The sequence below is a fragment of the Haemorhous mexicanus genome, chromosome Z (assembly GCF_027477595.1).
Source record: "Haemorhous mexicanus isolate bHaeMex1 chromosome Z, bHaeMex1.pri, whole genome shotgun sequence".
Classification (NCBI taxonomy): Eukaryota; Metazoa; Chordata; class Aves; order Passeriformes; family Fringillidae; genus Haemorhous; species Haemorhous mexicanus.
This window is the reverse complement of record NC_082381.1, coordinates 21,357,533-21,498,254: the sequence shown is the minus strand read 5'-3', so window position 1 is coordinate 21,498,254 and position 140,722 is coordinate 21,357,533. Positions and strand designations below refer to the sequence as shown.

Genomic DNA, 140,722 nt, shown 5'->3' with positions numbered 1-140,722 from the left:
CAACAGGTTGAAGCCTGGATGAGGACAAGGCTGGGTTTTTCAAAGATTGGGATGTTGCAGTTGAATGCCCAGTTCCAACACTGCTGCTGATCCCAAAATGGGAAGTGCTCTTAAGGAACTAGAGGCCATGCACAGAGGTCCAGAGTGGAGCATTTGTAGATCATTGTGTGTTGAGACCAGCTCTCCCGGCTGCCCACTCTGCCTTTGGCACCTGCTGCCCTGCAGGTATTCGGCTGCAGCAGATTTCCTGTGAGAAAAGGTGCTGCCCAGAAGGCCCTGGGCTGTGCCCCTCAGGACACAGGTGCCAGCCATGGTGGGGCACAAGGGCAAGGGCAAAGGCACCAGAAGGCTGAGGAAGCAGTGCCCAGAGACTGTGTGAGAGAAATAACAATTTATTTCATTTTTCTTAATAATTGCAAGGGCCTTTAGTTCTGCTGGTGGAGGAATCTCTTGCAGGTGGGGGGAGAGTCCTGGGGGTCAGGGACCCTTCTCTTTGGGGGATGCCAAGGACCAGGGGATCCTGGCCCTGCTGCTCTGATCAGAGGGACCTGCCAACATCATCACCTCCTGCTCTGGTTCCTCACCACCTCCTGCTCCTCCTCTTCCTGGGTCTGGTCCTGCCCTCTGGACATCGTGACACTTAGGTGGTGGCTGTGACCCCTGGGCTGGGCAGTGTCTCCTGTGATGGCTTCCTCCTCCTCCATGGAGACTGCAGGGCTGCTGTTGGCTGGAATCCCCACCTGAGAGCTGGAGGAGCTGGAGCTGGAACTAGAGCTGGAGCTGGAGCTAGAGCTGGAGCTGGAGGTGCTTCTGGCTGTTGGACTGTCATTCTCATCTGCGGCAGCATGGGAGAGCAGCAGCCTCTGGGCCCCTGAGATGCAGTGTCTCACAACGATGTTGATGATGTCCCGGATCAGTGGCACTGCCTGTTCCTCCAGGTCACTCTGCAAACTCTGGATCATGATCTCCTGGCCTGGCCCATACACACAGAGCACGAGCCGGAGACAGTTCGATCTCAGCCACCATGGCTCCCTGGTCTCCTGGTACATGGTGTCTATCCTTTGGCTCAGCCAAGTCTGCACAGGACCCAGAAGTTCTCGTCGCCGACGGAAAAGCTGTGCCCGGACCTCAGGCAGGACACCACCAACAGCTCTGGCTGCTGTGTCCTGAGGAGGAGAGGGATGGGCCAGCACAGGGCCATGGGGGCTGTTCTCGTCCTGGCTGCCGGGAGCTCTCCCTGCCGAGCTCGTGGCTGCTGGCAGCTGCTCAGGCGCTGTGATGACAATCTCCAGAGACTCGCCTGTGTTGTCAGAAAACCTGACAGTCTCTATTGCTGTTTTGCAGAGTGGGCACACAGGATTTATCTGTGCCCACTGCAGGATGCAGCCCCGGCAGAAGTGGTGGCCACAGGGCTGAGCAGAAGCCACATCATCCCAGGTGTCCTGGCAGATGGCACAGTTGCCATCCAATTCTGTGGCCATACTTGGTCTCTGGAGCACATGGGGAGCACTGAAGATCAGGAGCTGTTCTCTGTTGCTGGTGTCACACCCTGCAGGAGAGGGGAGAAAGGAATGGCCAGGCTGCTGGAGAATGACACCCCCCAGCCCCCTGAGCCCCATGGCCACCCTGAAGGGATATTTCTCCTGGGGGATGTTTTTCTGCACAACTCACACTCTGCTGCAAGCACCTGCAGTGTCTGGCTCTCCCAACCAGGCAGGACTGGGGAAACCCTGCTGGTTGCTCTGGGACTGGCACTGGGACCTGCCAAGAACAGGCACCACTCAGCACCAGAGAAACCAGGATCGATCCTCCACACCTCACAGTCATGCTCTGTAGGAGTTCAGGCCAGAGCCTGACTGGCTGCATCTCTGCCCGTGTCTGTATTTAAGCAGTGAGGGATGAGATGTCACAATCTTCCTCTCGCTGATGTCACACTCCATCAGCAGGTGATGTCCCCACCAGTGCATGTTGTCAGGAGAAAGATGAAAATACTTTTACTTGTTTTCAGCTTGTCCGTGTGTCTCTGCCTTGGCCACCTGCATCATGTGTCCATGGCCCTGTGTCTCATCCCTGCTCCTGACACCTTGCCAAGGTTTTTGGTGAGGAGCGGAGTGCTGGGACCAGTCAGCATGGACTGCCTGTGGCTGGATGATGCCTCCTCCTGTCATTGCTTTTCCCTGGGCAATGCTGGGATTTGGAGAACCTGGGTGCTGGTGGCCAGCCCTAGGTGAGAGTCTCCCACCCCTGTGGGTTGTGTCCCTGCTTCAGGGAGAAGCAGGAAGCAATGTTTTTCCTCCAGCCCCATCCACTCGTGATGGCATTTGCCCACAGTGCCAGATCCCTTTCCACTTCCCAAGTGTCTGTGTTTCAGTAATCCAGTGCTTTTATGCTGTTCCCCAGCAGGAGGAAGGAGCCTCGGGAAGGAGCTGGAGTTGCTGTCCCAGCAGAGTGAGGTGCAAGGGCCAGAGGAACCCTGTCATGATTCTGGAGAGCCCAGGACCCATCACCACGTGGGCCATGCTGTGCTGTCATCCCCTCTTGCCTCTGGCTATTGTCATCCCTGACAGTCATCAGCCCAAGCAGTTCTTTCTTCACTTGAAACTAATTTCTCCTGGTTTGAGGCTTGGCTGGTGTGGGGCAAGGATGCTGTGTGCAACCACCACGTGGCTCTGCCTCAGGATGCAGAGATCTCTCTTCAAACCTGTGCAAGTGGAGAATGTCCATTGCTGTGCTTTGGTGCTTCACAGTCCACATGGAAAAAGATGGAAGTTTGCTCATCAGGACTTCTTTCTGTTGTTATTGGGAGGGGTGTTTCTCCTTGCTTGAGTAAGTGCCTGTTAAAGTATGCAGTTATATTCCTTTTCATTTGGAACTGGACTTTCAACAGTCTAAATATGCAGGCAGCAGCTGGAATTTTGGAGTACCAAGATATTCCCTCTTTTCTGGGAAAACTAAGGCCACAGATAGTCCAGGAGATACATTTCATGCTTTGAGAAGACTCTTGCCCAAGGTGTGATTTCATCTTGAGTTCTGTGCACATCTGTGGCCCAGAATATCCCCCCATTAACTCGCTGCTGTGGTCACATTTCATTTCTTTTTTCTCCTGTGCCATGTGCCCAGAAATGATGAAATGACAGAAAGGGTGGGGATGGAAGGGACCTTTAGAGATCATCTAGTCCAAGCCCCCTGCCATGGTCAGGGACACTTTCCACTAGACCAGGTTCTTCAGTCCCTCATCCAGCGTGACCCTGAACACTTCCAATGATGGGACATCCACAACATCCACGGGCATCCGGCTCCTGGCTCTCACTCGAGCAGAGGGGCAGAATTCCCTCCCTTGACCTGTTGGACATCCCCCTTTAGACACAGGTACAGAGGGGTTTCAGGCCTTCAGGAACACAGAGCCAGCTCATATCCAATGTCCTTCTCAAGGATATGTCCCAGTCCTTCTCCAAAGGGCTGTTCTCAATCCATTCATCACCCTGCTGTTTTGCTGAGTTCTGGATAATGCCTTTCTGAAGAGGAGGCTTTTTACACACTGGGGGAAAAAGTTGTATGTCTAAGGAAAGGAGGCTGAGTCAAGTGGTGGCATTGAAATACAGGTGGGGTAAACATTCCTCCTTGATGAGAGGAAGTGTTTGCAGGTTTGGGGTGCAGAATGTTACATTTGGGGAAGGAGAAAAGGGCACAGAAATTCAGGCTTTCAGCAGCTGAGAGGTGGCACTATTTCACCTGCAGTGGCTAGTGAAAGCCATCTCTCTCCTTCAGGTTCTTGCTCTGTGGGAAGGTGCTGTGACTTGTGGTGCCTGCACACACGTTTTGCTGGGAGGATGATCTGTACCAGGGGAGAACAGAAAGCTGCCAGGGTGAGCAGAACATGCTCAGAGCATTACAGTTCAGAGAATGGCACTGCCCCTGAAGTGCAAAAAGCTTGAAAGCATATAAATCTGGGTAGCACTGTGGTTCAAATTTTCTCTTCTAGAACATGCCCCTTTTTGTATTCTGTAGATGAATGATCTGGTTTTACAGAATACATGGGGTTTTTTTCTTAAGATTTTGGGAGAACGCTCAAGTTTATTTTTATTTGCATTTTACATCCAGCATTTATACAGATTTTATTTATCATTCTTTTTTAAATACTAAGAGATCAAATATCCAGTAATTTTTTACTCCCTTGGGATATTGTGATTAATATTCTTAGAAAGAAAACCTTGCTGAACAAGTGTGAAAACACAGAGAGGGGGAAAATAGCATAAAAGCCTTTTAAAACAGGGCATTTAATGAAGACTGCAGAAATGAGTAATTCCTCCAAGGGCGACTTCTTCAAGAACTGCCAAGAGAGTTTCTTAAATCAATGGAAATGTGACCTGCAGCCACAAAAAGTACAGCCAAAGCAAATGAAAACCCTTTGGAAAAGAGGGAATTTTGCCAGTGACAATAATCTGTCAGGATAACTGAGGGACGCCCATCAAACTTGCCCTGCATTCCTCAATATTTGCAGTGTGAATGCAAATTTCTCCTAATTTCTGTGAAGTGAATAAGGAGCTGCAGTTGCTTTACCATTAACTTGAGCTCTTAGGGGAATTACAATTTTTTTTGTAGCTGAGTATGACTTGAGTTTCCCAAATCTTCTACAAAGCAGAAAGGCACCACACAGTTACTTGCACTGATGTTAAGGAAGGGTTTCATGAAAGCAGGTGAATGAGAGCATTGCATTATAAAACTTCCATGTTCAATAAAACACAAATGCACTTAGAATAAAACATATGACAATAGCAAAGCATCAGAACAGGATAAAAAGAAATGACTAGACAGGAAGTGATGTAGAAAAGAAAAAGACATTTCTGCTCTATGTACATGCATTTGTAAGTTAAAACAGAAAAAGAAAGGCAGAGATAATAAGGAATAAAGATTTTTTAATTGCACTGTGCAGAAGAGACATGCGGGCAACCACTGTGGCCCACTGAGCCCAGCCTGGCATGTCGCATTTCCAGCACTGGGGGGACTGATAAAAGGCTGAGCTGAGCTACAGCCCACAAAGGGGACTTTCTGAATTTGTCATCTCTTTTAAAGCAACAAGAGGTTTTATGGTTTAATATGGATCATTTTCTGTGCTAGTAAATGATTTACCTATTAAATAAACAATTTTTTTCTACTTTTCTCCAAAGAAATCTTTTTCCCAAACCAATTAGAAGGAGAGCTGCCTAAATTTGCTTTCTAGAAGAAATCCCTTTAAAAGTGTTCTCCCAAATTTGCCCTAAACCAGGACAAACAGAATTTTTGGCCCCCAATGGGGAGTTCCTTAAGTAGAAAAAACCTGTACTGATTGCATTTTAGTTGTGCTCACTCTGTATTAGGATAAAGCAATCAGTAGCCATATTGCTTGAATTCATAGTGTCTCTCAGGGCAGAAGCCTTCATGTCTTTCTAGTCCCTAGGCTTCTTCTTTTAGGTTTTAATACCTTTCTAGTCCCTAAGATTATTTTCTTATCCATAATAGCTCCAATGTTGTCTCCAATACCTAGCTTTTACAGTAGAGGGATACAGATTAGAATAACTATTGTGCTGGGCTCAGTGATAATAATTTATAGGGAGTTTACAAAAGTCCTGAAGTCTGTTCAAGATATGTTTGGTTTATAGTTTTTTCATCCTACTCTGCGTCCTAGTTCCAGCAGCATGTTTTGGGGATTTATTTGTAGTTACACTCAATTTTTTAGAAGAGGGGCAGGGAATGGGATGAGGCTTTTCAACCTTTCCCTTCCTTCTTCTCCTTTGAATCTAAGTCACTTTTTAAGAATGTTTCATTTCCCCTGAATGCCAAGGATACCACCTTCCTAGTATTTCATTTTATAAGCTTCCGCTATATAGTCTACAACTTCTCTAGAAGGAGAGCTGAGATATCCAAAACAGCTCATGAGACCCCTGACCCAGAAATAAACCCAAGCATGGAAAATTCTGAGTAGTGTAAAGAATGAGAAAATATAAACCAAATCCTGAAAAAATTTTCTGACTGTACAACCTAAGATTTTCCATGTAGACAAATACAAAACCCAACTGATGTAGAGAAATACCTAAAAAAGAAGTACCATAATGACACCGGAGAAAAAAAATCATTGCAATAAGCTAGGCCCTGGCATATGCTTATCACACACTACGAGATACTGTAAAGCAACAAATCGAGGCAGAGGGGCAAGAAAATACATCAGCAGCTATTCCAGTCACTCAGGCTACAGCCAACACCCCAGCTACTCAAGTTGTAGCTAAAGCAAACAGTGAGCCTAAGCCTATAGCTAAACCAGACAAGAAGCCTAAGCCTGCAGCTAAACCAAACAGTAAACCTCACCGAATAGCTGTTACTCCTACCACAGCAAACAAAACCCACACATTTTAAACCAATCAACCAATAAACAGTGATGATGATCCATGAGAAAGATCCTCAAAACCAAAAACTACCACAAAATTGAGAGTCACAATTAAGTCCTTTTCCCTAAAAGACTTTTGTAACCTAAGAAAAAGATTACACTCAATGACCTGATAAATCTGTAGTTAATTAATTAGTCCATCTTTAAGATACTACAAGCAAAACTGCAATTCTAAATAATACTAAAGCAAAGCATTTAAGATCGCTGCCACATAATCCAGTTACCAACCAAAAAATGATGAGAGGGGCTGACCCTCCCAGTCTCTGGCCATGGGTCCTGGGAAGTGTGGCACAAAGATACCTGTATACAGACCATCTCTATATGCAACAAACCCAAGGGTTGACCACACAACAAAAGATTAAACTCTTAAGAAAAATTACAATAATAAAAATTGTCTTCTCAGATGACATAAACACTATAAATGCAAACTTAGTACCATGTACATCCCTGATGTGACAAAAACTTGTACGACTTGGGCCACAAGAATACACTTCTACTTTAGCAATAATAAAGCAAGATAACAGTAAAGAAACTGTACTTAATATGGCGAAGAAGCTCCAAACGTATACAGGTAATACATACTGTACTGTACATAACCCAACATGTACAAAACTCACAACTGTAGAAACACAGCTACAAACATTAGAAGATAAAAGAAAATCACAAAAATCTCAAAAAGGAGATGAAAGCAAGCTTTCTCCAAATCTCAACAATACAAATCAGAAGTTCTAATACCAAATACAAACATCCCCCAGATAGGGAGAGAAAGTGCACCTCACAAATTAAACTATAATTCTTTTTACATAACAGTAGAGAAAACATAAAGAAATACGATAAAAAAATCTACTGCTGCTCTGGCACAATGGGTACTTAAATTAAAAGACAACAGACTCAAAGAAAAAATTCCACCAAAAAAGAAACAACTCCAATAAGCCCATATACCAAATATAATAATGATAACAACATATCCAATCCCCTTTCAAAAACTTCCCAAAGATATATCCAAAAAAACAAAAGAATAACCCGGCTTAGAGGGGCCCTGCCTTTAGGCAGGTAGAGGCTAAGAAAAAACATGGTTTTTAGACTGTGTAAATTCATTAGCCTAACACATCAGAACAGTAGTATAAAGCCTTAGTTAACACTAGTGCACAGTATACATGGCGATTGACAAGGACTTGACCTCTCGCCAGGTGGCTTTGGGAAGCAAAGGTGACCTCTTCTTCTGGCCAAGCTGTGCTCACTTGTTCCCCCAAGTGTGGCCATGCGGCTGTGGCACCCTGAGGGAGGGCGTCCCCTGGGCAGGCAAGGGCACCCAGTGGACCGTGGGCACTGGAGTTGGTTGTGCAGAGAGAGAGTCTGCACTGCTGCCACAGCTTGGAGAGGGCAGGGCCAGGGCTGGGGCAGCTTTTCCCAGCTACATGCCAGCTCCCAGGAGCCCCACAGGCACATGCCAGATGCTGCTCCTTGCCCAGGATGCCACGTGGCTCCGCAGGGCGCTGAAGGCAGGGCAGGGCAGGACAGGCTGCGGCAGCGCTGCCCTGGTGTTCTCCACCGACAGCCTTTGTTTCCCTTCCCTCAGCAGCAGCAGCAGGGACAGATGGCAGGGTCAGGACTGGGAGGAGGTGGCTGCCTATGGGGTCTGGCTGTCTGTCTCTGCCCCCACACACGCTCAGGATGGTTCTTGCATGCTGGGCTTCAAAAGATGAGTTTGGACGCTAGGTTTTTTTGGTCTTTAGAATTTTTTATTATTTCTTATCTGAAAAGTCCTTTCTCTGCCCGAAGGATCTGACCAGCACGGCAGCTAAAGGCATTCTGCCTACTCTCAAGGCGGTCACATCTTTTATAACAAAAACTGTGTATATCATATTTACTTTTTGTCTCCAATACCTATCACCCTCGTCACCAAGTACACTCTCACCCTAGACCAATCTCCAAATGCCAACACCACTGCAGAAGATGGAAGACAGGAAGAAGAAAGAAGAGCTTGGTGGCACGCCCTGATTCCTCCATCTTGTCTCTACAACTCCCCTGTACCAAAACCCCAAAATTTGTGATTCACCCTATAATGATATCTTCCCTTCACCATTTACACTCGAGTGATTCTCACAGGTTCTGTTTCTTCATACATCGGTGGCACATCCCTAGATGGATCAAAATCAAGCCACCAAGTGCTTTTGGCAACATTCCAAGACCCCCGAGTCCCCTCAATTGTTCTCTCGGTAGCTCTGGACATCAGGAGTGATGTGCTGAGCTCCCACAGCTGCCCTGGCCCTTTGCTCCCAGGCCCCAGGCCAGGAGAGCTCAGGCTGTAGCAGGGCACTCTTCGGGCAGCCCCTGGCAGCCGTCTGCACAAAGCATGGCATGCTGCTCCGACCTGGTTGTGTCACTTTTCTTCAGCAATACCCTAGCTCCTCTTCACAAGGAAAAAACTCCAGCAATGTAAAAAGAGCTAATGCAAGTACAGTTTTACCTGCCTTAATTAGGTAGTTCAGTATATGTATTTTTTTTTCTGTAATTTCAGTAATTTCATAATTTTATGAAAATGTGCATTCATATTTTCACATTTTTGTGTTTCTAGTAATTGTATACCAAAGAACTTATTTTTAAAATTCTTATTTATTGAAGTTATTAATTTTTATGTAGTATATTTTAAAATGTTATTAAAAAATATATTTTGGGTAATTTTCCTCATTTTTAAAAAAAATACCCACAAGTCATTTTAGTCTCTGTCTCTCAAAGTGGTTTCATACCTGTCTATTTTAAACCAGGACTACTGTACTTTAATAGGATTAAGAAGGGTCCATGAAATGTACACCAGTGATTCCTCTTGTGGAATGTCATGGCCCTGTCATAAGCCTGGGGGGTTTTTCTGTTTGTTTTTTTTTTGTTGTTGTTGTTGTTTTTTTCTCTCATTAGTTCAACTGCAAACACAGGTTTAGTTGCAAACTTAGATAAGATGAGGAAAATAAAAATGTGATGGGCCTTTGGGAACTCCTTGCTGATCTGTCTGCTTTTTCAGTTGAGCAAGGCTCTGATCCGGGCAAAGAGATTGCAATTTGTGCTACAGAACCATTTGGCTGGAACTCTGCTGATTTCTAGGGGCACCCAGAGGCCTGTATCTCCCCAGGATGTTTTGGCTGAGCCAAGCTTTGCTGAGTTTTGACTGCAAATACCATTGCCCTTGCTTTCTCATATCCACAAGTACCATGGCTGGGCAAAAACTACCATATTCCAAAGGCACTTTGGTCTGGAGTTTGTGAATGATGGAGACCCTTATCCACTTTCAAACCACATGAAAAAATCATGAAAGATAACTTCCCATCCTTAACAAACAACAGACAATTCAGAAGTGGATATAGACCTTATTTATAGAATGAAAAAAAGGGAATCTTCCAACGGAGTTGTGGTTTCTGGAGTTTTTCTTCTGACTCCCACTCACAGCTGGCACTGGAAAAAGGCACGTCTCTGCAAGTGTCAGTGTCTTCTGTCTGCCATAAATTGTTTTGCTGCAACAATCAGAGGCATCAGGCTGGAGAGAGGCTCAGCTGATGTTAGGAACAGGAGCTGCCCCAAGGAGAAAAAAGGAAATGAACTTTTACCTCCCAAACCCATCTCCCCAGAGGATCAAGCAAGATTCTCTGGTTCCCAGAAATACAAAGAAATAGAGCCGAGAAGACCACCTGGAGCTATACGTTCATGACCAAGATCTTGCTGATGCCATTTGGATTTTGTCTTTTTCTTCTTTCCTATGTTTTCTGCATTCTTTGCACATCTAGTTATAGCTCTGTATTTGTGACTAGTTTTCCCAGTATTTTTCTGTAGTATATAGTAGAGATAATTCATGCTATATATGTGTATAAAATATTGTAAGATCCAAATTATGTCTTTGACCACCATGGCTGGGAGCAGAGTCTTATTTCTATTCAATTAGTTCCCGGACATTGTTAAGATAATATCAGGCCCGTTAACATATGAATGAAACCTTCCTGGGCCATGAGTGCCAACTTGCCAGGAATGTCTGAGCCACTCACGAGAACTTGCACCTGGGGAGATTGCGTCTACCAATTTGAGCACCGGCCCTGCTCTTCTACATGTGAAAGAAGGCTCTTCCGAAGAAGTTCCGACAGCCATCCAGACATCTGGACTGGCTTTTGTATATTTCTGCACATGTATGGTCCCAGTTATACATGTGAAGGGACACAAAGGAACCTTCTGTCATTTCTGCCTCAGGCAGAATAAATGGTATATAAGCAGTCGGGGTGAACCACTGAGGAGACGCTGACACTTTGTCAGTGGGATCCAGGTTCACCCAGCGCTGACTTCCAGGGTTGATGCTGCCTTGGCTGTGGTGGTTTTTTGAAATTCTATTTTTGTTATTGTTCTAATAAATCATTGTTAATTTTTTTATAAATTTGGCTGCCGATTTGATCATTTATAACATTTTCCATGGCCTTTGCCTAAGCAGAAAGACCAACTTCCAGAGCTCCAAGTGCCGGGGAGTAGAAGGCCCCAGTGTTATCTTGGTTCTTGCTGGGACAGACCTCTCCAGGGAGCTGCTGGACTCACCATCCCTGCAAGCCTTTAAAAGAAGACTGGATGTGGCACTCGGTGCCATGGTTTAGTTGAGGTGTTAGGGCATGGCTTGGACTCCATGATCTGTAAGGTGTCTTCCGAGCCAGTGATTCTGTGATTCTGTGACTGAGGGAGCTTTTCCTGCAGCCCTGGAAAGGGCTGGGGGCCCTTGGCTAAGGATGGGGATCAGGGCTCAGGGAAAAGAACCAAAGGGCTCAAGGCGAAGGCCGAGAGGACAGAGCTGCCACAGCGCCGCCCAGAAAGAGCCTCATGTCCTCCTCCCCCTCCCGCGCCCTCTGCGCTGCCGTCTGCGGCGCCGGTGACTCCTCTCGCTGCGGGGCTCCAGGGCGTGCTGGGGGCCGGGCCCTCCTCTTCGGGAAGCGCCGGAGCCTTGGAGGCGAGCGGCTGCTGCTGTGGCCGGGAGGGGAGGGGCTGTGGCTGCCGCCCTGGGCACAGCGAGCTGTCGCTATGGCCGGCTCCTGCTAAGGCTCCAGGCTCTGCTCCAGCTCCGCTCCTGCCCTGTGCGCACAGACACGGCCGAGGGCTGCCCGGGAGCTCCCTGCCGGTCCGCAGTGGGCCCGGCCGGGCTGCTGCTCTCTGCGGCCTCTGCCCATTGCTGCCGGCCCCGCCGCGCTCCTGCCTGCCTCTGGCGCAGCCGGGCCTGCATGGGAGGCAGAACATTGCGGCCGGCTCGGAAATGCCCTGCCCGCGAACCGCCCGCCTCGGCCTCGGCCTCGGGGCACAGGCTGCCGGCGTCCTCGCAGCTGCGAGCCGGCCCCGGCCGCCTGCCGGCCTTGGGTGCAGCTCCCACCTGTGCCTCCATGGCCGTGGCTGCTCGGCACAGCAGGCTCAGCCCAACACCAGGAGCAGCTCTCCAGGAGCCCAGGCTTGTTATAAATGAGCCAGACTCCAAGTGGGAATGAGTTGTAAATCTTTTATTGAGAACAATAAAAAAAATCAGCAAAGCAAAAGGGACAGCACTGGGTGCGTGGCAAAATGCCAGAGGCTCATGCACAAAATGGCCTTTTGTACCCTTGATATTGCATCAGCTTTATGCATTGTGAGAAACAATGTCTCGCTTCTTAAAATTTTAAAAGGTTTCTTGAACCACAACAAGGGACTGAAAAAGAAAAAGGGACAGCATTGGCTGTCCAGCGGGCCTGTTCACAAGGCCCGCACCTGCAACAATCCTTGAATACGCTTATTGCCACACCAGCCCCTGGTAAGCCGACCCTCCCCACACTCATGCACATGGCACTCTTATGAACCAGCTCCTCCTTCCTCTTCCTGACTTGATGGGAGACCAAATGTTTGTAAAAAAAACTGATTTTTTTTTTAAAGAATAAAAAACTGTAGGAAAGCCTCCTATGGAAGTATAAGTTTTCTTAATAAAAACTTCAGCATGTTTGAAGTCACGGTAACCTTCCCAGCTCTGCCTTGGGAGGTTTTGAAAGTATTATCACCTAGCTATATTTTTCAGAGTTCATAATAAAGGAACTAAAGAATCCTAACAGAATACAAAAAAAGGTCCCATGAGGAATGGTTGACTTCACCTCCCTCAACTCCTTTTTGGCTGCAAAGTTGTCACCTCAGCAGCAGTGGCATCGTGGCAGTGAGTCTGAAAGGTGGCAGCTCTCTGGCCCACACGGTGCTGCTGGCAGAGCTGGCTGCTGCCTACTCAAGGCCCAGGGCAGGCACCTGAGCTGCCTTGCTGCACGGCCAGAGCCATCTCGATGCCGCAGTGCAGGCCAGAGGCGCCGCTCAGCCGGAAGCTGCAGGAGAAGGACTTGCCGCAGGGCAGCGCCGTGAGCTGGCAGTGGCGCGACTGCCGCAGGAGCAGCCAGGCCGACAGCACCAGTGTTTGCACCCAGCGGGTGACCTTCTCCATGTCCAAGTACGAGCCCGTGCAGAGGGTGTCCATTAGGTACCAGTCCTGATCCGTGGGCCGCTGGCCACCAGGGGCGTGCAGAAAGCACGTGTGCCCCAGCAGCCGCTCCCCGGAGCACAGGCACTCCAGCACCACACGGATGCGCCTGGCTGGCGGCCACTTCCTGCTCTCCAGGCTGAAGGAGTGGCCAGGGGGTGGCCGCAGGATGACCAGCGTGCGGTGGGTGCTGATGTTCTCCTGGACGCCGCAGGCTGCAGGGCTGGTGTCCGTCCCAACAGCTGGGTGCAGCTCCGGCATGAAGCTTCTCCGAGACAGCACTCGGCAGACACCGAGGAGCTCGTCCACCAGCTCCTGCAGCACCTTCGTGCTGGGCAGGCCCTGCAGCAGAATCACAGAACAGTTGGGCTTGGGAGTGACCTTTAAAGGCTGTCCAGTGTGACCCCACAGCAATGAGCAGGGACATTCTCACCTAGATCAGGTTGCTCACAGCCCACTCCAGCCTTATCCTGGATGTGCCCAGTGGCGATGGGCAGGGCACAGCCAAGATGCTGCCACCCCAGTCTGCACCCTTGTCCTTCTCATGCTCACTGACCTTCTCCTTGCTGCTGGATCCCTCCTGCCTCCTCCTGCTGGCAGAGCCACACTTTCCTCTCCTGACCAGCCAGCAGGCCATAGCGAGAACCAGAACCAGGGCTGCTGCACTGACCCAAAGAAGCCACTGCTTTTCCAGTGCAGAACAGAGCAGGGCTTCCATGGTCCCACTGCTGCCCTCAATCTCCTGCAGGAGCCGCACCATCTCTTGGTGCAAATATTTCTCACGCTCCAGCATCCGTTTCACTTCATGCTTATCAACTCGAAGTTCCATCTTCAGCCCAGCATGGGTGGCTAACATGGCCAGGACGAAGGCCAGTGTTGGAAACATGGCCTGGTGGAAGAAAGGGGGCTCAGCTCGTCTGGCTGGGAGGAAGCAGGGGGCTGGTGGCACTCGGAATATCCCCAGAGCCTCTCTGGGCACCTGCCATGCTGAGAGCCCCAAGCCCCTCTTCCCCCAGCCCTGAGGACAGTGTCCTGCCCTGAGGGTCCCAGCTCTCACTCTGGCTTTAAACCCCCAGGGCACCTTTCCCAGCCCCCATCCAGCACAGCTTTCCCCCTCCATGTGCACTTACTGGCTGCCAGAATCCAACTGCCTGGTGCTGCCCCTGGACACAGGTGCCAGCGTGACCTGTCCTCTGTGATGTCACAGCCAGCTGAACCATGTCACTCAGCTGCCAAGCTGGCCATGCCCCTGCTCACAGCTCCCACTGTGACCCATGCCCTGGCACGTCACAGCCCCCAGAGCCACACCTGCCAGGCCACAAGCCCCAGCCTTGCTCCCCACTGCTGGCCTCAGTAGCTCCTGGGCATCCTCACCCTGAGTGCAAAGCCAGCCACAGGAGCCCCCAGGGCACTCTGGATGCAGACTGCAGACACCTAAAGCCACCACTGAAAGGGACATGGATGGGGACTGCAGCTGCATCTTCCAGTGCTCACCACCCCTGACTGCCCTCTGGGTGAACCCAAACCTCACCTGCTGCACCTTGAGCACATTTACCCTTCTCACCCATCCTGGAACGTGGTGTTCCCACATCATATGTGAGCCCTTTGCAGGGAGTGACCGGCTCCCAGCTCATCTGCTACCCTGGCCTTACTTTCTGTTTCCCAGCAGTGAACTTAACGGATACACTCATGAAAATCCCAGCAGAACGTTTGCTTCTCAAGAGCTCTTAGGCAAAAAACCTCCACCAATCACTATTTTGTGCACAGAGAACAAAGTGCTGACAAGCATAAGGCACATGCAGGGCTCTGACATAAGAGCTCCTGAGCCGTAGGATTCCATGCATTGCTGTTCCCAGCTGCTTTGCTCATATTTTATAGCCAGTTCTGGACAGGGGCTGCTGCTGACAGGGTAGGAGGGATGTCTCAGCCTCAGCCACAGCAGCTCAGTGTCAGCAGTGAGAGCAAAAAGCAAACAAAACAAAACCAGACAAGGGGACGTCTCCTGCACGGTGCCGAGTCAAGGCTCTGCTGCCAAAGCACCCATGAGCACATTGCACTGACTCAGCATCAGCTACAGGTGTTCCTCCTGTTCCAAAGGAGCTGGTGCTGGTGCTGTTCACAGCATTTTTCACCAGCTCTGGGTAGTTTGTTCAGCTCTCCAGCAGAGCTGGACACATGATGGACCTCAGGGACTCCTCAAGAGAGCACAGACCATCAGGGAGCTCATGAGGGGCGTGTTGGACGTGCCATTGGGTGCCTGAGGGTGCTCCTGCTGCGTTTGCCTCTGCTAACATCTCTCCTAAAGCAAGACACCCCTAAATAAACAAGGCCCAACGTGGCACAGTGTCTGCAATGTGTCGGGAGTCTTTGCTGTCATTGCTGTCCTTTGCTGTCCCGGCTGCTCCTACGAGGCTTCTCCTGCCCCACCTTGCTGGTCTGGCTGCCTGGGGTCACACCTGACAGAAACCAGGGCTGGACCCATGGTGGCAGTAACCCCTTTTGTGTGCTTCTCCTATTTTTTCTTAGCATTTCCCCAATTTTCCATTTCTTTTTCTTTCATCTTTCATGAAAAAAAAAAAGTTGTATTATCGCTTTGGATTCCCAACATGTAACCTCGTTTGTGTTTTAATCTCACTTTCAGGTATATTTAGAACTACATTTCTTTCTGCAATTGTGGATCAAGGCTCCTTACCTTAAGCCTATCAGAATGTCCTGCTTAGCTACTTCCCACGTTAAAGGCATTGCTCCATAAATTCTAGAAAATTCAGTATAAAGTTCATTCTTGCTTAAGAGTCACACATCTGTGGATGTGGAGTTTACAACACACATTCATGTTTATGTCTACAGGTCTATGTTGTAGTGCTTCCACATCCTGCCCCAAAATCTGTAACTCCTTAAACTGGGGTTCGAATTTTGGATTGCCTTACATCTGTGCATGTGTTGACTCTGTTTCTGGTTTGACAAAGTTATTTCTAGGGGAAATGTTTTTTTCCTTCTTAAGTTATTTCCAGCTGCCATTTTTACTTTACTTTTGTTGTTGTTTGGTGAATTATGAAAAGGAAAAGATAGCAATCAGCCTAGGCTGGTATGGACAGGGTGTTCCTTCAGCTGGTAAGGCTTGGGTGTTCCTTTCTGGCAGTCTCTGTGAAGCAGAGTCAAACTGGCTCATCCCAAGCAGTGTTTTCACTCAGTGGATCACAGGTCCCTGCAGAGGTGTCTGTGTGAGCGGCTCCTTGGAGTCCCATGTGCTTGGTTTACATCCATCAAGTCAGTCAAAGGAGAATGTTGAGATGACTCACAGGGACAGATGAAGAAGCCTGTTTTGGGATGAAATTAAACATTCCTGCAGCTTCCTTGCCTGTTGTCTGGGTTGTGGGTGGCTGTACAGGCAGATCTGCCAGTCTTTGTCCAAGGAGCCTCCTGGGCTGCAGGAGCTGCCCTAAATTTCTTTGTGGGGGGGGCAGGCAGAAGCTTTGCTGAGCAGAGGCTGCCCAGCAAGTGCAGTGTGACTGCAGGATCCAGCAGAAGCAAGGCAGAAGAAGAGGAGGCAACGTGGGCACAAACTGATTGAACAGCAGCACTTTTTAGCACTTACTGCCTCAATCCCTTAATTCAGGGGTTCAGCCTGTGTCAGAGAGAAGAAAGTCCCTAATCATCCCTGTCTTGGGGACTGGGAGGCTTTTCACAGCCCTTGTGGGACCTTGCCAGGAGTGGAGGCTGGACCTTCACAGACTAGGAAGAACCTTTACCCTGTGAAATTGAAAACTGTGTTCAAATAAAGAAGGAAGCCTGTAGGAATCACCTCTACCAAGCCCCTGAGATTTCTGTTAAAGCTGTATTCATGTTTATAGCTAAATGCCATGGGGCTAATAGCTCCTCACACTTAACCATTCTGGTAGAGCACTTTCTCTAAGTGCTTTTTATTGCCTGCACTGATACAGAACTAAAGCAATTCAAATGCATCACAAAGACATAATTTCCTTCTTTTCCTCATGTGATAGTCGAGGATCTGAGACACAAAGGGTGACAAGGCAGGAGAACTTTGATGGGAAAAAAAGATGTGGGAAGACTTCTCTCACATCTTTTCTGTCCATTTGCACAAAGAAAAACCTGTAGTTTTTTAGGTTTCCTGCAAATATTCTTCTATTTTTCTTAATTCTAGAAGACTAAGCATATTTAAGGGTCTTTTTTAGAAATGCAAAGATAATAGATTTTAAATTAATTAATGCAGTGTACCATTAATCAAGTCTTCTTGAAAACCTTTAATTTAACTAGAAAGGTCTGTAGTTTTTGTTGTAGTTTTTAAAATAAGTGATTTCTTTCTAATGCCTTTAATAGTTGAGAATATTGCCCACAAAAGAATTAGATCTTGAGCAATCTTTAACTCTGGAAGTTTGCCTCAACTTCCAGGACATGAATATTAAATTACTCCACAGAATATCCACAAGGTTGATGTTTCAATTACAACTTAATGAGAACTTAAAAATACCTTGCACTAAATGATCTTAAATTCCTAAATCATTATTAAATGTTCATTAGCACAGTTCCTATGTTTTCACTGCATCTTATTCCCTGAAAAGATGGCCAGCCTGCAGCTCCTAAAAATCAAGTGACTTCTACACGTGCTGAATTCTAGGGCTGGGATACTGCTAAATATTAAAAAGTTTAATCACAAAGAATGTTTTTAACATCAGATGCCGGTTGTATAAAAAAGAAAAAAAAAAGAGTCATAGTCTGATGAGTGTGCTATCCTGGAGAACACACAGTAAGCAGGTTTCAGCATGTGTGAGAGAGAGAGGGCTGTACATTTTCATTGTGATTCCTAACTACCGATTCCTTTTTTGTTTGCTTGTTTGCTTGTTTGTTTGCATTTTAATACTTCACTGGACAGCACCAAACCTGTTGTGTCTGCTTTGTCTGCAGGAAGAGGAGGGAGCAGATGGAGTGGTTTGTCTGTGATAAACCATTGCTGCAGAGCCTCTGATCTAACTCACAGTAACAGGCAAACCACCAGATGTAAGGAAAGGCAGCCTGATGCACAGACTCACAGAGATGCAAACCAGCGTCTTCCAAGACCTCAGCTGAAATATTAGGGAAAAAAACCCCAGCTGAAGCCATGACTATAATAAATGTTGTGCTGCAGAGCACAGCAACAGGAGCAGCCCTCCACAGCAGGGCTCGCCACCTCTGCAGAGGGTGATTTGCTCTGTGCTTGACTCTCACCATCTGGGAGGGGCAGCACTTGGAGGCACAGTTCTCCATCCCGCACGTTAGAGAGACCTTTGGTTCAGGGGCTTCAGTCCGAGGAGTCTTTGCTAAGTAACATTGAATGGAGAAGGATATTTAATTCTTCTGATGGAAACCACTAGTGATGGCCCACTGAGATTCAAGCAGAAAAAACCCAGAATCACTGCTTTCGTGTCATTGAGGCCTGCTGTTTAATTTTAAATGCACTCCTCTGTTTGTAATAAACCTGACACTGATTTCCCAAGGTGAGCACTCAATGCTGCCTTCTCCCCGTCATCTCACTTATTGATGAGTGAGTTTCTCTTACAAGGGCTGTCATGTGCTTGCTGCTTACCCCTGCTGCCATGTCCCTGACAAACCCAGCTACAGCTCTTCTTCCATTAACTTCCAGGAAAAAAAAATAAATACAGAAAGAGCAATTTTTGTTTAATTATCATTTGGGAATATTTTTTCACCATTTGTCCCATGGTTTATTGTAGCCATACTTCACTGTAACTGACAAATAGCAAAATTCCCAGGAAATTTGACATGGTGCAATTCCCTGTAATGGCTGGAAGTTCATCCTCACCTCTTTTTCACATGTATTTCTGCAATATCTGATTTTATTTTTAATTTGAAAAAAAGACATCTTTTTTGCAAATCAAATACAGAGATGTCCCACATCCTTGCAGCCAATTATCAGCTAAACATCGAGGTTATGAATAATTCCAGCCTGCCCTTGCCACAGTATTTCTCAATTCTAGAACAAATTTGGAACAAATATGGAACAAATTTTCCCTTATAAAGTCAGTCATATTTATTGGAAAACCTCTGTCTGCTGAGAAAATGGCATCTTAAGCATTTCATTCTCTCAGAGAATGGTGAATGACCTTTTTTTTTTTAAAGCACAAGTACCCTGTTTCATTGAATCAATACACATAATAGCTGTTTCTGTTCCTGTGCTTTGATGGGAGATTTATGTCTCATATTTAATGACTCATTGTTGGGAACTGCAGACACAGCAAGAAAGTTGCTGTCCAGAAATAAAAGATAAAGGGAAAATCATACTTTTCTTGGACACGCTGTGCATCTTCAGAAGTCAATACTGAATGGAACAAGGAAAAAGAGGAGAGGACAAAAGAAGAAAAAGGATTATCACATGTATTACATATTTTCACTACTTTATTTAGCTTATGGCTAGTCAGCAAAAAAACACAGACTAAAACACTCTTCATTTTCTCATCCTGGAAGAGTTTTTTTTCTTTCCTGTGGAAGTAGGATATATTGGATAGCTGTGTTTCATTTCTTAGAGGGTACTTTACTTTTATTTGTGAAAAGCACAGGGGACTTGCAGTCACTCAGGGTCTGGCCCAGTAGAACCGACCCCTGGACCGCCTGGGAGATTGGTGACAGATCTCCAAATTTGGAGATCAAAAATGAGGGATGGGCACAGATTGGTGACCCAAAAATAAATAGGATTTATTAATATGAATATAACAAACAGGGCCAAGACGAACACAGTACAAAGGGGTGCACCAAAAGGGCACAACAGAAGGGGTAAACATGACTTACATAAGGTGGAATAAAGGTGGAATTTGAGGGTGAGGGTTCAAAAGGAATGAGGGGTAAGGAATATGCAAAATATTGCAGCACTTTTAAACCAATGATTTCCCAGAGAACTTTCTGGAGGTGATGACCATGTACACAGGGGGGATGCTGGGAGTGAGACAGTCTCCTCACTGTAACTGAAGTGGGTTCCTCCGCCCTTTGGCTTCAGTCTTGACAACTTCATTTCACCCCAAAAAATCATCATTAAACCCTTTAAATTCATTAGTCTCAAAAAGAAAAAAGGAAATGCCTGATAAAATGCCATGCATTTGGGCTATGAGTATGTGCAGGAACTGCAATGACACACAGCGATGGTGCTAGCCCCAGAGCACTTGTGCCAGTCACACACCCCTGGGATGAGTTGATGCTGAAAAGCCCCAGCAGAGCAGTGAGAACTCAGTACAGAAACAGCCCCAGCACCTCTCTGTGCTGTCCCGGCCCTTCCAACCCTTCCTGAGGTCCCACAGCTCAAAGCCACAGCCTGGGGCTCACAGGGAGCCATCGGTGTCCTGGCTCTCTTGCTGGGAGGTTTGTGATGGTATTGCTGGGGGTTTTCTCCTCTCCCTTGGGAGGAGGAACACACTGATGTTGGTAGCCCCCTCCTACCTGGCTTTGGGTCCACCTGAAATAAGTAACTATGGCATTCAAATGAAATATCAAAATATTTTATTCCTAATATATATTATAAGCTATTAGAATCACAGTAAAGCACAGGGTCACACTTTCTCTTTTTCTTTTTGAGGGAGAAGGGGATTTCAGCCTGTGGGTGTCAGCACAGCCCCGGGGGACAAGCCTGGGACTTGTTCAACTTGCTGCCACTGTGCTGCCACCAGCGTGGTGAGCGTGGCACAGCTGGATCCAGGCACAGGCACACTCTGAACCATTTCTCACTCATGGGGACACTTCTACAGTGCTGTGCCTCCAGCTGCTGTCCCTGGATGAGCACAGGTGCAGCTGGATTAGATTCAGCCACCTCCTCTCTCTCCCACTTCCCCAGAGGGAAAAATCACATTTGCTTGAAATGGATTGGAGGAACAGTCCCATGTTTCATAGAGTACATAACAAGCCTGGATCTCTTGCCAAGAAAATGAAATTATTTTACTGTGTTTGGGTGACCTTCAGGACAATGAATAACTACTTTTTAAGCTTTGCATGACATATACCCAGTATTGAAGAATAGTGCTTATTCCATAAAATAAAACTAAAAAAACAAAAATTACTCTGCTCTAATCCCTTTCATTTTGCTCCAAAGTCTGCTTAGCCTTTGGATCATTAGAAACACATGTGCCTATGTATTCCTCTGTCTTTCTCTTTCAATTTTGCCATTCATATTTGTTGTAAAATTACAGATTTTAAAGCAGGATTTTTGTTTGTAGCATTTGAACTGAAATGGAATGTCCACAGTTCACTATTATACAGTAGACATTTTTTTAATAGCGTGATTTTCTGGAATGTACCTTGTTGTTTTTGAAAAATAAGAATGTTATATCATCCCTAGTACCTTGTGTTTCCAAGAAATTGCTACAATGTTCCTGAAGGTAATACTAAAATTAGATTAATCAGACCAGACAGTGAATACTACATTATTTTAAACCACTCCTTTCCTTGTCTTTCTAATACAAAAAAGAAAAAAAAGCAAAGTATCTCCCCTCAAAGGTTTCAAAGATGGGGGGGGGTGCCGGCAGAAAACAGGAGAACAATGAAACAATAAAAATTCAATACTAACAGAATCTGTCAGCTCCAGAACAATTAAAGCATTCAGAGTTCATTCAGCCATTGTCTGACATTTGTACATAAGGAAAGAGGGAAATCAATATTTGTTTCTTGAAGAGTTCCAACCCCGACATGTGGTATGTGGTATTGATATTTTCAACAGTGTAGAAAATAACAATACTTTTCACAACAAACCTTTCACTTTCCACTGTTAAAAAAGGTTTGTGAATTAGCTTGAACATTATCTGGTAACACTGCTCTTGTTTAATGTTTTCTTTTGGGGAGTTTAATGTTGTTTCTATTGGCATTACTAGTAAAGCTTTTTGCACTACTATTGCTGTTTTAACACAAATGAATGCATAAATAAAAAAACCTGCACCTCAACAGGTGACAGCCATGAGAAAATTTGCAACCAAAAAGTGCTGCAGCAAAGTCACACTAGCCATGGGTGACAGGAGCTGCTTTGTCCCCAACAATGCCTGAGGCATTTGCAGGCTGTAGCAGTTTCTGGCAGGCCCTTTTTACAATTTTCTGATCTCACTGCTATCCTGCAAACCCCAGAGACACATCTGTGGAGGCATGGCCAGACTTCTAGTTGTCACTGAACCTTGACACAGCTGGGACCTCTCTACTGGCAGATTGTTTTCTCAGTTTCAGATCTGAATGGGAGGAACTCATGTGAAAATGAAATTTATCCTCAGCTGGTACTATTGAAAAATACTATCTGTGTTTCTTTGACTCCTGTTTTCAATGTGTCATATCACCTGATTCTTTTATACAGCTTCTGCATTATCAGCCAACTAAGTGCTGTAAGGGGGTTTATATCTCATCCCTCGGGAGAGGGGGAAATTAAAGGCTCCTTACTGTGTTTGCAGGAGAAAAAGTAACCAACCTCTGTTAGAGCAGGGGGAATAGGAAAGGGGATGCTAGAATTAAACTCCTACCTGTTATCACTAAACTCTTCTCTACTTTTCCAGAGTAAACTTACAAAATCAAACTTGCATGTGGTTTTCAGATAGGACCTCATGTGCTCTCCAGCAGGTCTGAGCACTGCTAATTGCTCTGTGGCTCTCTCATCCTTCCCAAGAGGGTTGTAAATTGGGCAACTGGAGCCCACAGTACATTTGGGATCTGGTAGCAAGGCAAATCTCCCTGTTCTCCTTCCACAGCTTCAAGCATTCTGGTTTTCGACATTGTTTTATTCGGTTTGTGCCTCCCAGTATGCTTCTCTTGAACATCCTCTGATTCAGGCTGATTTTTTTTTCCATTGCTCCAGGCTTGCAAGATCAAGTGTGAGTTATTTTACCTTTTTTTCCAGAGTGCTAGGACTGTTCTAGGTTGGACCAGCAAAACATTGCTGTTTAAAAGTCCGAAGTCTGTAGAGCACTTCTTGTCACCATGGTCTGTGACAAGCAACACTGGGTGAAGTAGTGGAATTTAAGCATATATCTTGCATGAAATACATTCAAATAAGCCAGAAATACACACTCCCTTAGTCTCCTTGTGGCATCAAGTTTGACACACACTAGATTGTTTTTATTTCAGGGAGAGAAAGATTCACACGGAAGCAGACTTTTATTAGAAGTTTTCCAAAGCTGTCATTTTTGCTTCAGCAGAAGTAATTTGGTGAATACTAGAAACAAAGAAGAATTCTAACTTACCCAATATAGAATTGTTAATGAAGAAATGTTCTTCTTGGAGGGGAAATTTGTTCTTCCTTCCAAGTCAAATATTTAGGCTGACAGGGGTTTTTGGCTGAAAAATGCTAGGATATGATTTCATATACATTGTCCTAGGATATGATTTCATATACATCTCAAAAAAAAAAAACAAAACTCCACCACTTTGTGAAAGTTGTAAAGCCGGTATGTTTTTTACAGCACTGGAGGCATGTGGGAATCGTTCCCCTAAAGTGACATGCGTACCTCTGGGAACTTCAGGTCCCTTCTTACCCCCTCTCAAATACATATGCATACAATTTCACAATATTCATTCTACTGATTTCATGTGACAATGTCATTGGTGGATACCTGAGAGAAAATACATACAGCAATGAGTCAAATTAAGACAGTTAGATAACTTTTAATTATTTTTCTGACAAGATTTTTTTTTTAAGATTCAGAGATAAATAACAATCATCTGATACAATATGGTGAAACTGCATTTTACCATTTAGTCAGAATCTTTGATTAGCTCTACCCAGTGATTTTTAGATCTGGCTCAAATGCAGTAGCTTTTTACAGACAATATATGGAAACTTTGAGGGAGAGGTAAAAAAAGGCATTTACAGATCCTGATATCTGATTTACTGGGGCGTTTAGCCATGTGCCTAAGCACATAAACTGCAGTGATCTGTGACAGGATTAATTTGCCTAAAGGATATGGCTTAACTTGGAATGTACAATTTGGAAGGAAGATTCCATGAACATAGATAATGAAGTAAGCTTTAAAACTTGACAACAGCAGAGGAGAACTAGTAAAATCTTTATGCAGAAATGAATAGAAAAATTCCTTTTTTCTAAGATCTTAAGAGCATATTTGTTTGTGCCTCACCTCTGCCTAATCCTTCCTGTGGTACAGCACGGGGAGCCATCCTAGACCAAATCCGGACCCAGATGAATCTCTCAGAAAATCACACCACACCCCCTCTGCTCCTCTGACTCAGTGAGCTGCAGGAAGGCCTTGTTCCAACCCAACTTGTTTTCCTCTGGGAGCCATTCCAGATTTTGAATCCAGTGGCTATGTTTGGCTAAGGACATGTGCTCTCTGTCATGCCATGGTTTGTGTGACATGGGTCAGCCACAGGACCCATTTCCTTTTGCCTCTCTGTTTTGACTTACTCAGCTGTGAAAAAGTAGCTATGTACATATGTTTGGATGTACAGGCATGTGAGCAAATGATTCATCTTGCTCACTGTGAAGGCAGGTGGGAAAAATTTGAAGAAAAAGACTGCTTTTATACAAAATTCAATACTAATTTCATAGAAAATCACTAAAGAGGTGGTTAATAAAGAAGATCACGTAATGCTTCCTTATTAGATTGGTGGCTTTTACCCAGTGCCCTTAATTCATTGTGCATTAAGGAGAAATGGCTAAGGTTTTCAGTTGAAGGCTTTGTTTACTCTCAGTCCTTAATTTCAAACTTGTCATCCATGGAGTGTGATTTCCTTTTGTTTTTGAATTAACAGTTCAGTGTAAATAACTTGGCTGGTTAAAACCAAAGTACAAGGAAGGCTCCAATGTTATTATGGTAAAGATCTTTGGGCAGAAATGTCATTAAAGAAGCAGGAAAAGAGGGAAACACCATTATATAAGGGTGGCAGTGTTGATCCAAAAACAAGGCAATGAGGATGGTGGCATCCAAAAATGACCAGTATGATTTGATGATTATGTATTTGCTGGAACCAGATATTACAGGAGGTGAAAAAAATCTGAAAAACCTAGAGGAAATGCTCCTGGATCTGAATCCTGATTTCCCCACTGTACAGCTGCTTATGGGCTCTGTTTGAATATCCATCCATCTACTAAAAAAGATGAAATTGACGCAGAAGCTTTCTTTCCAGACTGATTAAATGGAACAGGAATATAGACAACAGAACTGGTAGTATGTTGTAATTTGAGACTTGTTTCAGTGTAATAATCTAAGGCATAATTTGTGGCACAAATCCCATTTCTGGAAAGAATTTAAGCACATAGTTAAGTTTATCTTTATTGACACAATGCATTTAAACATATGCTTCAGATGAAATGTGGGCTTAAAGTCAAATTAAATATAATATTGAAATATATGTGCAAACCTACAATGTTTTTTTTAAAGGATTCTCAAGCAAGGATAACTTCAAAACCATTTTATTTTGTCTTAAATTAACATCGATTTTCTGCACAAGAAAGTTATCCAAGGTATTGCTGGCCAGAGGTCTATGTACAAATCAGGAACGGGACGGGACGGCTGAGGAGCGTGCCTCGAGCTGTTTTATTTTCTAGCATCAGTCTCATTACATGATTATGACAATGGGAAGATGCCAGCAGCTCACATCCCAGGCAGCAGACTAAGATCTTAATGTTACAACTTACTTTAAAAGTTTTTTGACCAGTCACACAAAGCAGAAGCATATTGACAGTAGTTCCATCCAACCGCTATAAGCACACGTACCTTTGGTTAAAACAATGCTTACTTATTTCGAATACAATGCCTGCTTGTAAGCCTTAAAACACAGTGCACAGAGCTCCCTTATTAAGCTTAGAACTTCCTAATACCTTGCTAGATAAACTTTTCTGCAGCTTAGGAAGTTATCCTAGACATACATTAATACATGGACCATTGTTCTACTCGTCCTTGCTTTTTGACTTTTTAAATAATTTTTCTGCTGACCTATCTCATGGCTACTGCTTAGCTTTAATCACAGTTCTGCTGTCTCTGAGGCCTGCCTTTTGCAGCTTTCCCAAAACCCTCTGATTTTATGGATTCCCACACCCCAAGAATAGCATTAGCTAAGTTTTTAGGGCGTCATTCGGGGGGATATCAGAATTTTCTCCAGGATGTATCTTTAATAGAAACATATGAGCAGAGATTGTTACTGTGGGTACAGTTTAGACTTGCTTTCATTGCTCTAGTAAACCAAATTTTACTAGGGAGCAAGATAATAGCTACTGAATGTGGAAAGGGAATAGCAGTACCACAAAAACATCACATCAGTAATAGGGAGTGGCAACAGGCCAAAGCATTTTGGGCAAAGGGCAGGCAAAATCGATCGTAGACAAGGGCAACGATGGCAATAGTCTGGCAGATATGAACAATGTTGCTTAGTGCAGTGATTAAGGAAACACAGGGAACATACAATATAGAGCAGCGAGCTAAGTGATAAGCCTTCTGCTTATCACTAACTACTCCTTTGGATCCATTTCGTACCTGCTTAATTGGAGTTCCCTTAGACTCAATGGAAGAATTTGGAAAATGGACCAGAGCTCAACTTCATGGTAACTTAAGTAAGGCCCATTTCAATTGGTATGCTAATCAAAATGGAATGATCACAGAAAATTGCTGTGAAAAACAAAAAATCCCTAGAAATCCTTTAGAAGCTCAGGCATTTAAAATCACTGAAAATTTAAATACTACAAGTCAGGAACCACAGGAGCTGAATATTCTGGGATCAGTTCCAGGAAATTATTGTTTGTTCTTTGAGTACTACAAGGGCAGAGAGCTGATTAAGGAGAGGTCAGTAAAGCCAGGAGACAACAGCACTTGGATATCTCCTGCTTCTTTGTGGTATTACAATACCACGGCATACTGTGCCAACTGCACACGGTCTGTGCCCCTGAAACAAAAATCAGCAAGCATGTTGCCTCCTGGAGTTTTTCTCATTTGTGGAGATAGAGCTTGGCCTGCAATTCCTCAGAAAGCATTAGGAGGACCTTGCTATTTTGGGAAACTGACACTGTTTGCCCCTAGCATTCAACAGATGCTTAATATCAGACAGAAGTTCCAACGTCCAAAACGGAGTGTGCATTCATTAGGCTCAGGCTGTAAGGATAACGTAGAATTGTGGAATAGGCCTTCTGCTATACTGGCATCACTTTTTACACCAGGCGTAGCTTCTTCACAGGCCCTTACACAATTGAAGCGATTGTCTTGTTGGACAGGAAAACAACATTAACATTACATCTACAATACTGAATGAGATAACCACTGATGTAGACAGCATACGCCACGCTGTGCTACAAGACAGGGCTGCTATAGATTTTTTGTTGCTAGCACAAGGACATGGGTGTGAGGATTTTGAAGGGATGTGTTGCATGAATTTCTCTGACCACTCTGAATCGATTCACAAAAAACTGACACTGCTTAAGGAGAATATGCAAAAGCTCACAGTTGTTGAGAATTCCTTTGATGAGTGGCTAAAATCCTGGGGAATAACAGGCTGGCTCAAGAATTTAGTGCACTTGGGCATTGTGCTACTTTGTATTCTTTCTTCAAATCTGCTTATAGTGCCTTGCTTACTACACTGTGTGCAGAAACTAATTGACCGTGCTTTTAAATCAGTCTGGCTTGTGCAAAAACGAAGCGGGGGAAATGTTGAGGATTTGTTGCAGATTGGAGAGTTTTTGAGAAACTCCATATTCAGCTAATGCACAATCCAGCCTGCTTGGGATAATGGACAATGGACATGTTCACAAAAAATAATGGACATATTCAGAAAACAGGGGCGGTATATCCTTGAAAAAGATACAAGAAGAAAAGTCAGCTGGACTCGGCAAGTTTGTCAGTGAGCTTGGGAAAGTAAGGAAAAAGACAGTTCATGGGTGGGACAGAAAACCACAGCCACGCACGTGAAAAGTTAGATGATCCAATCAGCATCCAATTTTAGACTCGTGAACAGCTAGGGTTAACCAATCATGGATTAGCTAGAGACGTGTGGACAGTAGAGAATTATTACAAATACAGTCTTTTTAGAGATAATAAATTTGTTTTCACATGATCATATTGGTTGTGGTGTGATGTCCCTGAACCTCCACATCCCGCTTTTTCCCCCCCACATTTCCAGGGGAGATCGCGCGCAACCCAGAGAGGGACTCGAGGACGGCAATTTGGCTGCTGTGCAGAGGATCAGAGCCAGCCTTCGAGGAGCGGAGAAGCCGGTTGAAAGTATCCTCACTGCCCCGGTGAGAGGAAAAGGTTACTGGAGCTCCAGTCGTAGATGTCCTGAATCTCGCCCTGATCAAGGTGAGCGGCCAGGGAAGAGATGGGGTCTGAACATGAAAGGGAAGGTGTTCACAAACTCCTCCAACATATCCTCTCTAAGAGAGAATATAAGTAGGATGCTTCCAATTTGAAGGGACTATTACACTGGGCTTGGGACCATAATCTCATAGCAGGAGCACAGGCTGCTTTTGAGGTTTCGACTTGGGAAGCTGTGGGGTGAGGGTTGTGGGACTGCATTGCATCCGGGGGGGCATGAGGCAAAAGAGGCATCCAAGTATGCAACTTTGTGGAAAACTATCATGGAGGTTTTACAGGCCTTAAAGGCAGAGAGGAAAGCTGCTGCTGCAGCTTGTGCTGCCCTTGCCTCTGAGTCAGAAAAGCCTCAGGCATTTCCAGCAACTTCAGTTCAGCCGCTGTTTTCTACAGCCTTAGATATTCCCTCGCGCAGCCCACAACCCCTCGGCTCAGCATCCAGCATTACACCAACTGCTCCTCCAGCTCCTCGTGAGAAAGAGGAAGCTGCTGCCTCTTCAGAGGTGTTGGTCTGCAGACCAAAGGATACTTGTACTCGCAGTGCAAAAACCTCTTCGGGTCTGCAGAACAAAAGACTGTTCTACTCAGAGTGAAAAAACTGCTGATAACTGTAACTTAGAGACTAAACATGCTGTAAAGGATAAGGAAGGAGATGTTGTTATGAAAATACTTCCGTTGAAGGGGATTTAAGATCTTTAGTGGACAATTTGCAAAAATTGGTAATTCAACAAAAGGATTCATTTGTCCCCAAAAGAGTCTATTCTTTTGAAAAAATGGATCTGCCAATGATTGTGGGTTCGGGTAGACAATCAGGAAAGCGGTTGCCACCCTCTCATTTTGTCTCTGAGCCAGCATCCAAGCTGGTTAAACGAAATCCTCCCTCTCATGCTGTAAAGAATGTGGAATTAGAATTGGAATGCGACTGTGAAAGAGAAGCAGCGCAGAAAGGCAAGTGGCAGGGGGTTATTACAGAAGCCATTGTAGAAGGGACTTTTCTCACAAATGACATACAGGCTTTTCCTGTAGTAACTAATGCTGCAGGTAGAGTCTTCCAATTCTTTTGATTGGAAGATTTTAGAGAGGGTAACAGCTGCAATCTCACATTTTGGTTTAAAATCCCAGCTTGCACAGTCACTTTTGCAGTATGTTTTTACCTCTAACACATTTATTCCAGCTGATGTGCATACCCTAATCAGGCTTATAATGCCACCCCACCAGCAGGTGATGTTCCACAAAAGCCGGGAGGAGAAGTGTGCCCAGGAAGCAGCACAACCTCGGGCACAAGGTGATCCTCTGTATGGTTTACCAGCACAACAGGTACTTGGAAAAGGGCCCTGGGCTACTGCCACTGCCCAGGCTAGGAGCACTGATGAAGTTTTACAGATGAGCCAACAACTAGCCTATAATGCCATTCTTGCACTTCCAGATGGGTTACACACTTAGTCTTTTACACAAATTCACCAAGGAGGGAGTGAGGACTTGGATAAATTTGTGGACAGATGGCATGAGGCTATTTATGATCATCCCGATTTGGATTCAGACACAAAGGTACGATTGTTTAATATGCTGGCTTTTGACAATGCTAATGATAAAACTTGGCAGATTTTGGGTACATTAAAAAAAGGGAACTGATGTTACAGAAATGCTGGAACTGACGGCTAGGAATACAGAAAGGCAAAAGGCGTCCTATGTAGCTGTTGCAGTACAGGGTGCAGTAGAACCACTGATTTCAAAACTGCAAAAGAAAGCAGAGGGAAAGAACGTTAAGTGCTTTGGGTGGGGCAAAATCGGACATGTTCGGAGTCAGTGTCGCTTTGCAGTTATGAAAAAATTTTGTTCTCTCTGCAAAAAAGATAAACACAATACTAAGGATTGTTGGTTCCAGGGAAACTACCTTGGAAAAGCATTATCTCCTCATGTGCAGAAACAAATACGGAGAGCTGCCTGGATAGCTCAGCCTCCCACCGTGGAGGAGGAGGGGGACTTCACTCACTCAAATCGTCAACAGCCGGAAGTGCCAGAATGGACTTGGGCACCGCAGTAGACGTCACCATCACGGACTCTGCTGCGCACCTGATAGACGCCAATGTAAAAGGACCCTTGCGGGGTGGGCTTAGTGCTTTTCTGTTAGGGAGATCATCTGCCAGTAAAAAGGAATTGCATATAATCCCTGGGGTATTGATGCAGACTATCAAGGGGTTGTTAAATTATGGTTAGAACATATTCCCTCCTGTATCTATTCCCAAAGGTTCACAGATTGCTCAGCTTATTCCTTTTAAGTCTTGTGTCCCCTGTACAGGAGAAAAGGGGCAGGGAACAGGAAGCTTTGGAAGCGGGAACAGGAAGCAGATTGCTGTTGGAACTCTCATATCCACAGTTTCTGGCTGGATTGCTGTGTCTTACCACAGACAGCCCTGGAGACAACAGTGCAGACTCCATCTGCAGTAAAAGGGGACTTTGTTCCAGCTTTTCCCTTGGACCAGCGTGCAGCAAGCCCACCTGGGCCCCATTCAGGTCAGTGTGAGCCGGTAGTCAGCTTCTGCTGGGAATGTAAAGCTTTTCCCTAATTTCCACAGGGAATAATGGAGCAAACCCAGCTGCACCATCCCCCAAATTTCACTCTAAAAATGACAATTTTCATTTTCCTCTATTCAAGCCTTGAAGAAAACAAACTTTGAGTGAGCTGGAGGCACAGTGCCCTCCAAGATCATTCTTGAGCAGGACAGTATTCCAGGGGAAGATTGGCAAACCCAGAGTTTACTGGTGCTTAGGAAGCCTTGCAAAACCTTCCCACGGGCGGTGCTCTGGCACCCTCCAGAGCTCCTGGAGCCCTCACTCACCTCAGGCACAGTTTGGACAACAGCAGGGGAGGGTTCCGTGAGACGTGGGGACAGGAGGAGGGAAGGCTTTGCAAACACTGCCACGAGGGCAGGGCTGTTTTCATTTATGGTGCCAAGAGGTAGTACATCGTCTTTGATTTAATGGGAGGTGCGGAAGGGCAAAAATTCTCAGTGATAAGGAGAGAGTGTCTCCAGTCACACAGCAAGGGAAGTGAAGGGGAAAGTGCAATCTGTATTCCATGGGAGGTGTTCAGTTTTTAACAAAATATTTTTGCGGAAGACGTGCCGAGGCAGTGGTGATTCAGAGCATTTCATCAGACTCACAGAGTATCCCCACATCTGCTCGGCCACATTTTCTCTCTTTTTTTCCTTGTGAATGATTGCTCCTTCCAGGGTTGCTCCTGCTTGGAGTTCTGCTCTCAGTGGAGTCCCGGAGTTTTCTCAGCAGGCCTCTGCAGCGAGTTCTGAGCCAAGGCGTGGCTCTGCTGCCAGCCCAAATCTGCCCTTCCCTTGCCCAGCCTGAGTGCTGGTGGGGCATGTGCTGGCCATGGCCGGAGATTTCCATGGCCAAAATCCTCCAGCATTTCCATCTGCTCATGGCTTTGGGTAGCACAAATCACACAACACCCATCGCAGCTGACAAATGGCATTTCCTGCAGATTGCCACAGCTGCACTGCTGATCCCCAAATCCACCAGAATCAATTTTAGCTGAAAAATGTCATTTATTACAAACTGCTACACCCATGCTGACAATACAGAACTCAACAGATCTCAATTTAAGGTAAACCCAGCAATTTATTAGATTATTACAACCAGTCTATGTAAAAATATACAAATACCAAGTTCACTTAACCAAACTTGATTTATTGCTAGTCTCTACTATACACAACTCACTATACACAAAGATCAATTAGGCGTTTAACAGCTTAATTTATTACATATTACTACAAACGTAGACCCCTTATAGAAATACAAAAAGAAGCATTCTATCTCAAAACAGCCTTAAACTAAGAATTCACTAGATAGAGTTAAGCAACTATACCCTCTATACATCTTTAAAAATAATTAAATACATACACATATGCACATATCAAAAATACATATATAACTATAAAAATATACAGATGTAAATAGATTAAATATTAAAGTTTATATACAATATATATAAAAATAGATATTATCTAAAAATATACAACTATCTAAAAATATACAAATATTGCTGTAGCAATCTAAACAGCAATCCAACTGCATCCATAAAAATATACAGCTATACATCTGGAGACATGCGTAACATTTAATAGAAATAGGTCAATATACATAAAAAATATAAAAATAGGCGTATCTACTAATAGAAATACCAATACACTAATTTAAAAAGACATATACTGAAAACTACATCAATAAATATAAACACCTACAAAGCTGACCGCATACGGAAAAATAACTGAACACAGATATTACAACATACATAAAAAACTAGATACATAATTACACAAACACGTAACTGCAAACCTGTATGTATATATCTATACGTACATATATACATATACGTACATATATACAGAGTACATTAATAAATATAACAACATACGTATAGAAATATACCAATACAAATAGCAAGCTACATATGAAAATATCGATGTAAATATCAATGACTGCATGCAAGTCTGTATATCTTCAAACAGCAGATGAAGGAGAAGGATCCCAGCTGCCTCATCTTCAAAGCCTCTCTCCCTCGGTCTACTCCTCCCGTGCAGAGCAGCTCTCCTGGACAGGGACAGCAGATGGGACATCTGGCAAGCAAAGGGAACACTGAGTGAGTACGGGGACGTTTCCCTTGGCAGCAGCTGCACTTCCATCAGGGGAGAGGAAATCTCAGAGCCTCCCCAGGAGGGCTGGAAAGAAAAAGCAGGCGAGCGGGCCAGGCTGTGGTGAGCGCGGCAGCGGCGGGACCATCCCGCAGCCCTGGCAGCCCGGCACAGGCGGCACAGCTGCCGGGCCCTGCCGGCACAGCTGCCTTGGCCAAGGACAGCCCCTGTGCCGGCCGGGGCAGCTGCGCTGAGCGGCCCCAGCACGGGCAGGGCCCGCTCCTGCTCCTGCCACAGCCCACGCCGCCCTCAGCCCCACCCTGCCTGCCCGGGCCTGTGGCCTCACCCGATCTCTCTCCAGGCTGGCAGCAGCAGGTCCCCGTTCCCTGCTCCTGCTGCTGCCCTTCAGATTCTCCCTGCTGGCTCCCATCAGTCTCCGCTGTCTTCGAGGTCTTCCTTGCAGCTGGGGCAAAAGTGGAGGCTTTGCAATTGGTTCCGAGGCCTGGCAGAGCTGCAGTCCTGGAGCCCTCTGTGCTCCCTGCTGGCTCCATCCATCCCCTCAGCCCCGCCCTGCTCTCACTGAACCCCCAGCCCCCTTCAGTTTCTTCAGGCCCTCACAGTCCTCTCATCCCCTCAGTCCCTTTCTGACCCATCCCATCCCATCCCCCTTAGACCTGCCAGCCCCTCAACCTGTGCCACTTCCCTGTCACCTCAGTGCCACCATTGGCCTCGGCTGCCCCACAGCCACCAGCCCCAGCAGCAGCTCAGGCTCCCCGTCCCTTCAGCGCCACCGCCCCCTCAGCCCCCTCAGCCCCCTCTGGCTCACCGTCCTTCAGCAGCTCCTCAGGGGACAGTGCCTGGGGCCAGCGGCAGCTCCCACTGCTCCAGGGACAGCCGGGGCTGGAAGTGCTGCTCCGGCTGGCTGGCCGCCAGCTCGGACCCAGCACAGGGAGAGGGGACACAGGGGGCACAGGGGGAAAAGCAAGAGGTGAGAAAGGCAGCCGAGGGGGCAAAGAGCTAAAAATGCAGCCTAGGCCTACACAAACAGCAATCTATCCATCAATCTATACATCTAAACACTCATATTCCTCTTACTATGCAACTGTACGCATTTATAAATATAACTTCATCTATATATTTTTTCTGGACTCTACACAAAAAAAAATTAAACTCTGAAAATCTGTAAGTGTAAATTTATAATAAAATCTATCACTTCTCTAACTGAATATATATCCCCATTTAACTCTACAGATCTATCAATATATGCTTATATAAAAAAAACACTCTAATCTGTAAATAGAACTATACCCTTTGATAAATAAAAACATAGGAATCTATAAACATATTTACAAACAGAGGAATTCTACCTGCCCGATGGTCACGGGCTCTCCTCTGTCTCCTCCTGCCAGGCAGGGCAGCCCTCCTGGAGATGTTGGTCAGATGGCATCTGGGAAGCCAAGGGAACGCTCAGTCAATATTGGCCCTTGTGCACCTTTCCCCTGGACAGCAATTGCCCTTCTACCAGGGACTGTCAAAGATGGCCTGAAAGGCAGATTCTCACTTGGCAATTTGAAGCCTGCCCTTAAAAGAACAGGGACCATTCCAAGTGTTCAAAAGCGTGTTCCAAAACACTGAAGGATCTCAATAAAGTCTCAGCACTCGCAGTGCAAAGGGCACCCACGAGAGCTTGAAACACACACAGCCCCAGGAGCCACAAAGAAGCCCAGCCTTGTTCTTTCTCTGTGCTGACAGACAGACCTCAGTCCTCACTGAAATGCCTGAAGCTGAGGGCTACTGGGAGCTGAGTCATGAACCAGCTCCATTACCAGGGCCATCTACCAACTGCCCCCTGCAGCGAGCAGCAGCTGCTCCAACTCGACCATCGGCTCTGGCAGGAAGGGCTGCGAGGGACAGAGCTCCCTACGAGGCCTGCAGGCTGCACCAGCTTGGCTAAGGAATGGATCCAAAGCGCTCCCTCTCTCCTCTTAGGTCTCCCTAATCAGGGCTCATTCCAGCTTTCCATTCTGATACTGGACTGACTGTGATGTTTCACTTGGCTGGCCTCTGATGTTCTGCTCCTTTTTTTCTGGTGGGTCAGCACCAATACCAGCAGACTGGTACTACATTGAGTCAGTGATCTGGACTTCTAGCCTGACTTTTTGCTCTTCTTTTCCCCTGTTCCTTCAAGAGTCGCTCAGCCTAGCCTCCCCTGTCAGCCTGCAGCAAATTTATCCACCGATTTCAGCACAAGGCTGGGACACCCGACTTGGTGACACAACTCCCCCAAGGTCAGCTTTATTCCCTGCTCTCTTGCCACGGCACAGGACTCAGTGCCAGAGCCTCTGGAGAAGCGTGGAGGGCAGGACTAAGGCAGCTTGTGCCAGTGCAGGATTTGAACTCAAGGCATCAGGAAGCACCAAGCCTGCTCAGAGCAGCCATCTCCCACCTCTCTAAACCAGTGAGGGCTCTGTCCTTACCAGGCTCCTCGGGCTCCTGGGAACCGTTCCTGCAGCTCTCGGTGCCAGATGCAGCTTCCTCTGCTGCAGCTCTGTCCACAGGCTCCCCTCCTGAGGAATCGGAGGCAACACTGACATTGTCCTGAGCAGAAAAACAGAAAGAAAGGAACCCAAAGATCACTCACTATTTTCCTGGAAACACATCAGGGATACGATAACTCTCCTTCTCCTCTCCCAAAGCACATGGAGCACAGAGGAGGAAACACTGCCCACCCGGTTCACATGAGGAGCCTTTTAAACTCAGGATTCAGGTGGCCAAGGTGAAACTGAAGCTCTTACAAAATGACCTCTGAGACAAAACATGCGCACAGCAAACCAGGAGACACCAAGTGAGGGGACGTGCCCTCAAGCTCTGACCCTGGCTCATGCCAGAGCTGGGAGAAATCAGCCAGCAGAAAGCCATGGGCTCTCCCTGCTGCCAGCAAGGACAGAGCTCGCTGCCAGCCCTGCCCAGGGCTGGGTGCTGCAAACCCCCACACAAAGCACACTTTTCTGCCTGGGCGTCTCACCACCCCCAGCCAAGCGCTCACACAACCCAGCACGAGGTGGTGCTTTTTGGAGCCCTCTGCTGCTGCCCCATGGGTACGATCCAGGCAAACATTTATGCACCCAGGGCATTCCCAGGATCGCATTTGTGATCAGGGGCAAAAATCTGGACACTGGGACAGCGGGAAAAAATAACAACCCAAAAGACAGGAAAAGCCAGACAACCAAGTAGTGTTTCTATTCCAACGAGGAAGTAAATGTCCACAATGAAGCACCTGCAAATTACCTTTGGACACAAAGATATTCTCACTATGACCAGTTCCAGAACATTCATCTCTTCTGCGTCAGCACGGCCAATAGGACCCCTAGAGATTCTAAAGATGGTTCCGAGCCTGCAACGTTTTCCTATTATTACGGAATAAAATGCTTCTGAAAACTGCTAAGTCTGACTTGACAGAAGACAAAAGTGATGCCACTTGAAAAGAAGGCATTGGTAAATCCAAAAAAATCCCTCTCCCCACCTTGAGTTTGCCATGCTTCATAATCATAAATGTACTGCAGGCAATGGGTCAGCACATGAACAGAAAGAGAGACATTCTTTGGCCAACACGTATAATAATCTGCAAAAGGACAGAGAGCTGCAGCTCCAGCCCAGCCCCAGCCACGGCTCTGGGAGCACATACACGCATGGCAGGGCTCACACAGCAGCAGCTACAGCTGCAGTCCTGCCCTTGCTTGGCCTTGGCCTTCCCACCCAAAAGAGGCACAGCCCACACCTGCTGCTGGAACAGAGGCACCTCTGGCATGTCCCTCCCTGCACGGGACACTTGGCCTTCAGTGGCAATTCTCCAAACACTCTTCTCCTCTTTCCCAGCAAGAAAAACCTCTTTTTCATTTCTTCTTCATTCCCTCTCTCAGAAATCTTTCTTTCGCAAGAAGAATTAAATAACTAAATCATGATGAAATAAGTTCAATTAAAGAAGCCTTTGCTTCTCCGCCATGTAACCACGTTCGAAAGCTCTCAGTCCAGCCCCTTTTATCCCCATCCAATGCAATTACCTGAGCAGAGGGAGATCTTTCAGACAGGGACATCCTGATCTCCCGAATTGTCTTCTCCACGGCAAGGCCTAGATCTGCTGGCGACCATCCCTCCTGCCCAGGTGCGCTCTGTGCTGAGCTGCAGGCCGTCGATGCTGCACAAGCTGCACTGCCAGCTGGAGCGCTGGGCCCTGAAGTGCCCGGGGTGGCTGCAAGAATCCAAACGCGTTGGTCAGGCTCCACAATGTGGCTGGGGGACACAGAGCTCGAGTGCTGCCTTGGATCAAACATCACGGGAAGCAGCCAGGAAAACCAGGCAGAGAATCTTTTGGCCTCCTAGGTGCCTCTTCCCGGTAGGCTTGACAACTTCTGGCCGACAATGAGAGAGCCTTATGGAAAACTACTTCAAAGGGTCACTTTTCTAAACCTTTTGCAAAAGCGAGGCTACAAGTCTTTTCCTACCTCGTGGGTCGTAGGCTGGGGGCTGCTGCTCCCTGGGGAGCTGCCGGAAGCTGCAGGGCTGGATGCCGAGTATGCCGTGCTCGGCCGGAGGCAGCTGCTCCCCGTAGAGCTCCTGCAAGTGGCTGCGGGGCCCCTCCCGGCCGAGCGGCAGCGGCCGCTCCCCGTGGAGCCCGAGGAAATGGCAGGGCGGGATGCCGAGCACCTCCCGCTCGGCGGGCGGCGGCCGCTCCCCGTAGAGCTCCTGGAAGCGGCTCGGCCCCTCCCGCCGGGCCGGCCCCGGCCGCTCCCTGTGCAGCAGGTGGAAGCTGCAGGGCGGGCGCCGGGCGAGCAGCGGCCGCTCCCCGGGGGGCTGCTGCAGGCGGCCGGGCCGGGGGCTGCGCAGCTCCCGCCCGTCCGGCAGCGTCCGCTCCCTGTGCAGCAGCAGGAAGCCGCTGGGCGGGCGCCCGGCCGGCAGCGGCGGCCGCTCCCTGGGCAGCGGCCTGAAGCGAGCGCGCCCGTGCCGCCCGTCCGGCAGCGGCCGCGCCCCGGGCAGCTGCTGGGAGCCGCAGGGCGGGCGCCGGCGGCCCTCCCGCCCCGCCGCCGGCCGCTGCCTGTTGGCCGCGCTCCGGCGCTTGATGCGCAGCAGGAGGTTGGGGCGGTCGCGGCGAAAGCAGGGGTTGCTGTAGTGGAGCCAGGCCCCGGCATCGCCTGGCGCAGCCGAGCCGAGCCAGCCCGGCACCTTGTGGAAGCCGTAGCGGTAGAGCTGCCGCACGAAGCTGCGGAACTGCGTGGCCCGGAAGGTGTGCGGCAGCGGGGCCCGCCCATCGCCACCGCCCCTCTGGGCGTCGCCCGAGCTGAGCAGCTCTCGCTCCAAGAGGGAGCGATCGATGAGCAGCCCCGTGGCCCGGCTGTCCCAGCGCACGGAGCGGACGCGGGGACTGTTGGCCAGGCGCCAGAGCTTGGCGGGGAAGGTGCTGGCGCGGAGCCCGGCGGGCAGCGGCAGCTCCGCCATGGCGTCGATCGCCGACTGTGGCCGCAACGCCCGCAGCGCAACGGCCGCGGCTGCGCCGGCGGCGCGCGGCCTGAGGGGGGCGCTGCGCTCGGGCCCCCGCGCGCGCCCAGCGCGGCCCCGGCGCGGGCCGGACTTGGCGGGGACGAGCGCGGCAGAGCCGGGGCTGCGGGCACAGCGCGGGCGGGGCGGCTCCGGGGCCGGCCGGGCTCGGCTCCGCAAACCCTCTCTTTCCCTGGCTGCCGTCATCCTGCTGCCTTTGCTTTGCAATGCAACCCCTAAGCACCAAGGCAAGGAAGATAAAATTGCCGCTTCCCAGCCCCTCTTGATGCCCGGGGTTATTCCTGCCCAGGTCCAAGACTTCTCATTTCCCTTCCTTCAACTCCATCAGATCCCCCTCAGGCCAATTCTTTAGCCTGCCGAAGTCCCTCTGGTTGGCAGGAGCATTTGGGCTGTCAGCTGCTCCTGCCACTTTTGTGTTCTCTGCAGACTTGCTGAGGGTAAACTGCTCCTCCAGGCGGGCCATGAATGAAGACATTAAAGAGTATCTGCCCCAGCATCAGCCCCTGGGGGTCAGAGCACCCGGGACTTGCCTCCAGCCCTACTTTGTGCCACTGATGACAGCCCTCATCCATTTTCCAGCCTTCCTCGCTGGGCATTTTGGCAGTTTGTGTTTAAGGCTGCTGTAGGAGGCTGTCTCAAAGGCTTGGGTGAAGCTGGGGTAGACATCATCCATTGCTCCACCCATATCCATCAGTCTGGCTGTCCTGTCACGGGCATCGGGTAGGTTAACCATTACTCCCAATCAACTTCTCCATTTCTCTGGAATGGTTTCCAGGATTAGTTACTCCAGGGATGGAGGCAAGGCTGACTGACCTGTATTTTCCTGTCCTTCTTACTCCCTTGGAAGAAATCAGTCTATTAGAGCAATTCTGGCTGTTTCTAGCTAGGCAATTCCAGCACAAATAACCAGTAAGAAAAATCAAGCTCTGAATAGAGTCTATTAAATTCTTCTTCAAATGTCTTCTTCATAGAATATAATTATACCTATTTTTCCAAAGACATGTAACTTAGATTTTCTTTCTGGATTAGACTGAGATGATAGGAATTGAGAGCTTCCAGAATTTTGATATTTTTGTTGTCTCCAACTGTTTGGAAAACTGTTTGAACACGGTGAAGACGTAGTGCTTTTGAAAATGCCATTCTGAATTTTGTATGCTTGTCTTCCATATAAAAGTCTGTACAAGAATGTTAGGAAACCTGTAACAACATTTCCTTGCTTTCAAAATGAGGAAATGCCAGAGTTTGTTTGATCTTTGGTTTTTTATCTTGAGTTTCTGATTCCCATATTTTTATATGCATGTGTATCTTTTTTTACTATCATGGTGACATAGTCCGTTTTCCTGCAGATCCATAAATCATCAGTGCTCAGAACAGCACTGATGGTGGACAACTAATCAATATTCTTTTTCACCTCTTTTATTTCATATTAAACTCAGACACCATTGATCTCTTGGGAATCCAGGACAATGCAGGGAAGATTCAGCTATCAAGCCCTGTGAATTCTCTCTTCTCTCCTTTTCCATTCCCCTTGTCCTTCATCTCTTGCCTGACCTCAGGGCCCTTTCCCCTCCTGTCAGGCCCTCTGTTTGCTGCACTGCAGTGAAGCTCTCAGCTGTGGGTTCCCCAGCGTGGCAGCTCCAGGCTGGGAGCAGCAGAAGCCAACTGTGGCTGAGAGCTCAGACACGCCCTGGGCCAGCTCGGCTTTCAGCTGCCAGGGCAGCACGGAGGGAAAGGGGGCAAGAGAGAGCTGAGGACGCTGGCAGAGCAGCCCTTGGGCAGTGCAGGGTGAGAGTGGCTTAAACTGCAGCTGAGCCCCACTGCGGGGGCACAGGAGGCTGCTCTGCCACGGCCGGGGCTGTGCCATCCATCCAGGCAGGAAGGCAGTGCCAGTGGGCTCTGATGGGGGAGAGCAGGCTCCACCCATACCAAAACTTGGTCAGTCCTGCTAAAACCTCCCTTTGTCCTTCTGTCTGAACATTGAGAGTGGTTTGCAAAACAGAATGGAGGTGACACGAGACAATCAATTGTAACCTGTAAACAAATTTCCACGGGTTTTTTGTTTGCGTGGGGGTTTTTGGTTTGCTGTGGTGTTTGAGTTGGGTTTGGAGGTTTTTGCATGTGTGTGAGGCTCATATGTGTCCTAAAGTTCTTGTGCATTCATGAGGCTGTGGAGTGGCCTCCACGGCGATCTCCTTGGCCATGCACAAGCCCAGAGAGCAGCACTGGCACCTCAGGCCAAGCACAAAGGAGCACAGGATGATCTGCAGGGTGCTCTGTAACTGGTATGGCACTTGGAGCTGTTGTCCAGTGTGTAAGAACGACCTCCCCTCTTCTTCAGATTCTCCTGAAAATGCCCACTGTGGTTGTTTTGTATGATGCAGCTCTCTTAAGCCCCTATCACACTGTATCTGCAGGAGCATTCACACAGATGTTTGCTAAAACAATTCTGCTCCAGCTGAAAAGCACCGGGTACCCTGAGCAATAGCAGTAGGTAAATGGACATAGAGAGACTTCAGGAGCAGAAGCAGCATTAAATGCATGATGATTATGGAGATGTGAAAATACAGAAATCCTCCAGTGGTTGCACAGCCCACACATCTCCACTGGGTTCTGCAGAAGGGCAGCAAATAATGCCCAGGTGTGGAGCCCATGAACTGGTGCTGCACTTTGTCATTTGGCAGAGCTGTGGGAGGCCGGGATTAAGGGTGATTTTGGAACAGGAAGAAGAAAGGGACAGATAAATCCCAGGTGGAGACAGAATGGCACTGCTCTGCTGACCCAAGCAGAGCAGGGAACAAGTTGGAAATGAGTGGGAAAAAGTGTTTTGTAAAAGGAAACCATGCTATATAGGCATCAGTGTTCTTGCCACAGCACACAGAGCTTAGAGCATGAATATACATCCCATTGAAATATTCCTGCAAAGTGTTAGAACAATTCCTTTACGTGTGTTTATTTTCACAAACATACCCATGAACAAATAAAAAACCTGCACAACTACATGTATCATTAACAGGACACTCTGTAGATTCTCACATTAGCACTTGCATAATTATCTATGATACTTGCAAACATTTAAAGATCTTTGTTTTCCGTTTGCTTCTTTAAAACTCACCAAATGTAATGAAATTCTCTTTTGAAACTGCAGGGCCTGCTGTGTGGCCACACAAGCCATTCTTTGCATGCTGACAATCATCTTTTCCCTGTCTGTAAGAGTCACTGATATATTTATTGCTTATCTGAACTTTAAGTATGGGGTCTGGCTGTCTGTCTCTGCCCCCACACACGCTCAGGATGGTTCTTGCACGCTGGGCTTCAAAAGATGAGTCTGGACGCTAGGTTTTTTTGGTCTTTAGAATTTTTTATTATTTCTTATCTGAAAAGTCCTTTCTCTGCCCGAAGGATCTGACCAGCACGGCAGCCAAAGGCACTCTGCCCACCCCCAAGGCGGTCACATCTTTTATAACAAAAACTACGTATATCATATTTACCTTTTGTCCCCAATACCTATCACCCTCGTCACCAAGTACACCCTCACCACAGACCAATCTCCAAATGCCAACACCACTCCAGAAGATGGAAGACAGGAAGAAGAAAGAAGAGCTTGGTGGCACACCCTGATTCCTCCATCTTGTGTCTACAACCCCCCTGTACTAAAAACCCAAAATTTGTGATTCACCCTATAATGATATCTTCCCTTCACCATTTACACCCGAGTGATTCTCACAGGTTCCATCTCCTCATACATCGGTGGCACATCTCTAGATGGATCAAAATAAAGCCACCAAGTGCTTTTGGCAACATTCCAAGACTCTTGAGCCCCCCAAGGGTTCTCTCGGTAGCTCTGGACATCAGAAGTGATGTGCTGAGCTCCCACAGAGAAAACATCTGTGTGAATGCTCCTGCAGATACAGTGTGATAGGGGCTTAAGAGAGCTGCATCATACAAAACAACCACAGTGGGCATTTTCAGGAGAATCTGAAGAAGAGGGGATGTCGTTCTTACACACTGGACAACAGCTCCAAGTGCCATACCAGTTACAGAGCACCCTGCAGATCATCCTGTGCTCCTTTGTGCTTGGCCTGAGGTGCCAGTGCTGCTCTCTGGGCTTGTGCATGGCCAAGGAGATCGCCGTGGAGGCCACTCCACAGCCTCATGAATGCACAAGAACTTTAGGACACATATGAGCCTCACACACATGCAAAAACCTCCAAACCCAACTCAAACACCACAGCAAACCAAAAACCCCCACGCAAACAAAAAACCCGTGGAAATTTGTTTACAGGTTACAATTGATTGTCTCGTGTCACCTCCATTCTGTTTTGCAAACCACTCTCAATGTTCAGACAGAAGGACAAAGGGAGGTTTTAGCAGGACTGACCAAGTTTTGGTATGGGTGGAGCCTGCTCTCCCCCATCAGAGCCCACTGGCACTGCCTTCCTGCCTGGATGGATGGCACAGCCCCAGCCGTGGCAGAGCAGCCTCCTGTGCCCCCGCAGTGGGGCTCAGCTGCAGTTTAAGCCACTCTCACCCTGCACTGCCCAAGGGCTGCTCTGCCAGCGTCCTCAGCTCTCTCTTGCCCCCTTTCCCTCCGTGCTGCCCTGGCAGCTGAAAGCCGAGCTGGCCCAGGGCGTGTCTGAGCTCTCAGCCACAGTTGGCTTCTGCTGCTCCCAGCCTGGAGCTGCCACGCTGGGGAACCCACAGCTGAGAGCTTCACTGCAGTGCAGCAAACAGAGGGCCTGACAGGAGGGGAAAGGGCCCTGAGGTCAGGCAAGAGATGAAGGACAAGGGGAATGGAAAAGGAGAGAAGAGAGAATTCACAGGGCTTGATAGCTGAATCTTCCCTGCATTGTCCTGGATTCCCAAGAGATCAATGGTGTCTGAGTTTAATATGAAATAAAAGAGGTGAAAAAGAATATTGATTAGTTGTCCACCGGCTGTTCTGAGCACTGATGATTTTGGGATCTGCAGGAAAACGGACTATGTCACCATGATACGAAAAAAAGATACACATGCATATAAAAATATGGGAATCAGAAACTCAAGATAAAAAACCAAAGATCAAACAAACTCTGGCATTTCCTCATTTTGAAAGCAAGGAAATGTTGTTACAGGTTTCCTAACATTCTTGTACAGACTTTTATATGGAAGACAAGCATACAAAATTCAGAATGGCATTTTCAAAAGCACTACGTCTTCACCGTGTTCAAACAGTTTTCCAAACAGTTGGAGACAACAAAAATATCAAAATTCTGGAAGCTCTCAATTCCTATCATCTCAGTCTAATCCAGAAAGAAAATCTAAGTTACGTGTCTTTGGAAAAATAGGTATAATTATATTCTATGAAGAAGACATTTGAAGAAGAATTTAATCGACTCTATTCAGAGCTTGATTTTTCTTACTGGTTATTTGTGCTGGAATTGCCTAGCTAGAAACAGCCAGAATTGCTCTAATAGACTGATTTCTTCCAAGGGAGTAAGAAGGACAGGAAAATACAGGTCAGTCAGCCTTGCCTCCAGCCGTGGAGTAACTAATCCTGGAAACCATGCCAGACAAATGGAGAAGTTGATTGGGAGTAATGGTTAACCTACCCAATGCCCGTGACAGGACAGCCAGACTGATGGATATGGGTGGAGCAATGGATGATGTCTACCCCAGCTTCACCCAAGCCTTTGAGACAGCCTCCTACAGCAGCCTTAAACACAAACTGCCAAAATGCCCAGCGAGGAAGGCTGGAAAATAGATGAGGGCTGTCATCAGTGGCACAAAGTAGGGCTGGAGGCAAGTCCCGGGTGCTCTGACCCCCAGGGGCTGATGCTGCGGCAGATACTCTTTAATGTCTTCATTCATGGCCCGCCTGGAGGAGCAGTTTACCCTCAGCAAGTCTGCAGAGAACACAAAAGTGGCAGGAGCAGCTGACAGCCCAAATGCTCCTGCCATCCAGAGGGACTTCGGCAGGCTAAAGAATTGGCCTGAGGGGAATCTGATGGAGTTGAAGGAAGGGAAATGAGAAGTCTTGGACCTGGGCAGGAATAACCCCGGGCATCAAGAGGGGCTGGGAAGCGGCAATTTTATCTTCCTTGCCTTGGTGCTTTGGGGTTGCATTGCAAAGCAAAGGCAGCAGGATGACTGCAGCCAGGGAAAGAGAGGGTTTGCCCAGGCCGTGCGGAGCCGAGCCCGGCCGGCCCCGGAGCCGCCCCGCCCGCGCTGTGCCCGCAGCCCCGGCTCTGCCGCGCTCGTCCCCGCCAAGTCCGGCCCGCGCCGGGGCCGCGCTGGGCGCTCGCGGGCCCGAGCGCAGCGCCCCCCTCAGGCCGCGCGCCGCCGGCGCAGCCGCGGCCGTTGCGCTGCGGGCGTTGCGGCCACAGTCGGCGATCGACGCCATGGCGGAGCTGCCGCTGCCCGCCGGGCTCCGCGCCAGCACCTTCCCCGCCAAGCTCTGGCGCCTGGCCAACAGTCCCCGCGTCCGCTCCGTGCGCTGGGACAGCCGGGCCACAGGGCTGCTCATCGACCGCTCCCTCTTGGAGCGAGAGCTGCTCAGCTCGGGCGACGCCCAGAGGGGCGGTGGCGATGGGCGGGCCCCGCTGCCGCACACCTTCCGGGCCACGCAGTTCCGCAGCTTCGTGCGGCAGCTCTACCGCTACGGCTTCCACAAGGTGCCGGGCTGGCTCGGCTCGGCTGCGCCGGGCGATGCCGGGGCCTGGCTTCACTACAGCAACCCCTGCTTTCGCCGCGACCGCCCCAACCTCCTGCTGCGCATCAAGCGCCGCAGCGCGGCCAACAGGCAGCGGCCGGCGGCGGGGCGGGAGGGCCGCCGGCGCCCGCCCTGCGGCTCCCAGCAGCTGCCCGGGGCGCAGCCGCTGCCGGACGGGCGGCACGGGCGCGCTCGCTTCAGGCCGCTGCCCAGGGAGCGGCCGCCGCTGCCAGCCGGGCGCCCGCCCAGCGGCTTCCTGCTGCTGCACAGGGAGCGGACGCTGCCGGACGGGCGGGAGCTGCGCAGCCCCCTGCCAGGCCGCCTGCAGCAGCCCCCCGGGGAGCGGCCGCTGCTCGCCCGGCGCCCGCCCTGCAGCTTCCACCTGCTGCACAGGGAGCGGCCGGGGCCGGCCCGGCGGGAGGGGCCGAGCCGCTTCCAGGAGCTCTACGGGGAGCGGCCGCCGCCCGCCGAGCGGGAGGTGCTCGGCATCCCGCCCTGCCATTTCCTCGGGCTCCACGGGGAGCGGCCACTGCCGCTCGGCCGGGAGGGGCCCCGCAGCCACTTGCAGGAGCTCTACGGGGAGCAGCTGCCTCCGGCCGAGCGCGGCGTGCTCGGCATCCAGCCCTGCAGCTTCCGGCAGCTCCCCAGGGAGCAGCAGCCCCCAGCCTACGACCCACGAGGTAGGAAAAGACTTGTAGCCTTGCTTTTGCAAAAGGTTAGGAAAAGTGACCCTTTGAAGTAGTTTTCCATAAGGCTCTCTCATTGTCGGCCAGAAGTTGTCAAGCCTACCGGGAAGGGGCACCTAGGAGGCCAAAAGATTCTCTGCCTGGTTTTCCTGGCTGCTTCCCGTGATGTTTGATCCAAGGCAGCACTCGAGCTCTCTGTCCCCCAGCCACATTGTGGAGCCTGACCAACGCATTTGGATTCTTGCAGCCACCCCGGGCACTTCAGGGCCCAGCGCTCCAGCTGGCAGTGCAGCTTGTGCAGCATCGACGGCCTGCAGCTCAGCACAGAACGCACCTGGGCAGGAGAGATGGTCGCCAGCAGATCTAGGCCTTGCCGTCGAGAAGATGATTCGGGAGATCAGGATGTCCCGGTCTGAAAGATCTCCCTCTGCTCAGGTAATTGCATTGGATGGGGAAAAAGGGGCTGGGCTGAGAGCTTTCAAACGTGGTTACATGGCGGAGAAGCAAAGGCTTCTTTAATTGAACTTATTTCATCATGATTTAATTATTTAATTATTCTTGCGAAAGAAAGATTTTTGAGAAAGGGAATGAAGAAGAAATGAAAAAGAGGTTTTTCTTGCTGGGAAAGAAGAGAAGAGTGTTTGGAGAATTGCCACTGAAGGCCAAGTGTCCCGTGCAGGGAGGGGCATGCCAGAGGTGCCTCTGTTCCAGCAGCAGGTGTGGGCTGTGCCTCTTTTGGGTGGGAAGGCCAAGGCCAAGCAAGGGCAGGACTGCAGCTGTAGCTGCTGCTGCTGTGTGAGCCCTGCCGTGCGTGTATGTGCTCCCAGAGCTGTGGCTGGGGCAGGGCTGGAGCTGCAGCTCTCTGTCCTTTTGCAGAATATTATACGTGTTGGCCAAAGAATGTCTCTCTTTCTGTTCATGTGCTGACCAATTGCCTGCAGTACATTTATGATTATGAAGCAGGACAAACTCAAGGTGGGGAGACGGATTCTTTGGATTTACCAGTGCCTTCTTTCAAGTGGCATGACTTTTGTCTTCTGTAAAGTCAGACTTAGCAGTTTTCAGAAGCATTTTATTCCGTAATAAAAGAAAACGTTGCAGGTTCAGAACCATCTTTAGGATCTTTAGGGGTCCTGTTGGCCAGACTGTCACAGCAGAGATGAATATTCTGGAACTGGTCATAGTGAGAATATCCTTGTGTCCAAAGGTAATTTGCAGGTGTTTCATTGTGGACATTTACTTCCTCGGTGGAATAGAAACACTACTTGGTTGTCTGGCTTTTCCTGTCTTTTGGGTTGTTTTTTTTTTCCTGCTGTCCCAATGTCCAGATTTTTGCCCCTGATCACAAATGTGATCCTGGGAATGCCCTGGGTGCATAAATGTTTGCCTGGATCATACCCATGGGGCAGCAGCAGAGGGCTCCAAAAAGCACCACCTCGTGCTGGGTTGTGTGAGCGCTTGGCTGGGGGTGGGTGAGACTCCCAGGCAGAAAAGTGTGCTTTGTGTGGGGGTTTGCAGCACCCAGCCCTGGGCAGGGCTGGCAGCGAGCTCTGTCCTTGCTGGCAGCAGGGAGAGCCCCTGGCTTTCTGCTGGCTGATTTCTCCCAGCTCTGGCCTGAGCCAGGGTCAGAGCTTGAGGGCACGTCCCCTCACTTGGTGTCTCCTGGTTTGCTGTGCTCATGTTTTGTCTCAAAGGTCATTTTGTAAGAGCTTCAGTTTCACCTTGGCCACCTGAATCCTGAGTTTAAAAGGCTCCTCATGTGAACCGTGTGTGCAGTGTTCCCTCCTCCGTGCTCCATGTCCTTTGGGAGTGGAGAAGGAGAGTTATCGTATCCCTGATGTGTTTCCAGGAAAATAGTGAGTGATCTTTGGGTTCCTTTCTTTTTGTTTTTCTGCTCAGGACAATGTCAGTGTTGCCCCCGATTCCTCAGGAGGGGAGCCTGTGGACAGAGCTGCAGCAGAGGAAGCTTCATCTGGCACTGAGAGCTGCAGGAACAGTTCCCAGGAGCCCGAGGAGCCTGGTAAGGACAGAGCCCTCACTGGTTTAGAGAGGTGTGAGATGGCTGCTCTGAGCAGGCTTGGTGCTTCCTGCTGCCTTGAGTTCAAATCCTGCACTGGCACAAGCTGCCTTAGCCCTGCCCTCCACACCTCTCCAGAGGCTCTGGCACTGAGTCCTGTGCCGTGGCAAGAGAGCAGGGAATAAAGCTGACCTTGGGGAAGTTGTGTCACCAAGTTGGGTGTCCCAGCCTTGTGCTGAAATCGGTGGATAAATTTGCTGCAGGCTGACAGGGGAGGCCAGGCTGAGCGACTCTTGAAGGAACAGGGGAAAAGAAGAGCAAAAAGTCAGGCTAGAAGTCCAGATCACTGACTCAGTGTAGTACCAGTCTGCTGGTATTGGTGCTGACCCACCAGAAAAACAAGGAGCAGAACATCAGAGGCCTGCCAAGTGAAACATCACAGTCAGTCCAGTATCAGAAGGGAAAGCTGGAAGGAGCCCTGATTAGGGAGACCTAAGAGGAGAGAGGGAGTGCTTTGGATCCATTCCTTAGCCATGCTGGTGCAGCCTGCAGGCCTCGTAGGGAGCTCTGTCCCTCGCAGCCCTTCCTGCCAGAGCCGATGGTCGAGTTGGAGCAGCTGCTGCTCGCTGCAGGGGGCAGTTGGTAGATGGCCCTGGTAATGGAGCTGGTTCATGACTCAGCTCCCAGCAGCCCTCAGCTTCAGGCATTTCAGTGAGGACTGAGGTCTGTCTGTCAGCACAAAGAACAAGGCTGGGCTTCTTTGTGGCTCCTGGGGCTGTGTGTGATTCAGGCTCTCGTGGGTGCCCTTTGCGCTGCGAGTGCTGAGACTTTATTGAGATCCTTCAATGTTTTTGAAACACACTTTTGAACACCTGGAATGGTCCCTGTTCTTTTAAGGGCAGGCTTCAAATTGCCAAGTGAGAGTCAGCCTTTCAGGCCATCTTTGGCAGTCTCTGATAGAAGGAGAATTGCTGTCCAAGGGAAAGGTGCACAAGGGCCAATATTGACTGAGTGTTCCCTTGGCTTCCCAGATGCCATCTGACCAACATCTCCAGGAGGGCTGCCCTGCGTGGCAGGAGGAGACAGAGGAGAGCCCGTGACCATCGGGCAGGTAGAATTCCTCTGTTTGTAAATATGTTTATAGATTCCTATGGTTTTATTTGTCAATGTCTATACCTCTTTTTAGAAATTAGAGTGGTCCCTTTATATGTGCTTATATTGATAGATCTGTGGAGTTAAATGGGGATATGTATTCAGTTAGAGAAGTGATAGATTTTATTATAAATTTACATTTATACATTTTCAGAGTTAAATTTTTATTTGTGTAAAGTTAAAAAAATATATAGATGAAGTTTCATTTAAAAATGAGTATAGTTATATAGTAAGAGGAATATGAGTGTTTAGATGTACATATTGATGGATAGCTTGCTGTTTGCGTAGGCCTGGGCTGCATTTTTACCTCTTTGCCCTCTCAGCTGCCTTCCTCACCTCTTGCTTTTCCCCCTGTGCCCCCTGTGTCCCCTCTCCCTGTGCTGGGTCCGAACTGGCGGCCGGGCCGGCCAGAGCAGCACTTCCAGCCCCGGCTGTCCCTGGAGCGGTGGGAGCTGCCACTGGCCCCAGGCACTGTCCCCTGAGGAGCTGCTGAAGGACGGTGAGACAGAGGGGGCTGAGGGGGCTGAGGGGGCGGTGGCGCTGAAGGGACGGGGAGCCTGAGCTGCTGCTGGGGTTGGGGGCTGTGGGGCAGCCGAGGCCGATGGTGGCACTGAGGTGACAGGGAAGTGGCACAGGCTGAGGGGCTGGCAGGTCTAAGGGGGATGGGATGGGATGGGATGGGATGGGATGGGATGGGATGGGATGGGATGGGATGGGATGGGATGGGATGGGATGGGATGGGATGGGATGGGATGGGTCAGAAAGGGACTGAGGGGATGAGAGGACTGTGAGGGCCTGAAGAAACTGAAGGGGGCTGGGGGTTCAGTGAGAGCAGGGCGGGGCTGAGGGGATGGATGGAGCCAGCAGGGAGCACAGAGGGCTCCAGGACTGCAGCTCTGCCAGGCCTTGGAACCAATTGCCAAGCCTCCACTTTTGCCCCAGCTGCATGGAAGACCTTGTGGACAGCCAGAGCCTGATGGGAGCCAGCAGGGAGAAGCTGAAGGCCAGCAGCAGGAGCAGGGAACGGGGACCTGCTGCTGCCAGCCTGGAGAGAGCTCGGGTGAGGCCACAGGCCCGGGCAGGCAGGGTGGGGCTGAGGGCGGTGTGGGCTGTGGCCGTGGGCACTGCCCGGCGGGGCAGGAGCGGGCCCTGCCCGTGCTGGGGCTGCTCAGCGCAGCTGCCCCGGCCGGCACAGGGGCTGTCCTTGGCCAAGGCAGCTGTGCCGGCAGGGCCTGGCAGCTGTGCCGCCTGTGCCGGGCTGCCGGGGCTGCGGGACGGTCCCGCCGCGGCTGCGCTCACCACAGCCTGGCCCGCTCGCCTGCTTTTTCTTTCCAGCCCTCCTGGGGAGGCTCTGAGATTTCCTCTCCCCTGAGGGAAGTGCAGCTGCTGCCAAGGGAAACGTCCCCGTACTCACTCAGTGTTCCCTTTGCTTGCCAGATGTCCCATCTGCTGTCCCTGTCCAGGAGAGCTGCTCTGCATGGGAGGAGGAGACCGAGGGAGAGGCTTTGAAGATGAGGCAGCTGGGATCCTTCTGCTTTTTGTGCTGTTTAATTATATATGGACTAGCATGGACTAACTAATAATTACATTGATATTTTCATATGTAGCTTGCTATTTGTATTGGTATATTTCTGTATGTATCTTGTTATATTTATTAATGTACTCTCTATGTACGTATGGATATATTCATACAGGTTTGCAGTTACGTATTTGTGTAAATAGGTATCTACTTTTTTATGTATGTTGTAATATCTGTGTTTAGTTATTTTTCCATATGTGTACAGCTTTGTAGGTGTTTATATTTATCAATGTAGTTTTCAGTATATATCTTTTAAAATTAGTGTATTGGTATTTGTATCGGTACAGATGGCTATTTTTATATTTTTAATTGTATATTGATGTATTTGTATTTAAATATATTTACATTTGTGTCCAGATGCATAGCTGTATATTTGTATGAATGCAGTTGGATTGGTATTTAAACTGGTACAGTAATATTTGTATATTTAAAAATAGTTGTGGTTGAAGTATTTATATATGTATTTTATATAATTTATAATATTTAATCTATATTTACATCTGTAGATTGTTATAGATTTTTTTTAATATATGTTCATGTATGTATGTATTTAATTCTGCTTAAAGATGTATACTTGCATAACTATTGAATTCTTGTTGGGTTATTTAGAGAGGGAATGCATATTTTTGTATTTCTATATAGGGTCTGCATTTGTAATAATATGTAATAAATTAAGTTGTTAAACTCCTAATTGATCTTTGTGTATAGTGCGTTGTGTATAGTAGAGGCTAGCAATAAATCAAGTTTGGTTAAGTGAACTTGGTATTTGTATATTTTTACATAGACAGGTTGTAATAATCTAATAAATTGCTGGTTTTACCTTAAATTGAGATCTGTTGAGTTCTGTATTGTCAGCATGGGTGTAGCAGTTTGTAATAAATGACATTTTTCAACTGAAATTGATTCTGGTGGATTTGTGGATCAGCAGTGCGGCTGTGGCAATCTGCAGGAAATGCCATTTGTCAGCTGCGATGGCTGTTGTGTGATTTGTGCTACCCAAAGCCATGAGCAGATGGAAATGCTGGAGGATTTTGGCCATGGAAATCTCCGGCCATGGCCAGCACATGCCCCACCTGCACTCAGGCTCGGCAAGGGAAGGGCAGATTTGGGCTGGCAGCAGAGCCACGCCTTGGCTCAGAACTCGCTGCAGAGGCCTTCTGAGAAAACTCCAGGACTCCACTGAGAGCAGAACTCCAAACAGGAGCAACCCTGTCAGGAGCAATCATTCACAAGGAAAAAAAGAGAGAAAATGTGGCCGAGCAGATGTGGGGATACTCTGTGAGTCTGATGAAATGCTCTGAATCACCACTGCCTCGGCACGTCTTCCACAAAAATATTTTGTTAAAAACTGAACACCTCCCATGAAATACAGATTGCACTTTCCCCTTCACTTCCCTTGCTGTGTGACTGGAGACACTCTCTTCTTATCACTGAGAATTTTTGCCCTTCCGCACCTCCCATTCAATCAAAGATGATGTACTACCACTTGGCACCATAAATGAAAACAGCCCTGCCCTCGTGGCAGTGTTTGCAAAGCCTTCCCTCCTCCTGTCCCCAAGTCCCACAGAACCCTCCCCTGCTGTCCAAACTGTGCCTGAGGTGAGTGAGGGCTCCAGGAGCTCAGGAGGGTGCCAGAGCACCGCCCGTGGGAAGGTTTTGCAAGGCTTCCTAAGCACCAGTAAACTCTGGGTTTGCCAATCTTCCCCTGGAATACTGTCCTGCTCAAGAATGATCTTGGAGGGCATTGTGCCTCCAGCTCACTCAAGTAAAGGTTGTTTTCTTCAGGGCTTGAATAGAGGAAAATGAAAATTGTCATTTTTAGAGTGAAATTTGGGGGTTGGTGCAGCTGGGTTTGCTCCATTATTCCCTGTGGAAATTAGGGAAAAGCTTTACATTCCCAGCAGAAGCTGACTACCGGCCCACACTGACCTGAATGGGGCCCAGGTGGGCTTGCTGCACGCTGGTCCAAGGGAAAAGCTGGAACAAAGTCCCCTTTTACTGCAGATGGAGTCTGCACTGTTGTCTCCAGGGCTGTCTGTGGTAAGACACAGCAATCCAGCCAGAAATTGTGGATATGAGAGTTCCAACAGCAACCTGCTTCTGCAGGGTGAGGGACGAGGCCATTCCAAAAGCCTGGAAGGTGCTCTGGGTTCTGGAGAAGGCCGGGCTGTCCTGGTGCAGCGATGGCTTTCAAAGGGAACCTCACACCTCGTGCTGCTGACCGAGGGCAGCTGGTGGCCTTCCACAAAATGCTTCTTTGGTCCAGCTCTTGGAAAAGTTCCAACCAGCAACAATTCCTGCTGCTCACACCAGCCCTTTCCAAGCAGGAGGAATTTGTGTAAGCAGCCTGACAGCTTACTGGCAGGAGATAAAAATACCCAGCTTAGTGTTATCAACTCTCTGTCAGAAGCCACTTCCTCAGTTCCTCATCTCCTCCAGTTGTCTCAGACGTGGAGGAAGCAGCAGGAAATCTCTGATCCTGGAAGGGAAAGCAGAAGGAGGAGAGGCAGTGGCCAGTCCCTGGGGCCTTGGGAGCAGGGAGAGCCATCCAAAATAGGATCTCTGCTGGGCTGTGGAGATAAGAGTGACAAACCAGCAATGCTGTGTGTGAAACTGGAGCCCTCTGTGAAGGTGAGCATGGAAATCTGACCTTGCAAAACAGAGAAAAAGGTGTCCTTGGGTATTTGCCAAAGCTTGGAGGGGCTCTGAGCCACCTGGTCTAGTGGAAGGTGTCCCTGCCCATGGCAGAGGGGTTGATCTAGAGGGTCTTTAAGGCCCCTTCCAACCCAAGCCCCTCTGTGAGTCTGAATTACAAACCCACAATGACAAAGAGAGCACAGCAAACCTGGCCCCCCACTGATATTGGAGGGTGCTGCAGTCACTCGTGTCACCTGGAGACTGGTTTGTATCTGGAGAAATTTTCATGGTCCCACAGAATTTTGGTGTGACTTTCTCAGTTCAGGGCCCCAAAAAGATGCCAGAACAGATGATTTGCAAGCACAGAATTGGTTAAGCTGCCCGTGAACCTGATGGGAGAAGTGTATTCATGTTATTGCAGCATTTACCTTGTACAGGTGATACTTGGTTTCCATTTTGAATATGCAATGTTCTTGCACAATGCTTGTATTTGCAGAAATACTGGCTTTAAATCCTAATTCCATCTTCACACAAGGATGTGTAATCCATCAGAAATGTTTAACATGGAGCCATGTTAGCTTTGGGCTCGATGGTATGGGTTGTTTAAAGTGTTTGATGAGTAATGGTAGCTGTAACAAAAACCCCTCTTGTTAATTTGGGTCTGTCCTTTATCAACCCTGTTGCATAGACATCACTCATTTACAGCAGAGACTAAATGAAATTCTTTAATAGTGATGAGAATTGTGCAATTCAGGCTGATCAAAGGGGAAGTTTTCTGTTATTGTGAAAAGACATCAAGATACCTTGTTTGCTGTACATCCTGGAGGGGCTTTCCAGTTAAGAGTGAAAAGGAAAAAGACATTTCTCTTAAGAAGTGTCTTGAAAGAGCTTTTTGTATTACCAGAAGCAGCTACACTGATACTGACCTCCACATTTATAAATGCACAAAAACCACTTACGTGACTTCATCTGGCCATGATTTTTAGCTGCAATTCCAGAATCTCATCAAACATGTTGCTATCCTTTAAACAAGGAAGGAGAGCACAAATACCAACATTTCTCACCAGCCTTCTGGGTTGGAAAGACCATTTAATTTCTGCTCCCTTAGCTGTCAGCCTAAACTCCTAAACTCTGCTCTGCAAACCTTAGGTCTATGTTGGACCTTATAAACTTCTTGAGCAGCAGCTTAGGTGCAAACCTGCTACAAAACCCTTCAGGCACCACACTGATTTATGGTGGCAGGACTTCACTGTTCCAGCACAGAATTTACTTCACTTGCTCCTGCAAGTCATTTCCACACTGAAAGTGAAATCAGTGCCTTGCTACCTTGGTGCGATAGGATTTTCCTCCTGTCCTGATAGACAACAGGGAAAAAGATTTGTTTCTATTATACCACTAGATCTAAATCTTTGGGTTGAGAGCAAAAGAAAAATGTTACTTTAGGAAGTAATTTCTGCGGGGACTCTTTGGCATGAGGACAAACTGTGGTGTGCTGGCAAGAGCAGCACTGTCCCTGAGGGCACAAGCCCCCTGAAGGATGAACAGGCTGTTGTCACAGGGGCCACACCTGCAGGATGAAAATCCACCGTGCCCTTAACTCAATGCAAACTAAGCACAAGTGACACAGCTCCTCATCCTCAGCAAGGACTTGCCTCCGCAGAGATCTTACTGACAGACTCAGCTCTTGTTTGCAAGTGCTGTGACACTGTCACACCAGTCAACCATCCCTCCCTCTCTTGTCCTTCTCTGTGTCTGGCTGCTGAGCTGCTGCTGAGAAAGAAGAGGCAGAGTCCTTCAGGCCAACGGGGACTTTCCAATGGGCAGAAACTTCCTCCTTTCTTTTGCTTTCAGTGACAGCAGAGGGGTTTGTCCTCAGACTCTGTGTCAGCAGGGAAATTGTGCCTGCCCATCACACCTAGGACATGAACAACCTGGATTTTTATTGGTGTGAAACCCAGAGTGACCTGACCTTCTGCAGGAACATGGAGAGAAGAGTCAAAAGGGATTCCTGGAATGTTGCAATAAGCAGATACTGGTAATAAACATATATAGATAAAAAGGCATACAAACTCATCCAAGCATATGGAACTTATGTAAACCTAGTTTAAAAATATGCATTTTATTGCAATAAACAGTGGGGATTGCAGAGCACAGTTAAAAAGTTTCTAGTGGGAGGAACACTGGTTTTAAAGGTAGGACCAGCTCATGAGGTTTGATTTTTTTCCTTTTTCAGAGTACAAGGAAGTCATGGTGTTCCAGAGCAGAATCTGGGGCCAAAGTTTTGAGAAGAGGGTGTGATAAGATCACCAGAGTATTTTATCAGAGTATTTAGGAAGAAGCCCTGCAGAGCTTCTCTTTGGCTTTGACTGAAAGTAGAAGTCCTGTTTTTACCAAGAATTTTGATCTCTTGGTGTTCTGGAGGAAGAAAAGGAGAACAACAAACCACCTGAAGTCTGCATTGAGGTGAGGTGTACCACAGAGGGCCAAGAGCTCACCAAGGCAAGAGACCCTCCTGTAACTTAAACTGGTCTTTCAATAACAGCAATAATTTCTCAGTACATGTTGATTTCAGCAGGCACCAGCAGAGTAAGTGTAAGTCAGATTCTCTCTTCTTCTTCTGGCCTTTCACATATCACTGAGGAAAGGTGAGGCTGTGACATTCTCTGTTCAATCTTTAATTCTTCAGAAGTCAAAACTGAATTCTAGTCAGGTTCATTAACACTGTAATTTACATACTCCTACAATCTTGTAGCCTTTTATATTTGCCTGGAGATTTGAGCTCGTTCCTTGACAAGAAGAAAAACTATATATGGGACTAATTCTTTTTTTCTAAGGACTCTATCCTCTCCCTCTCTCCCTTTCTCTTTCCTTTTCCTCTTTTTTTTACCTTTCCCTTCCCCTTTCCACTCCCTCTTTACTCCTATGGTCTCTTATTTTCACAGAGAGAGGTTTTTATAACCCATGCCCTTCAAAGGGATTCACCAGCCCTTCATTAGCTCTGCCAGATGCTGTTTGAAGGTGTTGTCTCCGTTCTCTGAGAGGCATCTCTGCACCATCCTGCCCCTGCAGATGCTCTTGCTTGGTGGCAGAGGCTGTCACAGCACCGCCAACAACAACTGTGCAGCCAGAGCTGCAGAATTTGTCATTGCGGGCCTGAAAGTGCCAGCCCTGGATGGAAACATCAGTAGGAGCTCACGCTCTGCCTCCCCGTGCTGACAAATCCCTGGAATCCCTCCTGCTGTGCTCTGTGGCAGCACTGCCAGAGGAGGCAGAGGATGTGACAAATCCTTAGGGACACCTCGGGCTGGCTCTGGGCAGCAGGACCTTCCCTTAGCCCATGGTCAGTTCTGCAGACAGGTATGGCCACGCTCCTCAAAGCACTCCTTGCTTTTTGGGGGAAATCCCTTCAGCTTTAGTCATTTAAGGCTCTGGAAGGGGCCAAAGACTCAACACTCTTCTTCTCATAAAGCAGACGATGGGCAGTTCTTCAGCCCATGGAACTAAAACTAAATTCTTTTGGCCTAAGTAGCTCCCAAGCACATCTTTTGTGAGGGAATTACTTTCCCACACATGGGGCACTTTCCCTCTTTTGCTGCTAAGAAAATCCCAGTGTTTGATGCAAACAGCCCCAGGATGTTTTCATGAATAGCTCGGGAAACAGCTAACAATCAACCTCTTGAGGAAAGCAAAGTGTGTTTTCTAATGTAACCAATTAGTTTGAGTTCTGAAAGTTTTGCATTTGCAACTGAGGCCCCGTAAGCAATTCTAATTGTTGTCAGTAGGTGAGGTACTTCTGAACAAAGAAATAAGTTTTACATGGCATTTCTTAATGGATAATGGTCATAAAAAAGAATGGATATTTGGAGAGTGTGTTATTATAATGTGGTATGTTCAAGGTGTCACACACACACAGAGTGTACAACATCTCTCCTTTATTCTTTTGTTTTATAAATAACTAAATCTGAGAATTTTAAAGTTTTATTTGGCTTAAAAGGTAAAAGAGTCAGTAGTAAACACCTGTCTAGCCTCCTGGATCTCTGTTCTGGCCATCCAGGGCCATAGGGTGCCACCTCAAAAGGTATTTTTCAGTCAAGAGTAGCAGACATAGGCCCCAAGGCACCAACCTGCCCTCTTTGGTATCATCACCAATAGAAATTAGTTCCTTCCAGTTCCCAAATATCAAAACTTATGTATTTTTGCATGCAAACTATGATGACTTTTGCTGATGTTTGTAACATTTCACCATTAAGGTTTCTGAAGTTTTACCAAAGAGAGATGCAAATGTCACAGCAAGCATAGCAAGGGTGAAGGTTGAATCACTCTGAAAAAACCTTCTCTTGCTGAAGTATCCATAGAATCACAGCTTGATCCGGAGTGCACAGTACCACCTTACCCTGTCCATGAGCCATCCTGGAAATGCAGAGCATGCCAGCCCCAGGTCTGGTCCTAGTGCCCGAACACCAGAAGTTTATGTCCAAAAAGGAGACAAACAAGTCCTTTTTGGCTGTATTCTAATAAAGAGAGAGACCATGGGGCATTCTCCTGGGATCTCTCATATTTCTGGAGGATGCAGCCTCCTTTTTATCCTCAATTCCCGGCCCCATTTCCCTTCTCTCTTTCCCCATTGGCTGAGGTACTTGAGAGGTACAGACTCCCCGACACACCTGACACCAAAGATTTCCCTCTAATGTATAACCCTCCCTTTTATTTTTTAATTCTTATGGTATTTAGGGGTTTTTCTTCCCCATTGTTTCTTTCATCTTTCAATGTCTAATTCCGTTTATCAGCAAACCTAAAGTTGATTTGTAAAAGCCAATCTCTTTTTCCATTCATCATTCAGTGGAATCCCTCCCATTGTTTCTTTTATCTCCCAGTTCTAGTTTCATCTACCAGCAGAACCACAGCTTGTTTGTAAAGACAAATCTGCTATTCCTCTCACTAGCTATCCCGTAACTTGCCTTTCTGGGCAAACACAGAGGTTTCAGTTGCCACCTTTCAGAGACAGGAGCCTGCCAGACCAGGTTGAGCATTTAGCAATGTCTACTTGAGTTAACCTAAGTTTTCAGTCCGGAAGCCCAAGCTTATGAAGTGTGATTCCTCATTTGATTTCCTATATTCAATTTCCTATTTCCTATTTCCTATTTTCAATTATTCAGATCTACTCAAGATCTGTTCTCAAGATCTGTTGAGGACATGGAATGGTTTGGAAAGCAAACTAAGAAACAAGGTGCAAAAAAAAATTTTACAGGGCCAGGGAGAAAATGCTAAGGGGGAAAAGGGCAATTGTGTTTTTATTGCACTGCTAGTAGCTAGAAGTTGTAATTGCTGTGGGGTACTTAATAGTTTTTTCAGGTTGACAAATTGAGTCAAAAGTTTATTACCTCATTCCTGAAGCTGCACACTTGAAATTCTTCAAGTTCTTACATCCCCAGGGAGTCCTGTATGCAAAATAATTGAAAACACATTCTGTATCAGAAAGGAGAAACACACCTAAGCATCGTTGCAAGCATTGTATATATTCATGAATTCTCAAACTACTAGGTAAATTCTTGAGACATTTTTTATCTTTTGCTCCTGTGCTTATTGTTGTCTTATTTAATGTTCTGTTACTACTTGTATACTACATTCATCCTATCTCACTGCAGTGCAATAGTAAAGCAAATAATTACCTAAGGGATGAAAAGAGTCTATTCCTCACTATCTTGCATAAGGATGAAAGCGGAACATTTCAGGGATTACAACAACTTGTTTCTCTTAGTAGTAACCCCCCCCCCCCCAAAAAAAAAAAACAAACAAACAAACAAAAAGCAACAAGGTTTAAACACTCCTCAAATTCTAGTTCAAGTAAGAAGCTCACAAAGGGCACTAAGCCACGGGGACACGTGAACACCATGACCTCATCTCACAAAAATGAACCTACTTTTCACCACCAGCCAATTCAGGGACCCAAACTCCTTCCCCAGCCCCAGGTGAAAGCAGTGTCAAGGCACAGGGACCAGGAAATGTCCCAGGATGCAGAGATAGTGCTGCCAACAGCGCTGGCTCAAACACACTGAAGTTAGGTGTTGAGGATTTGTTGCAGATCGGAGAGTTTTTGCAGGACAATGGCCGTATTCAGCCGATGCACAATCCAGCCTGCTTGGGATAATGGACAATGGACACGTTCACAAACAATAATGGACATATTCAGAAAATGGGGTTGGTATATCCTTGAAAAAGATACAAGAAGAAAGAGTCATCTGGACTCAGCAAGTTTGTCAGTGAGCTTAGAAAGTAAGAAAAAAGAGAATTCATGGGTGGGACAGAAAACCACAGCCACACACGTGAAAAGTTAGATAATCCAATAAGCATCCAATTTTAGATGTGTGAACAGCTAGGGTTAACCAATCATGGATTAGCTAGAGACGTGTGGACAGTAGAGAATTATTACAAATACAGTCTTTTTAGAGATAATAAATTTGGTTTCACACGATCATATTGGTTGTGGTGTGATGTCCCTGAACCTCCACATCCCGCATTTTCCCTCCCACATTTCCAGGAGAGATCGCGTGCAACCCTGAGATGGACTCGAGGACGGCAGTTTGGCTGCTGTGCAGAGGATCAGAGCCAGCCTTCGAGGAGTGGAGAAGCCGGTCAAAAGTATCCTCACTGCCCCGGTGAGAGGAAAAGGTTACTGGAGCTCCAGTCGTAGATGTCCTGAATCTCGCCCTGATCAAGGTGAGCGGCCAGGGAGGAGATGGGGTCTGAACATGAAAGGGAAGGTGTTCACAAACTCCTCCAACATATCCTCTCTAAGAGAGAATATAAGTAGGATGCTTCCAATTTGAAGGGACTATTACACTGGGCTTGGGACCATAATCTCATAGCAGGAGCACAGGCTGCTTTTGAGGTTTCAACATGGGAAGCTGTGGGGTGAGGGTTGTGGGACTGCATTGCATCCGGGGGGGCATGAGGCAAAAGAGGCGTCTAAGTTTGCTACTTTGTGGAAAACTATCATGGAGGTTTTACAGGCCTTAAAGGCAGAGAGGAAAGCTGCTGCTGCAGCTTGTGCTGCCCTTGCCTCTGAGTCAGAAAAGCCTCAGGCATTTCCAGCAACTTCAGTTCAGCCACTGTTTTCTACAACCTTAGATATTCCCTCGCGCAGCCCACAAGCCCTCGGCTCAGCATCGAGCATTACACCAACTGCTCCTCCAGCTCCTCGTGAGAAAGAGGAAGCTGCTGCCTCTTCAGAGGTGTTGGTCTGCAGACCAAAGGATACTTGTACTCGCAGTGCAAAAACCTCTTCGGGTCTGCAGAACAAAAGACTGTTCTACTCAGAGTGAAAAAACTGCTGATAACTGTAACTTAGAGACTAAACATGCTGTAAAGGATAAGGAAGGAGATGTTGTTATGAAAATACTTCCGTTGAAGGGGATTTAAGATCTTTAGTGGACAATTTGCAAAAATTGGTAATTCAACAAAAGGATTCAGTTGTCCCCAAAAGAGACTATTCTTTTGAAAAAATGGATCTGCCAATGATTGTGGGTTCGGGCAGACAATCAGGAAAGCGGTTGCCACCCTCTCATTTTGTCTCTGAGCCAGCATCCAAGCTGGTTAAACGAAATCCTCCCTCTCGTGCTGTAAAGAATGTGGAATTAGAATTGGAATGCGACCCTGAAAGAGAAGCAGCGCAGAAAGGCAAGCGGCAGGGGGTTATTACAGAAGCCATTGTAGAAGGGACTTTTCTCACAAATGATATACAGGCTTTTCCTGTAGTAACTAATGCTGCAGGTAGAGTCTTCCAATTCTTTCGATTGGAAGATTTTAGAGAGGGTAAAAGCTGCAATCTCACATTTTGGTTTAAAATCCCAGCTTGCACAGTCACTTTTGCAGTATGTTTTTACCTCTAACACCTTTATTCCAGCTGATGTGCATACCCTAATCAGGCTTATAATGCCACCCCACCAGCAGGTGATGTTCCACAAAAGCCGGGAGGAGAAGTGTGCCCAGGAAGCAGCACAGCCTCGGGCACAGGGTGATCCTCTGTATGGTTTACCAGCACAACAGGTACTTGGCAAAGGGCCCTGGGCTACTGCCACTGCCCAGGCTAGGAGCATTGATGAAGTTTTACAGATGAGCCAACAACTAGCCTATAATGCCATTCTTGCACTTCCAGATGGGTTACACACTTAGTCTTTTACACAAATTCGCCAAGGAGGGAGTGAGGACTTTGATAAATTTGTGGACAGATGGCATGAGGCTATTTATGATCATCCCGATTTGGATTCAGACACAAAGGTACGATTGTTTAATATGCTGGCTTTTGACAATGCTAATGATAAAACTTGGCAGATTTTGGGAACATTAAAAAAAGGGAGCTGATGTTACAGAAATGCTGGAACTGATGGCTAGGACTACAGAAAGGCAAAAGGCATCCTATGTAGCTGCTGCAGTACAGGGTGCAGTAAAGCCACTGATTTCAAAACTGCAAAAGAAAGCAGAGGGAAAGAACATTAAGTGCTTTGGGTGTGGCAAAATCGGACATGTTCGGAGTCAGTGTCGCTTTGCAGTTATGAAAAAATGTTGTTCTCTCTGCAAAAAAGATAAACACAATACTAAGGATTGTTGGTTCCAGGGAAACTACCTTGGAAATGCATTATCTCCTCGCGTGCAGAAACAAATATGGAGAGCTGCCTGGATAGCTCAGCCTCCCACCGTGGAGGAGGAGGGGGACTTCACTCACTCAAATCAACAGTCAACAGTCGGAAGTGCCAGAATGGACTTGGGCACCGCAGTAGACGTCACCATCACGGACTCTGCTGCGCACCTGATAGACGCCAATGTAAAAGGACCCTTGCGGGGTGGGCTTAGTGCTTTTCTGTTAGGGAGATCATCTGCCAGTAAAAAGGAATTGCATATAATCCCTGGGGTATTGATGTGGACTATCAAGGGGTTGTTAAATTATGGTTAGAACATATTCCCTCCTGTATCTATTCCCAAAAGTTCACAGATTGCTCAGCTTATTCCTTTTAAGTCTTGTGTCCCCTGTACAGGCGACAAGGAGCAGGGAACAGGAAGCTTTGGAAGCAGGAACAGGAAGCAGATTGCTGTTGGAACTCTCATATCCACAGTTTCTGGCTGGATTGCTGTGTTTTACCACAGACAGCCCTGGAGACAACAGTGCAGACTCCATCTGCAGTAAAAGGGGACTTTGTTCCAGCTTTTCCCTTGGACCAGCGTGCAGCAAGCCCACCTGGGCCCCATTCAGGTCAGTGTGGGCCGGTAGTCAGCTTCTGCTGGGAATGTAAAGCTTTTCCCTAATTTCCACAGGGAATAATGGAGCAAACCCAGCTGCACCAACCCCCAAATTTCACTCTAAAATTGACAATTTTCATTTCCTCTATTCAAGCCTTGAAGAAAACAACCTTTACTTGAGTGAGCTGGAGGCACAGTGCCCTCCAAGATCATTCTTGAGCAGGACAGTATTCCAGGGGAAGATTGGCAAACCCAGAGTTTACTGGTGCTTAGGAAGCCTTGCAAAACCTTCCCACGGGCGGTGCTCTGGCACCCTCCTGAGCTCCTGGAGCCCTCACTCACCTCAGGCACAGTTTGGACAACAGCAGGGGAGGGTTCCGTGAGCCGTGGGGACAGAAGGAGGGAAGGCTTTGCAAACACTGCCACGAGGGCAGGGCTGTTTTCATTTATGGTGCCAAGAGGTAGTACATCATCTTTGATTGAATGGGAGGTGCGGAAGGGCAAAAATTCTCAGTGATAAGGAGAGAGTGTCTCCAGTCACACAGCAAGGGAAGTGAAGGGGAAAGTGCAATCTGTATTTCATGGGAGGTGTTCAGTTTTTAACAAAATATTTTTGTGGAAGACGTGCCGAGGCAGTGGTGATTCAGAGCATTTCATCAGACTCACAGAGTATCCCCACATCTGCTCGGCCACATTTTCTCTCTTTTTTTCCTTGTGAATGATTGCTCCTGACAGGGTTGCTCCTGTTTGGAGTTCTGCTCTCAGTGGAGTCCTGGAGTTTTCTCAGAAGGCCTCTGCAGCGAGTTCTGAGCCAAGGCGTGGCTCTGCTGCCAGCCCAAATCTGCCCTTCCCTTGCCCAGCCTGAGTGCAGGTGGGGCATGTGCTGGCCATGGCCGGAGATTTCCATGGCCAAAATCCTCCAGCATTTCCATCTGCTCATGGCTTTGGGTAGCACAAATCACACAACAGCCATCGCAGCTGACAAATGGCATTTCCTGCAGATTGCCACAGCCGCACTGCTGATACACAAATCTACCAGAATCAATTTCAGTTGAAAAATGTCATTTATTACAAACTGCTACACCCATGCTGACAATACAGAACTCAACAGATCTCAATTTAAGGTAAAACCAGCAATTTATTAGATTATTACAACCTGTCTATGTAAAAATATACAAATACCAAGTTCACTTAAGCAAACTTGATTTATTGCTAGCCTCTACTATACACAACTCACTATACACAAAGATCAATTAGGAGTTTAACAACTTAATTTATTACATATTATTACAAATGCAGACCCCATATAGAAATACAAAAATATGCATTCCCTCTCTAAATACCCCAACAAGAATTCAATAGTTATGCAAGTATACATCTTTAAGCAGAATTAAATACATACATACATGAACATATATTAAAAAAAATCTATAACAATCTACAGATGTAAATATAGATTAAATATTATAAATTATATAAAATACATATATAAATACTTCAACCACAACTATTTTTAAATATACAAATATTACTGTACCAGTTTAAATACCAATCCAACTGCATTCATACAAATATACAGCTATGCATCTGGACACAAATGTAAATATATTTAAATACAAATACATCAATATACAATTAAAAATATAAAAATAGCCATCTGTACCGATACAAATACCAATACACTAATTTTAAAAGATATATACTGAAAACTACATTGATAAATATAAACACCTACAAAGCTGTACACATATGGAAAAATAACTAAACACAGATATTACAACATACATAAAAAAGTAGATACCTATTTACACAAATACGTAACTGCAAACCTGTATGAATATATCCATACGTACATAGAGAGTACATTAATAAATATAACAAGATACATACAGAAATATACCAATACAAATAGCAAGCTACATATGAAAATATCAATGTAATTATTAGTTAGTCCATGCTAGTCCATATATAATTAAACAGCACAAAAAGCAGAAGGATCCCAGCTGCCTCATCTTCAAAGCCTCTTCCTCGGTCTCCTCCTCCCATGCAGAGCAGCTCTCCTGGACAGGGACAGCAGATGGGACATCTGGCAAGCAAAGGGAACACTGAGTGAGTACGGGGACGTTTCCCTTGGCAGCAGCTGCACTTCCCTCAGGGGAGAGGAAATCTCAGAGCCTCCCCAGGAGGGCTGGAAAGAAAAAGCAGGCGAGCGGGCCAGGCTGTGGTGAGCGCAGCCGCGGCGGGACCGTCCCGCAGACCCGGCAGCCCGGCACAGGCGGCACAGCTGCCGGGCCCTGCCGGCACAGCTGCCTTGGCCAAGGACAGCCCCTGTGCTGGCCGGGGCAGCTGCGCTGAGTGGCCCCAGCACGGGCAGGGCCCGCTCCTGCCCCGCCGGGCAGTGCCCACGGCCACAGCCCACACCGCCCTCAGCCCCACCCTGCCTGCCCGGGCCTGTGGCCTCACCCGAGCTCTCTCCAGGCTGGCAGCAGCAGGTCCCCGTTCCCTGCTCCTGCTGCTGGCCTTCAGCTTCTCCCTGCTGGCTCCCATCAGGCTCTGGCTGTCCACAAGGTCTTCCATGCAGCTGGGGCAAAAGTGGAGGCTTGGCAATTGGTTCCAAGGCCTGGCAGAGCTGCAGTCCTGGAGCCCTCTGTGCTCCCTGCTGGCTCCATCCATCCCTTCAGCCCCGCCATGCTCTCACTGAACCCCCAGCGCCCTTCAGTTTCTTCAGCCCCTCACAGTCCTCTCATCCCCTCAGTCCCTTTCTGACCCATCCCATCCCCCTTAGACCTGCCAGCCCCTCAGCCTGTGCCACATCCCTGTCACCTCAGTGCCACCATCGGCCTCAGCTGCCCCACAGCCCTCAGCCCCAGCAGCAGCTCAGGCTCCCCGTCCCTTCAGCGCCACCGCCCCCTCAGCCCCCTCAGCCCCCTCAGCCCCCTCTGTCTCACCGTCCTTCAGCAGCTCCTCAGGGGACAGTGCCTGGGGCCAGCGGCAGCTCCCACCGCTCCAGGGACAGCCGGGGCTGGAAGTGCTGCTCTGGCCGGCACGGCCGCCAGCTCAGACTCAGCACAGGGAGAGGGGACACAGGGGGCACAGGGGGAAAAGCAAGAGGTGAGAAAGGCAGCTGAGAGGGCAAAGAGGTAAAAATGCAGCCCAGGCCTACGCAAACAGCAACCTATTCATCTAAACATTCATATTCATCTTACTCTATAACTAAACGCATTTAAAAATGAAACTTCATCTATATTTTTTTTTTGGACTCTACACAAAAAAAATTAAACTCTGAAAATCTATAAGTGTAAATTTATAATAAAATCTATCATTTGTCTAACTGAATACATATCCTTATTTTACTCTACAGATCTATCAATATATGCTTATATAAAAAGAACACTCTAATCTATAAATAGATCTATACCCTTTGATACATAAAACCATAGGAATCTATAAACATATTTACAAGCAGAGGAATTCTACCTGCCCGATGGTCACGGGCTCTCCTCTGTCTCCTCCTGCCACGCAGGGCAGCCCTCCTGGAGATGTTGGTCAGATGGCATCTGGGAAGCCAAGGGAACGCTCAGTCAATATTGGCCCTTGTGCACCTTTCCCCTGGACAGCAATTGCCCTTCTACCAGGGAATGTCAAAGATGGCCTGAAAGGCAGACTCTCACTTGGCAATTTGAAGCCTGCCCTTAAAAGAACAGGGACCATTCCAGGTGTTCAAAAGTGTGTTCCAAAACATTGAAGGATCTCGATAAAATCTCAGCACTCGCAGCGCAAAGGGCACCCACGAGAGCCTGAATCACACACAGCCCCAGGTGCCACAAAGAAGCCCAGCCTTGTTCTTTCTCTGTGCTGACAGACAGACCTCAGTCCTCACTGAAATGCCTGAAGCTGAGGGCTGCTGGGAGCTGAGTCATGAACCAGCTCCATTACCAGGGCCATCTACCAACTGCCCCCTGCAGCGAGCAGCAGCTGCTCCAACTCGACCATCGGCTCTGGCAGGAAGGGCTGCGAGGGACAGAGCTCCCTACGAGGCCTGCAGGCTGCACCAGCTTGGCTAAGGAATGGATCCAAAGCGCTCCCTCTCTCCTCTTAGGTCTCCCTAATCAGGGCTCATTCCAGTTTTCCTTTCTGATACTTGACTGACTGTGATGTTTCACTTGGCTGGCCTCTGATGTTCTGCTCCTTGTTTTTCTGGTGGGTCAGCACCAATACCAGCAGACTGGTACTACACTGAGTCAGTGATCTGGACTTCTAGCCTGACTTTTTGCTCTTTTTTTCCCCTGTTCCTTCAAGAGTTGCTAAGCCTGGCCTCCCCTGTCAGCCTGCAGCAAATTTATCCACCGATTTCAGCACAAGGCTGGGACACCCAACTTGGTGAGACAACGCCCCCAAGGTCAGCTTTATTCCCTGCTCTCTTGCCACGGCACAGGACTCAGTGCCAGAGCCTCTGGAGAAGCGTGGAGGGCAGGGCTAAGGCAGCTTGTGCCAGTGCAGGATTTGAACTCAAGGCAGCAGGAAGCACCAAGCCTGCTCAGAGCAGCCATCTCACACCTCTCTAAACCAGTGAGGGCTCTGTCCTTACCAGGCTCCTCGGGCTCCTGGGAACCGTTCCTGCAGCTCTCGGTGCCAGATGCAGCTTCCTCTGCTGCAGCTCTGTCCACAGGCTCCCCTCCTGAGGAATCGGGGGCAACACTGACATTGTCCTGAGCAGAAAAACAGAAAGAAAGGAACCCAAAGATCACTCACTATTTTCCTGGAAACACATCAGGGATACGATAACTCTCCTTCTCCAATCCCAAAGGACATGGAGCACGGAGGAGGGAACACTGCACACACGGTTCACATGAGGAGCCTTTTAAACTCAGGATTCAGGTGGCCAAGGTGAAACTGAAGCTCTTACAAAATGACCTCTGAGACAAAACATGAGCACAGCAAACCAGAAGACACCAAGTGAGGGGACGTGCCCTCAAGCTCTGACCCTGGCTCATGCCAGAGCTGGGAGAAATCAGCCAGCAGAAAGCCAGGGGCTCTCCCTGCTGCCAGCAAGGACAGAGCTCGCTGCCAGCCCTGCCCAGGGCTGGGTGCTGCAAACCCCCACCCAAAGCACACATTTCTGCCTGGGAGTCTCACCCACCCCCAGCCAAGCGCTCACACAACCCAGCACAAGGTGGTGCTTTTTGGAGCCATCTGCTGCTGCCCCATGGGTATGATCCAGGCAAACATTTATGCACCCAGGGCATTCCCAGGATCGCATTTGTGATCAGGGGCAAAAATCTGGACATTGGGACAGCAGGAAAAAATAACAACCCAAAAGGCAGGAAATGCCAGACAACCAAGTAGTGTTTCTATTCCACCGAGGAAGTAAATGTCCACAATGAAACACCTGCAAATTACCTTTGGACACAAAGATATTCTCACTATGACCAGTTCCAGAATATTCATCTCTGCTGTGACAGTCTGGCCAACAGGACCCCTAAAGATCCTAAAGATGGTTCTGAACCTGCAACGTTTCCTTTTATTACGGAATAAAATGCTTCTGAAAACTGCTAAGTCTGACTTTACAGAAGACAAAAGTCATGCCACTTGAAAAAAGGCATTGGTAAATCCAAAGAATCCGTCTCCCCACCTTGAGTTTGTCCTGCTTCGTAATCATAAATGTACTGCAGGCAATGGGTCAGCACATGAACAGAAAGAGAGACATTCTTTGGCCAACACGTATAATATTCTGCAAAAGGACAGAGAGCTGCAGCTCCAGCCCAGCCCCAGCCACGGCTCTGGGAGCAAATACACGCACGGCAGGGCTCACACAGCAGCAGCAGCTACAGCTGCAGTCCTGCCCTTGCCTGGCCTTGGCCTTCCCACCCAAAAGAGGCACAGCCCACACCTGCTGCTGGAACAGAGGCACCTCTGGCATGCCCCTCCCTGCACGGGACACTTGGCCTTCAGTGGCAATTCTCCAAACACTCTTCTCTTCTTTCCCAGCAAGAAAAACCTCTTTTTCATTTCTTCTTCATTCCCTTTCTCAAAAATCTTTCTTTCGCAAGAAGAATTAAATAATTAAATCATGATGAAATAAGTTCAATTAAAGAAGCCTTTGCTTCTCCGCCATGTAACCACGTTTGAAAGCTCTCAGTCCAGCCCCTTTTATCCCCATCCAATGCAATTACCTGAGCAGAGGGAGATTTTTCAGACAGGGACATCCTGATCTCCCGAATCATCTTCTCCACAGCAAGGCCTAGATCTGCTGGCGACCATCCCTCCTGCCCAGGTGTGTTCTGTGCTGAGCTGCAGGCCGTCGATGCTGCACAAGCTGCACTGCCAGCTGGAGCGCTGGGCCCTGAAGTGCCCGGGGTGGCTGCAAGGATCCAAATGCGTTGGTCAGGCTCCACAATGTGGCTGGGGGACACAGAGCTCGAGTGCTGCCTTGGATCAAACATCACGGGAAGCAGCCAGGAAAACCAGGCAGAGAATCTTTTGGCCTCCTAGGTGCCCCTTCCCGGTAGGCTTGACAACTTCTGGCCGACAATGAGAGAGCCTTATGGAAAACTACTTCAAAGGGTCACTTTTCCTAACCTTTTGCAAAAGCGAGGCTACAAGTCTTTTCCTACCTCGTGGGTCGTAGGCTGGGGGCTGCTGCTCCCTGGGGAGCTGCCGGAAGCTGCAGGGCTGGATGCTGAGCACATCACGCTCGGCCGGAGGCAGCTGCTCCCCGTAGAGCTCCTGCAAGTGGCTGCGGGGCCCCTCCCGGCTGAGCGGCAGCGGCCGCTCCCCGTGGAGCCCGAGGAGATGGCAGGGCGGGATGCCGAGCACCTCCCGCTCGGCAGGCGGCGGCCGCTCCCCGTAGAGCTCCTGGAAGCGGCTCGGCCCCTCCCGCCGGGCCGGCCCCGGCCGGTCCCTGTGCAGCAGGTGGAAGCTGCAGGGCGGGCGCCGGGCGAGCAGCGGCCGCTCCCCGGGGGGCTGCTGCAGGCGGCCGGGCCGGGGGCTGCGCAGCTCCCGCCCGTCCGGCAGCGTCCGCTCCCTGTGCAGCAGCAGGAAGCCGCTGGGCGGGCGCCTGGCCGGCAGCGGCGGCCGCTCCCTGGGCAGCGGCCTGAAGCGAGCGCGCCCGTGCCGCCCGTCCGGCAGCGGCCGCGCCCCGGGCAGCTGCTGGGAGCCGCAGGGCGGGCGCCGGCGGCCCTCCCGCCCCGCCGCCGGCCGCTGCCTGTTGGCCGCGCTGCGGCGCTTGATGCGCAGCAGGAGGTTGGGGCGGTCGCGGCGAAAGCAGGGGTTGCTGTAGTGAAGCCAGGCCCCGGCATCGCCCGGCGCAGCCGAGCCGAGCCAGCCCGGCACCTTGTGGAAGCCGTAGCGGTAGAGCTGCCGCACGAAGCTGCGGAACTGCGTGGCCCGGAAGGTGTGCGGCAGCGGGGCCCGCCCATCGCCACCGCCCCTCTGGGCGTCGCCCGAGCTGAGCAGCTCTCGCTCCAAGAGGGAGCGGTCGATGAGCAGCCCTGTGGCCCGGCTGTCCCAGCGCACGGAGCGGACGCGGGGACTGTTGGCCAGGCGCCAGAGCTTGGCGGGGAAGGTGCTGGCGCGGAGCCCGGCGGGCAGCGGCAGCTCCGCCATGGCGTCGATCGCCGACTGTGGCCGCAACGCCCGCAGCGCAACGGCCGCGGCTGCGCCGGCGGCGCGCGGCCTGAGGGGGGCGCTGCGCTCGGGCCCGCGCGCGCCCAGCGCGGCCCCGGCGCGGGCCGGACTTGGCGGGGACGAGCGCGGCAGAGCCGGGGCTGCGGGCACAGCGCGGGCGGGGCGGCTCCGGGGCCGGCCGGGCTCGGCTCCGCAAACCCTCTCTTTCTCCGGCTGCAGTCATCCTGCTGCCTTTGCTTTGCAATGCAACCCCAAAGCACCAAGGCAAGGAAGATAAAATTGCCGCTTCCCAGCCCCGCTTGATGCCCGGTGTTATTCCTTCCCAGGTCCAAGACTTCTCATTTCCCTTCCTTCAACTCCATCAGATTCCCCTCAGGCCAGTTCTTTAGCCTGCCGAAGACCCTCTGGTTGGCAGGAGCATTTGGGCTGTCAGCTGCTCCTGCCACTTTTGTGTTCTCTGCAGACTTGCTGAAGGCAAACTGCTCCTCCAGGCGGGCCATGAATGAGGACATTAAAGAGTATCTGCCCCAGCATCAGCCCCTGGGTGTCAGAGCACTCGGGACTTGCCTCCAGCCCTACTTTGTGCCACTGATGACAGCCCTCATCCATTTTCCAGCCTTCCTTGTTGGGCATTTTGGCAGTTTGTGTTTAAGGCTGCTGTAGGAGGCTGTCTCAAAGGCTTGGGTAAGGCTGGGGTAGACATCATCCATTGCTCCACCCATATCCATCAGTCTGGTTGTCCTCTCACGGGCATTGGGTAGGTTAACCATTACTCCCAATCAACTTCTCCATTTGTCTGGCATGGTTTCCAGGATTAGTTACTCCATCCCCTGTCAGGGGATGAAGGCAAAGCTGACTGACCTGTATTTTCCTGTCCTTCTTACTCCCTTGGAAGAAATCAGTCTATTAGAGCAATTCTGGCTGTTTCTAGCTAGGCAATTCCAGCACAAATAACCAGTAAGAAAAATCAAGCTCTGAATAGAGTCTATTAAATTCTTCAAATGTCTTCTTCATAGAATATAATTATACCTATTTTTCCAAAGACACGTAACTTAGATTTTCTTTCAGGATTAGACTGAGATGATAGGACTTGAGAGCTTCCAGAATTTTGATATTTTTGTTGTCTCCAACTGTTTGGAAAACTTTTCGAACACGGTGCATAAATGTTTGCCTGGATCATACCCATGGGGCAGCAGCAGATGGCTCCAAAAAGCACCACCTTGTGCTGGGTTGTGTGAGCACTTGGCTGGGGGTGGGTGAGACTCCCAGGCAGAAATGTGTGCTTTGGGTGGGGGTTTGCAGCACCCAGCCCTGGGCAGGGCTGGCAGCGAGCTCTGTCCTTGCTGGCAGCAGGGAGAGCCCCTGGCTTTCTGCTGGCTGATTTCTCCCAGCTCTGGCATGAGCCAGGGTCAGAGCTTGAGGGCACGTCCCCTCACTTGGTGTCTTCTGGTTTGCTGTGCTCATGTTTTGTCTCAGAGGTCATTTTGTAAGAGCTTCAGTTTCACCTTGGCCACCTGAATCCTGAGTTTAAAAGGCTCCTCATGTGAACCGTGTGTGCAGTGTTCCCTCCTCCGTGCTCCATGTCCTTTGGGATTGGAGAAGGAGAGTTATCGTATCCCTGATGTGTTTCCAGGAAAATAGTGAGTGATCTTTGGGTTCCTTTCTTTCTGTTTTTCTGCTCAGGACAATGTCAGTGTTGCCCCCGATTCCTCAGGAGGGGAGCCTGTGGACAGAGCTGCAGCAGAGGAAGCTGCATCTGGCACCGAGAGCTGCAGGAACGGTTCCCAGGAGCCCGAGGAGCCTGGTAAGGACAGAGCCCTCACTGGTTTAGAGAGGTGTGAGATGGCTGCTCTGAGCAGGCTTGGTGCTTCCTGCTGCCTTGAGTTCAAATCCTGCACTGGCACAAGCTGCCTTAGCCCTGCCCTCCACGCTTCTCCAGAGGCTCTGGCACTGAGTCCTGTGCCGTGGCAAGAGAGCAGGGAATAAAGCTGACCTTGGGGGAGTTGTGTCACCAAGTTGGGTGTCCCAGCCTTGTGCTGAAATCGGTGGATAAATTTGCTGCAGGCTGACAGGGGAGGCCAGGCTGAGCGACTCTTGAAGGAACAGGGGAAAAAAAGAGCAAAAAGTCAGGCTAGAAGTCCAGATCACTGACTCAGTGTAGTACCAGTCTGCTGGTATTGGTGCTGACCCACCAGAAAAACAAGGAGCAGAACATCAGAGGCCTGCCAAGTGAAACATCACAGTCAGTCCAGTATCAGAAGGGAAAGCTGGAATGAGCTCTGATTAGGGAGACCTAAGAGGAGAGAGGGAGCGCTTTGGATCCATTCCTTAGCCAAGCTGGTGCAGCCTGCAGGCCTCGTAGGGAGCTCTGTCCCTCGCAGCCCTTCCTGCCAGAGCCGATGGTCGAGTTGGAGCAGCTGCTGCTCGCTGCAGGGGGCAGTTGGTAGATGGCCCTGGTAATGGAGCTGGTTCATGACTCTGCTCCCAGCAGCCCTCAGCTTCAGGCATTTCAGTGAGGACTGAGGTCTGTCTGTCAGCACAGAGAAAGAACAAGGCTGGGCTTCTTTGTGGCTCCTGGGGCTGTGTGTGTGTTTCAAGCTCTCGTGGGTGCCCTTTGCGCTGCGAGTGCTGAGACTTTATTGAGATCCTTCAATGTTTTGGAACACACTTTTGAACACTTGGAATGGTCCCTGTTCTTTTAAGGGCAGGCTTCAAATTGCCATGTGAGAGTCTGCCTTTCAGGCCATTTTGACAGTCCCTGGTAGAAGGGGAATTGCTGTCCAGGGGATAGGTGCACAAGGGCCAATATTGACTGAGCGTTCCCTTGGCTTCCCAGATGCCATCTGACCAACATCTCCAAGAGGGCTGCCCTGCGTGGCAGGAGGAGACAGAGGAGAGCCTGTGACCATCGGGCAGGTAGAATTCCTCTGTTTGTAAATATGTTTATAAATTCCTATGGTTTTATTTATCAAAGGGTATAGTTCTGTTTACAGATTAGAGTGTTCTGTTTATATGTGCATATATTGATGGATCTGTGGAGTTAAATGGGGATATATATTCATTTAGAGAAGTGATATATTTTATTATAAATTTACACTTAGATTTTTTCAGAGTTAAATTTTTATTTGTGTAAATTTTAAAAAAAAATATATATGAAGTTTCATTTATAAATGAGTATAGATATATAGTAAGAGGAATATGAGTGTTTAGATGTATAGATTGATGGGTAAATTGCTGTTTGTGTAGGCCTAGGCTGCTTTTTTACCTCTTTTCCCTCTCGGCTGCCTTTCTCACCTCTTGCTTTTCCCCCTGTGCCCCCTGTGTCCCCTCTCCCTGTGCTGGGTCCGAGCTGGCGGCCGGGCCGGCCAGAGCAGCACTTCCAGCCCCGGCTGTCCCTGGAGCGGTGGGAGCTGCCGCTGGCCCCAGGCACTGTCCCCTGAGGAGCTGCTGAAGGACGGTGAGACAGAGGGGGCTGAGGGGGCTGAGGGGGCGGTGGCGCTGAAGGGACAGGGAGCCTGAGCTGCTGCTGGGGCTGGGGGCTGTGGGGCAGCCAAGGCCGATGGTGGCACTGAGGTGACAGGGAAGTGGCACAGGCTGAGGGGCTGGCAGGTCTAAGGGGGATGGGATGGGATGGGTCAGAAAGGGACTGAGGGGATGAGAGGACTGTGAGGGCCTGAAGAAACTGAAGGGGGCTGGGGGTTCAGTGAGAACATGGCGGGGCTGAAGGGATGGATGGAGCCAGCAGGGAGCACAGAGGGCTCCAGGACTGCAGCTCTGCCAGGCCTTGGAACCAATTGCCAAGCCTCCACTTTTGCCCCAGCTGCATGGAAGACCTCGAGGACAGCCAGAGACTGACAGGAGCCAGCAGAGAGAAGCTGAAGGCCAGCAGCAGGAGCAGGAACGGGGACCTGCTGCTGCCAGCCTGGAGAGAGCTCAGGTGAGGCCACAGGCCCGGGCAGGCAGGGTGGGGCTGAGGGCGGCGTGGGCTGTGGCCGTGGGCACTGCCCGGCGGGGCAGGAGCGGGCCCTGCCCGTGCTGGGGCCGCTCAGCCCAGCTGCCCCGGCCGGCACAGGGGCTGTCCTTGGCCAAGGCAGCTGTGCCAGCAGGGCCCGGCAGCTGTGCCGCCTGTGCCGGGCTGCCGGGGCTGCGGGACGGTCCCGCCGCGGCTGCGCTCACCACAGCCTGGCCCGCTCGCCTGCTTTTTCTTTCTAACCCTCCTGGGGAGGCTCTGAGATTTCCTCTTCCCTGAGGGAAGTGCAGCTGCTGCCAAGGGAAACGTCCCCGTACTCACTCAGTGTTCCCTTTGCTTGCCAGATGTCCCATCTGCTGTCCCTGTCCAGGAGAGCTGCTCTGCACGGGAGGAGGAGACCGAGGGAGAGGCTTTGAAGATGGGGCAGCTGGGATCCCTCTGCTTGGAGCTCTGTGTAGACATGTCTAGAATTGCACATCGAGATGGATTATCATTTGGATATGTACCTATGGGGCTTGCTATTTGTATAGGAATATTTCTGTATGTATGGTGTTTAGTAATGTATGCTGTGTATATATGTATACATACAGATATATTTGTAATTACATATATGTATGTGTATATATATATAAGTACACATGGATGTTGTTATATCTTTGTGTTTAGTTCTGTTTCCTATGTATACAGTTGTGTTGCTGTTTATTTCTGTTAATGCAGGTATAGGCATATGGGTCTTTAAATAGTTCTATTGGTATTTGCATAGGTATATATGTCTATTTTTATACTTTTATGTGTATGCATATGTATAGCTGTATATTTGTATTGATGCATTTGTATGGATATTTAGCTTGGCACAGTGATATTTTTCTGTATTTATAGATAGGCTTGTGTTATCTATCTTTTTATATCTTTTCTTTATAATTTGTAATATTCAATTTATATTTACATCAATATTTTTATCTGTTTGCATAGCTATATGTATTTAGTTACATTTCAACATGTATAGAGTGGTATAGTTGTATAATTCTAACTGTTATATGTATAATTCTATGAGGTTTTGGTACAGGGCTATTGAGAGGGGAAATGCATATTTTTGTATTCCTGTCTAGGCTGTATTTCTGTATGTACATTTGTAGTTATATGTAATAAATTAAGTTGTTAATCGCCTAATTGATCTTTGTGTAGAGTGAGTTGTTGTAGAGGTTGGCAATAAATTTAGTTTTGTTAACTGAAGTTAGTAGTTGTGTATTTTTACTCAGAGTGGTTGTAATAATCTAATAAATGCCTGGCTTAAACCTAAATTGGGGTTTGTATAGTTCTGTATTGTCAATGCAGGTGTAGCAGTTTGTAATAAATGATATTTTTCAGCTGAAATTGGTTCTCCCGTATTTGTGGATCAGCAGTGTGGCTGTGGCAATCTGCAGGAAATGCCATTTGTCAGCTGCGATGGGTGTTGTGTGATTTGTGCTAAATTGGTGTATTTTATTGAATAGTAAAAGAGGCAAAGAGAAATCAAAAGAAAGGAAGAGAAAGAAGTGTGCATGGGTGGTGGGGGGATAGGGAGACAGTGACAGGGCTTTCGTGTGACAGCATTATCACCCATCCAAGGGCCCCAGCCATGTCTCGCTGCTCTCCTCCATCTGCTCTCCTTGGTGGTGAGGGTGCCACACCTCACTGCCACACGTCCCAACGAGTGTGGGATTCCCTGGATTAACAGATGCTTTGGCCAGGTGGGAATGCCCAGGTGCCTCCCTTGCAGAGGGCCAGTTGGACACTGTCCCTTGCTGCACTGGGGGTCTGTGGCATCATGCTGCACTGCTCTGGTGCAGGGTCTGGGCACCCCTTTGCGGGGCCCTTTGATGGGGCACATCACCCCCTCGGTGGTGGACGAGCTTTCTCCCTGTGAAGGGCCCCACAGCTGGGCTGCTCTGCCCAGCAGAGGATGGGCGGCCACTGCCTCTCACCAGAGGCTTTCCAACACACACCCCAAACCTCTCTCCCCCCAGGCTTTGGTGCCAGGGTCTGTGCGAACCTGGCAGCTGATAGCCCTGGGGCTCTCATCTTCACCCTGAAGGCATTCAGCTGGTGCTTCCTGAATGCCCCTGAGCTGTTACTTTATCTCCTCTTTATCAGAGAACCCTGCAGGGCCTCTCAGAGCCCCATTCAGGGTGTGGTGGTCATCTCCGCAGCTTTTGTAACACAGTTCTGCTGTAGTAGGCCAAAGTCTTCCCTGAAAATGTTTAAACCACAAAGGATATTCAGTAGTTCAGTCTCTGGCACCGCGGAGGACAAATCTGCCCCCCCTCCCACGGGCAGCTCTTTAGGAAGTGCTCCAAGTGTCCCCCTGAAACTCATCCCAGAGAGCAGAAGCCAGCAGGGATCCGGAGCCAGCTCCGCTGCCTTTGGCAGCACTTTGGCAAAGGAGCTGCAGAAAGGGGTAGGCATCAGTGACTGTGACTGCTGCAGGCTGGGGATGAAGGAAGGGCCATGGCCACAAGTGCTGAGATGCCCCAAAATCCAGGACCGCTGAGAAGCAACAAAGTCTCACAAGCACTGATATGATGGAAGCCCTTTGTGCAAAGGTCCCTGAAGGAACTGCCAGGGGAGTTGCTGCTAAGATCAGCAGGAGCAGCAGGCAGCAGGATCTGCTCCTTTTCCTGGGTCTGTTTCAGGACACAGGCTCTGATGAGCCCCGGACCAAAGCAATCCCATTCTAAAGAGAGGCTTTGCAGTTGAAGTCCACTTGTATTTAGGGAAAGAAGTTCAGGGAATGAATGACTCCCGTGCCAAAGCACTGGCAGGTAACTGGGGCTCTGAGAGGCAGAGCCTTTAGAGGGAAAGAGAGATCAGGCACTCACATGCCTGAAACTCCTTCAGCTGGTTTCTTTAAAAAAGGAAGCTGAGGAGAGGCGAATGCGGTCCTTTGAAAAAATATTGTGTCTAACAAGTCCTGAGGGAAAAAAATGTAGGTAACAACTTGGCCTTGTTTTCATAGCCTGTGTCGTCTGCAGAGGAGACATGGCATGTGCAGCTTCCAGGAGCACAAGGCATTGCATGGAACCGTGCACGTGCTCAGCAACTCAACCCCACTGCTGCACTTTGTAAGGACAACAATAGCAGCACTGCTTTTCTACAGAGAAGTTCAGTCACAGAGTATAGAATACAGAAGGTCTTTCAGAATGCTACTGGATGTTTGGCCTGACTGAAACCTACAGATGTCAATGTATGTTGTGTTTCTTTGATATTCCTCTGCTAAAGGCAGCAAATATAAATGAGTAAGCATCTCTAAGCTCCTAAGCTGCCTTTCTACACACAAGTGTCTAAAAATGCCTGCAATTGATCTCCTCTGTTCATTCCTTCATCTTATCAAAGAGCACCATGTACGGAACCTCCTTGCACACAGCCACTCCTGGCTTTTGATCTGTGAGCAGCAGGAGAGGCCATGAGTGCTGCAAAATGTTTCCTCCTGCGGCACCCTCCTTGTTGGGTGGAACAGGGGGAGATGGTGCATAAGCCCCCTAGGCAATGGCTTAGAAAAAGATCCATGCAAATACTCTTCCAACTTGGGAGAGTGAAGATGTACAGCAGTCCAAAACCTTCTGCCCACACAGCAGTCATCCCTCAGGTGTGTGCATGCACACCCACCCACTGTGCTTGCTCTTCTCAGCATCTCATGGCTCCTAGTTCCACTGAATCGGGATGAATTGGGATGAATTGGGATGAATTGAACTCGGCAGAGCCACCAGTGGGATGTCCAGCTTGTCATGAACACTCACGTGGCAAGGCACTGATGCCTTGTGAAGGCTGACCTAGACCAGAGACTAGACGGAGCTAAAGAATAAAGCAGGTATTTATTAAGAGGCCTCAAACAGATCCACTTTGGGCAGCATAAGCCAAAATGGCCACAAAAATGGACAACAGGTCATGGGGGTCTCATACTTGTATAGGTTTTGGTCCATTAGCATATTGGAGCTAATTGTCCAAGTACAGCTTTAGCCCAGGAAGTCCCATCCTTCTTGTTTCCTCTCTTCAGTCCACTCAACGTTGTTTGTGCTCTTGGGCCTGAGGTCTGGATTGGCTTTCCTTGGTCCCCAGCTGGAGAAGGAATTGTTTTGTCTACCTGTTCTGTGAAGAGAGCTTACAATCCCCTAATATGAAGCCTAGACTTACACACTAAAGCAGAACAGAATCTGAAAAACATAAAAGCTAAAATCTGAGGCACCAGCACAAGACAGAGCTCTCAAATCACTTACATTATCAGACATGCTTGCATTCCTGCTGGGCCCTGAGGAACTCTTAAAAGCACCAAAGATACAGAAAAGAGGTGGAAAAAATTGGCGTCATGCTACTGCTGATATCCTCATGGAGGAAAATCTGTTGAGTTTCTTAAGGTCACCAAAACTACAAAAGCTGCTCAGCACCAGTAGCCCAATTTGAAATGGTTTTATTGACTCGGTGAAACTGGAGTGCTAACTGTGGACTGGCATTTGTTAAAATCAACTGCCCAGACTTGGAGTCTTCCCATCTTTTATTTTGAAATATGAGAATATAGCTGATGGGCAGAAAAATAAACAACTCTACATACACATCCCTGCTGGGATTCCCTGAGCTCTGTGGAGCATGATCCAGGCAGGGGCTGCTGCTCCTGCCTGAAACCTCCCCTCCAGCCTCTTCTCTCTGCCAGCCCATCTCTTGGAAAACACCCCCAATCGCCACCTCCTTGAACAAAATGTTCACTTTCCAAGTTCCTTTACTGCAGGCAGGTGAGAAAAGTATCCACCCCTTAAAGCAACTGCTTTCAGCAGTCACAACCCTGAAATATCAACCTCCTTCCTTAACCTGCCCATGGGCAGCTCCCACCAAGAGGCCTTTTGTCCAAGGATAGCCACAGAAGAGCTTGAGGAGGGAGCAGTTTGGAACACAACTGCTTCAGAGTTTAAACCTGCCTTTATCAAAGGAGCACACACCAACCTGTCCCAAAGGGAAAGCAGGCAGGAAAGAGAAGCTCCTCTCCCACAACAGCAACCTCTGTGCTTCCTTCTCTTCCAGCTGGAGAGTTTTCCCAGTAGGACGGCTCAGAGTGGAGGTGTGCACACAGACAAGAACAGGCTCTGATGTGGTGTTAACTCTCCTCTCTCTGTTCAGGGCCCATGTGGGGAACAGCCAGCATGCGGTGTGGAACACAGCCAACCTGGGCAACTGCCACCGCCAAAAATACATCTGCACCGATGAGGGGCAAAATGAGTTTACAATCCATCAGCACCAGGACATCCCTTTGCCACAGGGGAGGAGACAGACCCCACCTGCCTTAACCACCAACGGGAAAGCAGAGTCTCTCAACACTGCGAGGACCTCGGTGCTGCAAGAGCTGACAGAGCTGGAGAAGCAGATCGAAATCATCAAGCAGGAGCTGCAACTTGCCATGGACAGGAAATCAGAGCTGGAAGAGTATGCACGACAAACAGAACAGCAGAGCCCTAGGCCAGCATATCTGTGCCCTTGCCCTTTTCTTCCTTTCTCCCCTTCCTCTGGAAAATTTGTAACACACTTTTGTAATGCCAGAAAGGGCTGCAAAAATAAACCAGGCAATAAGCTCTTCAGGAGAGCAGAACTGCAGCAGCCCACAGCCACTGCCACCCTCCTGAGTTCTCCTCCTTTCACAGCAAGTTTCTTCTTCTCCTGAAAAACACCAGCCATTCCCAAGGGACAGGAGAGACAAGGAGCATCCCAATGAGAGTTCCTCGTTTCTCCACTTGACAGTACAGTGAGGTTTTACTTTTTCAGCCCTTTCTGTGCATTAATTAAAAAAAAAAAAACAAAAGAGAAAAAGATACCAAAAAAAAGGTTTAACCTGTTCATTGGCAGTATGTCCCTTTGTTGGTACATTTTTGTTGTGTTCTGTGTGGCTCTAGTCTCTGTCCATGTGAAGGCTCCTCACGGATGCCTCTTGATGGCAGGTGCTGTTCTGTGTTGGCAGTCCCTTCCCTCCTGGCACAGGCTCACAAGACAAATTCCTGGTGGCAAACCCACCACGCACCATTCCCTCAGCTCTGTCAGCACAAACGGAGGTGTGGCTGCTCTGAGGCTGTGGTGAAGGAACTCACCCCGCTTAAAATACCTTGGCAAAACCCAACCCATCACTTCTGTCTGCCTGGGAGCCTAGGCTGGGCTTCCAGCCCCTCCCAGGGAGAAGCCGTGCAAATACTGCACTGACAGGTGAAGGGATGGACTCACAGTGGCACAGGACAAGGATGAGAGGGGAGAGGGGGCACTACTGTAAATCAGTATTTACCTCAAAAAGCAAAATATTTGCCAGTGTGAAACTACTCCCTTAATATTCTCTGTCTTAAGATGACAGTAAGGTCCTTTCTCACAGATGAGGCGACTCAAGGGGCTCTGGACCATGACTTATTCCCATAGCAAGGTCCCATCAAAACCAAAAGGAGTCACCAAAACCACCCTGTGGATGAAGAATGAGAATTGTGGTTTCAGAGGCAATGTACTCAATGGAGCTCTCTCCCTTCTGGGTGATGAGGGCAAGGAAGGGTAAGCTGTTCAGCATCTGAATAAACACTGCATCAACCCAACTGACTGTGCTTTTTAAATAGGGTTTCTACCAATTTTTAAAAACCACTTCTCAACACATCCCATATTACACAGAAAAAGAAAGTTTGTAACGCTGCCTCTTAACTGTGCTCTCCCAGATAAATCACCAAAGTAATTTTTACCCTCCCTGTATCTCCAGTCACCTGCAGGGGTTGCCCGGGGTGTTCTTGATTACTTCTGTTGCCTTTCCTTCCCCTCCCTCTCCCCTTTAGATAATCAGATTTCTAGAAAAATTTCTAGCTTTTTCTACCTCACAACCTCCAACATCACTAGTTTAGAACAGATGAGGATTGTTCTTTTCATTAAAACACAAGGAAAAACGTATTTCAGTCCAATTTTATAATTATTTTCATCAAGGCTTTTATGGCCTTATCTCCACACACATGAGCCCAGACCGAAAATGTTAATCATACCTTCAACAAAAATGTTGTTCTTCAAAGCTCCAGACACCAAATCCTTCAACAAATCTGACTTCATTTAAAAGCAAAACTAGAAATGGAAACATGTCAACCACCTAATAACTACTGTTAAGCAAGTGTTATTTCTGGTGGTTCTCTGAGGAGCTTCTCCCATGTCAAATGCAGCACAGGGATTGCTCTGAATTACTGCACCACCAGCTGTGCCTTTTCAGAAAAGACCCAAGTGACTGCTGCCTAACAGAGACATATTTTGGCATGTTATTTTCTTGTTCAGCCACTGCTCCAGCCTGATCCCCTGGGGACAGGGGATTGCTGTGGGCCTCTGTGGGAAGGGGAATACCACAGGCACACCAGTGCCTGCAGACTGTGGCACAGGGGAGGATCTGAAGCTGCATGGGAGACTGGAGACAAGGCTCTTCTTTCTTGCCCAAGACACTGAATTTAGAGAATGTTTTCATAAAGAATAACACCACCGCTTCACTTCTTTGCCCCAATACTTACTAGTCCTGAAAAATTTTAACTGTTTCCATCCATTCTGTTTCTCAGTGGTTTAATTAAAAGCACAGAGAAACTCAGTTCTTTCAGAAATCAGCTTGAAATAAGCTATTACTTTAGAACAAAACCAAGCCATTTTTCTTGCTAAGGGAGGACAGGAGGTTCCAAAAACTCCTCTGTGAAACTGATGCAGATTGTTTGAAGCATCCATTTCCTGCCAGGAGCAGAGGGAAGCCAACCCAGGCAGTGTGCACACTGAGTTCAATTTCAGTAGAAAGGGGATACAAGAGAGGCTGGGGAGGGACAGAGGGGCTCTGCAGCTCTGCTGGGGCTGTTCAGTTCAGGCTGCTGCTCTCAGCTGTAAAAGGAACTCTTGCTGCTGTAGCAAAGCTGTGTGAAGATGCAGACAGTTTGTTCCTGAGCCAGGTCCTTGTTGAGATGAAGAAGCATTTGTACCCCAAAATCTACCAGCAGCATTACCACACCATTCATTAGCCAACTTGCTGCCAGAACCTGTAATCCCGGGAGCAACTTCCAGGGGAAGGGGAGCAGGTTCTACTCTCATTCCTTCTAACAGTTCTTACACTGGGGCAGGAGCTCTCAGCAGCCCAGGTTCCCCTTGGAAAGGCAGGATGCCGTGTTCCTTCTCACTTTTCAGGATTCCTCATCATTTACAAGGCTTTACTCATATATTCTGAATGTTTCCACCAAGATAATGAATAGTGTAAGAGCATGTGATGAATTCCTTTCACTTTGGACCTAGTATTCCCTGCAGGGAGGGAATGGAGGAAGGCAGGAGATTCCATGCTTCAGGGAAGGGACATCCAGGAGACAAACCTCTGACAGGTGCACCTTCCATGCAAGTTAGGTTTACAGGGAAAACACTACACCCTAGGAAGAAATGACACAGATCAACAACTTCCTCTTTTGATTTGAGGAGCAGACTTCCAATGCAGCCTCCAGGTCAGGGAGCACTGAAACTCCAAGCCACATGACATCCCTGACAAAATTCCCAGCAGCCGTGACAAAATGCAGCATCCTGGCGCTCCTGTTGTGTCAGGAATAAGCTGGGGATACAGCCAAAGGGACAAAAGTTGCTCTAGCTGAGCATATTTTGAAAGGAGAGGAAGGAAGAAATCATGTGTCTCTACTGCAGTTTAAAGCTCGCAAGAAACGTTTCCAAGAACTGGACAAAGGATGGGAGAACAGACAGTACCAGAGGCAGCAGTACCAGAAAAATAAACCAAACAAGAGCTTCAGTAAGAATTTGTACATAACAAGGTTAATCTTTGCGGTAAAGCTGCAGCAAAGGAACCACCAAAAGTCCTTTTCTGAGAAGGACAATGACAGCAATGCCTCAGCCTAGGAGAAGGTGAGCACATCAACCAGGGCTCGTCAGTGGAATGCTATTTTCTAAGGGTCTCCAAGATCTCTCCTTTCTCCTCTTCTGGATATTTAGATGTGTGAGTTTGGGCAAGGGTTTCCTAGTGCAGCAGCCCTCAGGGGTTCTTGCCCTGGCTCAGGAAGATACACAGGTACCTGAGGAGTTGCTCCACTGAGTCTACAGATTCAGTTCCTTGGCCTCTCTGGGGCCTGTTAATTGGGAAACTCTTCCCTCCCAGGAGCAGTGCCATTCCTTGATGGGATTTAATTAGCAGAGCCCTCAACTGAAGCTCTCACTGATCTCTGCTGCAGCTCAGCTTCTATCCCACCTAGGCAGCACTTCAGCTGCATGCCCCCACCTTGGCAGTGTGAAAGCAAGGGATGGGAAATTTCCTCTCAGACACAAAGAACACACAAAAACCGAGGGCAAGACCAAAGGCACAAAGCCAAGAAAGGAATCAAGATCCAGAGCTGTTTCTTTCCAGACCCTGAAGGCCCCTCCCAGGAGACACTGCAGCTCAGGCAGCAGAAGCTGAGGGAGGGAAGGAGGGAAAGGAGGGAAAGGAGGGAAAGGAGGGAAAGGAGGGAAAGGAGGGAAAGGAGGGAAAGGAAGGAGGCCGGCTCGGCACCAGCGGGGGCTCTGAGAGGGCCTCAGCCGATGTAGATCCTGTGGAACTCGTTGGACCCAAAGGCAGCATTGCACTTGGGGCGGACACACAGAGACACACAGGCACACAGACAGACACAGAGACACACAGAGACACACAGAGACACCGACACACACAGAGACACACAGACAGACACAGACAGACACAGACAGACACAGAGACACACAGACAGACACAGACAGACACACAGACAGACACAGACAGACACACAACAGGAAAAGGACTTCCCACTTTTCCTCACCCGCCTGCTCTCCATAGCAGTGAACCCCCAGGACATTGTAATGCTCATACAGCAGCCTCAGCTTCCTACAATGACAGGCCCCTTTGAATCCTGATGCATTCCCACGCTGGTGAGAGGAACACTCCATCCTGGACTGATTCTGGTGAGGACAGGTAATTCTCTTCAGAGCAGCTCCCATGCTGCTATGTTTTGCATTTTGGAGCAAAACACTGTCAGAAACACAGCACAGTTTTAGCTGCTGCTGAGCAGTACTTACACAGCACAAGACCTTCTGTGTCTCATGCTGCCCACCAGCAGGTAGGCTCAGGGTGCCCAAGAAGCTGGGATGCCACACAGCCAGGACAGCTGATCCAGCTGGCCCAAGGGGTGCTCCATACCCTACAGTGCTGTGCTCAGCAATAACAGCTGGTGGAAAGGAGGCAGTGGGAAGATGTTCAGAGCTGCAGCATTTATTAAACAACAAGAAGGCCTGATGAAGCTTTGCCTTCCTGGAGATGGCTCGACTCCTGCCTGCCCCAGGAAATAACCAATTCATTCATTTCTCCTTTTGCTTGTATGGACATCTCTGCTTTAACTGTTCAGCTGCCTTTATTCAGCTCACCTGTTTTCTCACTTTGTCCCTTCCGATTCTTTCCCCTTTCCCTCAGTGGGGGAGAGAACAAACGCTTGTGGGCAGCTGCCTGAAATAGATAACCCACACCTCCATCTCCCCACCAGCTCTCTTGTCCTCTCTCCTTTTTCCCTATTACCTGTGTTCTCAGTGTCAAAACATCTCTGCCAGCTCCTCCTTTTCCTCTTTCAGCAGCTTATGGATCTGGTTGGACTTGATACCATCTGACATCAGCTGGAAGTTGGCATCATCCTTCTCCCGCAGCTGCTGCATCAGGATGTTCTGCTCTTGCATGTCTTCAAAGGCTTGGCCTGTGACATCCATTTCCAACAGCAGGGCCTCTTCCTCCTGCAAAAGCATCAAAGGCTCTGGCCAAACTGTGCCCTGGACCCCCTAGAGTGAGCCTGAACATTTTATTCAGAGACACCAAAGCTAGCGAAGATGGAGGAAGATTCTTGGTGTCAGGGAACACCATTATCCCAACAACCAGGAAAACGAATTCCCTACAAGTCTGCACCACAGCAGAGATACTCTGAAGGTGCAGAGAAAAGATGGTCACCTGTCACTTGTCTGGCAGAATCAGGTTTGACACAGTCCTTGCCAGAGCTGGGCAGAAACCAACACCCAATTCCCAGCAGCTGAACAGCTGTCAGGTAACACCAGGCCAAAAATTCTACATGTGGGCAGCTCGACAGCTTCCAACTAACAGGCTGCCAAGCTCCTTCAACTCACTTTGGCCACTTCAGCACTGACAAGGTAGAGCAGTTCTCTTCTGCAATAACAAGAATCCAAAGTCTGAGAAAGCACACGTCAGTTCATTGGCTTGCCTCTATCCTGCTGAGGTGGTCCTGCTCTCTCATTGGATTGAGCCTTTTTTAGCAGAAGGATTGTACCACTTCCATGCAAACATATTCACTAGATGAACTGAGGAGGTAGTAATTCTTAAAAAGAAATTGTAATCTCTTTCCCTAATGGCTGATAAAGCAAATTCTCTTCTGTGTGCTTCACCAAGCTCACATGTTTAACTGTTTATTTAATGCTTAATTGTTATCAAACATTTCCCACCATGGCCTGCCCGTGATATCGTAGAGCTGAGGCTGGAGGAGGTTATTTTGCTGCTGGTTCTTTTGCTTGCTCAGTTTTCTTCCCCTTTGGTAAACCAGCACCAAGCTCCCATCTCTGGCCCACACAGATATCAATTCCTTCTCTCTTCCTGGATGTAACCTGAAGGCAGCTCCTCCAGTTGCCCCAGCCAAAAGAAAACTCATCAGGAATTTCTCACCTGCTTAGCCATGGCAAGTTTCTTCTGTAAATATTCAATCTGTTCTTCCACTGCTTGGATCTTGCAGAGGGCATCCTCATCAGCCATCTTCTTACTCTCCTTTTTCTCCTTGTCCTCCAATTCTTTCACCCTCTGCCTCAGTTCTTCAAGCTACAAGAACCAACCAGAAACAACACTAAACACAAGGATATGCCCTGAGCATTGTTCAGAGCCTTTTTTCTCCAAAATTCTCTGAAACGCTCAGGACTGCCTTCAAAGCATGGCAAAAAACCCCAGGTTGTTTTGACAGAGTAGTACAGGCAGATGTACCATTGAGATGGGCTGCAGGCCCAAGATCTTGACTTCCACACCTTTGAAAATTTCACAGCTTCTTTTATCAGACTAGGAACATCAGTCTTCTGCAATTGTACATGGATGGATATGGGCTCAGAGAGCATCTGCTCCTTTAAGGCCATCTGGTCAAGGACCTTCTTCCAGACAAGCAGGAGATAACAGGAAAAGGAGGAGGTAAAATAAAACATACAGAGATACAAATTTGGCAGACAAATGGTAAGGGAGGCAGTGATGAGAATGAAACCTGGTCAGTCACACTAACTGACGAGAGCACACAGGAGTGTAAAAACCCTTACTCCATCAAGGTTATCTGAGTGTGGGAGAAGGAGAAAACCCAAAATAAAGTCTACAGAGACACAAACCTGACAAAACAAATACAAAGAGAGGAAGCAAACCTCTCCAGTCACAACAGCTTCCAAAAAACTACAGGAAGCACCTCCAGGAAGGTCAGCTGGGACTTGGTAACTGATGACACTGTAAAGCAGGAATGGCTCCTGAACTGGGACAGCTGTGGCAATCAAGAGCTGCTCAAATCCAGAGCAATGTGCAGGAAAATGGAGACCAAGGATGAACAATTTGGGCTTAGACAGAGAAGGATATAAAAGGAGCCAGTCCCGTGGGAAATATGGGCACTCAGTACACATTTGTCTGGCTCAGCCTTGCCCATGATCACCACAGCCTGTCCTGTCCTATCTCCTTGTATCTTTTCCTTACACATTTTCCTAAGTAGAGCCATGTAATTGAACTCTACCCCACGTGTGTGTGCTGCACAGAGGAAGTGCTGCCTATAGGTGAGACCTGCTTGTGAAGAAGGCAAGAGGGGCTTGGAACCACAGGGGTCCCAAAGAGAGGGACATGCTGGAACTGAAGAGAGCTGCAAATGGGTCTGTGCCAATGAACCTAGAGATTGTTGTGTGAGTGTGCCTGCACTAGCACCCAGCCCCTGTTTATCACCAGACCATTCCAATAGCTAAAAGTGACAGAGCTGAGAAGACAAACAATCCTCAGTTCTGAGGAGAGAAACAACACAGTTCTGCTGCAGAGTACTTGAAAAGAAGTTTAAGTACCACATGAAAAAGAAAAAAGGAAGAGAAATCAGAAATACCTCAGCTTTTGCCTTCTCAGCTGCCATGAGCTGCACTTTGTCTCTCTGCTCTTTGGGGGCAGAGCAATACATACCTAGCAACAGTTTCATCTCCTCCTGGTTCTCCTGGACCTTCCTAGAGAAAGGGAGACAGACCACAGTGAGAACACAGCAGCAAAGCCGCTGTTACACAGCCAGCACCCCAGCCTAGCAATATTCTCTAATCTCCCACATGGATATGGAGTCATCCTTGGGTCATCTTATCCTGCTAATATCAAACAGCAGCTGAATACAGGCTGGAAATAAAACATGTTCAGACACACGGGTTGAAATGCAAGAAGTGAGCTGGAGATGAAATAGGCATCCTAACAATAAGCTACAAACTATCCACCTCTGCTTTGGGAACCATCCACAAGGGGGAACTGCTGTCTCCTCTATTAATAACCTGCTGCTGTGAACTTCTATGCTATTGTTATGACAGCAACAAATCAACATTACTTGACCCACACCGTGAAGTATCTGCTTTGGTAATTCATGCTTTAGGCTACTGCCCTGACCACATCACAATCAGATACAGAGGGTGTCAAGAAACTCTCTTGGTTCCAAACTCCAGTCATGCTGATCCTGGAAAAGCAAGACCACGTGAACACCCCAGGCTTGGGCACTGCTCCCACAGGAAAGGGAGAAACAGCAACTCTTCCTTGAGCTCAGCCTTCAGCTGCTGGATCACTTCAGCCTCCTTCTTTCTTCCATCTTCATGCTTCCCTTTCTCCTTCTCTTTGGACTCTCTCTCCTTCTCAGATTCCTTCTGCTTTTCCCACTCTCGTTCCTTTTCCTTCTCTTTCTCTTTTTCTTGTTCTCGCTCCTTCTCCTTTTCCTTCTCTCGCTCCCTCTCTCTTTCCTGTCTCTCCCACTCCCATTCCTCTTCATCTCACCTGGCCTTCATCTCATTAACATCTTCAGAAGCAGCCTTGGGAACAGTCCCTTGGGCAGAAGGATCATCAGGCTCCTGCTTGATCTCTGCAGGTTCCTCCTTTGTGTCTTCAGTGCTGGACTGGGACTGGAGAAGAGCACTGCCACCGCGAGAGCGGATCTGGCCTGGAACAGCAAGAGAGATGACCAAGAAAACAAACCTTTAAGTTCTTTGCCAGGAGTCTTCCTCACCCCCTTCTCCCTTGTCTTCCCAGATCCATGCTTCCATGGCCCCTTTTCATGGAGCACCACACAGCTAGAAAGGAGGAGCATTTGTTTGGTCAAAGGAAGCAGCAGAGCGCAGAGCTCCACAGAAAATTTCACTGCATCCTGCACAGCGTATCAGAAGGGTTGGTGCTCCTGGCAAGGGTGACAGCATTCCCCCTTCTCCTAAGCACTTTCTCCTCTTTTTTGGCATCTCCTGCTGTGTTACCTTGCTCAGGTCAGACTGGGCCTCTCTCAGTTTGCGCTTGTATCTCAGCACCTCTCCCTTCAGCTGGTGCTTCTGATTCTGGAGGCTGCTGCTGAGGGGACGCATCTCCCGATTAATGGGGCCTGCAAAAGCAGAAACACCTCTGCAACAAACCACACTTCTGTCAACCTTCTTGAGGACTTTCATGGAGATGGAAAACAAGCTCAGTGACAATGACAAAGAACAAAATAAGACTATCACCATTTTGCCACGTAACAGAGCAACACAAAACATTTGCAGAAGGAAAGTCATGCCAGTTTTATACGCAACCATCATTCTTTGCAAATTCACAAGCCTTAAGTTCCCATTTCACATTCTTTTTATACCCATGATCCTAAGGGAAACGTGGCCTGTTACAAAAAAAATCTGATTTAAATGCAACTTCAGATGTCATTTATTTCCTCTGATGAAATTTAAGAAATACTGCTTTGCTATCTAGATTGTCCTTACCGACTAGGAAATAAATCTTCCCCCCACAAGTCATTTTTAATAATGCAAAATACCCTGTCATAAACCAAAGCGTTAGCAAAATGTATCTATTATGCAGCATCTTATGAAAGAAGTCCGATAACATGGAACTGGCCTCCCGATAAAACAGGTGAAGAGCTTTGTTTGTTGAGATGGGAAGACCTGCTGGAACAAGTATTTAACAGTAACAAAGAATCAAGCCACGCATCCCAGTGCACTGTAGCCCCTAATGGGCATTGGTGGCTAGGTGGTATTTGTTTTTAGGCACAGCAGAACACCACCATACCTGCTTGCTCCCTGGCAGCAAGTGTCTGTTCAAACTCTATCCTCAACATCTCATACTCTTTGTGGACTTGTGCCAGGGTGTCCTCCAGCTGAATCACCTCCGTGCGTAGCTTCTTGTGAAGGCTGACCTCATCCCTCTGAGGAGCAAAAAGGAAACAGAACTCGGTGCTTTGAACCTGGAGTATCTCTCACCTCATCAATATCAGGTACCACCAGAGCCTGACTTATTGCCAGCAGCGTCTATTTCCTGAGCATTTGCAGAGGCACACAGAGCCAGCAGTGATGGCTGGGGGCACGACAGAGCTCCCAGGCTGGGGGAGCAGAGGTGTTACCTCCATCGGCTCCACCTGGCGCTGCTGCGTGGCGCGGGTGCCGTGGAGCAGCGTGCGGGCCTCGTCAAGGTGTGCCTTCAGCTGCAGACTCTCCTTGTACAGAACAGAAAACTGGGACTGCACGCAGCGGTACTCCGGGCTCTCCTTCACAGCCTCTTCCACTGCCCCTCGCAGCTCATCCTGGGTGGGACACAAGAAAATGCCACAAAAAGGAAAATGATTCCCTTGCCTTTGCATTTGGTTTCTGTCTCTCAAGACAGAACAATAAATCAAGCTGCCACAAGCAAAGACAAAAGTAGAACTTGAATAGCACTGCTGTGAAGTAGGTCCAAGTGATACGACTCAGTACCAACCTTAAAAAGTGTCTGTGTTCTCTTCATGCGCTGGGCTGCTTCTCTCGCGCAACCACGAGGGAAGTTTTTCACTCTTGGGTCCTGAAATAGTTTCTCTCAAAGATATGAACTTGGAAAACATAGTAAATTGTAAACACCCAGATCAGTAAAGACGGACACATAGAAAAGTAGGAGAGAACAGAGAAAATGCACATGCAAGTAGACATTAGGTCAGCCTTCTACCAGTAAAACATAATCACTGAAAGAAAGAGAAATAAAATAAACCCAGAGGTATAGAACTGAACTCCTAGGAGAAAAAGTTCGCAAATTATTGTGACTAGCAGCAGTGAAAGAGACACATATATACATGCATTCAGCTTAAAAGTAACAGCAGGGGAAAAAAACCCCTGTAAGCTAAAGACCACTTCTCCCTAAACAAACTCATGGGGATAAACAGAATTCAGAGGTGCCTCAAGACAGTTTTCAGCATCAGATCTCTGGATTTAAGTTCGTGAGACAGACATTTCTTGTAACTGGCACGGACCACTAAGATGACATTTGGATTATTCTCTCCACCATATACTTATTTACCACAGCGTCACAGCTTCTTGTGTTACCACTTTTAAAACATCACAGACTCACAGGCTGTCTCCTATTTATACATCCCCCACAGTGGGGAAGACAGAAATTCTTTGACTCTTTCAAGAGCCTGTCTCCCCACACAAGTTCCCTGATTGTTTCTGTTCTCTGGTTCCACTTGCACAGGACGTGGGGAAAGTGGAAGAGGGATCACTACTTGTAAAGAGATGAAAACAGTTTTAACCAGATCTGGTTAAATGGACTCCAAGGTCAGAACGGGACACGGGCAGGAAACAATCACAATTTCCAGCGCTGGCCGCGCGTTGTCACCAACGCACTGAGCTGCAAGTGGAGCCACAGACTCGCTCAATTGTACCTGGAGCAAAGTGGAACACAGCTCAACAGCAGGCTCCGAACAGACGCTGCAATGAGGATTTCTGCAGACACAGCGCTGCAAAGCTGAGGGCAGCCCATCCCACAGAACACCTTCATCCTCACACACCTACACACGTCTCACCTTGAGCTTTTCATTCTGTGTTGTTACTTCCTCAACATCCTGACCTAGTTCCTCCAATTCATGAAGGCGATTCCCAGCAAGCTCTTTCTTCTCTTCCAGCTCTGCGTTCATCTCCTCAAACTGCTGGGATAAACTGCTTGTCAATCCTTCTCTTAATGTGTCTCCTGAGAGTGCTAATGAACCATCTGTTCACGCAGTACCAGCAGCTACACCCTGAGCAGTCAGGTAACTTGACCAAGCCAGACAGAGTCTAATTCCACCAGCTGTTTCTTAAATAGAAAACTCATACACTGACAAAATGGCTTGCCCAGAGTCACCCAGCTTTGTGGCACGGGATCTAAAAATTATACAAAATAAGTATTCAAATTCTGTTCAAACTGTGGCCCTTGTTCTCCTTCCATTTACTCTTCCCCTCGCCCACAACCAAGCTCCTGACCTCACCTTGCGGGCATTGATGGTGATTGTTCCCCCACAGAGGATGCTCCCAGCTCCATACACCTTGTAGCCTTTGGAATTTACCTGCAAAAAATGCAAGACATTTCCTCAAGACCCAATGAAACACTGACAAGACTGATGCAGCAGGTCCAAGACCAAAGAAGGAGCACTGCAGATTCTCAGCTCTCCCAGCAAAGTCCCAGAGAGGATGTCACACAGCAAAGTCCCAGAGAGGATGTCACACACCAGAGTCCAACACTACCCCCACATCCCAGGGCTCCGGCCGGCGCTTACTCGCTCCAGGACGTCGGCCAGGTGGCGGCTGAGCCTCTGCTCACTCTTGTGGATCTTGTCAATGTCCCACTGAAGGTCATCAGTCATGGTCTCCAGGACAGACAACTGGGATTCTGCTGTCTCCACCCTCTCTTGCAGCTTGGAGAACTGCAATCAAAGGAGTGCTTCAGCCAGCACATTGCATAGAGTCAGCTTTTCCTGCCACTGCTCTGGAGTCATTTTTCTCTTACTCATCATGTGCTTTTCATCTTTTGCTGTGGTGACAGACTTTTCCGCAAACTGAATTTTACACTGGCTAAATCTCAAGACAGCAACAAAATTAAGACAAAACTGAAAATGGAGAAAGAGCAGGAAGCTGGTAATATCTGGCAGAATACAGAGGCAGCCACCTCAGTGGATTCAAAGCCTTTTTTGGATTTTAATCTTTTCAATCCCTACGTCCATCTGCTCTACAGAGCACCTAAGTGCTCAGAGGTCTAACGCTGTGCAAGACCAGCATAAACACAATTTTTAAATCAACTGAAATCTCTCCAACATATGCTGCTACTAATGGGAATCCTGTAACAGCCAGGATCATCCTGTAACTGATATCATTACACTGTCAAATTACACAGAGAAACCAAGGAACTGAGAATGACAGGAATGTCACCTCCACTGTTCCAGGTGTCTACACAGCCACCTCAGCATCACGTGCCCCCAGTTTCCCTGCTCTCCCCTCTTCTTTAAAAGTTAAATCCATTCAGTTCCCTGAAATACTTCTATCCTTTCCTTTAGTGATGTAACAAGCAAATCAATCTGATTTCTACAGAAAATCTATCTACAGCTCTCCACAGCAACAACCCTTTTCGTAACTTTCAAACCATGCTCTTCCTGTGCCCATCCAAGAAAATGAAGTGCCTTCCAATCCACGGGAACCATAAATTATGCTAAGCAGGAGCCTAAAGCAGATTTCTTTCTCTCTCCTATTTATACCTCCTGAGACATGACTCTGTGCTTCTCCTGAAGAACATCAGCCAGTTCCTGCAGCCGGTCCATTCTTGTGTGACAGGTAGGCATTCAGCTCCACTACTGCTTCTTCCATCAGTGAAATATCTGAAAGGTGCACAAAGAAAAGAAAATTAATGGAAATCAAGCTTTGATTTCTGAACAGCAGGAATTAAACCAATGAAAAATTGTTTTTACTCCTGAACAGCAAAATACAGAGAAATAAGAAAAGAGAAAAGGAGATTTCTGGGTCTAACTTCAGTTTAATTGACCTCTGCCACAGGTGCTTCCTGAGGGCCTGATCTCCACCCACAGAGAGCTTTGACCTGCACTCCATAAGCAAAAGGCTCTGCAGTTTAACAGTGCTGCCCTATTTCTCACCCGTGGGCCATCCCTTCACACCAGAGATCACTTCAGCTGTGTCTGTGCCAGCAACCCAGCATGCCCAGGGACATCCGAATGCTGCCCAAATTCATGCATAAACCTGCTGCAACAGGTGGCCCAGGGTGACACACCAGGCCAACACACCATCACACCATGTGACAACCACAGCACCAGGGTGACAGCTGAAACTAGAGCACCTGAGGACAGGCTCACCTGGCACCAGTGTCAAAGCTACTACCACAAAGTTTTCGACTGCCAGCCAAGGACAGCAACACTTCCCTACACCAATGCCAGACTTGGTCAGAGCACACAGAAGGCACACCGAGCATGAGCTGATATCCCACCCAAGGTTTCTTTCAAAATATTCAAAATCTAACCTTAACTCCACACCCTCCTGCAGCTGAGATTCTATCTCCTTGCTGGCACTGCTGGCTAGACTGGCCAGGAAGGAGAATGCTGGCCCCAGTCCTTCCCCTGGGAACATAAAAGGGTTAAAAAAAAGTGTGTTCTAGAAGGTAGCATATCACTGCTCTTCACAATCACCAAAAAAGTCTCTGTCAGCCTTTAGAAATGAACATCAGCACTGTCCACAGCGGAAATCCACTTTTCCCACTCTCCCCAGACAGGTGCCTCACCTCGTTCCCTCTCATCTTTGCGCTCCTGATTACTGTCAGAGTCTGGTTCAGGTTCTGGCACCAGCAGTGCTCTTCTTTCAGACAAAAGGTCTCCAAGACCTTGGTCCAGGTCAAAGCATTTAAGGATGATGCGGACCTTTTCATCCAACTGAATGATGGGACAGGCAAGGCAAGACAAGATAAAGAATGGGTGTGAACAAAAGGAGTGCAGTGGTACAGGGAGACAAGAAAACTGTATATGAAGTAACAGAGGCTGTTATCAACCTGATTCCAGTAGCGGTGGATGATCAGCAGAGAGGCATCGTGGGTGGCCTGCCGACGCTCCAGCTTCTCAGTGTGCTCCTGCAGCTCATCTTCGGTGGCCTGGTGCTGGTCGAGCATCTCCGCCAGCTTCCGATTCTTGGTCTGCAGGGTCCGGATGTCCAGCTCCTCCTGGGCACAGGCACACAGGCCAGGTCACAGAAGGGCTCATCCTGACCCCAGAGACATTTCTGCCTCCAGATGAAAAAACCAAAAGATGGAGTGGGGCTATGCAAGGAAGACATACCGTTTAAGGAACACCACCAAGTTTAATGGTCTCCACAGTGGTGCCTGAATTTTCAACCCCTGCCTTCTTCTCCGGAGGTGCAGAAGGGCCAGGCTTTCCAGCCGTCCGTTTATTGCCAATTCCAGACATGGTGGCTGAAGTGCACAGATTCCCACCTTCTCCAAGTTCTTCCTGAACATGAAAGAACACTATCCAAAAAAGGCCAAAGACGCATCCACGCGGTCAATTTGATTTGGGGTTTTTTACATGCTGATGCATCACCGTAACAAAGAGCCCAAAACAGAGAAGATCATGGAACTAGAGAGATTTTGAAAAAGATTTGTTGGGAGGAATGGATGTAAAGTGGAAGACAGCTAAGGGGGACTGTAAATCGCTACAGTGACCTTGCAGCTGGGAATAACCCTGGACAAGTCAGTGATCCTCTGGCACAGGCTGACTTGAAGGGTGCCCACATCTCTAATACTGCACCTCTGCCCAGCTGGTGCTTTGGGGATCCCACAAGGAGCAAGGTAACAGACACAATCTACTCCTTGTCTTCTAACTGGGAGATTTTGCCAGCCTGTGCTGACTCACACATTCTGGTCCAACATTAAGCCGTAAAAGACACCAGCAGGATCTGCACTGCAAGCAGTGACTGGGAAAATATCCACTGCTCTGTAATGCTAAAATTGAAGCACTGTACCTTGTCACCCTCCTTGCAAAAGCAATCTTCATCCTCCAGATGAAATCCTCCATCTCTTTTTTGCTGCATTAACAAAAATGATCCAGGTTAGACTTTGGCAAACAACTGAGACAGTGTGTGTGTGCACCAGCTCACTGCACAACAACCAAACTGTTCCTATTGAATCTACACACAAAGCCCGCTGGGCTCAGCGCCAGCACCTTCCCCGCCAAGCTCTGGTGCCTGGCCAACAGTCCCCACGTCCGCTCCATGCACTGGGACAGCCGGGCCCAGGGGCTGCTCATCGACCGCTCCTTCTTTGAGCAAGAGATGCTCAGCTCGGGCAATGCCCACGGGGCAGGCTCTGAGGAGGCGCAAGCCAGCCCCAGACTCCTTCCAAGCCACGCACTTTGCACATCGGGGGCTTCGTGCGGCAGCTCGACCTCTTCGGCTTCCACAGAGTGCTGGGCTGGGTTGGCTCAGATGAGCCGGGCGATGCCGGGGCCTGGCTCCACTTCAGGAACCTCAACTTTTGACGTGACTACCCCGACCCCCTGCTCCACATCAAGCGCCTGACTGGGACCAACAGGCAGCGGCTGGCGGCGGGGCTGGAGGTGCGCAGCCATCAGCCCAGCCACTTCCAATGGCTCCACACGCAGCGGGCAGTGCCCTCCTTCCCCACCATGCAGCCGCCCAGAGCCGGTGAGACGGGATGGGAGCTGCGGCTGCAGAGGGCGGCGTGGGCTGTGGCCGTGGGCACTGCCCGGCGGGGCAGGAGCGGGCCCTGCCCGTGCTGGGGCCGCTCAGCGCAGCTGCCCCGGCCGGCACAGGGGCTGTCCTTGGCCAAGGCAGCTGTGCCGGCAGGGCCTGGCAGCTGTGCCGCCTGTGCCGGGCTGCTGGGGCTGCGGGACGGTCCCGCCGCGGCTGCGCTCACCACAGCCTGGCCCGCTCGCCTGCTTTTTCTTTCTAACCCTCCTGGGGAGGCTCTGAGATTTCCTCTCCCCTGAGGGAAGTGCAGCTACTGCCAAGGGAAACGTCCCCGTACTCACTCAGTGTTCCCTTTGCTTGCCAGATGTCCCATCTGCTGTCCCTGTCCAGGAGAGCTGCTCTGCACGGCAGGAGGAGACTGAGGGAGAGGCTTTGAAGATGGGGCAGCTGGGACCCCTCTGCTTTGTGTGCTCTTTAAAGGTACACGGACTTGCACACAGACATTGATAATTACATAGTAATAATTGTTTATTTATAGATAGTTGTGGTTTGTATATCATTTTTATATATATATAAGGTATATAAGGTATATAATCTCTAATATTTAATCTATATTTACATCTAGATTGTTATAGCTATATATGTAATTATTTTATATGTGCATATATGTATGTATTTCATTCTTTTAAAAGATGTATAGAGGGTATAGTTGCATAACTCTATCTAGTGAATTCTTACTTTAAGGCTATTTAGAGACGGAATGCTTATTTTTGTATTTCTATACGGGGTCTACATTTGTAGTAATATGTAATAAATTAAGTTGTTAAACGCCTAATTGATCTTTGTGTATAGTGAGTTGTGTATAGTAGAGGCTAGCAATAAATCAAGTTTGGTTAAGTGAACTTGGTATTGGTAGATTTTTACATAGACTGGTTGTAATATTCAAATAAATTGCTGGTTTTACCTTAAATTGAGATCTCTTGAGTTCTGTATTTTCAGCATGGGTGTAGCAATTTGTAATAAATGACATTTTTCAACTGAAATTGATTCTGGTGGATTTGTGGATCAGCAGTGCGGCTGTGGCAACCTGCAGGAAATGCCATTTGTCAGCTGCGATGGCTGTTGTGTGATTTGTGCTACCCAAAGCCATGAGCAGATGGAAATGCTGGAGGATTTTGGCCATGGAAATCTCTGGCCATGGCCAGCACATGCCCCACCTGCACTCAGGCTGGGCAAGGGAAGGGCAGATTTGGGCTGGCAGCAGAGCCACGCCTTGGCTCAGAACTCGCTGCAGAGGCCTGCTGAGAAAACTCCGGGACTCCACGGAGCGCTCAACTCCTGCTCTGTAGATATGCAGGGAATTCAGTCCATGTTTGGTTCTTTTCATACAGATACACACAGAGATATGTAGGCAGCACTTAGAAACCTGTAACATACTCAATTGTGGCAGCTGAAATGGACATTTCTCTGTTTAGATATAGGGTCAGCAGAGTTGTGATTCTGTAGCCACCTTGTAACAGGCAGTGGTCACTGTATCTAAGCAGTTCAGTTCTAGCAATCTGTAATGTATTCCCTTTTAAACAGACATTGGCTTTGGGGCATTTCTCATTTCCATGATGAGTAACCACGTGTCCTGGTTTGGGACAAATTTGGAGGAAAACCTCCAAAAGAGGGCCCCTCCAGAAAGCAAGGCCACACGGGCCCTCCCCCGAACCAGTTTGGGAAAGATTCCTCGGAGAGAAGTGGAAAGAACCTGTTTACTTAACAGACCAAGCACGCCCCAGCACACAAAATGAACAATACTGGACGACACCACTCTTTCACCACTCTGAAAAATGATGACAAATTCAGAAAGTCTCTCTTGCGGCTGCTTGCTCTGTTATCAGTCCCTCCAGTGCTGGGGTAGCTGCTGCAGCCACCGGGGGCAAACTCTCGGTGTTTCCCAGGTCCCAGTCCGGAGCAGGTTTGAGTAGGTCCAAAAAGGGGAAAGGAGAAACAGTCCAGGAAAAATTTGGACTGCTTAGCTAAACTAATGAATGAGAAGCAAAAAGCAAGAGCAAAGCAGAAGCAAAGCAGAAGCAAGAGCAAGAGCAAAGCGAAAAGCCAAGCAAAAAGCAAAAACCGTACTATGTACTGCCCCGTCTGTGTGTCCCGCCAGCCATGGGGGAGCGGCTGATAGCAAAACCAAAGCTCAACATTCACTCTTCAGAGCCAGTCTTGAAGGTACAGAACACGATATCCAGCATAAACAGAACACACAAATGGGGATACAAGCATCATAACTTCACCCTTGCACACGGGGACACGCAGGGCCCTGCTGCCGTTCTCTTCCGTGCTGTGTTCTGTGCACGGGCAAAGAGGAACAAGGGCAGCTCATGCTGCAAAGGTCCCTGTCCTGCTGGTTCAGTTGCACAGCACCATGGAGTTGAGGGTCGTGCTGAGCACGCTGAAGGTAAGAAGGACCCTGGGTTTTGGAAGAGCCAGCTTGAGTATGCTCTGAAGCCAGCTTTGAGGGATTCCCTGGCAAGCATCTGTGGAGGGCAGAGGAGCTTGCAATGCTGGAAGTTTTTCATCAAGAGCTTTCTGAAATCACAGCAATGCTCCATCCATGCACAGGGACAGCAAGAGGGCAGAACCAGAGACCATCATGGTCTAACAGTGAGGCTTGGGTTTGCCTAAAAGCAGCAGCAGCACCAGGGGAGTGGCTGAGACTCAGAGGCGCGACCGTCCCAGTGGCCACCGCGCTGTCCGGCAGTGCCTGCAGGCTCGGTGCGGTTCTGGCAGCTCTGGTCTCCCCGCAAGTGAGGAATCGCAGCCACTGCCTCAGGCCCAGTCAGAAACCAAACCAAGTGAGAGCAGAGGGAGGGGACCCTTCCAATCTCTCTTGGGCATGGCTGCGAAAGAGCCACTGCATCTTCCTGCCCTTTTCTTTGGTCTGTGCCAGGCCCAGAGCCAGCCAGCTTGTCCTCTCCTGTGCCAAGCACCTTCTGGGCAGGCAGGAGAAGTGCTGCATGCACGGTGGAGCGTCCCGCAAGGGGCTCAAGAGAGCCTCCTGTGGGAACAGGGCTCCACTCCCTGGCTGGCAACAGCCTGGCTTGGCTGCCCTGAGCGAGAGGCAGGAGCTCAGGAACGTGCAGAGGCAGCGGGCAGCTCGCCTTCGGAGGGGCCCGGGGCTGCACGCCCCAAGCCACGCGTGGAATCAGACTCGGGGGAAGGAAGATGAGCTCGAGCTGGAGAGCCTGTGCTGCAAGGAGCACAAGCAATTCAGCCTTGCCAGGGTTTCTTAAGGGTGTCTTGGTGTTCCCCAGGACATGTACGCATTTGGGGAAAAGCCCTTGGAAGGGAAGGGCTTGATTCCCAAGGAAACTGCTTCCCTAGGAGCCCCCAGCCAGGTAGGTGCAGCTGTCTCCCTTTGACTCCCTGTGTTTCCTTTAGTCCTTGAGGCCCCTTGCCCTTGGCAGAGGGGCAGGGGAAGGATGGCAAGAGCAGCTTTGGCATCCGCCTGGGCCTGCAGAGACCAAAGCAAGCATCTGCAGCAGGGATTGTTCCCCACCTTTGAGCACAGGCCTGAGCCGGATCCTTTCTGTCCAGCCAAGAGACCCAAAGCTCTCTTGGGGATCTGGGAATTCAAAGGGCTTTATGCACGCATGAATGCCGTCTGCCCTGTCTGCTCTGTTTTAACTCTTGGCAAGATGCGTTTGCCTCTTGCTTGCTGGATTGCTGCTGCCGCCAACTCACAGAGGAGAAGAACGAGCATGGGAAGGGAACTGCCTGCTGGTGTCCCCGCACTCCTTAGGCTCTGGTCCTGCACTTTTCCATGCTGTCTGTCCTGTGGCGCTGGTGCTCGCTCACTCGCTTGGTTTCACTTGTTTCCTCTACACAGCTTGGCCTCGGAATGTTTGCTTGGAGCCTGTCTGTCCTACATTCCTATCCGCAGGAAGGCAGCAAGCCGGTGGCAAGGATTTAAGCTGGGCTGCAGCAGAACTGGACCCTGCAGGCGCTGAGAGCTCTCAGCCTGAGCAGGCCACCTGCAGGACCGAATGCTAAAGAGGCAGAAGTAGCCAGGGGATACTTTGTTTCAGCCGGAGTGACAATAAAACTCTCAAGAATGCCGAGTGTTTTAAGACTCCCTTCCTTGCCTTGCTCTAGCTAAGTGGCCAGGCCCCTTTCAGAAGCCCATAGAACGTCCTGAGCCAAGCAGCTTTGCTTGCCTGAACTGGGGAAAGCAAGTGCAGGAAGAGTGGAGAGGAGATGCCTGCGCCTGAGGAGGCCCTTGTGCCCCGCCAGCTGAGAGGTGGTGTAGCCATGACATTTTCTGAAAAATCCCTTTGCCAGGATTTTTCTCCTGAGAGGCTTAGAGGTCTTAGGAAGAAAATGTAAGCAATAACGATCTGCTGCTGTGGAATGCAACAGGTGGCATCTTTGATTGGTCTCATGAGGTTGTTTCTAATTAATCACAGTCAATGGCAGTCCAGCTGTCTCAAGACAGGTGGTACAGTGTAATTGATTTAAAGGATGCTTTCTGGACGTGTCCTCTGGATGAAGGCAGTGGCGATTATTTCGCATTTCAATGGCAAGATCAGGAGACGAATAGAAAGCAGCAGCTCAGGTGGACTTCGTTGCCTCAGGGCTTCGTGGATTCTCCAAATTTATTTGGGCAGGCACTTAAGCAGGTTTTGAGTGAGTTTGTACCCACGGAAGGAACAAAGCTTCTACAATATGTAGATGACTTGCTGATCACAGGGAAAGGGGAAGAGGAGGTAAGGACAAACACAATTGGGCTTTTCAATTTTTTGGGAGAAAACGGATTAAAGGTTTCAAAATCAAAATTGCAGTTCATGGAACCAGAGGTCAGATATCTGGGACATTGGTTAAGAGAGGGAAAAAAGAAATTGGATCCAGAAAGGGTGGCAGGGATTATAGCCTTACCACCCCCGCAGACAAAAAGGGAGGTCCAGCAGCTTTTGGGATTGTTGGGGTACTGTCGGCAGTGGATCGAAAGTTATAGTGACAAGGTGAAGTTTCTCTATGAGAAGCTCACCACAGACAGGATCAAATGGACACAAAAGGATGAAGAAGAGTTTAAGGGGGTTAAGGAAGCGCTCATGGCAGCACCAGTGTTGAGCCTCCCTGATGTCAGGAAACCTTTTCAGTTGTTTGTGGACACTAGCAATCACACAGCACATGGGGTGCTGACGCAAGACTGGGCAGGGATCAGGAAGCCTGTAGGGTACTTTTCCTGGCTTTTGGACCCGGGCAGCAGAGGCTGGCCCACGTGTTTGCAGGCGATTGTAGCGGTGGCTTTGCTAGTGGAGGAAGCGAAAAAGGTGACTTTTTGGAGCACTTTTGGTAGTATTTGCTCCGCACAATGTGCGGGGCATACCACAACAAAAAGCAGACAAGTGGCTCATGGATGCAAGGTTGCTGAAGTATGAGGCCATTTTGATTCATTCACAGGATTTGGAATTGAGAACAATGACTGCACAGAACCCTGCACAGTTTCTGTTTGGGGAAGTGGCAGAGAAACTAGTTCATGACTGCGTGGAAACAGTCAAGCTGCAGACCAAGATCAGGGAGGATTTAGAAGAAGAAGAACTAGATGAAGGGGAAAAGTAGTTTGTGGATGGGTCAAGCAGAGTGGTTGAAGGGAAAAGAAAATCAGGATATGTGGTTGTGAACGGGCTGACAGGGAAAGTGATAGAGGCCGGTCCCCTGAATGCAAGCTGGTCTGCACAGGCATGCAAATTGTATGCAGTTCTGAGGGCATTGAAAAGACTGAAAGGGAGAAAGGGAACCATTTTCACCCATTCGAGGTATGCCTTTGGGGTGGTTCATACATTTGGAAAGATTTGGGAAGAGAGGGGGCTGATCAATACAAGGGGAAAAGAACTAATGTATGGGGAATTGATCCGACAAATTCTGGAAGCACTGAGAGGGCCAGAAGGAATTGCGGTGGTCCATGTGAAAGGGCATCAGACAAGAATTCAGTTTCGAACCAGAGGGAACAATCTGGCGGATCAGGAGGCCAAAACTGTGGCACTTATGGTGGTAAGTACCGCAGAGCTTGAAAGAGAAGAAACCCCTGAGGACTCCACTCAGCCCTCCTCAAAGGAAATTAAATGCCATGAAAAGATTGGAGGTGAATTGAAAGAAGGTAAGTGGAGGTTACCTGATGGGAGGGAATTAGTTTCCAGAGGATTTGCTCGGAGGATTCTGTGAAGTTTGCACCAGAAAACACACTGGGGGGCACAGGCTCTGGCAGAGCAATTTCTAAAATTTTTTAGGTGCAAGAGAATTTATGAATTGGCGAGACAGGAGGTACAAGGGTGTTTGATTTGTCAAAAGATAAACAAATCAAGAGCCAGGAAGGCTGCCCTGGGGATTCGCCCCATTGCGTACTGGCCATTTGAAAGATTTCAAGTTGATTTTACTGAATTGCCAAAAGTGGGAAGGTTCAAATTTGTATTGGTGACTGTGGATAAATCGACTCATTGGGTAGAAGCCTTTCCCAGCTCTTGAGCAACAGCCCAGACGGTGGCCAGAAAATTACTGGAGGAGATTGTACCCCAATATGGGGTAGTGAATTACATTGATTCGGATCAGGGAACACATTTTACATCAAAGGTTATTAAGCAAATGGCTGATGCTTTGGGCATTCGGTGGGAGTACCACACTCCGTGGCACCCCCAGAGTTCAGGACAAGTGGAAAGAATGAATCAAACTTTGAAGGCAAAGTTATCAAAATTGATTTTGGAAACAAAGATGTCCTGGTTGAAGTGTCTGCCCTTGGCTTTGCTTAATATCCGAACCATGCCTCATTCAGAGACGGGGCTCTCACCATTCGAAATGCTGTATGGGATGCCATACAAGCATGGAATGCCGGTGGGACACCCCAGATTTGAGGATGGTCAGATCCAACCATACCTGGTTGCGATCAACAGAACCTTACAGGAACTTTGAAAACAGGGAATCGTGACACAGAGTGCTCCTCTGGGGTTCACTATTCACAAAATTCAGCCTGGGGACAAGGTGTTTGTGAAAGTGTGGAAAGAGGCATCGCTCTCTCCTCACTGGGAAGGTCCTTTTCTTGTGCTCCTGACAACAGACACGGCCATTCGGACAGCAGAGAAAGGGCTGGACACACGCGTCTAGGGTGAAGAAATCCAAGCAGCAGGAGGAAGCACCTGACTGGAGGGTCACTTCTTCCCACGGCGACTTGAAAATCTGGCTCCAACGTCCTCATAAATGACAAACAATGAGCGGATCAGTTGTATACTGTCAGATCATGTGTGCTATCCATTCGTGCACTTTAAGTGGGAATATTGTCAAGGGGTTTTTGTGATCCATTGCAGAAGGGGGCAGAGGCCAAAAGGACTGTGCACTCAGTGTTTGGAGGAAGAACTCGAATTGACTGACCGTATCCTGACCTTAGCCACAGGTCTGCGTATCATTGAATTCGATTCTCAGGAGTGGTTTCGTATTTTTCAAAACGGGGTGCGTGGGAAGCTTAGGTCCCAAGCAGAAATTCTAGATGTGGGGTGCCGGAAATCCATCAAAGTCCCTTGCAGTTCCGATGCAGTCAGGGTGTCTCGGTAGGGCGCATTTAAGAGGCGGTATGCGGCTAGGTCCGAGGGCATCTTCCCTGAAGAGTACTCCTGCTGCCGCAAAGATGGTCTTCCTCGCCGCTGGTGGCACCCCAGGGGGCGGAGGCAAAGGCAGAGGAGTACGCCTAGTGGGAATCCTGATTGGCCTGAGCCTAGTCATGTGCGGGATGCAGAGACTGAGCACTGAGGTCCCCAGGAACAACGGAAGCTCCGTGGTCGAGTGTGGAAATTGCACTCCAGTGGTCCCAGTCGCTGGGGACGGGGGATCCTCAACATCCCAAGCCCCGGAGGAATGCCCGAACGGAACTAGCAGGTACTCTTGGAAAAATGGTACTGGGGTGAAATTGTGTGAATTGGAAAGCGGGACTTGGTGCATCAATCCCGAGGCAAGGTTAAGGAACGGGCAGTCAATCACGGGTTCCAGAGGAAAAAACGTGATGCAGAACAAATGTCAATCCCCATTTGTCACCAGTGTAACCAAACTGTGTGGGTCGGGGGAAAGACAGAATCAATTTTTATTGCATATCACCAGGTGAACCCTTTGTGCTATGATAGCACAAGGTTGGGGGTATGCACGATGAATGGGAAAATGTATAGGGTAACAACGAAGATGAAATTTGATAACAAAGTTACCGGGAAAAAGAACCCACTCATATTGGATCTGGCACGAGCAAAGGATGATAGGGCGTGCCTGCAATATGATAGGGTGATTTGTTTTGCAAACAACAACGATAATGAGGATCCTGGAGGGAAAATGAAAGAAATGATACAAGAAATAAGAAAAAGGGAGTCAGAACTGAGGAAGCAGAGGATTGAACAGGAAAGGTTGAAAACACTGAGTGAACTGTATGAGGCCTTGGAAAAACAATATTCTGATGGGGAATTACCTTCCCCGGACAAGAACTTATTCATTGATCTGATTCAAGAAATAGCAACAGAATTGGGTTTATCAAACTGTTGGATTTGTGGGGGGCTGAAATCTGCTGAGAAATGGTCATGGAAAGGGGAAGGTTTGACTCCTGAGCAACTTCTGAAATGGGATAGCCTGAGGGTCTCAAAATTGATACAGAGGCCTGAGGGGTGGGTTTTGGACCAAAGAGTGATTAGCTCAATTTGTGTCAGCCGGGCAGGGAGAGAATACACTGAAATGGTAGGATACACTCCCTGTGTGTCTACTTTGGTGGTGAATTCTGATTCAAAAAGAAAGGTATGGCTCCCTGCTCCTCCCTTGGGGTATTGGAGTCTGAAAAATGATACAAATTGTGAGTGGGACAAGAGAACAGGATTATGCTGGGTCCAAAGTCTAGGAGCCTACCCTTTCCAATCCTTGGAAAGTGTAAGAGAATTCTGGGGAGACCCAGGGAAGATAGACATTAAATGGAAAGCACTGGATGGGATTTATTGGATCTGTGGAAAGAAGGGATACAGCGAATTACTCCCGAGGTGGAAAGGGTCTTGCACTCTGGGTATGATCAGGCCAGTTTTCTTCACTCTCCCGAGGACGAAAAGCAATCTGTTAGGGGCTCCGTTGTATGAGACCTTGAAAAGGGAGAGGAGGAGTCTGAAGAAGATGATACCAGTGATAAGTGGGGGGCAAGCCTGGGGGGAAGAGGAGTGGCCAGTGGCAAGAATAATCGATTATTATGGGCAGGCCATGTGGGCACAGGATGGAAGCTATGGATATAGGACCCCAATCTACCTACTGAACAGGCTGATCAGATTGCAAGCAGTTATGGAACTTGGATCGAATCACACCTCAGAAGCCCTGGACTTACTAAGTCGGCAGCACACTCAGGTGAGAGCCTTTGTGTACCAAAATCGAATAGCATTAGACTATTTGTTGGCCAAAGAGGGAGGGGTGTGTGGGAAATTTAATGAATTGGAATGATGCATTGAGATTGATGATTATGGGGAAACCATAAGAGGTTTGGCGGCCGAAATTAAAAAGGTGGCCCATGTCCCAGTCCAAAAATGGAATTCAATTTTGCAATCCTCCTGATGGGACAATTTATTTGATGGAGCATGGTGGAACAAAGTAATATCTCTTGTTCTCTGTTCAGTAGCCAGGATCCTATTCCTACCTTGTCTGATTCCATGTTTTATCAGACTGATCTACTCAGTAGTCAGGGGAATGCAGATTGCAATAGTCCCCCATAGACTCAGAGGGAGCTTCCGGAGGTGATGCATCTAAGATTGTGAGGCTCGGGGAGAGAAGGTATGCCAGCGATGCTGCAGAAGCATTTGCAAGGTTTGAAAGACAATCCAAACAAGAAAGAAGTAGTATAGTATATCAGTCATCCCACAAGATGAATACCAAATAGTGTAAGGGGTACTCCACTTGTGAGGAACCCTCAATGGTGGTGGGTAAAAATAAAAAATAAATAATGTACAAGCATGAATGAAATGGGTAAAATAAATGGAGAGGGATTGTAGTATATGTTGTAGATAATACATGCTTTGGAGATTGTATAAAAATTATAAAGATCCAACCATGCATCTGACCCCCATGGCCAGAAGCAGGGCTTTTCATTTCCAAAAGATTTCCTGGACTCAGCCAGATAAAATCATGACCATTAATGAGTGAATGAGTCTTTCCTGGGTTATCAGCGACCATTTCCAAACAATGTACAGAACATTCACCGAACAACACCTGGGAGAGATAGCATCCAAAAACAGGCAACATCTTGGCTACAGCTGAAAGGAAGACCATTTCAAGGAGCCCAGACCGCCATCCAAGCCTGTGGACTGACTTTTGTATAGGACTGCATCTGTTTAGTTCCCATTATACATATGTAGGAACGTACAGAAATCTTAGGTCATTTCTGCTCCAGGTAGAATAAACTGTATATAAGCTGGCTACCTGGAGCAGTTGGTGTGACACTCTGGGGAGACGCTGACACTACCTTAGCTCGACCTAAGTTCACCCAGCATCAAAGTCCGGGGTTGAAACTGTCTTGGCTGTGGCGGTTTAATAATATTTTATTTTTTGGTTGTAGATATAATAAATTTTAAAAATATTTTTAAAATTTGGCTGCAGACTTGATGATTTATAACACTTGCAAGGCTTCTGATGAAATCCTTGCTTCTATTCCCTTAGTATACTTTTACTATATATTTTTTATAGAAGATGTATCATAAAAGAATAAATCAGCATTCTGAAACATGGAGTCAAGGTTCTCTCTCCTCCATCATCCTGGGAGCCCGCTGAACACCAGCACAAGGACAGAAAAAGGGGATGGATCATCCCCTTTAGGGACAGCTTCAGCCATGCCCTGAGTTTTAAGAGGAGCTGTGCCATAGATAGGAAATGTAATGTTTTGAGGTTTTCTTGACAAGGCTTTATTTAGTTAGGACTATGAAGCATAGAAAGCTTCCTTCATAATGCCCTGCTTGGATAAAAGGAGTATATTGCTGATGTAGGGAAGCTCAGAACTCTCCTGGAAGGAGAAAGGAATGGATGGTCATAAGAAGAATGAAGCTACCAAAAGAGAAGCTGGGTTTCAGCAGATGTGCTGTGAGCTGTCAGCCTGAACTGGTCACCTGGAGGACAGAATGATGGAGATGGTGAGGATGGGGAAGTAAGCAAAAGATTCTCTGTTCCAGCCCTTGGTTTCAGCAGGACTGGCAATAGAAACTCGAAAGGCTGCAGAGGCCTGGAAGGTTCCCTCCCGCGTCACGCTGTGCCTAAGCTGCCCGGTGCCTTGGAAGCCGTGCGCTCCAGGCGCGCTGTCCCGGCTTTGATGGCTTTGCTTGTGAGCGCCCAAGGCTCTCCCCCTTCACAGAGGGTCCCTGCCCCTGTCCCACAGAGCCCCTGACAACTGCCCCACAGCACCCCTCCTGCCTGGCACAGATGGTATTCCCGTGTGCCCTGCTGTCCCTCAGGGCCAGCCGCAGCTCACAGCGGGGCAGGAGGAGGGGCCAGGCCCTGCTTGTCCCCCCTTGCTGGCAACCACTTGGGATTGAAAAGCAAAGGAGGGCTGAAATGGCCCATCTTCCTAACAGTGCCCTCTCCTTAACCTTTGGGGCACCAAAGCGCTCTGCTCAAGGCGCTCTGAGACACTGAGACATCATGCTTCCTTCTCTAAGCCCTCCAATTGGCTGGGGAAGGTCAGCTGACTTGGAAACAGGGAAAATGAGATGCTTTCAAATGGAGGGAACTCTTCTGGGCAACAACTGCAGTGTTTCAGCAAGAGAATTCCAAGGTAGTTCTGGGCCATTCAACTGGTGCATTGATTTTCAAATGCCACCCTCAGCATTCCAAGTGTGAAGAGCCCAGGGTAAAGCTCCGTTCAAGGCACTGAGCTGTCTGTTATCAGAGGACACGTCTGTGCTGGGTCCCCAGGAAAGCAAGCTTAGCCATGGAGTGGGATTCCACGGGTGAACAGAGCTTATTTGCAGAGCAGCTGTGAGCACTTTTTTCCCCTTCCCACCCAGTATTTTCTTCCACTTTCAAGATGCCTCCTGGGTCTGCCTCAAGATTTTGAGAGAGAAGGGAATGACCGCAGCTCATTTGTACTGGGATGTGGCTGCCCAAATCTCGGCAAGGAATCTCACAGGGAGCACGGAGCTTGGGCAAACATCCGTCACCCTGCGGCTTTGGACTCTTCCAAAGGGGCCTCCTTAGGGCTCGACATCTGCAGGCCATTGCAGAGCAGTGAGCCGCAGGCTGCTGCCAGAGCTCCAACACAACACAGGTGTGGCACGAAGCACGGCACAGCTCTTCCGGATGTTCTGAGACTTTCAGTTGCCAGAGAAACAGCAAGCAGGACGAGAGGAGCTTTGCGTCAAGAGCTAAGCCAGCGTCTCCCTGCCGCAAAGGGAGGCCGGCCTCCAAAGCGAGTCAGAGCGGAGGTCAGCATGCACCCACGTGCTCAAGAAGCCACTGCAGCCTACAATGCTCCTGGACGTTTATTCTCTTGGCTTCTTTTGCCCCCTTCTTTTGTCATTGAAGAAGGGAGGCTTTTCAGAAGCAACTAAGATGCCACCTAGAAGAAGCACACTTGCTTTTAGTCAAAGCTTTGGGAACCAAAGTCATGTTTGCTTGGGTTCCTTGGATGCTAGGAGGGCTGGCTCATTGTTCTGGCCTCCCCTGGGATGCCGTGAGCAATGCCTTATGGAGCGTGAGGTCATTTTCTGCTGCTTTAGGACTGAGGAGAACTTGCCAGGCCTTTCTTTCGCATCAGCTCTGCAGAGGGGTTGGCTGTCTGGGCACAACAAAGGCAGGGCAGCTGCCATTGTGAGGTCAAGGGAGCGGTGCCACGTCACAGTGCCGTCAGCACAGCGTTGTCCCGGTGTGCACAAGGCCTGCTTGTCCAGAGCAGCTCTTGCGCTCGCTCCCTGCAGGAGGATCCTTGTGATCAAGGAGTTCTCAGCAGACGGCCTGCACCCCGAGAGGAGCCTTGCTTTTCCCTTGGGTGGCATTCAGCGTGCAAACCCGCACAGCGCTGCCAAAATGATCGGGCAAGTCTGTGCCGCGGTTTGCACTGTCTTTTCTCTTGCCTATTCTGCCTACTACGTGACCCAGCTGACTCGTAAGTAAAGGTTCATCCTGGGGCTGGCATAACCTGCCCTTTGCTTGGCTCTGCTCTTTATGCCGCAGTAGTGACCCAGTTGATTTAGGAACAAAATGGCCATGAAGATGCCACCCCTTTGGTCAAGCTCCTGCCAGCAGCAGCAGCTGGAAAGGGGCTATCTGTACTGGGCGGCAGGCACGGAGGATTTGCAGCGTAACCTGCAGCGGTTGCCCTCCCTCGCCGGGAGAGTGCGTGGCTGTGGAGTCTGTCATTTCCTCGGCTTGCTGCTTCAAGCAAGACAAGCTGCAAATTGCAGACTCTGAGGAGAGATCCTCAGAAGCACTTCTACCAACTCTGCGGTTCTCTCCGGGCGTGAAGGAAAGCAGTGTGTGCCCCAAATTCTGCCTCTTGGAGGCCTTGGCTGTGTTACTCGACCCTTTTCTGGTGTGCCAGGCTTGTGATTCCCTTGGCCATGCAGCACAAACTGCAATGCAGTTTGGCTTTGCTGCTGAAGCCGGGAGCAGTTCCTGGGCTGCTTCAGCAGAGAGCTGCCAGAGCAAAGGGGGCCCTTTGTGGAAACTTTCCTGGGCTATCCTCTTCTGCCAATTGATGGGAATTAGTGCATGCCATTGAAAAGAATCTCGAGGTAAAATGCAGGAAAGAGAGGAGGAAAATGCTGCTTGAGCTGCTGGGCACAAGGGAAGCTGAGACTGTTCAGGGACAAGGGGCATTTCCATGGCCGTGTTTCTATTTCTCTCCTGGCAAGAGAGGCCCAAATGCAGACAGAGCCTACCCGAGTGTCCTTGTTTTCCTCTTGCTTGCTGTGGGAAAGAGCTGTTCTCCTGGAGGCATGCTGGGAAAGGCAAATGCTCTCTGTTGGGACTGACTGGTGCTGTGGCAGTCGCAGGCACAGGCACTTTTCTAAGGGCCTCTGGTTCCTTTTCCCTCGCTGGCTGCAGGTCACCTGACACGCGGATGGAGACGAGCCTGTCCTTTGGTGAGTGGCAAAGGAAGCTGGGACCTTGCTGGCGTGTGAGAATTGTGTGGCAATTCTGCCAGCTTGGCCTTTGGCAGGAGAGCGCAGTGGAGTGCCAGCGTGGGAGGCTGAAAGAAAGGCCAAGTGCCTGCTGGCATCAGCAGTAGCAAAGGGAGCACTGGCTGTTTGCTGATTTTCCAAGGAAAAAGCCTTTCAAGAGATGAAAGGCAAGTGGGCCAGCTCCAAGGTGTCTTGCTGCTTCTAGGCAGCAGGGAAGTTCAAATGCACAGCAAGATGGAGTAGCACCTGATTCAGCCATCTTCCTGGGCTTTTCATGACTCAGAGTCCCACTTGCATCAAAGTGTATGGTTTGCCCTTCCCTTTCCCAGCTCAGCAGAAAGCAGCTCCTCAGGGACTGGCTCTTGCCTGTCTCTCTCACTTGTGTCTGTCTGCAGGGCTCAACAGCAGGGTCAGCGGCTCCTCTGGCTCCCTCTGTTACTGAGGAAGAGGCTGAAGAGGAGCAAAGGAACATCAAGCCTCCAGCTGTTGTCCCTCCACAGCCTGAACGTGCAGAGCCAGTAAGTGGCAGCTGAGCTTGGCACTGCCTTTGGTGCAGGGCCAAGCTTCAAGGCTTGGATGGAGCAGGCCTCGTTGCTGGCGGCTGAAGATGCTGGGAGCTGCGTGCCTGCCGCGACGTAGTGCCGCTTCAGGCAAGCCAGGGAGGCCTGGCCAACGGCTTCTGAGCTTTGACCTTCAAGCATCACTTTGCTGGGATGCCGAGAGGGCCTGAGAATGTCTCTTGGCATCAGAGAAGAGGCAGCATTCCATTCTTCCCAGGGCAGAAGTCAGCTCCTTGTGCCCATTGTCAGTGCAGGCTGCCCGTGGTCAGCGGGCAGAGAGGCCCAAAGCCGCAGCTGACAGCCTTGCAGGGTATTTGGGAGCCAGCGGCCCCTGGAGGGCACCTGCCCTCTCCACGGACTAATTAGCTGCACACACAATGTAGGCTGCGCTGGGCTTCCACGCGGTCAGAGCGGAGTTTGGAGAGGAGAATCCTTGTCAGCACTGCATTGTAAAGGGTGGGTGGGTCTGGCCAGGGCTGGAAGGCGGCTCCGAAGGGCCGCTCCCTAAAGCCTGACATAGAGAGGGGAAATCCATGAAAGAGATCAGAGAAGGGACATGCTCCGGGTTTCTGAGCAGACAGATGCATGCCAACTCCAGGGCGGTTTCATTGCCCGGAAAAACACAGGAGGAGGAAAGCAGCAAGGCTCAGGGGCCATGCTCTGGTCTCTTTCTGGATCTTCACAGCCCCATCTCTACCTGGTTGCCAGTCTCTGTCAGAAAAGCTGAAAAATGGAGCATGGAGGTGGCCATGAGGGGCTGGATCAAAATAGCCTTTGTGCTTTTCCCATTGCCTTGGAGAAGGGAACACGGGAAAGGGCCCAGTGGCTGACGGAATCTTCCGAAGGCCTAGCTTGTGCCCTGCATTCCGCGGGGCCTCTGGGCCAGCCGCCCTTCTGACGGGCAATCCTTTCTTGTCCCAGCTCAACACCCGCTCTGCAATTCAGCCTGGTGCCGCCGGAGCAGCATGGCCTGCAGCAGCCAGCTCGCCCCCCGCTGCTGGCACTTCATCCAGCGGCGCCGCCCAGCAGCCCGAGACGAGAGAGGAGCAGGGCCCGAAGACACTGAGTACGTCCGGTGTATTTGTCGTCTGCCAGAGCCGTGCGCTGTGTGCGTGTCTCGGTGCGGGTCGTGCCAGAAGTTCTCCCCGGTCTCAGAGGCCCTTCAGCCCCTCTGCAGAACCTGTTGTTGTGCTTGGAGGCAGCGTGGGAGCGCTCAGGGAGCTCCTGTTGCCTGTGAGGGCGGCTGGGCCTGGCTTGGCTCTGCCTGGGCTGCCTTCTGTGCCAAAGAGAAAAGCAGAGATTGTTTCTGCTGGAGCAGAAGGCTGGCACCTAGCAAGTGTGTAGGCCCCAGGGAGCTCTCTGGCCCCAGCTGTTTTCTGGCTCTCGTTCTTACTCCTCGTGCGGCTCAGACACTTTGTGCTTCCAGGAGGCCCTGGCAGTGATGGGGGGTGTGACTGCAGAGGCTGCAAAGGCCCTTGCTTACCTCTTCGGGCCCCGCTCTTAAGGGCTCATCATTTTGGCTTATCAAGCTGTACTTCAATGAAATGAAGTCCTCCTAGGAAAGGCCACCTGATGGAAGGTGGAGAAGATGGCCCTCCCACTTGCTGGTCTCAGCAGCTGGAAGCCAAGGGTCCCAGAGCTGCTGGCAGTGGCCCTGCGTTTGGGATGGTCTGGGGAGCGGCGTCTCTGCGTGCAAGTGAGCGCCCTGCCCTGCTTTTGTCTTTCAGGGAGCATTGTGAGTGTGGGCCAGCCAATGAGCAAATACACGGCCTTTGAAGAACTCGGACGAGGGTAAGTGTGTGACGTCAGCTCATTTCACAAAACCGCGGGCCAGGACTTTGGCTGGTGCAATATCAAGTGTGAAGTCAGGCAAGCTCCAGTCATGGTCAGACTCTGGCTTTACCTCCTGTCGCCTGCCAGCGCTGCTCAATCAGAGCAATCCGAAGGCCACATCAAAGACAAGTTGACGCTGGCAATGTCTATCTTGCAACACTGAGGAGCAGGAGCTGGAGCACCCCCTGCCATTGCAGCTTTATGGCCTGAAAGAGCACCTTGCCATCCAAGAAATGTCAGATTCTCCGAGACAGTGTTCTGGCTAGAATTGTTCTCAATTTCTTGACACACACATGCATGCACACCCACGCAAGAAGAGAGTTCCCCTTAGGTTTGGAAGTGACCAAACTGGGCGCGTGCCTTGGAGATTTGCAGCGGCCCTTGGTCTTCATGTTGGACCTTAGTGTTCCCTCGGACACCCTGCCCTGCATTGGCAGAGGGCTCACGGAGTGATGTGCTGAAAAAGAGAGGCCGCAGATGGCATTTTCTAAGGCGTCCAGGCAGCCTGGGCAGATCTCCGGCCTAGGCTTGCTTTCCGTGCCAGGGCTAAAGGGCTTTTTCTGCTGCTGTTTTCTTTCTAGGGGGTTTGGAGCTGTTTATAAAGCCCTTGACATCAGCAGCGGACAACAGGTAAAGTGCCATGAGCCCCATGGCATTTTGCAGCTCTGGAGCGCTTTGCCCGCTGCTGCGAGCTCTGCCTGCAGCTTTGGCTGGCCGCTCCACGTCTGCAGCAGAGGCTGTTCCGCTGAAGTACCGTCTAGGCTCAGGGTGCAGAATGCACTTGGGATGGCCTTTGGTGCTTCTGCTGAGCTCTGCAGTCTAGAAACCAGGCACTTTGGCACAGCTGGCTGCCCCATCGCACAAGCACTCGCTCCACGTCTGCGTTTGTGATCTGGAGCAGGCTGCGTCTTCTCAAGGTGACCGTCGCCCATGTCATCTTAGGTGGCCATCAAGATCATGTCGCTTGGGGAGGAGATGTCCGAGGAGCTGGCTGCCATTGAAATCCTGGCCATGAGGGACAACAGGCATCGCAATATCGTCTCCTACTTTGACAGGTTGGCATACTGTCATGGCAATGAGCTAGTGCAAGCCGGAAGAGACAATGCCCTTTGGTCAGTGGCAGAGAACGGAGCTGGTGATGATGATTTCTCTGCTCGTCTCCAGAGGGTGGGAGGAGGTTGACCTGCTGTTCAAGAATCTCTTGCGGCACACGTAGCTTGGAGAGCAGTGGCAAAAGCCTGGCTCAGGCCCTCGGGTGACTGAGCAGTGGCCATTGCTCTCTGTCCATGCCGTGGTTTTCTTCTTCCAGCTACCTGGTGGATGCAGAGCTTTGGCTGGCCATGGAGTTCATGGACGGCGGCACCTTGTTTGATGTGCTCCGGGCAGTGTACCTGGAGGAAGGACAGATAGGCGCTGTCTGTCGGGAGGTGAGGCATCCCACTTGTGCTTCCCCGGGCCTGCCCAGGACGCTGCTTGTTAGCTGGAGGTTAAGGACAGCAGAGATTTCTTGCTCTCAGCTTTCTTTTGCTGCTGCTGCTGTCACAAGACAGAGGAGAAGCACCATGATGCTGCACCCTGGCTCCCAATTCCCATGAGAAAGCAGTCCATCCCGTCGAGCTCTTTCCTTTCTGGTGGTATGAAATCAGATCCTGCACGTTAACTTTCCCTCCCTCCTTTTTCTCTCTCAGTGCCTGCAAGGACTGCATTTCCTTCATTGCCGCCAAGTCATCCACAGAGACATCAAAAGCGGCAACGTTCTTGTGGGCATGGATGGATCCGTCAAGTTGGGTGGGTATCCCTGCTTGTGTGCGGCATTTGCAGCCTGTGCTCTGGGGCTGCCTTTTGGTGAGTGCCACTCGGCCAGGAGCGCCGCTCAGCCAGCGCGTGAATGGCCGGGGTGTTTTTGAAGTGGCCGATGCCTTCTTTCCCTGGCTCCAGCCCCGTGCAAGGAGTGCTCAGCTGCTCTTTCAGCTAGATTCAGCATCTCCTTGCCAGGCTTGGAGTGGGCAATCCTTTTGGCTGCTTGGCCAGTGGTAGCTGGCTTTGACAGGCTTTGTTGTTCTCCTCAGCTGACTTTGGCCTCTGCGCTCAGCTCAGTCCTGAGCGCAGCAAGCGCAGCTCCCGTGTTGGCACTCCCAGCTGGATGGCACCGGAGGTGGTGAGAGGAGAAGCCTACGGCCCCAAAGTGGACATCTGGTCCCTGGGGATCATGGGGCTGGAAATGGTGGAAGGGGAAGCTCCTTACCAGCGGGAAGCCCGTCTCAGGGTAAGGTGCAGCTTAGAAAGAGGGCTCTGTGTGGAGAGAGCTGATGCGGCTAGCAAAGGAGCAGCTCCAGTGTCCTCTTGCATCTGTGTGCTGTAGGTTTTTGAACTGATAGAAAGGAACGGGCCCCCAAAACTGCAGAACCCCAAGCACCACTCGGCTCTCCTGCGCGACTTTCTCCGCTGCTGCCTGCAGGCAGACGAGGACAGGCGCTGGTCTGCCCAGGAACTCCTGCAGGTAAGAAAAAGCAAAGGGCCAAAAAGCCCTGTCAGCTGAGGACGCCTGCACGAAGGGATGAGGAGGAGTGTGGGCCACGGGGCTGAGACGGGTGCCAGGACAGGAAGGCGCAGGAGCACATGCTGCCCTCGATGCTTGCTCTTGGTGTGTCTTTCTGGTAGCCAAGGAGTCCTGCTTGAGCCCATGAGGATGTGATCCTGGAAAGTAAGGCTTCATTTCTTTGTTTTCTTTTTCCTCTGGGCAGCATCCCTTTGTGACCTCAGGCCATCCTGCCTCCAGCCTGGCTGCTCTGATCACCTCAGCCAAGCAAGTGCAGGAAGACTGGAGAGGAGACGCCTGCGCCTGAGGAGGCCCTTGTGCGCCGCCAGCGGAGAGGAGGGAGAAGGGGATGTGTCATCATCAAGCAGAGTTTCAGCCATGCCCTGAGTTTTAAGAGGAGCTGGGCTGTAGATAGGAAATCAAAGGCTTTTGTAATTTGCTAGTTTAGGTGATAGTTTAGCTTAGCTTAGGTTAGTTTAGGTGTAAGTTAGGTTTCATTGAAAGCTCTGTTGGATTTTTTTCAAAAATAAAATTTTTCATTTTAGGTAAAATTTTCAAAAATCTGGGACACATAGGGAGCGACTTTGTAGGACTATAGAAGGTAGGTAGCTTAGACAATCAAGGATTGATTAGCTTAGAGGAGAATATTGCTAATTTCGACAAGCTCTGAAGTATCTTTGAAGTAGAAATGAAAGAATTGTCATTATAAAATTAAGCTGTGAGAGGAAAAGCTGGGCTGCAGCAGAACTGGACCCTGCAGGCGCTGCAAGCTGTCAGCCTGAGCGGGCCACCTGCAGGACCGAATGCTAAAGAGGCAGAAGTAGCGAGGGGATACTTTGTTTCAGCCGGAGTGACAATAAAACTCTCAAGTATGCCGAGTGTTGTAAGACTCCCTTCCTTGCCCTGCTCTAGCTAAGTGGCCAGGCCCTTTCAGAAGCCCAAAGAACGTCCTGAGCCAAGCAGCTTTGCTTGCCTGAACTGGGGAAAGCAAGTGCAGGAAGAGCGGAGAGGAGATGCCTGCACCTGAGGAAGCCCTTGTGCCCCGCCAGCTGAGAGGTGGTGTAGCCATGACATTTTCTGAAAAATCCCTTTGCCAGGATTTTTCTTCTGAGAGGCTGAGAGGTCTCAGGAAGAAAATGTAAGCAATAACGATCTGCTGCTGTGGAATGCAACAGGTGGCATCTTTGATTGGTCTCATGAGGTTGTTTCTAATTAATCACAGTCAATGGCAGTCCAGCTGTCTCAGGCTGTCTGCTCAGTCACAAGATTCTATTTTCATTCCATTCTTGCCCTTTCCTTGCAAGCCTTCTGATGAAATCCTTGCTTCTATTCATTTACAATACTGCTAATATATCATTTTTATAGAAGATAGATCATAAAAGAATAAATCTGCCTTCTGAGACATGGAAACAAGATTCTCTCGCTTCCTTCATCCTGGGAGCCCGCTGAACACCAGCACAAGGAGGGAAAAAGGGGATGGATCATCCCCTTTAGGGAGAGCTTCAGCCATGCCCAGAGTTTTAAGAGGAGCTTAGCCATAGATAGGAAATGTAATGTTGTGAGGTTTTCTTGGCAAGGCTTTATTTAGTTAGGACTATGGAGCATAGAAAGCTTTCTTCATGATGCCCTGCTTGGATAAAAGAAGAGTATTGCTGATGTGGGGAACTCAGAATTCTTCTGCAAGGAGAAATGGATGAATGGATGAATGGATGAATGGATGAATGGATGGTCATAAGAAGAATGAAGGTAGCCAAGGAAAAACTGGCTTTCAGTAGATGTGCTGTGTCCTGTTAGCCTGAAGCGGCCACCTATGGCCGGCTGGGGGTCTACGTACAAATCACCAACAGGACGGGACTGCTGTGGAACGTGCCTTGAGCTGTTTTATTTTTCAGCATCACTCTCGCTACATGGTTCTGACAACGGGAAGGTGCCAGCAGCTCACATCCCAGGCAGCAGACCAAGAACTCAATGTTACAACTTACTTGAGAAGCTTTTTGAGCAATTACACAAAGCAGAAGCATATTGACAGTGGTTCCATCCAACTGCTATAGGCACACGTGCCATTAGTTAAGACAATGCCTGCTTATTTCAAATACAATGCCTGCTTGTAAGCCTTAAAAGACAATGCACAGAGCTCCATTATGAAGCTTCAAACTTCCGAACATCTTGCTAGATCAACTTTTCTGCAGCTTAGGAAGTTATCCTAGACAAGCGTTAATACACAGACCATTGTTCTATTTGTCCTTGCTTTTCCACATTTTAAAAAATTTTTCTGCTGACCTATCTCATGGCTACTGCTTAGCTCTAATCACAGTTCTGTTGTCTCTGAGGCCTGCCTTTTGCAGCTTTCCCAAAACCCTCTGATTTTGTGGATTCCCACACAGCTGCAGTGCCTGTGCTGCAAGGAGCACAAGCAATTCAGCCTTGCCAGGGTTTCTTAAGGGTGTCTTGGTGTTCCCCAGGACATGTACGCATTTGGGGAAAAGCCCTTGGAAGAGAAGGGCTTGATTCCCAAGGAAACTGCTTCCCCAGCAGTCCCCGGCCTGGTAGGTGCAGCTGTCTCCCTTTGACTCCCTGTGTTTCCTTTAGTCCTTGAGGCCCCTTGCACTTGGCAGAGGGGCAGGGGAAGGATGGGAAGAGCAGCTATGGCATCTGCCTGGGCCTGCAGAGACCAAAGCAAGCATCTGCAGCAGGGATTGTTCCCCACCTTTGAGCACAGGTCTGAGCCGGATCATTTCTGTCCAGCCAAGAGACCCAAAGCTCTCTTGGGGAGCTGTGAACTCAAAGGCCTCTATGCACGCATTAATGCCATCTCCTCTAGCTCTTGGCAAGATGTGTTTGCCTCTTTCTTGCTGGAAGCTGCTCTGCTCTAGGGCCAGCAGCGAGCTGGGCTGTGCTGGCCAGGCACTGTGGACAGTCCTTCCCTGAGCACTCTGCCGGTCTTGGTGGGGCCCAGCCTGTCTTAGACACTTGGGACAAGGGATTCCTTCCAATCAGAGGCACTTTGGCTTTGGTGGGGGTGGCCCCAGAGCACTTGGCAGCGTGTCCAAGTGCCCTTGCTGACACAGTGCAGCACGGTTACCATGGAACGGAATGGAACGGGGTGTGCAAGGTCCCTTTGTGACATGTGGTGACGTGGGTGCTGGTGGTGTCGAGGCAACGCCTCAGTGCTTGGTGCACGTGAGGATACAGGACGTGCCAGAGCTGTGCTGTGAGGAGCCCCACACAGCCAGCTCGTTCGTCGCTGACCCGGAGCTTTGCCAAATCGTTCCTCCTGCAGCTGGCCTTGCGGCCAGACTGCGGGACTTGGTGACTCGGAGCTTTTCCGAGGCATCTCCCATCCCTGTGGCCAGTGGCCTTGTGGCTAGGCCATAGGACTCACTGACCTCCACTGTTCACGAGGAGTCTCCTGTTCTTGTGGCAGGAGCCCTCGAGAACAGAGTGCAGGACGTGCTGTCCTGTAGCCTTCCGGAGGCTCCTCTGTCTCAGGCACCTGGGAGGCGCGACTGCGGCACTCGCCCAATCAGACCTTTGCTGAGGCACCTGTCTCCAAGGTGTCCTGGAGGTCTGAAAAGGGGATGGCGGGCAGAGTGCTCAGGCTTTTCCAGGTGCTTCGGGGGAAGAAAAAGAAAGGCCCTGCAGCCTCCCCAGCACAGCAGCCTGCAGAGCCGGAGCAGGTGCAGTCACTGCAGGACGGTGAGTTGCAGAGGCGGGCTGCAGGGCTGGTACCTGCCGCCGGCCTGGCCCCATCCCATCCCTGCCCCTGTGGATGTGCCCATGGACAGGGCAGAAGAGGGGCTGGGACAGCCCCCCGGCGGCCGTGCTCGCTCTCCTGAGCACCTGGGGGCTGTCCCTGCCTGGGGAGTGCAGGGCTGGGCTGTGTTCTCCGGCCTGTTCAGCAGCCTTTCAGCTCTGGCCGCACTCGCTCTTTGCCAGATGCAGGGAAGGATGGGACGCAAGAGCAGGACCCCGCTGGCGGCCGCTTCCGCAGAGCAGCGCAGGTACCTGGGGCCATCCCCACCTGGGCCAGGCCTGCTGGCACTGCTCGGCCCGGCACTGCGCTTGGAGCGGACCATGGAACGTTCCTCTCTTCCCGCCCTTCCTTCTGCTGCAGGCGCTGCGCAGGTTCCTGCGGGTTGGGCGCAGAAAGACCAGCGCCACGGCCAACGAGGGCACGGCCCAGCTGCGGGCAGAGCCTGATGTCAGCTCAGCGTCCCCTGAGCGCACAGCAGACTCTGACCGGGCAACAGCTGAGGGCAGGGCGGAGGCTGTCACGGCCCTGAGTGAGAGCATGGCCACCACAAACACCGGTAGGCCGAGGACGCAGAGTACTTGGGCCATCTCAAAGGCTGACAGCACGCCCACTTGCACTGCGATTCCTGCTCCCACTCAGGATATTTTTTCTTCTCAGCCGCAGAAGGTAAGCAGCCTGGGGCCGGGGCTGAAGGCCTCCCAGGGTCGTGTGGCCCCTCAGGCCACATCTGCTGGGCCCCCTCAGCCATCGAGGCTAGCACAAGGGGGTGGGAAGGCAAGCACTTCTCGGGCGAAGTGGGAGAAGTTGCTGCCTTTGGATAGCAGTCCAGGTCTACCCCATGCCTTCTCCAGGTGCCAGCCATGGTGAGGAACATTCACCAGACCCTCGTGTCCTGTGTCACCGTGGACGCTGGGCTGAAAACAAACATCCTGAGCCTGGCTGAAGAGCACCCCGCTAATGTGGTGATGAGCCTCCTGCGCTGTGCCCCAACCTGTGACAGGTACAGAGCACAACTGCCTCCAGAGCTCAGCGCTGGCCGGCCCGTAGGGCCCCTGCCCCTGTACAGCCTGTCCAGCGGGGTCTGCCAGACAGGCAGACAGCTCCAGGACCTTGGGACCCCTCTGTTTCCTCAGCCTGCTGCCATGCTCCCCCCCTACCTCTCAGGGCCCGGGGCTCTGTCACCCGGCCCCACGCAGCCCAGCGGGGCACGGTGCTGACGCGCAGCTCTGCTCCCACAGAGCTGCTGTGCTGATGTGGAGAACCATCGGCTCGTCGCCATACGCAGGGCGGAAGGTGCTTCCAGAGCTGCTGTCTGTGCTGGAGGACAGGCCGCAGTGCAGCACCTTCTTCTGCAGCGGGGATAACGAGGCCATCTTTGCCCTGGCTGTGAGTTTCTGGAACTGGCCTTTGCTCAGCCTCCAGGTCACCTCTCCGTGCTTTCTCCCTGTCCTGCAGTTCCCTGCCTCTGGCGCTGGGCTGAAAGCCGGCCTAGGGGCAGGCTTGGGGGCAGCAGGCCGGCTGCTTCCACTGCGCCTCCCCTCGGGCCCTGCCACACGGACGCCTCGGCACTGAGTGCTGCCTCGGGCTGCTTTCTCCTTTGCAGGCAACTGTGGTGCTCTGGAAGACTGCCCACATGCCCGAGTGGCATGACGCAGTGGTCGCCTATTCCCCCCACCTGTTTGTGGCTCTGCTCTTCCAAGTTTTTGCCACCACAGAGCAGATGCCAGAAGAGATTGAGAACTTCTGGAGAGCCTGCCGGGAGCAACACCGCCTTCCCACGAAGCCCAACAGGTCTCAGTCGCCCTGTCCTTCCCACGCCCTTGTGGCCAGGGCCAGTGCTCCCGGCGTGACCTGACCTTTGCTCTGTATACAGGTTTGCAGCGCAGGCCATGAAGGCTCTGCTCTGCCAACTGGACTTTGAGGAGAAACTGGTGGCTCTGGAGCGCAGGCGGGTCTGGGACACCCTGCTCTGTGCCGACACCCAGAGCTATGCAGTGGTTCTGCTGGCCAGGTGAGACCCCCTTCTCCCCGCCACCGCCAGCGTTTCTTCCCTGTGCCCAGAGTGCCCCACACAGTGCCCGTGGTTGTGGGTAAGAGGGCCTTGTCACCGAGGGCCAGCCGAGCAGACTGGAAAAGGCTGGGAGAGGAGGGTGCCCAGGAGCAGCCGCCTCCCCAAGCGGCCACATCCCCTCGCAGGCTGCTGCAGAAAGATCACACCTCTGTGAGTCAGTCCTGGCAGAGGTTTGCCTGCCTACCTCAGGCCTTTGCTGCCTTTTTCCCCCTGCCAGGATGTGCCGTAGCTTGACCCCCTTGTCTTCCGGCATCGCCTTGCGCCTGCTCAACCTGCTCATGGAGAAGCAGCCCCGCTGGGATCTGCCCTCCCTGACCTTCTTTGTGGAGGTGAGCCGGATGGCCAGCGCTGCCTGGCTGAGCTGCCTCCCAGCTCTCTGGCCTCTGGTAGCTGCAGCCGCCTGGGATGCTGCCCCACACCCGCTGCTGCCGCCTGGGCCCGGCCCTGTGCCGTTCTGGGCTCCTGCCAGCCGGCTGCCCTGACACTGCCCTGTGCCTTTCAGGTCCTGGAGTGTCTGGACTTGAGCCAACACGGTCCCAGGGCCCTGGCGCTTGTGTCCAGGCACCTGCCCAGCCAGTGCAGGGACAGGCTGCGCCTGGTGCTCAGAGGCCTGGTGGTGCTCAGCCAGGAGCCCTCGCTGGTGAGAAGGGGCAGTGGCTGAAGCCGTGCTGGCAGCGTGGGGCTGGGGAAGGCAGACCTTTGGGCTTGGCTGGCCTTTGGCAGCAGAGGCAGCTGCTCCCAGCTCTCCTGCCTCCCACTTCAGCTGCCCAAGTGCCCCAAGCAGCTGTTGCTGCTGCAGCTGTCCTGGGCTTCACAGCACAGCCTCGTCTTGCACACAGGGCGGAGGAATACGCGGCCTGTATCAATACCTGCTGGAGCAGCTGGCAGATTCAGATGCAGACATGGTCGGGATGACCCTCTTTGTGCTCGCACAAGTGCTCCAGGAGAAAGACCTCAGGATAGCCAGCGTCACCGCCCTGGAGCTGGCTGAGCAACTCCTGCCACACTTTGACAATGTAAGGCTCTGTGCTCCCCGCCAAGGGCACTGGACGCTGCCCAGAAATTTTGTGCCTGGTGCGGCTCTTTGGGCCTCTGCCCTGATGGGCCCGCAGTAGTTGGTGCTGAGGTCTTTTCCTTTCCTCCAGGACAACAGAATTGTGCAGCTGCTCTCCATGAAGCTCTTCTGCAGGGTGATGCAGCTGGCAGTGGAAGAGGGGGAAAAGCCTCTCACGAGAATCGTCAGCCGGAGCCTGCTCCCTCTCTTCTTGCGCTGGCATGATGAGAAGCGACGTGTGGCAAAGGTGAGGTTTTGTGTGATGATGCTGCTTCAGCCCTGGGAATGCGCGCGGCTGCCTCCTGCCCTGGCAGCTGGCGGGCTCCCACCTCCCCTGGCCTTGGCACAGGCATGGCCTGGGCTCTGGTGCCTTGGGCTCTGGTACCACCTGCGGCTCTTGGCTGCTCTCCAGGCCGCTTTCCAAGCCCTGCTTTGTGCAGCCCGCTTCCAGAGGAGGAGGGACCTGGAGGAGCTGCTGAGGAAAGAGCAGCGGATGAAGTTTGCCGAGCGCCTGGTAAGGAGAGCCAGGAAGCCCCAGCCGCAGGCTGGAGAAGCCTCCTGCCACCAGGGCTCAGTGTGGGGGGCTGGCAGCTGTTCCCCTGCCTAGCGCTGCACCCGGGGCTTCAGCCTGTGCCCCACATGACGCTCCCTGCACCGGGCCACGTGGGCCGGCTCAGCCGGTGCCGGGCGCAGGGAGCGCCCGGCCGAGGGGCAGAGCCCGCCCTGAGCCTTCCCTCCCGGCGCTCCCCGCAGCTGCTGGAGGATGAGAGCCGAGCAGCCGAGCACCTGCGCTGGGCCCTGCCGTACCTGCAGAGCCCACAGAAGCCCCTGCGACAGGCCGCCATCAGGTTCATCGGTGAGCCACGAGCTCGGTGTCCCTCCCTGCCCCTCAGCCCGGCTGCTGCCCTGGCAGCGATAGCCACGGCCGGGCCGCTGGAGCCCTGCCCGCCCTCGGCGCTTCCTCTGCCCTCCCACGGCCTTGGGCGGCAGCGCCCGGCGGGAGCCCTGCCCGGGCAGGAGGGCGTGCCGCCATAGGGCTGGCAGCACCCCTGTCGGGCAGCTGTGCTGCCTGGGGCCACCACAGGCTCTGTCTTGCCAGGGGTCGCCGGAGTGCTCACCATGGGGCAGAAGGAGGAGCTCCAGGTCCTCAGTGAGGGTGAGTGAGGGCAGCTGCAAATCCCAGCCCCGCAGCTACAATCCCTGCCCGGACTACGGAGGGCTCTGCTCCCTGCGCGGATGAGGGGCAGCGGGGACAGAGCCCGGACAGCTTTCAGGGACACGGCGGGGAGCCGAGGCTGAAGCCCTTGTCTCCACACCCATTCTGGCCACGGCAAGAGCCGGCTGGGATGGCCCTGGCAGGAGTGATTCCCTGCATTCCTGTAATCTGGACCCTGACCTTGGCTCTGTTCCTCTCTTTTCCAGCCCTTCAAGCCCTGAGGGAATGCGAGTGCCCCTCCTTCATAAACCAATATATCCAGCTGACGTTCGACGCAAGATCTGCCGAACTTCGTCTGCAGGATCAGAAGAACCCGTGTCCTTTGGCGACCCCCAGCTCCCATTGAAGACGAGACCACCTGCAGAGCTCCAGGCACAGCTCTTGTTGGTCACAGCTGAGCCTGTGGGAAGCTCCAGGAGCTCCTGTCATCTCCCTCCTTCTTGGAAGCTTCCTCCCTCCCTCCCTCCCTCCCTGCAGTCCCCAAGCCCTGCCCATCCCTTTTTTTGCCTCCCAGTTCACCCCTTTGCTTTGCCTTCCCTTAATAAACAGTTTGGCTTTTTCACTTTAAAAGCGTGTCTGTGAAGCTGAAGCAGCACAAATCCTGAGCCCGGGGACACGCAGGGCCCTGCTGCCGTTCTCTTTCACGCTGTGTGCTGTGCACGGCCACAGAGTAAGAAGGGCAGCTCAGGCTGATAGTGGCACCCTAGAAAACGCTAAGATAAACTCTGAAATGTTAAGCCTTGTGTTTTACCTGCGTAAGTAGTAGTAATTAAAATAATTATTCTGTAATCATAAGAAGAACAAGGAGAAACTGTATGTTCCTAGTCTAAGGTGGCTATGCTTGGATGAAACCTATGTATACTATAGAACAATGTAAGTTTATTAATTAACATGAACGTTATATAAGGATAGAAAATAAAAGCATATCCATCCCGAACCTATGTTGGAGTCAGATTTGGGTCTTTACCCCTGACACCCTGAGCTCTTCAATAAAAGCACCAGCATATAATCATTTCTCGTGATTATGTGCTCCTGAACGCTAACAAGGCTGCAAAGGTCCCTGTCCTGCTGGTTCAGTTGCACAGCACCATGGAGTTGAAGGTCATGCTGAGCATGCTGAGGGGACAAGGACCCTGGGTTTCAGAACAGCCAGCTTGAGTATGCTCTGAAGCCAGCTGTGAGGGATTCCCTGGCAAGCATCTACGGAGGGCAGAGGAGCTGGCAATAATGGAAGTTTTTTACAAAGAGCTTCCTGAAATCACAGCAATGCTCCATCCCTGCCCAGGGGCAGGAAGAGGGCAGAACCAGAGAGCATCGTGGCCTAAAAGTGAGCTTTGGCTTTGCCTAAAAGCAGCAGCAGCAGCAGCAGCAGCAGAGCGGCTGAGACACAGAGGCGCTGAGTCCCAGTGGCCACCGCGCTGTCAGGCAGCGCCTGCAGGCTCGGTGCGCTTCTGGCAGCTCTGGTCTCCCCACAAGTGAGGAATCAAAGGCCCTGCCTCAGGCCCAGTCAGAAACCCAAGCAAGTGAGAGCAGAGGGAGGGGACCCCTCCAAATCTCTCCTGGGCATGGCTGCAAAGGAGCCGCTGCGTCTTCCTGCCCCTCTCTTTGGGATGTACTGGGCCCGGAGACGGCCAGCTTGTGCTCTGCTCTCCCAAGCGCCTTCTGGGCGGGCAGGAGAAGTGCTGCGTGCATGGCGGAGCATCCCGCAAGGGGCTCAAGAGAGCCTCCTGTGGGAACAGGGCTCCGCTCCCTGGCTGGCAACAGCCTGGCTTGGCTGCCCTGAGCGAGAGGCAGGAGCTCAGGAACGTGCAGAGGCAGCGGGCAGCTGGCGTTCAGAGGGGCCCGGGGCTGCGCGCCCCAAGCGACGCGTGGAAACAGACTGGGCGGAAGGAAGATGATCTCCAGCTGGAGAGCCTGTGCTGCAAGGAGCACAAGCAATTCAGCCTTGCCAGGGTTTCTTAAGGGTGTCTTGGTGTTCCCCAGGACATGTAGGCATTTGGGGAAATGCCCTTGGAAGGGAAGGGCTTGATTCCCAAGGAAACTGCTTCCCTAGGAGCCCCCAGACAGGTAGGTGCAGCTGTCTCCCTTTGACTCCCTGTGTTTCCTTTAGTCCTTGAGGCCCCTTGCCCTTGGCAGAGGGGCAGGGGAAGGATGGCAAGAGCAGCTTTGGCATCCGCCTGGGCCTGCAGAGACCAAAGCAAGCATCTGCAGCAGGGATTGTTCCCCACCTTTGAGCACAGGCCTGAGCCGGATCCTTTCTGTCCAGCCAAGAGCCCCAAAGCTCTCTTGGGCATCTGGGAATTCAGAGGCCTTTATGCACGCATGAATGCCGTCTGCCTGGTCTGCTGTGTTTTAACTCTTGGCAAGATGCGTTTGCCTCTTGCTTGCTGGATTGCTGCTGCCGCCACAACACAGAGGAGAAGAACGAGCATGGGAAGGGAACTGCCTGCTGGTGTCCCCGCACTCCTTAGGCTCTGGTCCTGCACTCTTCCATGCTGTCTGTCCTGTGGCGCTGGTGCTCGCTCACTCGCTTGGTTTCACTTGTTTCCTCTGCACAGCTTGGCCTCGGAATGTTTGCTTGGAGCCTGTCTGTCCTACATTCCTATCCGCAGGAAGGCAGCAAGCCGGTGGCAAGGATTTAAGCTGGGCTGCAGCAGAACTGGACCCTGCAGGCGCTGAGAGCTCTCAGCCTGAGCAGGCCACCTGCAGGACCGAATGCTAAAGAGGCAGAAGTAGCCAGGGGATACTTTGTTTCAGCCGGAATGACAATAAAACTCTCAAGATTGCCGAGTGTTTTAAGACTCCCTTCCTTGCTCTGCTCTAGCTAAGTGGCCAGGCCCCTTTCAGAAGCCCAAAGAACGTCCTGAGCCAAGCAGCTTTGCTTGCCTGAACTGGGGAAAGCAAGTGCAGGAAGAGCGGAGAGGAGATGCCTGCGCCTGAGGAGGCCCTTGTGCCCCGTCAGCTGAGAGGTGGTGTAGCCATGACATTTTCTGAAAAATCCCTTTGCCAGGATTTTTCTCCTGAGAGGCTGAGAGGTCTCAGGAAGAAAATGTAAGCAATAACGATCTGCTGCTGTGGAATGCAACAGGTGGCATCTTTGATTGGTCTCATGAGGTTGTTTCTAATTAATCACAGTCAATGGCAGTCCAGCTGTCTCAGGCTGTCTGCTCAGTCACAAGATTCTATTTTCATTCCATTCTTGCCCTTTCCTTGCAAGCCTTCTGATGAAATCCTTGCTTCTATTCATTTACAATACTGCTAATATATCATTTTTATAGAAGATAGATCATACAAGAATAAATCAGCCTTCTGAAACATGGAGTCAAGATTCTCTCTCTTCCATCATCCTGGGAGCCCGCTGAACACCAGCACAAGGAGGGAAAAAGGGGATGGATCATCCCCTTTAGGGAGAGCTTCAGCCATGCCCTGAGTTTTAAGAGGAGCTTAGCCATAGAAAGGAAATGTAATGTTGTGAGGTTTTCTTGGCAAGGCTTTATTTAGTTAGGATTATGGAGCATAGAAAGCTTCCTTCATGATGCGCTGCTTGGATGAAAGAAGAGTATTGCTGATGTGGGGAAGCTCAGAACTCTCCTGGAAGGAGAAAGGAATGGATGGTCATAAGAAGAATGAAACTACCAAAAGAGAAGCTGGGTTTCAGCAGATGTGCTGTGAGCTGTCAGCCTGAACTGGTCACCTGGAGAACAGAATGATGGAGATGTTGAGGATGGGGAAGTAAGCAAAAGATTCTCTGTTCCAGCCCTTGGTTTCAGCAGGACTGGCAATAGAAACTCGAAAGGCTGCAGAGGCCTGGAAGGTTCCCTCCCGTGTCACGCTGTGCCTAAGCTGCCCGGTGCCTTGGAAGCCGTGCGCTCCGGGCGCGCTGTCCCGTTGATGGCTTGCTTGTGAGCGCCCAAGGCTCTCCCCCTTCACAGAGGGTCCCTGCCCCTGCCCCACAGACCCCCTGACAGCTGCCCCACAGCACCCCTCCTGCCTGGCAGAGATGGTATTCCCGTGTGCCCTGCTGTCCCTCAGGGCCAGCCGCAGCTCACAGCGGGGCAGGAGGAGGGGCCAGGCCCTGCTTGTCCCCCCTTGCTGGCAACCACTTGGTATTGAAAAGCAAAGGAGGGCTGAAATGGCCCATCTTCCTAACAGTGCCCTCTCCTTAACCTTTGGGGCACCAAAGCGCTCTGCTCAAGGCGCTCTGAGACACTGAGACATCATGCTTCCTTCTCTAAGCCCTCCAATTGGCTGGGGAAGGTCAGCTGACTTGGAAACAGGGAAAATGAGATGCTTTCAAATGGAGGGAACTCTTCTGGGCAACAACTGCAGTGTTTCAGCAAGAGAATTCCAAGGTAGTTCTGGGCCATTCAACTAGTGCATTGATTTTCAAATGCCACCCTCAGCATTCCAAGTGTGAAGAGCCCAGGGTAAAGCTCCGTTCAAGGCACTGAGCTGTCTGTTATCAGAGGACACGTCTGTGCTGGGTCCCCAGGAAAGCAAGCTTAGCCATGGAGTGGGATTCCACGGGTGAACAGAGCTGATTTGCAGAGCAGCTGTGAGCCCTTTTTTCCCCCTCCCACCCAGTATTTTCTTCCACTTTCAAGATGCCTCCTGGGTCTGCCTCAAGATTTTGAGAGAGAAGGGAATGACCGCAGCTCATTTGTACTGGGATGTGGCTGCCCAAATCTCGGCAAGGAATCTCACAGGGAGCACGGATCTTGGGCAAACATCTGTCACCCTGCAGCTTTGGACTGTTCCAAAGGGGCCTCCTTAGGGCTCGACATCTGCAGGCCATTGCAGAGCAGTGAGCCGCAGGCTGCTGCCAGAGCTCCAACACAACACAGGTGTGGCACGAAGCACGGCACAGCTCTTCCGGATGTTCTGCGACTTTCAGTTGCCAGAGAAACAGCAAGCAGGACGAGAGGAGCTTTGCGTCAAGAGCTAAGCCAGCGTCTCCCTGCCGCAAAGGGAGGCCGGCCTCCAAAGCGAGTCAGAGCGGAGGTCAGCATGCACCCACGTGCTCAAGAAGCCACTGCAGCCTACAATGCTCCTGGACGTTTATTCTCTTGGCTTCTTTTGCCCCCTTCTTTTGTCATTGAAGAAGGGAGGCTTTTCAGAAGCAACTAAGATGCCACCTAGAAGAAGCACACTTGCTTTTAGTCAAAGCTTTGGGAACCAAAGTCATGTTTGCTTGGGTTCCTTGGATGCTAGGAGGGCTGGCTCATTGTTCTGGCCTCCCCTGGGATGCCGTGAGCAATGCCTTATGGAGCGTGAGGTCATTTTCTGCTGCTTTAGGACTGAGGAGAACTTGCCAGGCCTTTCTTTCGCATCAGCTCTGCAGAGGGGTTGGCTGGCTGGGCACAAAAAAGGCAGCTGCCATTGTGAGGTCAAGGGAGCGGTGCCACGTCACAGTGCCGTCAGCACAGCGTTGTCCCGGTGTGCACAAGGCCTGCTTGTCCAGAGCAGCTCTTGCGCTCGCTCCCTGCAGGAGGATCCTTGTGATCAAGGAGTTCTCAGCAGACGGCCTGCACCCCGAGAGGAGCCTTGCTTTTCCCTTGGATGGCATTCAGCGTGCAAACCCGCACAGCGCTGCCAAAATGATCGGGCAAGTCTGTGCCGCGGTTTGCACTGTCTTTTCTCTTGCCTATTCTGCCTACTACGTGACCCAGCTAACTCGTAAGTAAAGGTCCATCCTGGGGCTGGCATCACCTGCCCTTTGCTTGGCTCTGCTCTTTATGCCGCAGTAGTGACCCCGCTGATTTAGGAACAAAATGGCCATGAAGATGCCACCCCTTTGGTCAAGCTCCTGCCAGCAGCAGCAGCTGGAAAGGGGCTATCTGTACTGGGCGGCAGGCACGGAGGATTTGCAGCGTAACCTGCAGCGGTTGCCCTCCCTCGCCGGGAGAGTGCGTGGCTGTGGAGTCTGTCATTTCCTCGGCTTGCTGCTTCAAGCAAGACAAGCTGCAAATTGCAGACTCTGAGAAGAGATCCTCAGAAGCACTTCTACCAACTCTGCGGTTCTCTCCGGGAGTGAAGGAAAGCAGTGTTTGCCCCAAATTCTGCCTCCTGGAGGCCTTGGCTGTGTTACTCGACCCTTTTCTGGTGTGCCAGGCTTGTGATTCCCTTGGCCATGCAGCACAAACTGCAATGCAGTTCGGCTTTGCTGCTGAAGCCGGGAGCAGTTCCTGGGCTGCTTCAGCAGAGAGCTGCCAGAGCAAAGGGGGCCCTTTGTGGAAACTTTCCTGGGCTATCCTCTTCTGCCAATTGATGGGAATTAGTGCATGCCATTGAAAAGAATCTCGAGGTAAAATGCAGGAAAGAGAGGAGGAAAATGCTGCTTGAGCTGCTGGGCACAAGGGAAGCTGAGACTGTTCAGGGACAAGGGGCATTTCCATGGCTGTGTTTCTATTTCTCTCCTGGCAAGAGAGGCCCAAATGCAGACAGAGCCTACCCGAGCGTCCTTCTTTTCCTCTTGCTTGCTGTGGGAAAGAGCTGTTGCTCCTGGAGGCATGCTGGGAAAGGCAAATGCTCTCTGTTGGGACTGACTGGTGCTGTGGCAGTCGCAGGCACAGGCACTTTTCTAAGGGCCTCTGGTTCCTTTTCCCTCGCTGGCTGCAGGTCACCTGACACGCGGATGGAGACGAGCCTGTCCTTTGGTGAGTGGCAAAGGAAGCTGGGACCTTGCTGGCGTGTGAGAATTGTGTGGCAATTCTGCCAGCTTGGCCTTTGGCAGGAGAGCGCAGTGGAGTGCCAGCGTGGGAGGCTGAAAGAAAGGCCAAGTGCCTGCTGGCATCAGCAGTAGCAAAGGGAGCACTGGCTGTTTGCTGATTTTCCAAGGAAAGAGGAGCCTTTCAAGAGATGAAAGGCAAGTGGGCCAGCTCCAAGGTGTCTTGCTGCTTCTAGGCAGCAGGGAAGTTCAAATGAACAGCAAGATGGAGTAGCACCTGATTCAGCCATCTTCCTGGGCTTTTCATGACTCAGAGTCCCACTTGCATCAAAGTGTATGGTTTGCCCTTCCCTTTCCCAGCTCAGCAGAAAGCAGCTCCTCAGGGACTGGCTCTAGCCTGTCTCTCTCACTTGTGTCTGTCTGCAGGGCTCAACAGCAGGGTCAGCGGCTCCTCTGGCTCCCTCTGTTACTGAGGAAGAGGCTGAAGAGGAGCAAAGGAACATCAAGCCTCCAGCTGTTGTCCCTCCACAGCCTGAACGTGCAGAGCCAGTAAGTGGCAGCTGAGCTTGGCACTGCCTTTGGTGCAGGGCCAAGCTTCAAGGTTTGGATGGAGCAGCCCTCGGTACTGGCGGCTGAAGATGCTGGGAGCTGTGTGCCTGCCGCGACGTAGTGCCGCTTCAGGCAAGCCAGGGAGGCCTGGCCAACGGCTTCTGAGCTTTGACCTTCAAGCATCACTTTGCTGGGATGCCGAGAGGGCCTGAGAATGTCTCTTGGCATCAGAGAAGAGGCAGCATTCCATTCTTCCCAGGGCAGAAGTCAGCTTCTTGTGCCCATTGTCAGTGCAGGCTGCCCGTGGTCAGCGGGCAGAGCGGCCCAAAGCCGCAGCTGACAGCCTTGCGGGGTATTTGGGAGCCAGCGGCCCCTGGAGGGCACCTGCCCTCTCCACGGACTAATTAGCTGCACGCACAATGTAGGCTGCGCTGGGCTTCCACGCGGTCAGAGCGGAGTTTGGAGAGGAGAATCCTTGTCAGCACTGCATTGTAAAGGGTGGGTGGGTCTGGCCAGGGCTGGAAGGCGGCTCCGAAGGGCCGCTCCCTAAAGCCTGACATAGAGAGGGGAAATCCATGAAAGAGATCAGAGAAGGGACATGCTCCGGGTTTCTGAGCAGACAGATGCATGCCAACTCCGGGGCGGTTTCATTGCCCGGGAAAACACAGGAGGAGGAAAGCAGCAAGGCTCAGGGGCCATGCTCTGGTCTCTTTCTGGATCTTCACAGCCCCATCTCTACCTTGTTGCCAGTCTCTGTCAGAAAAGCTGAAAAATGGAGCATGGAAGCGGCCATGAGGGGCTGGATCAAAATAGCCTTTGTGCTTTTCCCATTGCCTTGGAGAAGGGAACACGGGAAAGGGCCCAGTGGCTGACGGAATCTTCCGAAGGCCTTGCTTGTGCCCTGCGTTCCGCGGGGCCTCTGGGCCAGCCACCCTTCTGACGGGCAATCCTTTCTTGTCCCAGCTCAACACCCGCTCTGCAATTCGGCCTGGTGCCACCGGAGCAGCATGGCCTGCAGCAGCCAGCTCGCCCCCCGCTGCTGGCACTTCATCCAGCGGCGCAGCCCAGCAGCCCGAGACGAGAGAGGAGCAGGGCCCGAAGACACTGAGTACGTCCGGTGTATTTCTCGTCTGCCAGAGCCGTGCGCTGTGTGCGTGTCTCGGTGCGGGTCGTGCCAGAAGTTCTCCCCGGTCTCAGAGGCCCTTCAGCCCCTCTGCAGAACCTGTTGTTATGCTTGGAGGCAGCGCGGGAGCGCTCAGGGAGCTCCTGTTGCCTGTGAGGGCGGCTGGGCCTGGCTTGGCTCTGCCTGGGCTGCCTTCTGTGCCAAAGAGAAAAGCAGAGATTGTTTCTGCTGGAGCAGAAGGCTGGCACCCAGCAAGTGTGTAGGCCCCAGGGAGCTCTCTGGCCCCAGCTGTTTTCTGGCTCTCGTTCTTACTCCTCCTGCGGCTCAGACACTTTGTGCTTCCAGGTGGCCCTGGCAGTGATGGGGGGTGTGACTGCAGAGGCTGCAAAGGCCCTTGCTTACCTCTTCGGGCCCCGCTCTTAAGGGCTCATCATTTTGGCTTATCAAGCTGTACTTCAATGAAATGAAGTCCTCCTAGGAAAGGCCACCTGATGGAAGGTGGAGAAGATGGCCCTCCCACTTGCTGGTCTCAGCAGCTGGAAGCCAAGGGTCCCAGAGCTGCTGGCAGTGGCCCTGCGTTTGGGATGGTCTGGGGAGCGGCGTCTCTGCGTGCAAGTGAGCGCCCTGCCATGCTTTTGTCTTTCAGGGAGCATTGTGAGTGTGGGCCAGCCAATGAGCAAATACACGGCCTTTGAAGAACTCGGACGAGGGTAAGTGTGTGACGTCAGCTCATTTCACAAAACCGCGGGCCAGGACTTTGGCTGGTGCAATATCAAGTGTGAAGTCAGGCAAGCTCCAGTCATGGTCAGACTCTGGCTTTACCTCCTGTCGCCTGCCAGCGCTGCTCAATCAGAGCAATCCGAAGGCCACATCAAAGACAAGTTGACGCTGGCAATGTCTATCTTGCAGCACTGAGGAGCAGGAGCTGGAGCACCTCCTGCCATTGCAGCTTTATGGCCTGAAAGAGCACCTTGCCATCCAAGAAATGTCAGATTCTCCAAGACAGTGTTCTGGCCAGAATTGTTCTCAATTTCTTGACACACACATGCATGCACACCCACGCAAGAAGAGAGTTCCCCTTAGGTTTGGAAGTGACCAAACTGGGCGCGTGCCTTGGAGATTTGCAGCGGCCCTTGGTCTTCATGCTGGACCTTAGTGTTCCCTCGGACACCCTGCCCTGCATTGGCAGAGGGCTCACGGAGTGATGTGCTGAAAAAGAGAGGCCGCAGATGGCATTTTCTAAGGCGTCCAGGCAGCCTGGGCAGATCTCCGGCCTAGGCTTGCTTTCCGTGCCAGGGCTAAAGGGCTTTTTCTGCTGCTGTTTTCTTTCTAGGGGGTTTGGAGCTGTTTATAAAGCCCTTGACATCAGCAGCGGACAACAGGTAAAGTGCCAAGAGCCCCATGGCATTTTGCAGCTCTGGAGTGCTTTGCCCGCTGCTGCGAGCTCTGCCTGCAGCTTTGGCTGGCCGCTCCACGTCTGCAGCAGAGGCTGTTCCGCTGAAGTACCGTCTAGGCTCAGGGTGCAGAATGCACTTGGGATGGGCTTTGGTGCTTCTGCTGAGCTCTGCAGTCTAGAAACCAGGCACTTTGGCACAGCTGGCTGCCCCATCGCACAAGCACTCGCTCCACGTCTGCGTTTGTGATCTGGAGCAGGCTGCGTCTTCTCAAGGTAACCGTCGCCCATGTCATCTTAGGTGGCCATCAAGATCATGTCGCTTGAGGAGGAGATGTCCGAGGAGCTGGCTGCCATTGAAATCCTGGCCATGAGGGACAACAGGCATCGCAATATCGTCTCCTACTTTGACAGGTTGGCATACTGTCATGGCAATGAGCTAGTGCAAGCCAGAAGAGACAATGCCCTTTGGTCAGTGGCAGAGAACGGAGCTGGTGATGATGATTTCTCTGCTTGTCTCCAGAGGGTGGGAGGAGGTTGACCTGCTGTTCAAGAATCTCTTGCGGCACACGTAGCTTGGAGAGCAGTGGCAAAAGCCTGGCTCAGGCCCTCGGGTGACTGAGCAGTGGCCATTGCTCTCTGTCCATGCCGTGGTTTTCTTCTTCCAGCTACCTGGTGGATGCAGAGCTTTGGCTGGCCATGGAGTTCATGGACGGCGGCACCTTGTTTGATGTGCTCCGGGCAGTGTACCTGGAGGAAGGACAGATAGGCGCTGTCTGTCGGGAGGTGAGGCATCCCACTTGTGCTTCCCCGGGCCTGCCCAGGACGCTGCTTGTTAGCTGGAGGTTAAGGACAGCAGAGATTTCTTGCTCTCAGCTTTCTTTTGCTGCTGCTGCTGTCACAAGACAGAGGAGAAGCACCATGATGCTGCACCCTGGCTCCCCATTCCCATGAGAAAGCAGTCCATCCCGTCGAGCTCTTTCCTTTCTGGTGGTATGAAATCAGATCCTGCACGTTAACTTTCCCTCCCTCCTTTTTCTCTCTCAGTGCCTGCAAGGACTGCATTTCCTTCATTGCCGCCAAGTCATCCACAGAGACATCAAAAGCGGCAACGTTCTTGTGGGCATGGATGGATCCGTCAAGTTGGGTGGGTATCCCTGCTTGTGTGCGGCACTTGCAGCCTGTGCTCTGGGGCTGCCTTTTGGTGAGTGCCACTCGGCCAGGAGCGCCGCTCAGCCAGCGCGTGAATGGCCGGGGTGTTTTTGAAGTGGCCGATGCCTTCTTTCCCTGGCTCCAGCCCCGTGCAAGGAGTGCTCAGCTGCTCTTTCAGCTAGATTCAGCATCTCCTTGCCAGGCTTGGAGTGGGCAATCCTTTTGGCTGCTTGGCCAGTGGTAGCTGGCTTTGACAGGCTTTGTTGTTCTCCTCAGCTGACTTTGGCCTCTGCGCTCAGCTCAGCCCTGAGCGCAGCAAGCGCAGCTCCCGCGTCGGCACTCCCAGCTGGATGGCACCGGAGGTGGTGAGAGGAGAAGCCTACGGCCCCAAAGTGGACATCTGGTCCCTGGGGATCATGGGGCTGGAAATGGTGGAAGGGGAAGCTCCTTACCAGCGGGAAGCCCGTCTCAGGGTAAGGTGCAGCTTAGAAAGAGGGCTCTGTGTGGAGAGAGCTGATGCGGCTAGCAAAGGAGCAGCTCCAGTGTCCTCTTGCATCCGTGTGCTGTAGGTTTTTGAACTGATAGAAAGGAACGGGCCCCCAAAACTGCAGAACCCCAAGCACCACTCGGCTCTCCTGCGCGACTTTCTCCGCTGCTGCCTGCAGGCAGACGAGGACAGGCGCTGGTCTGCCCAGGAACTCCTGCAGGTAAGAAAAAGCAAAGGGCCAAAAAGCCCTGTCAGCTGAGGACGCCTGCATGAAGGGATGAGGAGGAGTGTGGGCCACGGGGCTGAGACGGGTGCCAGGACAGGAAGGCGCAGGAGCACATGCTGCCCTCAATGCTTGCTCTTGGTGTGTCTTTCTGGTAGCCAAGGAGTCCTGCTTGAGCCCGTGAGGATGTGATCCTGGAAAGTAAGGCTTCCTTTCTTTGTTTTCTTTTTCCTCTGGGCAGCATCCCTTTGTGACCTCAGGCCATCCTGCCTCCAGCCTGGCTGCTCTGATCACCTCAGCCAAGCAAGTGCAGGAAGACTGGAGAGGAGACGCCTGCGCCTGAGGAGGCCCTTGTGCGCCGCCAGCGGAGAGGAGGGAGAAGGGGATGTGTCATCATCAAGCAGAGTTTCAGCCATGCCCTGAGTTTTAAGAGGAGCTGGGCTGTAGATAGGAAATCAAAGGCTTTTGTAATTTGCTAGTTTAGGTGATAGTTTAGCTTAGCTTAGGTTAGTTTAGGTGTAAGTTAGGTTTCGTTGAAAGCTCTGTTGGATTTTTTTCAAAAATAAAATTTTTCATTTTAGGTAAAATTTTCAAAAATTTAGGACACATAGGGAGCGACTTTGTAGGACTATAGAAGGTAGCTTAGACAATCAAGGATTGATTAGCTTAGAGGAGAATATTGTTAATTTAGACAAGCTCTGAAGTATCTTTGAAGTAGAAATGAAAGAATTGTCATTATAAAATTAAGCTGTGGGAGGAAAAGCTGGGCTGCAGCAGAACTGGACCCTGCAGGCGCTGCAAGCTGTCAGCCTGAGCGGGCCACCTGCAGGACCGAATGCTAAAGAGGCAGAAGTAGCCAGGGGATACTTTGTTTCAGCTGGAGTGACAATAAAACTCTCAAGTATGCCGAGTGTTGTAAGACTCCCTTCCTTGCCCTGCTCTAGCTAAGTGGCCAGGCCCCTTTCAGAAGCCCAAAGAAGGTCCTGAGCCAAGCAGCTTTGCTTGCCTGAACTGGGGAAAGCAAGTGCAGGAAGAGCGGAGAGGAGGTGCCTGCGCCTGAGGAGGCCCTTGTGCCCCACCAGCTGAGAGGTGGTGTAGCCATGACATTTTCTGAAAAATCCCTTTGCCAGGATTTTTCTCCTGAGAGGCTGAGAGGTCTCAGGAAGAAAATGTAAGCAATAACGATCTGCTGCTGTGGAATGCAACAGGTGGCATCTTTGATTGGTCTCATGAGGCTGTTTCTAATTAATCACAGTCAATGGCAGTCCAGCTGTCTCAGGCTGTCTGCTCAGTCACAAGATTCTATTTTCATTCCATTCTTGCCCTTTCCTTGCAAGCCTTCTGATGAAATCCTTGCTTCTATTCATTTACAATACTGCTAGTATATCATTTTTATAGAAGATAGATCATACAAGAATAAATCAGCATTCTGAAACATGGAGTCAAGATTCTCTGTCTTCCATCATCCTGGGAGCCCGCTGAACACCAGCACAAGGAGGGAAAAAGGGGATGGATCATCCCCTTTAGGGAGAGCTTCAGCCATGCCCTGAGTTTTAAGAGGAGCTTAGCCATAGATAAGAAATGTTATGTTGTGAGGTTTTCTTGGCAAGGCTTTATTTAGTTAGGATTATGGAGCATAGAAAGCTTCCTTCATGATGCGCTGCTTGGATAAAAGAAGAGTATTGCTGATGTGGGGAAGCTCAGAACTCTCCTGGAAGGAGAAAGGAATGGATGGTCATAAGAAGAATGAAGCTACCAAAAGAGAAGCTGGGTTTCAGCAGATGTGCTGTGAGCTGCCAGCCTGAACTGGTCACCTGGAGGACAGAATGATGGAGATGGTGAGGATGGGGAAGTAAGCAAAAGATTCTCTGTACCAGCCCTTGGTTTCAGCAGGACTGGCAATAGAAACTCGAAAGGCTGCAGAGGCCTGGAAGGTTCCCTCCCGTGTCACGCTGTGCCTAAGCTGCCCGGTGCCTTGGAAGCCGTGCGCTCCGGGCGTGCTGTCCCAGCTTTGATGGCTTTGCTTGTGAGCGCCCAAGGCTCTCCCCCTTCACAGAGGGTCCCTGCCCCTGCCCCACAGACCCCCTGACAGCTGCCCCACTGCACCCCTCATGCCTGGCACAGATGGTATTCCCGTGTGCCCTGCTGTCCCTCAGGGCCAGCCGCAGCTCACAGCGGGGCAGGAGGAGGGGCCAGGCCCTGCTTGTCCCCCCTTGCTGGCAACCACTTGGTATTGAAAAGCAAAGGAGGGCTGAAATGGCCCATCTTCCTAACAGTGCCCTCTCCTTAACCTTTGGGGCACCAAAGCGCTCTGCTCAAGGCGCTCTGAGACACTGAGACATCACGCTTCCTTCTCTAAGCCCTCCAATTGGCTGGGGAAGGTCAGCTGACTTGGAAACAGGGAAAATGAGATGCTTTCAAATGGAGGGAACTCTTCTGGGCAACAACTGCAGTGTTTCAGCAAGAGAATTCCAAGGTAGTTCTGGGCCATTCAACTAGTGCATTGATTTTCAAATGCCACCCTCAGCATTCCAAGTGTGAAGAGCCCAGGGTAAAGCTCCGTTCAAGGCACTGAGCTGTCTGTTATCAGAGGACACGTCTGTGCTGGGTCCCCAGGAAAGCAAGCTTAGCCATGGAGTGGGATTCCACGGGTGAACAGAGCTGATTTGCAGAGCAGCTATGAGCCCTTTTTTCCCCTCCCACCCAGTATTTTCTTCCACTTTCAAGATGCCTCCTGGGTCTGCCTCAAGATTTTGAGAGAGAAGGGAATGACCGCAGCTCATTTGTACTGGGATGTGGCTGCCCAAATCTCGGCAAGGAATCTCACAGGGAGCACGGAGCTTGGGCAAACATCCGTCACCCTGCGGCTTTGGACTCTTCCAAAGGGGCCTCCTTAGGGCTCGACATCTGCAGGCCATTGCAGAGCAGTGAGCCGCAGGCTGCTGCCAGAGCTCCAACACAACACAGGTGTGGCACGAAGCACGGCACAGCTCTTCCGGATGTTCTGAGACTTTCAGTTGCCAGAGAAACAGCAAGCAGGACGAGAGGAGCTTTGCGTCAAGAGCTAAGCCAGCGTCTCCCTGCCGCAAAGGGAGGCCGGCCTCCAAAGCGAGTCAGAGCGGAGGTCAGCATGCACCCACGTGCTCAAGAAGCCACTGCAGCCTACAATGCTCCTGGACGTTTATTCTCTTGGCTTCTTTTGCCCCCTTCTTTTGTCATTGAAGAAGGGAGGCTTTTCAGAAGCAACTAAGATGCCACCTAGAAGAAGCACACTTGCTTTTAGTCAAAGCTTTGGGAACCAAAGTCAAGTTTGCTTGGATTCCTTGGATGCTAGGAGGGCTGGCTCATTGTTCTGGCCTCCCCTGGGATGCCGTGAGCAATGCCTTATGGAGCGTGAGGTCATTTTCTGCTGCTTTAGGACTGAGGAGAACTTGCCAGGCCTTTCTTTCGCATCAGCTCTGCAGAGGGGTTGGCTGTCTGGGCACAACAAAGGCAGGGCAGCTGCCATTGTGAGGTCAAGGGAGCGGTGCCACGTCACAGTGCCGTCAGCACAGCGTTGTCCCGGTGTGCACAAGGCCTGCTTGTCCAGAGCAGCTCTTGCGCTCGCTCCCTGCAGGAGGATCCTTGTGATCAAGGAGTTCTCAGCAGACGGCCTGCACCCCGAGAGGAGCCTTGCTTTTCCCTTGGGTGGCATTCAGCGTGCAAACCCGCACAGCGCTGCCAAAATGATCGGGCAAGTCTGTGCCGCGGTTTGCACTGTCTTTTCTCTTGCCTATTCTGCCTACTACGTGACCCAGCTGACTCGTAAGTAAAGGTTCATCCTGGGGCTGGCATCACCTGCCCTTTGCTTGGCTCTGCTCTTTATGCCGCAGTAGTGACCCAGTTGATTTAGGAACAAAATGGCCATGAAGATGCCACCCCTTTGGTCAAGCCCCTGCCAGCAGCAGCAGCTGGAAAGGGGCTATCTGTACTGGGCGGCAGGCACGGAGGATTTGCAGCGTAACCTGCAGCGGTTGCCCTCCCTCGCCGGGAGAGTGCGTGGCTGTGGAGTCTGTCATTTCCTCGGCTTGCTGCTTCAAGCAAGACAAGCTGCAAATTGCAGACTCTGAGGAGAGATCCTCAGAAGCACTTCTACCAACTCTGCGGTTCTCTCCGGGAGTGAAGGAAAGCAGTGTGTGCCCCAAATTCTGCCTCTTGGAGGCCTTGGCTGTGTTACTCGACCCTTTTCTGGTGTGCCAGGCTTGTGATTCCCTTGGCCATGCAGCACAAACTGCAATGCAGTTCGGCTTTGCTGCTGAAGCCGGGAGCAGTTCCTGGGCTGCTTCAGCAGAGAGCTGCCAGAGCAAAGGGGGCCCTTTGTGGAAACTTTCCTGGGCTATCCTCTTCTGCCAATTGATGGGAATTAGTGCATGCCATTGAAAAGAATCTCGAGGTAAAATGCAGGAAAGAGAGGAGGAAAATGCTGCTTGAGCTGCTGGGCACAAGGGAAGCTGAGACTGTTCAGGGACAAGGGGCATTTCCATGGCCGTGTTTCTATTTCTCTCCTGGCAAGAGAGGCCCAAATGCAGACAGAGCCTACCCGAGCGTCCTTGTTTTCCTCTTGCTTGCTGTGGGAAAGAGCTGTTCTCCTGGAGGCATGCTGGGAAAGGCAAATGCTCTCTGTTGGGACTGACTGGTGCTGTGGCAGTCGCAGGCACAGGCACTTTTCTAAGGGCCTCTGGTTCCTTTTCCCTCGCTGGCTGCAGGTCACCTGACACGCGGATGGAGACGAGCCTGTCCTTTGGTGAGTGGCAAAGGAAGCTGGGACCTTGCTGGCGTGTGAGAATTGTGTGGCAATTCTGCCAGCTTGGCCTTTGGCAGGAGAGCGCAGTGGAGTGCCAGCGTGGGAGGCTGAAAGAAAGGCCAAGTGCCTGCTGGCATCAGCAGTAGCAAAGGGAGCACTGGCTGTTTGCTGATTTTCCAAGGAAAAAGCCTTTCAAGAGATGAAAGGCAAGTGGGCCAGCTCCAAGGTGTCTTGCTGCTTCTAGGCAGCAGGGAAGTTCAAATGCACAGCAAGATGGAGTAGCACCTGATTCAGCCATCTTCCTGGGCTTTTCATGACTCAGAGTCCCACTTGCATCAAAGTGTATGGTTTGCCCTTCCCTTTCCCAGCTCAGCAGAAAGCAGCTCCTCAGGGACTGGCTCTTGCCTGTCTCTCTCACTTGTGTCTGTCTGCAGGGCTCAACAGCAGGGTCAGCGGCTCCTCTGACTCCCTCTGTTACTGAGGAAGAGGCTGAAGAGGAGCAAAGGAACATCAAGCCTCCAGCTGTTGTCCCTCCACAGCCTGAACGTGCAGAGCCAGTAAGTGGCAGCTGAGCTTGGCACTGCCTTTGGTGCAGGGCCAAGCTTCAAGGCTTGGATGGAGCAGGCCTCGTTGCTGGCGGCTGAAGATGCTGGGAGCTGCGTGCCTGCCGCGACGTAGTGCCGCTTCAGGCAAGCCAGGGAGGCCTGGCCAACGGCTTCTGAGCTTTGACCTTCAAGCATCACTTTGCTGGGATGCCGAGAGGGCCTGAGAATGTCTCTTGGCATCAGAGAAGAGGCAGCATTCCATTCTTCCCAGGGCAGAAGTCAGCTCCTTGTGCCCATTGTCAGTGCAGGCTGCCCATGGTCAGCGGGCAGAGCGGCCCAAAGCCGCAGCTGACAGCCTTGCGGGGTATTTGGGAGCCAGCGGCCCCTGGAGGGCACCTGCCCTCTCCACGGACTAATTAGCTGCACGCACAATGTAGGCTGCGCTGGGCTTCCACGCGGTCAGAGCGGAGTTTGGAGAGGAGAATCCTTGTCAGCACTGCATTGTAAAGGGTGGGTGGGTCTGGCCAGGGCTGGAAGGCGGCTCCGAAGGGCCGCTCCCTAAAGCCTGACATAGAGAGGGGAAATCCATGAAAGAGATCAGAGAAGGGACATGCTCCGGGTTTCTGAGCAGACAGATGCATGCCAACTCCGGGGCGGTTTCATTGCCCGGGAAAACACAGGAGGAGGAAAGCAGCAAGGCTCAGGGGCCATGCTCTGGTCTCTTTCTGGATCTTCACAGCCCCATCTCTACCTTGTTGCCAGTCTCTGTCAGAAAAGCTGAAAAATGGAGCATGGAGGTGGCCATGAGGGGCTGGATCAAAATAGCCTTTGTGCTTTTCCCATTGCCTTGGAGAAGGGAACACGGGAAAGGGCCCAGTGGCTGACGGAATCTTCCGAAGGCCTTGCT

The 140,722-nt window shown here is 50.3% G+C and overlaps 3 protein-coding genes, 2 long non-coding RNA genes and 1 pseudogene across 6 annotated transcripts in view; 4 read left to right on the top strand and 2 right to left on the bottom strand.

Annotated features, from left to right (window-relative positions):
* Positions 1–31,739: 31,739 nt before the first annotated feature.
* Positions 31,740–65,423, bottom strand: LOC132341734 (uncharacterized). Of its 2 annotated transcripts, XR_009490290.1 has the most exons (5): positions 36,907–37,068; positions 35,323–35,443; positions 33,672–34,292; positions 33,192–33,308; positions 31,740–32,830 (listed from the first exon to the last, which is right to left on the bottom strand). It is a non-coding gene; the product is annotated as an uncharacterized LOC132341734 (long non-coding RNA). The 2 variants fall into 2 exon arrangements; XR_009490291.1 differs by lacking the exons at positions 33,672–34,292; positions 35,323–35,443; positions 36,907–37,068 and adding an exon at positions 65,340–65,423.
* LOC132341738 (uncharacterized) lies at positions 48,823–51,166 on the top strand. The gene is made up of 3 exons (XR_009490295.1): positions 48,823–49,440; positions 49,884–50,001; positions 50,379–51,166. It is a non-coding gene; the product is annotated as an uncharacterized LOC132341738 (long non-coding RNA).
* An 18,118-nt stretch (positions 65,424–83,541) lies between the features above and the next one.
* LOC132322449 (E3 ubiquitin-protein ligase BRE1A-like) lies at positions 83,542–94,516 on the bottom strand (annotated as a pseudogene).
* A 14,253-nt stretch (positions 94,517–108,769) lies between these two features.
* On the top strand, positions 108,770–115,105 carry LOC132322448 (serine/threonine-protein kinase PAK 3-like). The gene is made up of 12 exons (XM_059836940.1): positions 108,770–108,848; positions 109,790–109,827; positions 110,262–110,384; positions 111,348–111,492; positions 112,154–112,217; positions 112,841–112,889; positions 113,202–113,314; positions 113,569–113,686; positions 113,948–114,047; positions 114,329–114,525; positions 114,622–114,759; positions 115,004–115,105. The coding sequence occupies exons 1-12, from the start codon at positions 108,770–108,772 to the stop codon at positions 115,103–115,105; spliced, it is 1,266 nt and encodes a 421-aa protein (XP_059692923.1).
* A 13,385-nt stretch (positions 115,106–128,490) lies between these two features.
* LOC132322447 (serine/threonine-protein kinase PAK 3-like) lies at positions 128,491–134,830 on the top strand. Its single transcript, XM_059836938.1, has 12 exons — positions 128,491–128,569; positions 129,512–129,549; positions 129,987–130,109; positions 131,073–131,217; positions 131,879–131,942; positions 132,566–132,614; positions 132,927–133,039; positions 133,294–133,411; positions 133,673–133,772; positions 134,054–134,250; positions 134,347–134,484; positions 134,729–134,830. The coding sequence occupies exons 1-12, from the start codon at positions 128,491–128,493 to the stop codon at positions 134,828–134,830; spliced, it is 1,266 nt and encodes a 421-aa protein (XP_059692921.1).
* A 3,382-nt stretch (positions 134,831–138,212) lies between these two features.
* LOC132322446 (serine/threonine-protein kinase PAK 3-like) overlaps positions 138,213–140,722 on the top strand; it is a 6,335-nt gene continuing 3,825 nt past the window's right edge. The window contains exons 1-3 of the mRNA XM_059836937.1: positions 138,213–138,291; positions 139,233–139,270; positions 139,705–139,827. Of these exons, the coding sequence (XP_059692920.1) occupies positions 138,213–138,291; positions 139,233–139,270; positions 139,705–139,827 (240 nt within the window). The remainder of the gene's footprint in view (positions 138,292–139,232; positions 139,271–139,704; positions 139,828–140,722) is intronic.

Bases quoted from the DNA above. Each gene is read 5' to 3' on its own strand.
- LOC132322448 (XM_059836940.1), top strand. From the start codon at position 108,770: ATGATCGGGCAAGTCTGTGCCGCGGTTTGCACTGTCTTTTCTCTTGCC. The intron at 113,315-113,568 runs GTTGGCATACTG...TTCTTCTTCCAG, and splicing joins ATCGTCTCCTACTTTGACAG to CTACCTGGTGGATGCAGAGC. The intron at 114,526-114,621 runs GTAAGGTGCAGC...TGTGTGCTGTAG, and splicing joins AGCGGGAAGCCCGTCTCAGG to GTTTTTGAACTGATAGAAAG.
- LOC132322447 (XM_059836938.1), top strand. From the start codon at position 128,491: ATGATCGGGCAAGTCTGTGCCGCGGTTTGCACTGTCTTTTCTCTTGCC. The intron at 128,570-129,511 runs GTAAGTAAAGGT...CGCTGGCTGCAG, and splicing joins CTACGTGACCCAGCTAACTC to GTCACCTGACACGCGGATGG. The intron at 130,110-131,072 runs GTAAGTGGCAGC...TTCTTGTCCCAG, and splicing joins AGCCTGAACGTGCAGAGCCA to CTCAACACCCGCTCTGCAAT.